Source organism: Thamnophis sirtalis, unplaced genomic scaffold (assembly GCF_051295495.1).
Source record: "Thamnophis sirtalis isolate CommonGarterSnake01/CBP01778 unplaced genomic scaffold, rThaSir2_p1.2 scaffold_10, whole genome shotgun sequence".
In the NCBI taxonomy this organism is placed as follows: Eukaryota; Metazoa; Chordata; class Lepidosauria; order Squamata; family Natricidae; genus Thamnophis; species Thamnophis sirtalis.
This window is the reverse complement of record NW_028261390.1, coordinates 20,858,270-21,002,448: the sequence shown is the minus strand read 5'-3', so window position 1 is coordinate 21,002,448 and position 144,179 is coordinate 20,858,270. Positions and strand designations below refer to the sequence as shown.

Here is a 144,179-nt window from a genome sequence, read left to right as displayed (position 1 = left end):
ATTTTCATGAACAGTTCAACAAAAGGATGTGTCTTGGCTTGGCCCTTGGTGTTAACTGATCAGGTTCTGATTTAAGTTCTGACATAGTTCTCTTCATTGACCAGGGCTTATTGTGAGGGCATCAACCTACTGTGTGGTCAGAATGTGGTGGTCAGAAATTGCTTTCAGAGAACTGGGCACTATCCATAATTACATGCTGTATTGCACTTTCTTCTTTATCCTGCCACTGTCTTATTGCTGTATGCTCTGACAAACTTGATGAGGATGGTATTGCTTTCATTTATTTGATTTCTATGTTTTTTTCTTAAAAGGCAGCGTAAAAGACTGTAGTGTTCCACAAGCCAGGAACTCTCCGTCCTGCCTTTTATCGAGAAGAGTTGATGTTTTTATATTGGCTTCATCTTCAGTGACCTAGAGTGCAATGTTAAGTCAACAGTGTGTGGTTTATTAACCAAAGTTTATGGCATAGTACGCTATCTGAATGTAAACAAACGGATCACCCACCTATCACTCCTGATTAAATGGGGTCAGGAGGGATTCTTTTTTTCCTTTCTCAACCTATAAAATCTTATATGTGGGAAATGCCTTTCAAGCAAAAGTGTTTTGCTAGCAGATCTGTCTGTCTGTCTGTCTGTCTGTCTATCTATCTATCTGCATAAGCGCAGCAGCGTGCCTAAGGTCCCTGTCCTACTGTCCCCATTTATTTGTACCCATTTCCTGTGTTCTTATTCGTATTTATTCTTATTCGTGTTATCTTGTACTACATGAATGACAAACTAACTTAACTAAATATTTTCCGCGTGCTTCGTCTGCAAGCTCTCGTCTGCGGCGCCAGGACGCCACAATGCAGAGAACCGAGAATTTCCAGAGAGAATGGCTTCTTTTGGGCTCCGCGCAAACCTTAGGCCAGCGTGGCGATAGCGACCGCAGCTACCTGCACCCGAGGAAAAGGAGCAGGTGTTCCCAACCTTTCCCAGCCAACTATAGCTTTGCCTGCCTTCCCCTTTCCTTTCCCGCCGCTTTGCAACGCCTCGAACTCTGCGCTCCTTGCAGGTCTGCCCAGGATTTTCTGGTTCGGTTGTAAAGTAAGCCAGGCAAGTCCAGAGGGTTTTGCTGGGCATGCTCGAACTCCACCCGCCGCGCCGGAGGAGGGACTAGCTCCGCAGAAGCGGAGAGCAGAAGGATGCGTGCGGGTGCCGTTTTGGGTTGGCTCCTACGGCTGTCTTGGGCAGCTCAGCAGGGCAGCGTTTCCGGCAAGGGAAAGGCAGCCACGCGGCTTCTGCAAGCCCGGCCGCTGAGTTGCCGCGGATATCCACGCGGATTCATGGCTCGGGCTCAGTACGACACGGAGCAAAGGGGGCGGCTGCATTCGGCCGAGTTTCGCCTCTATTTTAGTAAGTAGTTCCCGGCGGTGGAGAAGAACCCGCGGCGGAGGCCCTGGGATTCCTTTGGAGCGCGCCCGCAGGGGGTTTCCCCTGGCTGGTGACGCTTTTTGATGACGTTGTACGGACCCGTTCCGGTCTGTCCAATGGAACGGCGTTGAAGGCGGGTCTTTCTCTTTATTGGTAGAGGCATAATATAAGCAGGTCCCTTGAAGAAGTAGTTTAGGTGACTTTGGTCGTCTCTTTTTGGAGCGTTCTCCGCTTTAGTGATATGAATAATTAAAGTTCTTTTTTCAATCATTTTTTTATTTTTTTATATTCTTTATACATATCAATGCATGAATGGTGTGGTATCTGGGTATCATACATTTCAGTATACATAAACATAATCTTATTACTCCTAAATATTACATTTCTTTTATTTCATATTATTTATACATGCCTTTTATTATCAGCCTTCATTTCTAAACCTCCTTTCTGTCCTTTTGTACATCTTAACATATTAATATATAGTTACTATTCCCCTCTATTTTCTATCCCTATTTTAACTCCCCCCTTCATATCACTATAATAATCAAATACGTGTTTTTCACCTGTTTTGTTATTCAAGTTTCATTAATTAAATCAGAATTTCATCCTTCATTCTTCCAATTATTAAAGTTCTTCTATGTGAATCTTTGTTCTTCTGGTTGTTGTGTGGGTGTAAAATAGATCTCGGGGTTGACCCTTGTCTGCCTGGAGTTGTATGTTCAAATTTCACTACTCCTAGTCTGTGTAAAATGTCACATGTCAGATATCCCATGCGGCAGCTATATAACAATTTAGAGAGGGTTTTTTTGGGGGGGGGGCAGTGAAGGCTAATAATATTTATGCACTTCCACAGATTCCCTTAGCTGAATATGGGAGTGAATTCAGTTGCACAGTCTTGAACCTGATTGCATTTTCCTCGCCATTGTGTCCTGAAATGAAAGACAGGGCTGTGATATCCTTGGGAATAGTGTTGAGATACAGAGCAGATGGAAAGGCAAGACCGGTGGAAATGCGTATTATCTCTGATAATAAGGATGGTGCAGCACTTTAGAATCTGCCTTGATCCACAAGTTATGTTATCACTATCCATTCCTTGCTTTCAATTTTGTCAGGATGACTGAAGATCGGTTTGGATGTGTTTGTGGTTTCATCTGAATATCTAGCACCAGCCCTCTCCCTAAGCCTGGAGTCTAGCTTGCTATTCTAGACAAGACAAGAAATCATGGTACATTAAAGATCATTAAAGATTTGTTTCTACCAAGGGGTATGGGTAAAAGACTCAAGCTTGTTTTGCGTAATTCAATAAAACAGTGGTGTCTGAAAATGGCCAACATGTACATTTGAACATGTCTAATGTGTATATTTTAGCTAAACAAATAGTTTCTGCAGTTGAGCACTATGAGTTCTGTTAAGATGAAATCAGCTGAAATGATCCATTGTTTTTTTCTGTTTGCATATAATGTTATTTCCTCTTGCAGAGAACTCAAAGGGAAAATATATTTCTCCATTCCATGACATCCCTCTATTTGTTGACCCAAATGAGGTAATTAAATATGAAAGATATCCTTTTTGTTGAAGTACTGACTCTTCAGCACCCCCAAAAAAGGTGTGAATTAATCTCTGGACTTCTAGTTTTTAGTTTCTACAATCATATAATTATAATTAAAGTCTGATATCATCCACTTCTTAGGATATTATATGGCAAAAATTGGGTTCCAAAATATATTCCCATGTTAGAAAATGTTAGAAATCAAATGTATAATAGCCATGTCAGACTATTTTAGCATTACAGCAAATTTGTTTCCTTTTGCTTATATCAGCCAATGAAATATTTGTTTTGAAAAGCTACATTTTGCTATGCTGTAGTCAAAATAGTGGAGGAAAGGCAATTTATTTTAAAAAATCAGTAGTCCTTAACTTTATTAACACCTGTGCTTCTCCAATCTTTTCAAAACTACCGATTAAGACAATGTGCCTTGCCAGAATTTATCATCTGGCAGAAAAACATCTGTCAATCACAATTTCTCAAGACTCAGTCCAAATTTAGTTCCCCATATTGCCTGCACATGTCTGATATTGAGGCAAAGAGGGAACAAGTTTTGATGCTGCTTTGCTTTTGCCTGTGCAAGCCCAATCAGCTTTCAATAAATTCTGCAGCCCCATCTAAGTTGCTGGTGATCACAGTTTGAGAAATCTTGGTTTCATCATTAGGTGATTCTGAAAAGATACTGTTTACTACAGATTTGATGTAAGCAAACCTTCCTTCGTTTTAACTAAGTGTGTTGTAGAAATGCAGCTGCTGGGAATTATAGACCATAGTTCATAGCCTAATGTCATGTGTAAATCTAGTCATTGTTGAACATACTACCTACTAATATATACTACACAAATTATGATTTGTGTGACTTGTAAAAAGGATAGCAGACTTAATTTTTTAAGGTTTGAATCTGATAATTTTTGACAGACTATTTTGCTTAGTATCATAATTGAGATCTGCATATTTATGAATGAGCACTGATTCTGTATTGATTTCTTGCACAGGATGAGGAGGTTCCTTCAAAACGGTCAAAGAACAATGGAAGTGAGGTACAATTGTAGACCATTTTTTAGATTATTTATAATGTGATTTGTGAGTAAGAAATTTAGAAGATGATTATTTTCTATTAAAGCTGAGCTACATTCTACAGCTTATTCCATTTCATGCAATAAAATATGTAAATCTGAGTCTTCTATCTTTAATTAAATGAAGTTATGATTATTATAGAAAGTTATATGGATTATGAAGTTAGATTTTTATTATTTTATTTTCCAATTATTAAGTTTTGTGCATCACCTTGGATCAATGGAAGTAAGTGGTAAACAAGAAATTATAATCATTTCTTAAATTCTGTAACCTCTTCAGTGGTACCTATTGTTTGGAAGAATAATGGTGACTTCTCTAGTTTTATACAAGAGATCTCCTAGGCATTTTGTGTGTCGTAGAAATGAAGAGAAACCTTTTCTGCTCATTCTTTCGTTCTTTTTGTGTATGTGGGGTGGAATAGAATTGTAAGAGTATTCATCCTGTCATCAATCCATTGGAACCCAATTCCAATTTTGTTGCCAGGGTAATCTGTGGTGATATTGTGCTTAATACACATCAAGTACTTGTGCATTTATCATGCCCAATATGATCTGATGCCCCACTTTTGTTCTCAATATTTGTTTTCATAAAAAGATTAATAGCTGAATTGTTCAGAAAAATAAAGTCCATGAAACAAGGCATTGTTGTCTCTTACTGAACCCTGGACATTATATAATGCAATAGAATATTTAATATATAAATTACATGGAAGGAAAAACCCCTTAGGGACAGCTAAGTTTTCTTTTTGGTTGTATCCCTCTACTTCAGGGGTGTCAAACTCAAGGCCCACGGGCTGGATCCAGTCCATGAGGTGCTCAGATTTGGCCCGAGAGGCCGCCCTGGAAACAGTGAAGGATCTGCCCATAGTGTTTCCGCCAGCAAAAATGGAGTTTGGGAGGCCCCTGTGTGGTCCTTCCAAGAGCCGTTTTTGCTGGTAGAGCGCTGCAGGAGGCCGTCACAGCCGAAAACGGAACCTGAGATGGGTGCCCCCAACATGAGTTATGTTAGCTGGTGACATCGACCCAGCCCCTGAGGTCAAATTCTGATGCAGCCGTCAATGAAATTGAATTTGACACCCCTGCTCTACCTTGCAAACTTAAGATGTGACTCAGAAAGAGAGAGAATCATTTGTCTTCTCTAGATCTATAGAAAAAAACAGCTTTTGCTGGCAGTACATTTTATATCTTAACCTGTTTTGGTATTTTTGGTATTTTTTTTAAATGTTACTTTTCTTTATTTTTCCTACTAGGTTGTCTTTAATATGATTGTAGAAGTGCCTCGATGGACAAATGCTAAAATGGAGGTAATTTGGAAATTTTTACTCTAGAAGATTGTAAAGCAGCTTCCAAATAAAGGAAGTAAAAGTTGCGACAAAGCATTGTATGAGCATCCATTCATAGTGTCTTCCAAATATCAGAGGTTTGTCTTTTTTTAAACAGATGCCCTCTTAATGTCTTAATAGAGGTTCTTATAAACTCTGGTGTTTGGACTTGGAAAGCAGCCGTACAAGTTGAATGAATATCCTTTACATTTGTATCCAGTGCTTGATTGGCATGTTTGACTACTGTATATTTGAAAGAGGAATCTTCATGCGATTGTTTCTTCCTAGACATAGGAAGGCATCACATTTGGGGAATCTCTTTGAAGTGTTTGATGCTGCTCTTCTTTATATTGAACACACAAACAGCAGATAGCTTTTGAATTCCCTGCTTGTCTGTTATGAGTAGTGACTACACATGGGTGGTTCAGTGGCACGTGAGAAGCTGTATGGTATTGTTCTTCCTGTGCACAAAATTTTAAAAAAAAGTGTTGTTCTGGAACAAGGAACAACCAATCCCACACAAAATATTTTGGCAGGTTATTTTGAGTAAGTCATGTTCCAGTGGAACATTACTGAAAATATTTCCAATGTCCCTCTACAGAGAACAATGGAAATTCAAAATTTGCTTTCTAATGAAATGGCTGCAAATATAATGGAGTGGTAACCTATGCTGAGTGCTACTTACCTCCAACCTATGGGAAATTGCTTTTAAAAAAAACCTTTAATATTAATGATACAATTTCTCCTCAATTTCCCGTTTATACTTCCCATCCAGTTTCACACGACTGAATAGTCCTCTGAACTCAGAAATTAACAATCTATTGTTATTTCATGTTCATCGTGCTGAGTAAGTCTTCTTCCAAATCTCACCCTAAAGTTCTCTTTAGCATTCTACTTTAATATTCTAAAATTTTAGAAACTAGAATAAGAAGAAATCCCCATCTGCAGATCCATGTTTTTTTCTTATGTTACAAATTTTGTCTAAGTATTCTGTTTTAATCTTCTACTTTTAGAAATTAACTAAACTATAAATTGAAATATAAAGTCAGAACTGTGTTGAGTTTTTTCAGTATGGGAGTAAATAGTTCAGCCATATATTCACAATCTCTCCCAATTTTTCTCCATCCTGATTTATATTACCTTCAGATTGCCACCAAGGAACCAATGAATCCTATTAAGCAAGATGTAAAGAAAGGCAAGCTGCGATATGTAGCAAACATTTTTCCTCATAAAGGGTACATTTGGAACTATGGGGCCCTCCCACAGGTAATGTTTTGGGATTTGTTCATTTAGGGAATTTATAAATTGGGAATGAGGGCATGTTCTGCAACACCGCAGTCACAATAGAATTGAGTTCAAAATGGAACATATACCTCAGAATACTGCTGTCTCATTATCAGAATGGGAAAAGAAAACTTTGGGTATAAACTGGATTTAGTCCAAAGTATTTTTTGCAAGATGCAGTATAGGCCAATTTTTTTGGCATATAAAAAAAATAATGTAAAAAAGAAAATGATATCTTCTTCAGCCTTCTTGAGCTTCACTCCTAATTTTATTATTAGAATGATATAATAATTTGAGATTTAATTGGTATTTACACCTCAAAGTTGATAGATCCCTTGTGTTGGCCCAGTTTCAGATGTATGCAGGTCTGCAGTTCTTAAGAGTTTCAAAATAGTGCAAAATTCTGGGAATGGTAGTCCTGATGTATCCAGAGGATGCCAAGATTTGAGAAGACAATTCCAACTTCCAACTAATCTGGAACATAGAATCTTTGACCCTCTGGATCAGGGGTGGGTTTCAACCGGTTCGCGGCGGTCCCTGCGAACCGGTTGGTCGCCGAACCCGGAAGTAAGTAACTTCCGGGAACGGCGAAGGGGCCGGCCGGCCGCCCGCAGTCCTTACCCGGTTTTGACGAGTTCTGCGTTTCCACGCATGCGCAGGACGCATACAGCGCCTGCGCGATCGTCCAGGAGCAGCTGGAGCGTCGCGCAGACGCTAGTACGCATGCGTGCACCGCACACGTGCACGAGGACACCGCCGGCCCCGTTCCAACCGGTTCGGTTGGAACAGGGCGAGAAACCCACCCCTGCTCTGGATGCTTTTGAAATACAACTTATAATAGCATAGAGGTCTGGCATAGAGGACATCAAGTCCAATAATCTTCTGGTCAGTGCAGGAAACCAGATTAAAACATTCCTGATAGATGGGTGTTTTGTCTCTCCTTGATAGATCCAAGAGAGGGAAGCTCAGCATTTCACTTGATAACATTTTTACTGTTAGAAAATTTTGCTAATATGTAACTGGAATCTTCCTTCCTATAACTGAAATCCATTATCCGTTTTTCTACACTTTGGCCTCAATTCTCTGGGTGACAACCCTTCAGATATTCATTCAAGTATTTAAAGAGCACTAGTCCTCTCCTTGCCTCATCTTTTCTCAAATATAGACATACCCAATTCCTTTCAAAAGACTTAGTGACAGCTTCCCTGATCATTCTTATCACTATTTTCTGAATTTGTTTCAGTTTTCCTGATTTTTTTTAAATGTTATGCTCAGTACTAATACATTACTTGACACTGAGCTGTCAATCAGAAAGGTCGGCAGTTCAGGGGTTCGAATCCCTAGCACCGCGTAATGGAGTGAGCTACTGTTAATTGTCCCAGCTTCTGCCAACCTAGCAATTCAAAAGCATGTAAAATGCAAGTAGAAAAATAGGGACCACTTTGGTGGGAAATTAGCAACGTTGCGTCTGCCTTCGGCGTTTAGTCATGGCAGCCACATGACCACGGAAACGTCTTCGGACAGCGCTGGCTCTTCGGCTTTGAAACAGAGATGAGCACCGCCCCCTAGAGTCAGGAATGACTAGCACATATGTGCAAGGGGAATCTACCTTTACCTTTAGTCCTTTCTGAAAAGTGGAATCTATATTGTATTGTAGTTTTTGCAGCTGTGTCAGATTGCTGCATTGTGTTCATCATGAAGTGACATGAAATTTATTTGAAAGCTTAATTCTTGACAAATCTAAAAACTGACTTGGGAAACCAATTGGTAACCATTTTGAAAATGTCAACAGATTTTGCAACCTGTTCTTACTTTTCCAATTATCGATGTCAGAATGATGGTCTATATCAGCTCCTAAAGAACAGGAAAACATTTGTCTTTCCCCAGTAATCTGGTCTTTAATACTGCTTTAGATTTGTTAAAGTTAAGATAGAAAGAGATTTGCTCAGGCCATTGTCCATGAAAATGTGTACTTATTCAGTCACAGTTGGCATTCCCTGACTCTATTTCTGTCATGCTCAAGCTGAAATTCTCTTCTTTAAACCAACTTTAAACAAATATCTGTTAGAACACCTTTTTTAAAAAATATGACAGGTAAAATAACAAATGAATAGTTCTGAGTTGTTTGTTATATTTTTATCACTCTTTAAAACAATAATTTGGCCATTATTCAGTTATGCCAGGAATGGTAATGTAGAAACATTTGGAAGGCCACAGGGTTTTCACTATTGCATAAACGTATTATAATAGTGTATCATTTTCAAAGAATGTAGCACACATTAAAAAAAAAACTTGACCCTCCCTTCTTAGAATGCCAGTAATGTGTACAAATGAACAAAGCAATAATAACCAACTATAAATGGTACCGTTTATTTCCCTTTTTCCTCCCCTACAGACTTGGGAAGATCCAGGGCATACAGATGATAATACAGGATGCTGTGGTGACAATGATCCCATTGATGTTTGTGAAATTGGTGCCCAGGTCTGTTTGAATTACCACAGAAGCATACTTTAGTTGTTTCAACCATTTGTTTCCTAACATAATGATAAAGCTTGTCTAGGAAAGTTGCTGGTTATCTGGTTCGACAACTGGACACAAGTTTCCAGACAGTTAGTTCTTGGTTTCTCAATGAAACCTGACAGGAGAAGTCTTTGAAACAAGATGGGTAGATTAGAATATTGCAGCTAGAATAAAGCCTCAAACTGATTGATTGCTCGCTACAGTGCAAAAAGTAAACAACAATTATATATTTCTTAGGCTTGAAATGCCTGGCTATTTAGTGGGTCATTTTGTAACTTGAAGCAGTTGAGATATCTTTATATAATGACCTTCTCTAGCCTCAGAGGGGCAGATTCAGGCTTTATTCCTATGATTCAGCTGAAATATAAAACTTTGGTGCAGCGTTATTGTAGAAAAATATCGCCTGTCATAAAAACACGCAGTATAGCCTTGATACTAGAATGCTCTCTCCTCCAATTATGTTTTCCTCCAGAATGTTCTTCCTGTCTCTCTTCGTTCCCCATCCTACCTCAACCTATTTTCAGTTCTGTTCCAGCTGATTTTCCACCTTAAATAGCGTCTTGGAAACAAACAAATTGTGCAGCCTCTTCTATGTTTTAAGGTTCGGACACTTGGTGAAGTTGTTAAGGTGAAGGCCCTTGGAATTATCGGTCTTATTGATGAAGGAGAAACTGACTGGAAGGTCATAGCTATCAGTGTGGATGACCCCCATGCTCAGAAAATCCATGGTATTTAATAATAATGAATAATAATAATCCATTTTGTCTGGTTGAAAAACCCAATCGCTCTGGTTTCTCCTTTTAGGGGCTTTGGGATATGGCTTTCTGCAGGGTGCTAAAGATTGCTAATTAAATGATCTCAGCTTGCCACCACCACCTTTAACTGCATGAATCCTTTGGGGGAATTTTTCTGCTTTCTCTGACCTGTAAACCACTCGGGGCTTATCTCTTCTCTGATTGTTTCCTAGGCAGCATTTCCTCCCTCTTACTCCAAAGTCATTCCTATATTCCAGGGATGTCAAACTTGATTGCACTGAGGTCCCTCGTGTCGGGGGTGCCTGTAGTGGCCAGAGCACTCTGCCAGAGAAATTAGGCTCCTAAGCTCCGTTTTTGGCTATGATGGCCTCTTGCAACCCTCTGCCAGTGAAAACAGCTTGGGGGGGGGGGCTACATGCAGTTCTCTCAAGCTCTGTTTTCACTGGCAGAGGCACCAAGGGGCCTTTGCTGTTTCCAGAGAGGCCCTTTGGGCCAGATCTAAGCACCCCACAGGCCAGATTCGGCCCCAGGGCCTTGAGTTTGACACCCCTGCTATATCCCATTACAGTGGACATCCCTTCCATATGGTGCCTACCATACCTACAGCTCCATTTGATATTTTACTTAAAAAAATATATTTCAGTTTGAAAAAGCAACTTTTAGTGACCATATTCTTCTGCAGGGAAGAGACACCCTTTGGAAGGGTTGACGGCTGCCCATGGCCTTTAGGTTTAAGTAAATGATTGTATGCCAAAAAGTAGGATAAGGAAGTGGGTAGGATGACAATCTCTAATTTTAACTTGAAATAATGATTACCTGTGACTTTAATGATTTACTCCCCATATATGCACTTGGTTTGAAGGCAATTTTTGCAGAGGTTCTTGGGAGTTTGAAAGCAAACAAAGTATTTAGTCTGTGTATACCGAGCTGGGTCTTCTGAGTGATTTCCTGAATTACATAGATTAGTATTAGCAGATTAGTATTCATTCCTTTGGTTGGAGAGATGCTTTTCTGTTCTAAATCAGTATCATTAATTGGATTGACATACTAAAGCCGTGATGGCGAACCTATGGCATGTGTGCCACAGGTGGGACACAGAGCCATATTTGCGGGCACAGCAGCCCTCAGCTCTGATGTGCTGGCCAGCTGATTTTCGGTCTTCCGGGGAAGGCTGTTTTTGCTCTCCCCAGGCTTCAGGAAAGCCTCCGGAGACTAGAGATGGTGAAAAACAGGCCCAGCGGCCCAACCGGGAACAAACTTCTGGTTGGCCCATTGGGCCTGTTTTTCACCCTCCCCAGGCTCCAGAGGCTTTCTTAAAGCCTGGGGAGGGCAAAAAACGACCCAATGGGCAAATCAGAATTTCATTCCCAAACTTCCTATTGGGCCGTTTTTCAGCCTACCCAGGCTTCAAGAAAGGCTCCGGAGCCTGGGGAGGGCGAAAATCACCTCTCTGCAGGGGTCACTCATGCATGCATGATGGGTGTCGCTTGCACATGCGCAGGTGGGGGGACACATGCACACACACACACAGAGTTTTGCCACATCTTTAGAAAAAGGTTAGCCATCACTGTACTAAAGTATACTTAAGTTCAGTGTGTTTTATGAACTATTGTGATTTTATTGCTTAATACGCTTTGTTTAAGTAACGGACCATGTTTAGCTCAGACCATTCCACAGACTATGGCTGAACAAAAGGTTGCTGCATTCTGTGTTTCACAATAGATGTTTTTTAGATGTTTTAGCTGCTCTGGCTTCTTAAATCCCTCGCCATGGAGACAAAAATAAGTGGCTGTGTCTCCAATCACAACTTTAGAACACTGAGCTTTTTAAGGAAAGATTTGCATTACAAGGTGCTTAATCGGTAGCCAGGTTATCAAATTTTCCAGTCTGCTTCATCCAATCTATCTTCAATTTGTATAAGAGCCTGTGTGATTGTTTTTATAATCCAGTGTAAGCTAAATGCATTCAACAATTACTGAATTACATTCAGAATTTTTGTATGATATTCCTGTATGTAACGCTCTTGTGTAAGCAGAGGATTAAATCTGTAACCCATGCACTTGGGTTTTCATGAGCTCACCCATTGAAATATTTATGACAGATTTATTGCCGTATTAGAATCTTGTACATGTATATTTAGAATGGTGGATTTGGAAGAAGCTGTTAATTTTTTTTAATGCGTTTTTAACCTATTGTAGATATTGATGATGTCAGGAAGTTTTTCCCGGGTTACCTTGAAGCTACTGTTGACTGGCTCAGAAGATATAAAGTCCCAGATGGGAAGCCGGAAAATAAGTTTGCTTTTAATAGCACATTTAAAGACAAGGTGAAAAATTGCTTACTTTAAAATGATAAACTTTCTTTAAGAAATATTTATTCTCTGGATTAATGCTCTGTAAAATCGTACAGAATTCCAATCAAGAATATGTAAAGAAGCCATTACTGCAAAATGTTTCATAGTAACTCCGAAATATTTTCCTTCACTTCAAAATGTCATGAAGGTACAAACAACACTGTTCTTTTGTCAAAATATCTGATGTTTTTTTCCCCATCTAGATTCTTTTGAAGCTTTGATAGCCCTATCAAATATGAACTAAGTCTTCTCTAAAAGATCTTCTTTATTACAATTTGTAATCTGAATGCAGTCCATGTAGCATCTGAGGTCTCACTGTGGGATATTCCGTGACAAAATGATCCAGTTTTAGCAGTGCTGTTTTTTTTACTAACACTTCCCTCCCCTAATATTGGAATACAAGACCTTCAGGAGTTAAAATCTTCCATTTTCTTAAAAGACTCTGAATTTTTTTTTTTTTAAAGACCAAAATCAATCCATATAGAAACATCTTCAGATATTAGCTTGTTGGGAGATAAGAGTTTTAGCTTCTGCATTAAAAAGAACATTTTGGAAATAATGAGGAATAACGTAACCTCCCCAGTTGCAGTAATTTTCTAAGACTGCCCAAGGAAAATCTGGTGATGTCCAATTTACAGTGCAACTTCAGTACAAGTGAGTTTGGGGCTATCTCTGGTCTTCAGGTAGTTCCTGGAGACTAAAGTTCTCCCTACCCACAAACTCACTTGGTAAGATATCTTCTGCGACTTTCCTTAAAGTTTGTCCTTTATGATTACCAGTGTTCTTGACTGTGGTGGCGCAGTGATTATTGCAGAATGCTATATTGCTAACTCTGCCCACAGCCAGGAGTTCAATCCTGATCAGATCAAGGTTGACTCATCCTTCCATCCTTCCGAAGCTGGTAAAATGGGAACCAGATTGTTGGGGACAATATGCTGACATTTATAAACCACACAGAGAGGGCTTTTAAAGCACTATAGTGCAGTGTATAAATCAAAATGCTATTGGTATTTCCAACTATCCTTTATCCTGAATCGTTTGGGGAGGAAAAAAAAACCCTTCTGGCTCCAGTCATAATCTGGCTCTTCTGTGACCTTATTTAGATGTTTTCCAAGATTTCCAAGATATCAGCCAAAGAGCTGATATTTTTAACTTCAGCATATGCTGAGCAGCTTTGCTTTAAACACAGCCAAAACAAGAACATAATTCATGAGTTTTTGTCACAACAGTTTTTTTCCCCAAAAGCAGTTTTTCAAGTCTGAAAAAGCTAAGCAGAGTTACTTTTTCCCAGATAAAGTGTAGTCCCCACTGATTTACTTAAACCACCATAATATGTTCTATTGTTATGGAATGCACATTATATTTATTGAAATTTTCTTCCCCCATTTCTATCTCATGATGGTGAGAAATGCCAGTTACCTATATCTGAAAGCTTTGAAGTTTGAAGGTCAAGTAGAAATGCTTAAACAAAATTTCAACATTTACTTCTGTCTCTTCTCCTCTCAATGTTGTTTTAAATAGGCATTTGCTTTAGACATAATCAAGTCCACCCACGAGTGCTGGAAAGCTTTGGTTCACAAAAAGGCTGATGGAGGAGCCATAAAATGGTATGCATCTATTGTGGTTTGGTCAAAATCCAATTTGACTATCTGTCATGTGCCCAGATCACAATCATGTGATCACAGGTTTTTAATAAAAGACTATGTAAACCATACAGTGCAGTGCAACAGGGCCGTGCGTCCATCACATGAACGTGCACAGTACGCATGCATACACGCGCAGCACGAGCATGCATATTTACTGCCCATGATGCTCTGCGATGTCTCTGCAACCCTCCAGCTGCTTGGCAGAGCATCACATAGGCGCCGTATGCTCTGTGTGCATGCGCAGAAGCCCCGAACAGCTCAAATACAGGTAAGGAGCGCGGGTGGACAGGTGGGCACTCCATAGCACTATACCAGAACAGTACCTGGTGCTCCCAGCAGGCACCGATACACCCGTACCGGGGCGTACTAGTCATATCCCAACACTGGTGCAGAGATGCCCAGTTTAATCTATAAACTTTCCATGTTAGATTGGACAAAATATCTCAAATCCTGGACAGCATTTACTGTTCTGCACTCTTATTTTGTTCTTTTCTTATTTGTGCTCTAAATAACAGTTGTTTTCCCTACTCTCCAAGTCTTAATAATTGTATTCTCTTTCCAGCACCAACCTTCTGGTGGGCACTAGCCCATACTGTTGCAACGAAGAAGACATCCAATCAATTGTGCAATCTGTAAGGGAATTTATACATTTTTTTTTCTCCTTTCCAGTCCCCTTTTCAATATTGGCCATTGAATGGAAGCACAGGCAATTGAGAGTTAATGCTGTTATAATCTAAAATGCTAGCTTGGAAATTAAATAGCAGATGCAGGTTTCTCATGATCTTAGAAGCTGAGGTCAGTTTGGAAAAGAAGGAAACAGAGAGGAATATGTAATAAGTCTTAACAAATTTTTTTGGTGCAATATAAAAGACATTTTCCCATTTTTTAAAATCAACATTCAACAATATTAGATTCATTGTTATCTTTAAAAGTAAAACAAGAACTAAAATTGCACATGCCTGCTTATATCCTAAAACATTCCCACACATACACAACCAAAACTGCAAATGGTGATCTGTTTACAGTATAAGTTAACTTTGCATCAGTAAAGTTAAAGTATTTTTCAAAAACATTCCCAGCTGTTATGAAAAGCTCCCTTTTAACTATTAATGAACTGCCAAATGAGCTGCCAAAAAAGCCAACACAGTTCTAGGCTGCATAAACAGAGGGATAGAATCAAGACCATGTGAAGTGTTAATACCACTTTATAAAGCCTTGGTAAGGCCACACTTCAAATACTGCATTCAGTTTTGGTTGCCACGATGTAAAAAAGATGTGGAGACTCTAGAAAGAGTGCAGAGAAGAGCAACAGATAAGATTAGGGGACAGGAGGCTAAAACATGAAGAACGGTTGCAGGAACTGGTTATGTCTAGTTTGATGAAAAGAAGGACTAGGGGAAACATGATAGCAGTCTTCCAATATCTCAGGGGTTGTCCCAAAGAAGAGGGAGTCAAGCTATTCTCCCAAGCACCTGAAGGCAGGACAAGAAGCAATGGGTGGAAACTAATCAAGGAGAGAAGCAACTTAGAACTGAGGAGAAATTTCCTGACAATTAGAACAATTAATCAGTGGAACAACTTGCCTCTAGAAGTTGTGAATGCTCCAACACTAAAAGTTTTTAAGTAGATGTTGGATAACCATTTGTCTGAAGTGGTGTAGGGTTTCCTGCCTAGGCAGGGGGTTGGACTAGAAGACCTCCAAGGTCCCTTCCAACTCTGTTATTCTATTCTATACTACTCTATGCTATTCTAATCTATCCTATAACTAAAACACCCATTTGATGCACACAGACATTTCAGTTGTGCAACTGGAGGAAATGAGACCTGAACTTCTTTACAAAAGAAAAAAAAAGTTTTGGGATGAGCTGGTTTCCATTTGGTTTTTTTTCACAAGAGCGAATCTTTAAAAATGGTTTCTGAAATGGCCTAAATGTGTTCTGTTTTCAGGGCCAATTTTCTAACTTTTTGAAGAACTTTTAGTCTTCAACTTTAGGAGCCCACCCAATACTAGTATGAAACTGCAAACCACACATCCAGGATCCAAAATACATACAGCTGGTGTTTGTTTTACTGCACAGATAGGCTTTTGTACTAATTATGTTAAACTGTAATTTCAAAAGTGAGATGAAGCTTCAAAGGAAGCAGATTTTAATATCATTCAAAGAAGACTATTTAAAGAAACAAGCTACAACAACACGAGAATTTAAATCCCAGAAGGACAAAGCTTCCCTGTCACCAGGTCATTTTTATAAGGCCATTTTTCGGGTCCATCCTGAAATTATTTGCAAAGTCTTTAACAGAAGCACTTAGTTCCTCTGGGATTAAACCCAACTACATATAAGTAAATTGATTATATTTTCCTGTATATTTATCTCCCTAACTTTTTTCTCTTTGCTATATGGAGCTTTAACCTTCAGATTTTAGATTATATCAATTTTTTGTATTTTTGTATTTACAGCACATTGCATTTTACAAAATAATTTATTTATTTTCTGTAGGCTCCACCACTCGTGGAAGAGCCTTCTGTTTCCAAAGAAGGTGAGAACTATTTTCAGCTTATTTAAATGTGTTCCTAACAAGTACTTAAACAATTCATATTGAGTTTTAAATGATTTACTGTATAAATTTGCTGCTATATAGAGTACGGTAATGTAGATGCTGAAGTATGAGCATATCTGTGCATGTCTGTCCTGGGCCCTATGAGCTCTCTGACCCCTAGGGCAGTGGCCCCCAACCTTTTGGGCATCAGAGACCGGTTCCGTGGAGAGAGCTTTTTTCCACGGACCAAAAGGGGCGTGTTTTTGCATGCTGCCTGCATCCTGTGGGTGCGTCTTTCCTTCTTTGTGTGGCCTGGTTTTTGCATGCTGCGGCCCGATGCCAGTCCATGGACAAGGGTTTGTGGTCTGCTGCTGTAGTGTATCATTGTCTCTCAGCAAAAGCTAACCTAGAGAGCTATTGAGATAAAAACAGAAGGGAGAACTTGATGCCTTGAGCAACTGGAAGACAGGAACAATTACATTATTATTGTTGTTGTTGTTATTGTTATTATATACTTTATTCATTAAACATGAAACTCAGCCAACTGAACATTCAAAAATACATTACAAATACCAGTGACCGGTGCTAATGGTTGATACGGTATGCTGCCAGCATCCTAGGTATCAACCAAGTACTGTATTATACCTAATAATATGTAAATATTGTTGTTATTGTTATTGCTATTGTTATTGTTATGATTGCTGTTGTTGTTATTTTTATTATTTTTATTGCTGTTGTTATTGTTGTTGTTATTATTATTTTGTGAGTTTGTGTGTGTGTGTGTGTGTGTTTGTGTGTACCAGCATAACTCTTGAACGCCTTGAGCAATTTCAACCAAACTTGGTACACAGATTACTTATTCTCTGGAAACAAATACTATGTGGGAAGCGGGGAGACACCCCTAACACCCCTTGGTGTGTGTGTTTTGTTTTAAGATACAGCGTGTTGTGCCTTAAAATGACTTCTACTGTACTGCCTTAAAATGGCTTCTGTACAGTGCTGTGGAGTTGCCATGGTAACAGCTTCATAGTACTCCACAAGGGGGCTCCCTCTAGTAAGGGGGAAAATCCAACATTAGAAATTGTGGTGACATTCATGGAAGGAGGGTTGGGATAAATAAATACCTGGGCAGCGCCAGGTTATCAGCTAGTATTCTATAATTATTAAGAAGTAAATCACTGTGATTTCAGTGAGATTCTTAGTAGAACACAATCTCTTAAGTGTACCTAGCATGTATATGTGTAAATCCAAAGGTATTTCTTAAGATTCTTTCTTTACAATTACCCATGGAATAGTTTAGCATTAGGGATGAATAGAAAAGTTCACATTCTCATCCACCCATGAGGTTTTTTTTTTGTGTGTGAAGATATTATTTATTCCAATTCATTGTGATATTTTCAGCAATTATTCGTATACAGTAACCATAGTGTGAGAAATATAAAGTTAGCATTTAACAGGATCTATGTATCTTTTTAAAAATTAAATAGAGCTTTGTTGGAGTGAGTTAAATATTCAGAGACTGTTTTGCTGATGGAATGTAGCCGTTTCAAGAATTAATGAACGTTTACTAACTGAAGTTTCAAAAGTGATTTTCCTGCAGGCTTTTAAAACAATTAAATTCCTTGTGATGTTGTTCTTTTTGTGTTATCAAGCGTGTATATATATGTGTGTGTGTGTGTGTGTTGTATTTGTGCTGATAAACACTCTCTCTCTCTACCTACCTACCTACCTATCCCTCCCTCCCTCCCTCCCTCCCTCTCTCTCTCTCTCTGTATATATATATATATATATACACATTATATATATATATATATATATATATATATATATATATATATATATATATATATATATATATACACATACATACATACATACATACATACATACATACATACATACATCATACATATATATATATATATATATATATATATATATATATATATATATATATATATATATATATATAATTTGTATGCACATGGTAGAAACTTCAGTGATTTTGATGGGATTATTTTTTTCAGTTGGATAATTCTGTCAAACATGCTAAATGTCTGGAGTGCAGCACCCAGAAGCTGCAGAGCCATTGAATGCCTTATCTATATCCAGATGCCACCCAGATGTGTTCACTATCAATACACATCTGGAAAGTGATGACGTTAGGAAAAAATGGGATGAGCAGCATCTCAGTAGATATGTTATCAAAATGGAAAGTGATACCAAATCTCATTTTTGGAAACGTTACCTTGTATTCAGTTTTGTTTTTGATACTGATACAGTTGGAAATATTTATCATTTTGAGGCATACGTTTAAGGGCAAGTTATCAGCAACTAGACATATGTTGTATAATGTCATGAGCTAGAATAGAGAAGACCAGTTTAGATGATAGAATCTAATACTATCGCAAAAGATGTAGAAGATATATGTATATGTAACTTGGGAGTTAAATACCATGGCAGAAGAATAATTTTCAAATTTGTTCTTGTTTCCTGTTACTTGACTAAACAAAGAAAATATAAAAATAAGGGAAAAGGGGAAGAAAGAAGAAGGGAGAAGGAAGAGGGAAGGAAAAAGAAGAAAAGGAAGGAAGGAAGGAAGGAAGGAAGGAAGGAAGGAAGGAAGGAAGGAAGGAAGGAAGGAAGATTATAATGAGAGTGAGGTCTGAGGGAAGTCCTGCCTTAGCACTTGGCCACCACAGGTGCCCCTGATATGAGTGACATCAAGCTGGCCATGGCCACTCCCATCCCCAGCCAGCCCTACACCCCCAACCCTCCAAGGTCAAACATAACCCTGATGCGGCCCTCAATGAAATCGAGTTTGACAGCCCTGCTATAGAATAACTGATTTGGATTTTGAATTCTTATAATCCAAACTTTGTTAAGTGTTGATAATTAATTATCATTTCTTATCTTAGTTGATAGATGGCATTTTCTTGGACAGTGAACATTACTGTTGTCTGAAATCATCTACAAGATTGTACAGTATACCATTTGGCACATGTGTGCACACACTTCACTGAAGAAATGGAAATGAAGCCACCAATGACTGGAATCTATTGCACTGTAGATTTTCTGTCCTGTAAATAAAATGGATTTTTACAATTTTCCTCTGAATTGTATATTATTAATGGATACAACTCCATAAATAACACAGTAACACAAACTGTTGACACAGTTTGTGGACCACTGTTTTAGGTCTGGAATATGAATAGCAGGATACTAATATAAATAAAGCTTTTTTAACCATGGTTTATGAATAAAACACAATAGATTGGTTGCTGCAAAGTGTTAATGAAAAACTTCAGAATTCTTATGATTTGTATGAGAGTTAAGCAGCATTTTAAATCTTAATCACTAGAATAAGGGCTTCTTGTGAACTATTATTAGTATACATAGATTGTATTATAACTACAGTAGAAATGTGAACACAGAAAATGAAATGTTTTATAATTCTGTATGAAGTTTTATTTACATCGCCTAAAGTTCAAAAATACATCCTTATATAGATTACAGGTTCAACTGAGGCCTGCGTGAGATTATATCATGTTTTTTACTGAAAGAAAGGCCATGCCACCAAGAAACTCTTCTTCCCAATTTTAAGCGGGTAGTCCTAAATTGAGAAAATATGTCCAACATTAACTCAACAAATTTGGCAATAACTTAGTATTCTACACGGGGTAGTTATTTATAGAATCAAACATTAAACAGGAGAGGAAAAATCTTCAAAGAAATGGTCAAGTGTCTTGTCTTATGAAGATGAATAATTAACCTGAAGCAAAGAAATATACAGAGAGGAAGGTGATGTTAAGATATAACTTAGGAGCAAACAAGGAGCTCTGGGTTCCCTCATTCCAGGACATTTCTTCTAATCAAAGTTCCCTAAGGGTTGTTGGTTTGGACAGCCCAAGTCAAACAAAGGCTCTCTGGAAATTAATTAAGTCTCTGATTAGAGGTTAACTAACTTCCAAGGGTCTCATGGACTCATTGGCCATTGCTTTCTGGACTAGCATTGGTCTCCTTGTGCCTGGACTTAATTGGGACAGTTCCAGGTTTTTGATGTAGGGAATTGCTGGGGAATATTAATAAACCCATTAAAACGGGGGAGGGGTGTATGTGAGAGGGGGGAACAGCACAATTGTGGACCATGTCACCTAAAGAATTCTGACTGACTGGGTCCAGGAAGAGCGCCTTCTCTGCCATTGTTCACATCCTGTAGAATATTCTCTCCTTAGAGGTGATAGGGCCCCCCACTATCTTGGTTAAAATGTGATTCTATGGCCTTGCTTGGAGGTCGCAGAAGAGCATGTAGCTATAGGGCTGGTTACTGCCTTGAAAGTCCTCCTCCCCACCATTTAATGAACTTTAATATTAATTTTATCCTACCCTTAATTGTATCCTACAATTTTTAAATTGTAAATTGTATGCACAGTTTTTATGTTTTTATATTTTTTACTTGTACACCACCCAGAGTCCTCTATCAGATGGATCCGTGATGGCGAACCTATGGCACGCATACCATGGGTGGCATACGGAGCCATATTTGCCGACATGGCAGCCCTCAGCTCCGGCATGCGCCAGCTGATTTTCGGCTTTCCGGGGGGCGGGGAAGGCCGTTTTCACCTTCCCCAGGCTTCAGGGAAGCCTCTGGAGCCTGGGGAGGGCAAAAACTCCCCCCACATAGTGGGGTCGTGCACGCATACGCGGTGGGTGGGGCATGCACATGTGGGCTATAGCCCGCACAGACACAATTTTGGCACGCCTTTAGAAAAAGGTTAGCCATCACTGAGATAGATGGACGGTTTAAAAAAACTGATTAAACAATAGGTCTATGAATGGAAATGCCAAACCACCTTGGTTTTGGGTACTTTAGTTCTCTATCCAAGCTCAAATATTGTTAATAGCCAGGCACTGAGGTAAATACTTTGTGCCTCAGGCAGTTCTGAGTTTTCAGCCTCTTCACAGTCAAGAACTTCTACTGTTTTACTGAGGGGAGTTAAGTGTGCCAATCTGGTGAACTCCACTTCTAAGCAGGCTAGTAAAGAACTCTAGGAGGCATCATTAGAACTTGAGAATGAAGTAATTTGCCACCTAACATTGTCGCTGCCAGGACAGCAAAGGTTTCTTATGGAGGCAAATTCTCCATATAGGATTTTCTGGCCCATAATGGCATTTTTTTAAAAACTGCCTTCGTTAGAACCAAATGAACTTGCCTCGACTGTCGATGACATAAAACGGTCGTGGTGATTTCTGAGAGAATGGGATACCTTGGGGGGCCAATTATAACTGCAGTAGGAAGAATTCAAAAATATAATTTTGGCTTCCTCCCTTGCCTTCCTGTTGGCCCTTGAACAAGCAATGATTCTGCTGCTTTCAGGTTCTCAGTGGAAAGCACATTAATGGACTTTTTACTGGCTCATGTCTGTGCCAGTTGAAATTCTGAGATTTCCCCCCACCCCCTCTGCTTCTGCTAAAACAAATGAGTTGTACTTATTTAAAAGCTAGCTTTTTCTGCATTTATATTTCAAATGACCACACTTGTATTCTTTGCTCCTTGAAATAACAAAAAGCAAAAGCAAAGCAATTGATTTATACTTTCTCTTTCATGGGAATTTTGAGCACAATGCAATCAAGAAGAAGGGGAAAACATGGACTCTTTGATACAGGAGCAGTGGTGTTTCAAACAGCACAAAAATATTGACAAGGATTGCAAAGTTTGCTGTTGGTTTAGAAGTCACTAGGAACACCCTTTTCTCTCCAGCTGTCAAAGTAAAAGATGATTCAGGATAAAAATTTATCAAATCAAATCAAGGAGATGCTAGAACTGATATAGATAGTAGCTTTCCATCAGAAAAAAACCTAAAAAAAAGGGCAAGCCAACTCAACAAGAGTGAAGATCAAAAACAAAAGACGTAAAAATATTGTCTAGCTTAGAAATTTCCAAGGCCTAATAGGAGGGGGAAAAAAACATATAATCCTATGGAAGAAAACAAGTCACTGCAGAACAGGAGACAGGAAAGTGAAGTATGGAGTATTCCATCAGCCAATAATGAGAATCAATCAGGCACCATACCTGTAAAATGTATATATTTCCATGCTGGAGGTGATAAATGGACTAGAAGAAAGATTCAACTTCTACCCCATTATATTTTGGTTTTTAACTCATTTAATCTTTATTTTATTATTTAATATTATAACATTTTGTACTTGCTTTTATGATGTTGTAAGCTGCTTGATAGTGAGATGGGCAACACGTAAATTTATAAATAAAAAAAATAGTAAAGGTATCCATTATTAGTAAAACATGTGAATACAAATGAACCTGGAAAGAAACTACTGTAACACCACTGACTTTGAACATCTAGGTAAGGTAAAGGTTCCCCTCGAACATGTGCGCTAGTCGTTCCCAACTCTAGGGGGCAGTGTTCATCTCCATTTCAAAGCCGAAGAGCCAGCACTGTCCAAAGACCTCTCTGTGGTCATGTGGCCAGCATGACTAAACACCGAAGGCACATGGAACACTGTTGCCTTCCCACCAAAGGTGGTTCCTATTTTTCTACTTGCACTTTTACATGTTTTCGAACTGCTAGATTGGCAGAAGCTGGGACAAGTAATGGGAGCTCACACCGTTATGCGGCGCTAGGGATTCGAACCACTGAACTGCCAACCTTTCTGATCAACAAGCTCAACGTCTTAGCCACTGAGCCACCTGAAGATCTAGGGAGGAAGCTCAGAAACCTAGAGCTATCTTTCACTGTAATAAAGAACATTGGAAAGGCAACTGAATGAGGGTTTTCCTGTCATTTTCAATTATTTTTGACTTTTTTCCCTTGATAGACTTGGAAAGCTACCTCCCACTTCACCTCCCACCCAAAAAGAATGTCTTTAAAATATATTGAAACCCAGAGACATCCTTGGCAGTGAAGCTGATGCTAAAGGGTTAATCTTTGCTTTGTATTTGGCCGGATATCTCTTAAAATATTTTAATGCTGTAATTAAGTCAGGAGAACAAGAAACCTTATTTGGAGTGTGTCTATTGATGACTTATTTTCAGTGCCAAATTGCTACTATTGCTTCATTGACACGGCCTATGGAGAGTCATTGACATAACTCTCTTCTAGAGTTCTGAGAGCAATAACGCCCTGGGAACTGGCATTTACATATTTAATTATGGTTGATTGGCAGTGGAGAAGATGGGAACAAGACACCTGAGAACTAAGCAAGCTGATTCGCACACACCGATTCACAGAATTTTAACACTTCAGAAATGTGCTCACAAATTTGAACACTGTGACCGTTGTTACGTTTTATAATCACAAAAGGATTTGGCATTTTTATCCTTGTGGTTTTTATGTGGTGGGCACACTTTAAAAAATTGGCACAAAAGTTGCCCCCAAAACCATTCCCTTGACACTAGTGGTGGGATTCAGAAATCTTTACTACCGGTTCTGTGGGTGTGGCTTGGTGGGCGTGGCTTGGTGGGTGTAACAGGAGAAGGATACTGTAAAATCTGCATTCCCTCCCCACTCCAGGGGAAGGTTACTGCAAAATCCCCATTTCCTTCCGATCAGCTGGGATTCGGGAGGCAGAGAATAGACGGTGGTGGGGCCAGTCACAGCTGGTATTTACCAGTTCTCCTCCTTCACTTTGCTTAAGGCTTTATGGATGAGTTTACTAAGCCAGAAATACTGGCATAAACCAAACCACTGAAAATAAAGGCCATATTTATCTTTAAAAAAATGGATATGATCAAAGTTTTCTTGCACCCCTTCTAATTTCATTCTGTTCCAAATAATAACAGTGTTGCTAATAAGCATCTTTAGTAGTCTTCTCAATGTCAGATTCTCTTAGATATGCAGTCCTCAAATTCCAGAAAGCTCTGCAATGGCTATGAATTTGGGAATTCCAAAACGGATATACACTTACCAGGAAGGAGTCCAATTTGACGAAGTCTACTCCATGGTTGCAATTGTGGCTCTGGTTCCTTGTATGTCTGAATATTTGGAAGCATTTCATATTGAAACCAGAATGCTGGTAAGCCTAGGGCTGGGGTGCCTGTAATTGTAGGACACCAACAAGCAACCACATTTGGGGTAGAGGTGGGTTCCGGCAGCCACTACTGCAACGTATGTGCTTCACGCGCACACACACGATGTGTGCAGTGTGTGCATGCGCAGTACAACAAAAATTGCTCTGTGCATGTACAGAAGCCAAAAACAAGATGGCGGCGCCTATGGTGCCACCAGGAGAACTGGTTCTGGGGTGTGGCAGGCCTGGGTCACTGCCAGTTCCAGCGAGCCACGGCACCAAACTACTACAGGTTCGGTCCGAACTGGTAGAAACCCATCACTGATTTGGGGTATCCCATTAGTTATGATGCCTGTTGCATTTCACTCACATACTTCTTTTATTGTATTCAACAACCAACCTGCAACTCTGCAATTTTATGAAACATGTTCACTTTACCATATACTTCTCTAAATTAATAAATGTGAGAAGAAAAACCTTCCTATCAAACATACAAGTTCACCACTTTTCGTAGATTTGGTTCATTGCTGTTTCCTACATCCTTTTCTTCAGAGTTCTGCCAAATACTAAACTCCCAGTAGTTTCTGCATTCGTTTTCGTCACGTTTCACATTGTATAAAGGAAGAACTAGATGATTATTCTAATCATCAGTTACAGATGCATTCTCAGTACACATATTAAATAAACAATACCACCACTTCACACTCCACTTCAGACCAGCAGCCCCTACCTTATGGGCACCAGGGACCGGTTCTGTGGAGTGAAGTTTTTTTCACGGCCTGGAAGGGGCATGGTTTTGCGTGCTACCTACATCACGTGGATAGCGCTTCCGTTGTTTGCGCAGCCTGGTTTCTAGCATGTTGTGACCAGATGCTAGTCCATGGACTGGGGCAGTGGTGGGTTTCTACCAGTTCGGACCAGTTCTCCCAAACTGGTAGTGCTGCCTTCAAACAGAGAGCGAACTGGTTCTCTGTTTCTTTTTAAAGTGGCCCCATCCACCCACCCACCCCTGGCTTATACTTACCTTTATTCCAGCTTCCAAAGCCCACCTGATCTGGGGTGGCAGATTGAAATGCTGCTCCTCAGCTGTTTGCCTTTTTTCTGAGTAATTTTCGTTCAATACTCCTGCAGCAAACCAGTAGTAAATAGGTTAGGAATGCACCAGTGACTCAGAGGTTAGGGATCCCCATCATAGACAAACTGTACTTCTCTCTAGGCAGCACTGCCGGTTCACCGACAAAAGGGCGAACGACAAAAGCACGCCCGACTAAACCACGGTGACAAAACCGCAAGTTCTAAGGAGCGCTGATGAATGAGCGCTGAAGCACGGCGACAACAGCGCAGCGACACAAGCGTGCTGTAAACCTAAACCTAACCCTAACCCTAACCCTAACCCTTACCTTAACTTAAATCGCGCTTCTGTCGGCGCGCTGTTGTCGCCGCATTGATGACATCGTGGTTTTAGCGCCGCAGTTTTGTCAGTGCACTTTTGTCGTGCGCGCCTTTGTCGGGTCACAAGCACTGCCATGTTTAACCTTGTCCTACTATTTATAACATAAAAACGTTAATCTAAATTTAGTATCTTGGGTAGCATTTATTTTGACTCTACTGTTTGAAATATCATTATCATTTCCATAAATCAGACTAAGATGGCATAATTCTTTCTTCCCCATAAAAATCTATAATGTATTTCCAGTGTTCCTTCAGAGCCGTTGTGCCTTCTTCTGCTTGCCTGCAGTTTGGCACCAAAATCTCACCAGGCTCAAGGTGGACTCAGCCTTCCATCCTTCCAAGGTTGGTAAAATGAGGACCCAAATTGTTGGGGGCAATTTGCTGACCCTGTAAGCCACTTAGAGAGGGCTGGAAAGCACCGTGAAGTGGTATATAAGTCTAAGTGCTATTTCAATTTCACCTCAAATTACTTCATTTTTAACCTCATTTACTTTGCTGGATGCTTCCTATTTGATCGCCCCCCTCCCCCTTCAACTTCAAAAACAATATTTTATTTCTATCAAAATCGGTCTGAATTTTCCTGTCGCTTTTAACCTAAACAGTTCCTTGCTCTTTGACTATTTTCTTTCCACATTATATTGCCTTTATTGATTTTACAAAATATTTTAACTCATTCACATTTTTTGTAGCAATGTTGTATATGCAATTTACGGATTCACACCCTCAACTAAGCTTGATTTTTTCATTCTTTGCACTAGTGTAACTCCACAAACCTTTTTTGCACTCTGTAATTATTTTCCTGCTGTTCGAAGAAACTTCCACAACCTCTTTTTATGTCTGTTTTCTATTTCTCCTGTCTATCTACCTACCGACACTTTTCATACAGGACTTGCACCTGTTATTACTGAAGTCATTCATGTTGCCTCTTTCACACTTCATTTCCATGCTCATTTTTTTCCTTAAGGTTCACTTTGGTGACTATTAAAAAGTGGTCTGTCCCATCTTCTAAATTCTCACCAATTACGTAGATACTCTTCACTAATTCTCTGAAGTTTCCATCAGAAAAAATAATAATTTTAAATGTACATTCATTGTGGTTTTGTGAATAGATTTACATATAGCCACATATTTGAAGCAGTGCTACTGGCAGATGTCATTAAACAGTTACCATTCTCATTCAGCCTTTGGATTCTTGGAAGGCTCAATCACTTTTTAAAATTACTAATTACTGAATAAATGAAAGTGGAGGAGGATTGAATCTGGCAAGCATGTTCTCACAAGACAGAGTGCATTAAATAAATATAAATTTTATTAAAAACACCCACATTTCAGCATTATCAGGAATGATATAATAAAACAGCTTTTCAAATAACCTGCATTCATTACAATACTTACAATATTTATAACCATTCTCAGATTTTTAATGGACAAAATAAAATTTAAGTGAGAGTAAACAAACAAATACCCAAACAGCAGAACATAAACTTAGAAATGCACACATAAAAAAGTCAATAATCTTAGTGTCAAACTGTTGGGAATTTCTCTATAAAAGATAGCCACTATGTTTAATAGTGAACTTTAATGCTGCTGCACATTAATCAAGTTGAAGAAAACAATCATTCAAGTAGAGTTGACACCACTCAGAAACATTTCAAGTATGGCTATAATCAACCTGATATAATCAATCCTATACAAGCTACGTTGTCTTTCTGTCTCACTCTTATGGAAGTTTTCATTAGTATCACAATTTTCATTCACAGGATACATTTCTCCTCCTCACCCTGACATCTCCTCCTCAATGACGTTGTCTTCTGTTTGTAAGCAATTTGGCAAGGGAAGACAGAAAGGTGCCCTTGTAGCTATGGAAAGGGCATTCAAAGGTTGCACTATACTTGGAACTGACTACTGCATCCAAAAATGATACTAAATAAACAATGTCCTTCCACTGATGATGAATGTAAAATTATATGGAATCCAGCAGTGACAATAGTATGTAAATAGTTTTGCACAAGGTAGGAAAAATTGCAAAGCTGCCTATCATACAGAGGTGTGTCCTTGCCTACTTGCTAACTGGGACTGGCAACTGTCTCTAAGTGTTGCAGTCACTGAGATCCATGTTGCCATGCCAAGTTAGAACCAAGGGAATCGAGCCGAGGTGGCGCAGTGGTTAGGGTGCAGTACTGCAGGCCACTTCAGCTGACTGTTATCTGCAGTTCAGCGGTTCTAATCTCACTGGCTCAAGGTTGACTCAGCCTTCCATCCTTCCGAGGTGGGTGAAATGAGGACCCAGACTGTGGGGGCGATATGCTGACTCTGTAAACCGCTTAGAGAGGGCTGAAAGCCCTATGAAGCGGTATATAAGTCTAACTGCTATTGCTGTTGCTATTAAGAGACATATCTTGTGATTGTGACTTGGCAACTTTACTTCCACATTCTCTGCAAATGCAATGGTGGAAGTCAGTTGTGAAGCTTGCAAATGACAATCATGAGACTGTGGGATGCTACAACAGTCATAAATGCATGCTGGTTTTGATGTATGAGAACAGCGATTGCACAGATGCTTCAATGGCTGTAAATGGGAGGATGTTTTCCAACCATTGAAGTTTTGAATGATTGCTAAACAAAACAGTTGGTAAGTAAGCACTACCTGCATTGTTTGGCTTTTTATTTTAATCAACATTGCTTTACATCAGGTAAGACCCATGTAAAGAATAACTAAAGTTCAATTAACTTGCTAGACAAGTCTTCCAATCCAACAATGCTTATACATTTATACAACAGTGAAGAGAGAATTCTGATTTATTCAAAGGAAAGAGGTTTCCTCGTGGACATTGTATCAAAATGTAATAGCCCTTGCCCATACCAAGGCATCTACATGTACCTCAGAGCTTCAGTTTGGGGTGACTATGTAAGAGATAACTAAGCTCATATGTTTAAAGTGAGAGCAGAGGACCTTTGTAGTTGTAGCATTGCATATGCTTGATCATGACATACTCAATGAAAAATTATAATCAGATAATAAAACTCCATTAAAGAAAAAACAAAGGGAAGGCATTGGACTTGCAAAGGTTACTCTTGAGGCAACTTGATAATTCCACTGATTTTATAGGGAAGTTGAGTGTGTGAAACAAGGGTGAGGAACGTCTCCAGATTGTGCTGAACTACAACTGTTTTAGGTGGAAGCTCAGCAATATCCAAAGGGTTCCCTTAGGCTAGATTGCAAATAAGTCTGGATGACAAGATAATTTACTGGATGGAAACAAGGACAGGCAGAAAACCTCTTGCTGCCATGTAGTGATTATTCTGATTTCTGCAGCCCAGATATGGTATGTCCATGTACCCTTGATAGTGAGTGAAAAAAATACAAGTAACTTGTTTCAGAATCAAGTTTTACACACATTCGTGTGTGTGTGTGTGTGTGTGTATTGTACTGCCATATTTTAGAAATGCCTATGCCTAATGTAAGATCAACTGGGCTAGACGAAAAGTTAACAAGTCCTGTATGCTTTTCTCACAATAGCCAACCGGATGCAAAGAATTGCATACAGAATACAAATACTATACTTCTTTCCCAAATGTTGTATCTCAGGAACTAACATTCAGATATATGCTGCCCCCAACCTTAAAGGTAGTCATGGCTGGTAGTCTTTCTTGTAGTCTTTTCTCCATGAATTTCTCTGTTCTTTAAGCTCTGTCTTCAAAGCCCATGAAATAAAACTGCAATCACCGTTGAAAACCTATTTATAGAATTTGGAAAAGGCACAACCTTCTTGCAAATGGTTAGCAGCCAAATACCTACTTTGTCCTCTTGTCAGTTCAGTGCAACCTATGATTTATTTTATATGTGACATGCAAAGGGGGAGGATGTAAAATAAGAAACCTCAAAACAGAGTTTACAATATTAAAAATGCACTTCCATTGTTATAAAAAAGAAGAAATGGATTTACTCCGCAAAATTTGCCATTAATACATTTACAAGTAAAAGTTAGAAGCAGAATTAAAAAACAGTTGAGATTCTCAAAAATAAAGTAGAATTTTAAAAAAGGGTTCAACAATATTTATCAATCTGTACAATAAAATTTTACATACACATTCACAGATGATACATTGGCTTACTAAGGAAATTGTGAGAGGATATATCCCTGAATTTTTAGAACAAAACTATGTGTTAAAATTCAAGTTACACTTGCTATCAAGTAGTGAGAATTTCTTTTTCCCAAATATTAGCGAAGCAGAAAATCAGGGGAACATGATATCTTATATATCACTATTTAAAATCCTACTGCCAAGTAAAATTGAGGTATATGACAAATAGGAGCATCATTCAAACATAATTTGAACATGGTTTTAGCACACTTTTTTTAGAGAACAGGCCAAGTAGCACCATGATGTGAGTTGAGTTCCAAATCCATATATAGATATATAGATATATATATTGATATATAATATATATTTATATATTTGTACATTATTAAAATACTAAAACATTGCTTTAAAATTGTTTACAAGTTACTATACATCTGTTTTGCTTACACTTTTATACAAACTACCAAATTAAAAACCATCACAGCAAGCCAGCTGCCTCTACTGTATTCTCCCCAAACCCCTAACTTCCTACAGTACAACCCTGTATTTCTTTGTGTTGACCCTTCTCAACATTTCCTAGAAAATATGGCCACATTACACTGAGCAGTGCCATATACCATAACATAAATAATCCATGATTAAATAAAGCAGTAACCATCATCTGTAGAATGCTATGGATCTTTAAAAAGTAGCTCAAAATCATGACAAAATGGTCAAGTTTAACACGTTTTTGTATCTGTGACATATATATATATATTAAAAACTTAAAATGTGTACTATTTCAGAAAGGAGTTTTTCATTAAAATAGTTAAAATTAATATTTACAATATACCTGTGTAAGACGAGCACCAAAACACAAAGCTTGTATTTTTTTTAATCCCGTTACCTCTGGTTGAATAGAGTAAATAAAGGATTTATTTTTTCTCTATTCTTTATTTAGCGAGTGTTTGAGAAATGGTTTTCAGTTTGTGTCTATAATTGGCTTAAAAACCTTCTCCTGCTGTTTGCAATTACAAATACCTTCTCCCCATTCCATCTTATATAAATTTGCCCCAATCAAATTTGCCCCAATATTGTTATTTTAATCAAAAGATTGTAATAACAATAATTGTAATTTGTTGAACGCTTGTAGAAGTTGAACATTTATGGGAAAAGAAATCTGCTGTTATAACAATCTTGTTTGCAGCCCTTGGAGCCTAACCTAAAGGATTTACTGAACATTTGGAAACCTTGAATTTATTGAACCTGGATATCTTAATTTTACAGAAAGCCACTTTGCTGGAAACGGGCTCCATCTTTAAGGTACTATCTTAATAATTCTTAAGTTCTTCATTAAGTCTTGAATTAATAAGTTTTCACCAATCTTGGACTATGATTCTAACTGCAGATTACTCTCTACAATCTAACAATAAGTTATTAAAAGTACATGCTACCCGACTCCCAGTGATTCCAGGTAATATTGAATTTAATATGCATATACTGCATACATTTATTCAAATAAGTTTCTTTTAATGTTACAGTAAATGTCTGGAAAGTTTTAGCACCCAGATAATATTATTCAGTGGCAACACTGCAACAACATCTAAAGAGTTTTTCAAGCACCATTCCCAAAACATTTTTCTATTGTTGGCTGCTCTTAATCAGATCTTTGCCAAGTGAAATGAATTCTGGTGAGATCCAACAAAGCTTATTTAGCACGGAGAAGTAGCAGAATGAGAATTCAGGGCTGTACCATGTAAGCCTTATTTGCATATTTTGCAGTTTTATCTTGATTTGACAATCAAAATAAAACTGTTATCTTCAATCGCTTTATTCAAATAAAAGAAGACCAGTTTCTTTTCTTATTTGCAATTCTGTGGGGCATTAAGCCACCGGGAAAATATTCCTCAAAATGTTAGCATAGATTGAGAAAGTATCAGAGATGGGCATCACATAATAGCGCAACTGGTTTGCCCAGCACCGAAACTGTGAGAAATCAGAAACAGGCAAAATAAAGCCTGATCATACCCATACTGTGTCATCTAAATCCTTTTTTGTTAAAGTTAATTAGGAAGTTTATATTGCATTTTGCGTGCACTGAATGCCAAAAAGGTTTGCCATCACTGCTATAGCACCTACAGAACATGGGGATGCTGAACACAGGACCTTAATATTTCAACTGTTCCTGTAGATAAACCAGAATGGATGCATACCCCAGTACTAACCAATGGTTAAGCTTTGTTTGTTTGAGAGATGCCATCAATTCCACGGTTCAGCCATTGAAGTGTGAGGATTAATTCTTCTGGGGCTGAATAGGGAGAGGTCTTCTTAGTTTAAAAAGGTGCCTTTTTCCTTTCATTATTCTAGCTGCTACTGGCACATTCTGCCTGCAGTGCTCATACAATAGCTTTGTTGGATCTTGCCCTTGTTTCATCCAGGTTTCCATGCTTTAAAACAAGTGCGTCCAACCCACAGCTATTGGTTGGACACCCATGCTTTAAACAATGAGTTGTAGCTGATTTTTTTTTTAAAAAAAATCAGATTAACTGGATGTCATCACAAATGTAAACGTTTTGTTTATGGATTAAGGAAAGCAGGATTGGTTTTTTTTAATCCTATTTAGTGCTAATAAAAGACATTAAAACTTGTCTAAATGCTGCAGTAGACACCATTTTTATATCTAGCACCACGTTTTAGAATAGCCGAAACAAATTCAGTGCTTTTGTTGTAAGGGTAGCTATCCTGATTAACATTAATTTATGTTAAAATCATAGCCAAAACAAAACAAAGCCAAACAAAAAAACAAAAAAACAAAATGTTCCATGCTAAAAACTACATTTCCAGTAAGCATTTCAGTATACCATCAGTTTAGCACCTAGCAGAATCTTCAATTTTCTGCAGAAGAGACACTACAGAGTTTTCACCATTAAAAACAAAAACACACTCTCTTGCTTTATCTGCTCCTGAGCAAAATGGTTATAGATGTACATTTAAAAAAAAATTATGGTCATTCTTTTTTTTTACCAGTAGTCATAGCAGTATTTCAGTCCCAGTTGGTTGTTAGGTCGTCTTCATTTTGCATAGGATACTTTGGTTTCAGTTTCGAATTGTGACTTGTGACAGCTCTCCAAATAGATGCAGTGGTAAAATTACTTGTTTTGCTGGGATGGAGCCGGAGATCTCCTCAATGGCAAGTGAAAAAGAAAAATACTGTGTCTTGCTCGGACTCTATCTAATCTAAAGGGAATAATTACTAACTTTTTTTTTTAAAGGATGAGGTAATAAACAAAGGTGACTTTTATATATATCTGTTATAAGGCCCTGTAACCCGTGTAAAGGCATATGGAGATGTGGTTACTGTGGAATTTGTGGTAAGAGACATCGTCCTTTGTGCAAGGGACCTGATAAATCTAAAATAGGTTGGTTCCAGGTTCTCGTTTAATTCAGCAGGCTCCCGTTTTACTTTTTTGCCATGTACTTTCTGAGGCACATAATCCGGACCATACTTCTCACAGTCCTCTTCTTTTTCTCTTGCCTTCTCAGCCATTTTTGCCTCCCACAAAGCCAGCCCATGCTTTGGCTCATTCATACTTTTGTGTTGGTAGAAGACAAGTGATATCCTTGTAGGGTGATTCCTGTTGGGGTTTTTCACGGGGGTGGTAGCATGGAGTTCACGCTTAGCACACTCTATAAGGATTGATCCATGGGATGGGGCCACTGCAACGCCACCTATTTCTGGATCCAGAAAACTCTGCTCATTGTCTGACCAGACATCATCAGGGTCCTCTGCATTGAGCCCCTCTGTTTTATTTGCACCTACTTCGGAAGCAGTTCTATTAGGGTTGAAATCTGGAAAGAGGTTTGACAGCCCATTGGCTGCCTGGCTATTCTTGTTCTGGAGATGGAGTGAATGAGAAGAGCCATTGAACAGGCTGTGATAGTCATGGGCAAGGTGTGCTGGGGGATACAGATGGTCACCATTTTTATTCATGAAGTCCACACCTGGATTATTCAGATTAGATTTCAGCCTGGAGGTGATGTCCATAAAAGGGTTATCAGTCTCATGCTGGGCGTAAGATGGGAAAGAACTTGCATGGTGAACATTTGGTCTAAAGGTGCATTTGTTGAAAGCATCTACTGGCACATTTTGGTTTCCATAATTCAAGTACCTGTGCCCAAAATTCTGATTATTTGCAATCCTATGCTGATACAATGTATGTATTGGAGGTAGACTTAGTTTAGACAGAGAATCTTGGTTCTGATAGCTAAACAAGTCCATATGCTGAGTCTGAGCAGAATAGGAATTATAATAAGAACAATTGTCTATTGATAAGCTTCCATTGCATGGGTAATGAGGATACTGGTTATTTTGACCTAAATGAATAGAATAGGGATTGATGAGGCTGGAAGAATTCAAATAAGGTCCTGTAGGTTGTGATGAAGTTTGGTAGATATTCATTGGATTGGATCCTCCATAAGGATTGGAAGGATGCGTAGAGTTAGAATATGGATTAGCTGGATTAGCAAGACTCATATAGAGATTGGTAGGGTCAGAAGCAGAGTATAAATTGCCATGATTTGACTGAGGTTTAGAAGGAAGAGCCTGGCATGGATGTTGATAAAGTTGCTGTTGTGGCACAGCTGCTCCTGAAAGATGCAAAAGATCTGTGCACAAGAAAGAGAAGGGAAGAGCTTTAAGGTGGAAAGAAAATATTTATCATTTGTATAGAATTAATTCAATGATGGAAAGATGTTGCCCAATCTAGTTTTCATGTAAGAGGTTTGTACAATTGAATTATGCCACAAATAAAGAGATATGGGAAATTACTGCAGATCAAACATGAATGTTACCGGCATCTTTCCCCTCTGAAAATAAAAATAGCCTTCTTGATGAATCAGGCCAAGGCTCAAATGTTGGCACTGTTTTGTTTCCCAGATATCTTAGGAGGGCTTGGAAGCAGGTGTGAAAAATAACACAGGTACTCGTCTGAAACATGTATTCAAAGCCCTTCTAGAGTTGTGCAATATTTGAATTCTGATGTAAGCAAACGGGCTTCAAATCTGGCATTTATATCCTCCTTGTACCAGTTGGCACAAGGGACGCAGTGGCTCAGTGGCTAAGACGCTGAGCTTGTTGATCAGAAAGGTCAGCAGTTTGAATCCCTAGCGCCGCGTAACGGAGTGAGCTCCCATTACTTGTCCCAGCTTCCGCCAACCTAGTAGTTCGAAAGCATGTAAAAATGCAAGTAAAAATATAGGAACCACCTTTGGTGGGAAGGTAACAGCATTCCATGAGCCTTTAGTCATGGCCGCCACATGACCACGAAGACGTCTTTGGACAGCGCTGGCTCTTCAGCTTTGAAACAGAGATGAGCACCGCCCCCTAGAATCTGGAATGACTAACACATACATGCGAGGGGAACCTTTACCTTTACCTTTACCTGTTGGTAATTTCTTAAAGAAGTCCTCTCTTTCCTTGGATTTATAGTCAAACAGGTTCAGAGAAAGGATCGAAGGAAGTATAATGAAGCAGTAATAGGATGCAATCAAACTTTTACACTTGTTACCTCAACTCAACCAGAAGCCTGCACAACTACTTGATGCTTTAAGAGCCCAGGTAAAAAAACGACTCCTTTAAGCTTCTGAAGGTACCAAAGACCAGATCTGAAGCACCTTTGTACATTTTGTTCTAAGTAGTGAACATTTCTATTTTTATCTTTAAAAGGCATCCAAAGATCAATCATCACTATGCCTAATGAATTCTGAATGGTTAACTGTACTAAAAAGCATTTCTTTTGTTTATTGTAAACCCCATGCCAATCAGCTATATTAGATGAGCTCTGCCCCAGGAGCTTTGTGAAAGTTAACAAAACAAAATAAAATAACACCTCCTTTTCTACTTTCTTGGTGACATATATAATTTACACACATTGACATGTCCCCTTTAAATAACCTATTCTCCCAATAAAAGTGTTTCAAATATTCTAGTCTTTTCTCATAAAAGATTCTTGATGGTTTTGATTGCTCCCTTCTGCATTCCCCCGCACCAAACATTATATTTTTTTCCAGTTATGAGTGAGAATTTATAAGGGTACTATGATCCTGGTTGTCAGTTTTATCTTAATTCCCAGCATATATTTCCCCCGCCCCAAACAGCTACATATCGTGTCAACATCTTCATTCAGCTATCAACAGTGATATCAAAATGTTTTTTCTTGGTTCGTTGGGACCCCATCAGTATATATGTTAAGTAAGGTTTTTGTTAAAATATGTATCATTTGGCACCTCTTTAAATTGCATTTGTCATGTGTTTGTCCACTCAAAAGATGTCCTTCTTAAGCTCTTTATAGACACTTTGTTGGAAGCCCTAATTCCTCAGCATCTCATAATCTATTGAATATAGAAGGGATAGGATGCAGTAAGAAAGTTAAGAATTTGCTTTCTGTCCCTTTTCTTTGTCTTTTACGTATCCTATACTTAAAATGATTGCTGATCTAAGGAGTTCTTTCTCTCCTCTCAGCCATGTTTTCCAACAATGGAGAAAATGTGGATTCTCCTTTTGGTAGGATGTAGCTAGCTAGGTGATAGACCTGTCCTGTAAATAGATCTCCTTTCTGTTTTAGATATAAATCCTCTTTTGGTAATTATTGTTGAGATCAAATTCCTACTGTAAGGAAGACACATCCAACTCACTTTTTGGTTTTTTTTTAAAACCTTGAGTAGTTTAATTAGAACAGAACAGATCAGAACAGAATAACAGAGTTGGAAGGGATCTTGGAGGTCTTCTAGTCCAACCCCCTGCCTAGGCAGGAAATCCTATAGCACTTCAGACAAATGGCTATCCAACATCTTCTTAAAGACTTCCAGTGTTGGGCATTCACAACTTCTGGAAGCAAGCTGTTCCACTGATTAACTGTTTTAACTATCAGGAAATTTCGCCTCAGTTCTAAGTTGTTTCTCTCCTTGATTAATTTCCACCCATTGCTTCTTGTTCTACCCTCGGGTGCCTTGGAGAATAGTTTGACTACCTCTTCTTTGTGGCAACCCCTGAGATATTGGATCACTGCTATCATGTCTCCCCTAGTCCTTCTTTTCATTAATACCCAGTTCCTGTAACTGTTCTTCATATGTTTTAGTCTCCAGTCCCCTAATCATCTTTGTTGTTCTTCTCTGCACTCTTTCTAGAGTCACCACATCTCTTTTACATCGTGCCGACCAAAACTGAATGCAGAATTACAAATGCGGCCTTACCAAGGCAATATAAAGTGGCATTAACACTTCATGTGATCTTGATTCTATCCCTCTGTTTATGCAACCTAGAACTGTGTTGGCTTTTTTGGCAGCTGCTGCACATTGCTGGCTCATATTTAAATGGTTGTCCACTAGGATTCCAAGTTCCCTCTCACAGTTACTACTATTGAGCGAGATACCACATATACTGTACCTGTACATTTTGTTTTTGTTGTATAAATGTAGATTACTTTTTTACCATTGAATTTCATTTTGTTAGATAGCACCCAATGTTCAAGTTTGTCAAGATCCTTCTGTATCTTAAGCAAACTTGGCCATTGTTAAACACAATTGAGAAAAATAAGGAAACATGCTGGTTCATTAAGAGAAGAACTGACTCCATGGACTCAACTAGATGAGTGCCAAAAGTGGTGGCCAAAAATGCCACCAATGCTTTCATGTGCATATTTTAAAATTGAAATAGCAGCCACCCCATAGTTCAATTTGATCAGAACAGCAATTATTTAACCTTCTTCTCATATAATGATCTTGGACTAAAATAAACATTCCTCCTTCTCCAGTGTAAATGTACTTTTACTTGCTCTAAAAGAAAGTCCCACTGATTTTAATCCAAATGACTTTATATCTAAAATAATTTGTCCTAAATAAGCCTCTCATTTTGCCATAGATTCTGAAATTTTCACATCCAACCACAAAGTGAAGGCATTGTGACTCAACTCAAGTCAATGATTCTGTAAAGGTAAAGGTCCCCCTCGCACATACGTGCTAGTCGTTCCCAACTCTAGGGGGTGGTGCTCATCTCCGTTTCAAAGCTGAAGAGCCACAGCTGTCCGAAGACATCTCTGTGGTCGTATAGCTGGCATGACTATTTTTTCTACTTGCATTTTTACATGCTTTCAAATTGCTAGGTTGGCAGAAGCTGGGACAAGTAACGGGAGCTCACTCCATTACGCAATGCTAGGGATTCGAACCGCTGACCTTTCTGATCGACAAGCTCAGCGTCTTAGCCACTGAGCCACCGTGTCCCACAATGAATCTGCTTAATCACATATTGGGGAATAAGTGACATGCTAAGACATATGCCATTTTCATACAATTTTATTTCCATGTGATCCTGTCTCATATTTCTCATGTTCAAAGTACAAATAGCCCATATGGTACATGTGACAGAGCTGACATCATAGCTAATGCCTACTGAAAACATACCTGCTAATTGCTTGCTATGAGCTGATGCTTCTGCATTGACCTGCTTTTGACGTGCTGTGGCTGGTTTCTCTCTCTCGTGTTTGTTAGGCCCATTCTCCATGGAGGCCAGCTTTTCTGTTGCTGCTTTCTTGGCTTCCAATTTTTTTTGCCGACAGGTTTTCACAGGTTCTGCCAGCATCCTTACTTTTCGTCGGAAAGAACTAAGAACCTGGATGCTACCATTTCGCTTTTTTTCTTCCTGACCTTCTGTGCTTCCAAACTCATCTACATTGGATATTTTATACAAGGGTAGCACATGCAATTGCTCATCTTCTGGTGTTTGGCCAATTTCACGATTGTCTTCTCTGGTAAGTGTGCAGACCTGTTAAAATAATATGATGGAAGACACATTTGGACCAACCAATGACATGAGGTTAAACTTGGCCTACAAACGATTATGACCATGACCTTAAAGTCACACATGGCTAATTTTTCCTGAGAGGCAGATTGTAAAGCTAAATTAAACATGGATTATTTTTAACCACAAATATTCTATTTTTCAATAGCTTCCCCAGGGGTCAGTAACCCATTAAAAACAACAATAACAAATAAAAATATAACAATCTAAAATAATCTAGACCATGGAAGAATGTTTTGTGGGATTTGTTCTCTAGAAGATTCCATCATTTTTAATTACTTTTCTCCTTTTAAAAAAAACAAACAACCAAAACATTTAGAGGTCAGCGAGCGCCACCTAGGGGCACTTTGGACTCCATTTTGTCAACATCTTTATTCCTGTATTCGCTACTATTTGTACATTATGTATGTTTGTATAAAATGAAGACTTTGGCATCTTTTTTCATATTAGGAGCGCTTAATATTCCTGGGAAATAAATGTTCCAGTGATGAAATCCATGAACTGATGACACAGATTTGGGAAAATATTGGTGAGTAAATCGAGTAAATGATGAGTAAATGATGAGTAAATCGACAAGGAATGGCTGAAAAGAAGAGAAATGGAGGATGCTGATATGGTCAAGCCAAATCCCAGATCTAGATCGCATTAATATGCTGTGAGGTGATTTGATATGGGATGTGCCCCTATGTCAAGGATCTTGACAAACTTGAACATTGGGCGCTATCTAAAATGAAATTCAATGGTGAAAAAAGTAAGGTTCTACATTTAGGCAAGAAAAACTAAATGCATAATAAGTACAGTATATGTGGTCTCGCTCAATGGTATACCTGTGAGAGGGATCTTGTCCATTGTGAGAGTGGACAACCATTTAAATATTAGCCAGCAGTGTGTAGCAGCTGCCAAAAAAGCCAACACAGTTCTAGGCTGCATAAACAGAGGAATAGAATCAAGATCATGTGAAGGGTTAATACCACTTTATAAAGCCTTGGTAAGGCCACACTTGGAATACTAGATTCATTTTTGGTCGCCATGATGTAGAAAAGATGTGGAGACTCTGGAAAGAGTGCAGAGAAGAGCAACCAAGATGATTAGGGGACTGGAGGCTAAAACATATGAGGAACAGTTGCAGGAACTGGAAATGTCTAGTTTAATGAAAAGAAGGACTAGGGGAGACATGATATCCAATATCTCAGGTCTGCCACAAAGAAGAGGAAGTCAAGCTATTCTCCAAAGCATCTGAGGGTAGGACAAGAAGCAATGGGTGGAAACTAATCAAGGAAAGAAGCAACCTAGAACTAAGGAGAAATTTCCTGATAGAACAACTAATCAGTGGAACAACTTGCTTCCAGAAGTTGTGAATGCTCCAACACTGGAAGTTTTAAAGAAGAGATTGGATAACCATTTGTCTGAAGAGGTATAGGGTTTCCTGCCTGGGGAGGGAGGGTTGGACTAGAAGACCTCCAAGGTCCCTTCCAACTCTTATTATTCTATTCTATTCTATTCTATTCTATTCTATTCTATTCTATTCTATTCTATTCTATTCTATTCTATTCTATTCTATTCTATCCTATCCTATCCTATCCTATCCTATCCTATCCTATCCTATTTTTCATTTATAAAAAAACCCCTGCAACCTGGGTTGGTTTCTTCCAAATATCAGAAATTAGAGCCAACTTAGTATTTCTACAGAAATAAATGGCATTATCTTTTTTGTTGAATAAATATTTGCTAATAATACATTTAATAAATAATAAAGTCAATTTTTCATGTTTTTCTTCAGTTGTGTCACCTTTACTTTTATATGCCACTTGAATGAGGATAAAATATTGATAGGTCCACATATGTTAAAATTTAAAAAAATTTTTTTTACATGAAGTGTACTTCTTCACATACATATTCACATCAGCATACAGGTTGCTAATCATTGCTGAATAGGGAATGGTCTTTTTGGTTTAATCCTAATAAACTTCCGTTAAATCAAAACAAAAGTTAAAATATGTCAATCAATAAGGGAATGATAGATTGAAATATTTCAAATTTGGTGATCAATCTAGAAGTAGCACTTTGGGAATATATCTAGCAACCAATCTTCATTGGCACTCATGCTTAAGAGAGATCAGTATTGTATTCCTTTTACATTGCCTTGGCAAATGATTAATTTCACTTTAGCAAATGAATGGATTTCTCAGCTCTCTTCAGCCAGCCCACCTAAGAGAAGGAACTTAAAACAAAGCTGAAAGAAGAAAATGGCAAAGCACTTCTCTATAGTGTTCGAGAAAAGTATATGTAGAAATTTGGATACTGTATAATGAAATTGTCATGTCAGAAGAATACCTTAATGGGAAGAATGAAGCTTCAAAAATAGGTTTAGAAATGATACCAAGGAAGTCTGTTTATCTCAAGTGCTGACACTGAGTTCCTGTTTTTTAGAATGACACATATAACTGGAACATATGAGAAAAGAAGTAGAAACGGAGAAAATCTTGCAGAATTGCCAGAGTGGAAATTGAGCATATCTAATTGGATATTTTAGAAATGTGAAACGTGTGGATCAGAAAATTTAATTAAATTTTTGTATACTACAAATACAATGACAGAAGGCATTAAAAAGTCTGTGTCAAATACAAAATGTGTTAAATGCTGATACAACGCCTATGATAATATGCTGGCTTATAAAGCAGTTCCTACATTAGAGACTGTAGTTTGCATGTAATGGGATGAGCAAGCTTGGGCTACAAAAGGGTTTGTACTAATGGCATATAGGCCCAAACTGGTTAATTTTCTCCATTACCATTAGTGGAGAATGCTGTACAAGAAATAGATATGACTAAAATAACCTTGACTACACATTCTTTGTTTAACTAAAAATGTTATGTGAATGTTTTAATTAAGGACCAAATGGAAGTGGAGAATCTATTATCCCAATAAATAATAACTATTATGAGTCCCCTTCGAGGAAAAGGGCGGCATATAAATGTAATAAATCCAATATTGCGTGTCTATAAAACTGTGAAAAAGAGGGAGGATGTAATTGATCTGAAAGAAAAAAGTTGGATTTTGTTTGATCAAAGTTGATATATGCAGACAAAGGAAGCCATAGGCTTAACTAGGAATGAAAGAACAATATATTGTATCAAAATGTAATTCATCTAGCTTGTTGTGTATATGGAAATATGAATCTATAGATTGGTGACAATAAATGATAGTAGTGGAAGAATCAAATATGGGTTTTGGAAAAAAAATGCAACATTTTGGATAAATAGAATCCAGAAGAAATTGGTGAGGATTTAATGAATAGTATAAGATAAGAAAGTGTAGAAAAATATGGGTGATTCAGGGACTCAAAAATAAATAATAGTGTCTATTTGGTGAGTATTTTGAAGACATTGTAGAGAAATGAATGTAAATATAAAATGGTCATTGAGGTGATTGTTTATGAGAAAAAATGAGTGAGAGAAGGATATAAGACTGATAAAAGGTTCTAAATATGGGATGAATCATATGTTGACAATATTAAGAACAGATCATGGGACAAATAGGCATGGAAGAAAAAGAAGACATAAAACTAAAGTTGAAAGTAGAATGACTTTAGGAAAAGAAAGTATATTGGAAGATGAGTAGAGTAGAGTAGAAGAGGGAAATATGTATATATAAGAATGATTGCTGGAAAAATTAGGACAAAAGAAAGGTACTGAATAATATAGAAAAAAAGATGAGAAGATATGTCTGCTGGAATAAAAATTTGTGATAAAAAATGAACTACTTGAGACATGCAGATGATAGCACTTTATCAGCCCAAGTGAGAAAGATGCAGAAGAGTCCATTATGAAAGAAAATGTAGAAAGTGAAATATCTGAGTTAATGTTAAATATTAGAAAAGCAAAAATAGCGTTAACCAGAATGCTAAGTGAACTTACAGTTGATGGTGAAGAAGTGAAGATGGTAGATAGTTTTGTTTTCTTGGATTCAAGAATAGATAAAGATGTACAGTGCAGTGAAGAAGTAAAGAGGATATTAATCCTAGGGAAGAAGGCAATTACAAATTTAGACAAGGTTATGAAGGATAAGACTTTGTATGAGAACAAAGATCAGAATAGCTAAAGGAATGGTCTAATATAATGTATGACTCTGAAAGATGAACAGCAAGAAAGAGCAAGAAAAATCCTTTGGATTATGGAGTTGGAGCACTTACTAAGAATACAATAGCCAGTAAGAAGAACAAATTAGCTCTTAAGAAAATGTATCTTGATTGCTCCCTTGAGGCAATCATCAGCAAACAGAAAGTCACAAAGGCTAGGCATGAGATGTAAAGAGATGATGAATTAGCAAAAAAGGATTATGTGTGGCAAAGTTGAGGGGAAAATGGGAAGGAAAGACAACAGATAAAACAGATTATTATTTTCTTCAGTCCCAGCATGTATCTTGGAGGTTGCCTGAATAAGTTCCTACAGCTTACTTAACAAGAATTTTCAGAAGGGGTTTGCCATTGTCTCTGAAAGTTGAAAGTGGCTGAAAGTGATTAGCCTTAGATCACTGAGCTGGCTTTTTGCCTAAGATGAAACTCACACTCTCCCAGTTTCTAGTTGGATGCCTTAACTGCTACATTATGCTGGATTTCCAAAGGGATGTATGAGAAATGGGATGAATACATGACTGTAGAGGACATATTCTTTATGAGTACGTGGAATGCCTTTCAAAGGGCTTCAATCTTTTTTTTTTAATTAAAAAGTTTTTTTTATTAAACACACATTAAAACATTGGACACACAATGTCTTTACCATACATGCCACAATATAAAGTTAAATATTATAACCACCATGCTTATTTACAATTGGTCTATTCCGTATTTACAAATATAAGGATATCGTATTTCCATCCAAGTTGCTTTGTTCTTGCATTATACATTTTCACTGTTATGATTTCATACATAATTCTAATCTCCATTCTATACATCTTAGTCATTGCTTATTTTGGGTCTTTCCTTTTTTGTTCCAACCATTGATAAAATTTATCCCAGATCTTATAATATTCTGATTCGTCTTTGTTCTTCAATTTACACATCAATTTATCCATTCCAGCACAAATTAGAATTTTCCTAATTACTTCCTCTTCTTGTGGAATTTCCCTTTTTTCCCAGTTTTGGGCAAAGACCATTCTTGCTGCCGTAATAATATGTATTATTAAGTAGATTAGCCCCTTGTTATGTTTATCGTTTATGATTGCCAAAAGAAATAGTTCTGGTTTGAATTCTATTTCCTCTTTGGTTATCTCTATCAGCTACCTTTGAATTTTCCACCAATATTCTTTTGTTTTTTGGCATGACCACCACATATGGTATTACGTGCCTGATTCATAATCACATTTCCAACAATTTTGCGCTAAATTTCTAAACATTTTGGCTATTCTCGCAGGTGGGAGATGCCACCTATAAAACATTGCCAATGTTATTTTCCTATTCCTTTCCCATAGTTCTTGCAAAGGGCTTCAATCTTGTATGTCTGAAAAAAATAGTACTAACTTTACAGCAAAGTTTCTGTGCCCTGAGTCCCCTCAGGGAAAAGGGCGGCCTATAAATTTTAATAATAATAAATTCAAATTCAAATTCTGTGGACTCCAATGCATAAATTCTGCAATACACAAGCCAATCAAAACTGTATATTTTAAAGTTTCCAATTTCACTGTATTTCACTGTACTAAAAAAAAAAGAACAAGAGAGCAAACAGGAGCAAGAAATTTAAGAATTAACCTTGTAAGGTAAAGGTAAAGGTTCCCCTTGCATATATGTGCTAGTCGTTCCCAACTATAGGGGGCGGTGCTCATCTCCGTTTCAAAGCCAAAGAGCCAGTGCTGGCCGAAGACGTCTCCATGGTCATGTGGCTAGTATGACTAAATGCCAAAGGCACATGGAACACTATTATCTTCCCATCAAAGGTGGTCCCTATTTTTCTACTTGCATTTTTACATGTTTTCGAACTGCTAGATTGGCAGATGCTGGGACAAGTAACGGGAGCTCACTCCATTACAGAGCACTAGGGATTCGAACCACCGAACTGCAGACCTTTCTGATTGACAAGTTCAGCATCTTAGCCACTGAGCCACTGCATCCCCTAATTAACCTTGAGAACCTCATTTTTTTAAAATTAAAAGCCTAGAGGATTTGCATTCACACTGATGCAATATTTCACAATTTTCCTTGGTAGCCATCATGTGCCAACTTAATAGAAATAGAGATTATGAAAAATGAGGAACTTAATGCAAGAGGTTTGTTGTGCACGAGTAATGGCTTGGTGAATCACTGACTTACCAATGTACTACCATTCTGCATATTGTGTAGGTCTCTATGAGCATGAGCACAAAAATCCAAGCAGGCAGTGACCCCTGAGAATGGACGACCTTCTTTTAAACCCAGACGACATTCAGAAGCTCTGTTTTCATGTTCAATCTAGACACAAATATATTTATATCGATTAACTCCAAGGTTAACTTCAGACCAACAATCAAGTAAATAATGCCCCAATTAAGGAACTGCAAAAGAACCATCAGTAAACAGCCCAACCAAAGAATCTCTAAGACCAGCCACAAGCAAGTCACCAGAATTAATTTCTTACTACCACTGATGATGTTACCTTGTTAGGGTAATGTAACGTCAGCAAGAGAATAAGCAAGCTCAGAGAGCACCAAGACCCCCTATATTTATATTATTTCATTTACCAACTGCGTGTTACCAAATTGCTCTTGCAAATAGACTTTTTAAGTTCTGAAGTTGTAGCACTGCAGGGCTATAGCCAAGCTGGGAACAAATACAAATACAATAGTTTGAAATTAGCAGTGCTCATTTGTCAAAAATTATTAGCGGGCATTAATAGGCTGCAGTAGACTTCTTAATTTCATCTATTTATTTTCTCTCCCTTTCATAATGACAGATGCTATTCACCAACAGTAGTCACATAAGACATTCCCCAAAAATCCATAAAATGAAATATTGGAAGGAATCCCTCCATTTGATCTCAGCATTTCCCAATTTTTTTAAAAATATCCACTTTGCAAAAGGAGATTTGGGGAAATCCAGCTTTAACATACCGTGTTTTCCCGAAAATAAGACAGGGTCTTATTTTCTTTTGACCTCCAAAATATGGCTTGGGCTTTATTATCGTGTGTGTGTGTGTGGTGGTTATTGTTTTGGAGTTGTCGGAAGGTTGCTCTCTTGTGAGCAGGCTCCCAAAGAGCTGGGCACAGCCTCAGGGCGTATGGCTATGTTGCGTTATCACAGCAGCGCAACACAGCAGCCATGAGGGGACCATGCGCATGAGGAGCCACCCAGCAACCCCCCTTTCCAGCTGGTAACAGAATATGGATCATCACGTTATAATCCAAATTCTTCTCTTTAATAACGTAACAATATTTCATCATTTGGGCATCACTGTGATTAGGAATGGCTGAAATATACCTATTGCTCTACTTCTGTTGCTGAGGGCACTTCAAATTGAGCCCCCCCCTCTCTCTCCCCCTACCCCTCCCCCCTACCCCTGCCTCTCCCTCCTATCTATCTATCTATCTATCTATCTATCTATCTATCTATCTATCTATCTATCTATCTATCTATCATCTGTAAGGCCACAAGCAGGGGTGAAATCCAGCAACTTCTGACAGGTTCTGGAGAACCGATAGTGGAAATTTTGAGTAGTTTGAAGAACCGGCAAATGCCACCTCTGGCTGGCCCCAGAGTGGGGTGGGAATGGAGATTTTGCAGTATCCTTCCCTCAACATGCCCACCAAGCCACGCCCACCAAGCAACTCCATGCCCACCAAGCCACACCCACAGAACCAGTAGTGAAAAAATTTGAATTTCACCACTGCCACAAACTGAACATATTGTATGTCACCACAGTTAGTTTCTGAAAACTTTGTCTCTTGCAAATGCTGTGTTTTAAATTAACCAGTTAATTTTTGTTGATTTATTTCATCATCTTCATTCAACTACCCCATAATCCCTTGCGGGGTGGAATCTGGGCAACTGAATGGAGCTAGCAGAGTGTTTTAATGGCCAGATGCCCTTCCTGTTGCCAATGCAGAGTTTTGTTTAGCAAATATATTCTCAGTGTACCCAGAGAGAAATAACTGCCTCTACCTCAAGAGCTCCACCTGTAGGCCACTGCAACACTCCATCTCTAATTCTTTCATATTAATGTATAATATAATGTATAATTAATACATAATAAATATGCAGCCTCATAAATGAATTCTACCTTCTAAGTATAGTAGTTTCTTTCAAAGTCTTGGGAGACTTATACATTGGTAAAATAAAGCAATGAAACTTACATTTCTGTTTTTCTTTACTCACCTGATTGTTATAGGCGTCAGGTGCCAGTTTCTTGTAAGTGGGGGCCATCAGAGTTGACAAAGTTTGCAGATTGGATTCTAGCTTTTCTTCCTATTTTTTTTAAAAAAGAACTTCACTCATTAACAGCTAATTACTACTTTTAGCTAATAGCTTTAATTCTGAAAACACTTATGGTTATTTCATTCAGTATAATGTGATTCAACAGATCATAAAACTATTTCCCAAGAAGAGCATGGGGCAAAATGATGACTGTTTTCAAATATCTGAAGGACTTTTGTGTAGATAATGAAGGCTGATGCTGTCCTCCGTTGTTCCAAAAAGCAATAGAATCAGTGAATAGAAACGGCAGGAAAGTAGATTCTGGCTTAAAATTAGAAAGATGTTCAGCAATATGACAGATTGGCTTAGGGAAATAATGGGATATCCACTAGTAGTATTTAAGCAAGATGTGAATCAACATCTGTCAGGAATGGAAAAATTGAAAATAACTGCACTGGAAGTGGGTTTGAATATGTTTATTTGAATTCTAAATAACGTGATTCCATATTAAACCCAACTGATCCAACTTACGTATTGTTTCAGTTCTTGGAATTCTTTAGATAGAAGAGCAATGTTAAGATTAAGATTAAGATTTAGTTTATTTGTATGTCGCCCTTCTCCAGGAGGGACTCAGGGCGGCGAACAACTCAAAGGGGAAAAGGGGATACAAACACAATACACGTAATTAAAATACACAAGAGTCATACAGCCATACAAGTCGAGAGGGGAGGGGAACACATCAACCCCAGGCCTGCTGGCACAGCCAGGTTTTGACGGCTTTCCGGAAGGCCTGGAGAGAGGTGAGGGTCCGAATCTCCATGGGGAGTTCATTCCAAAGGGCCGGAGCTGCTACAGAGAAGGCCCTCCCCCGGGTGGTAGCCAGATGGCATTGGCTGGTAGATGGAACCCGGAGGAGGCCGACCCTGTGCGATCTAACAGGTCTATGGGAGGTAATTGGCAGCAGGCGGTCTCTCAAGTACCCAGGTCCAATACCATGAAGGGCTTTATAAGTTACGACTAGCACTTTGAAGCATAGCCGGAGACCGATCGGTAGCCATTGCAGCTCGTGGAGGATAGGTGTAACGTGGGTGTACCGAGGTGCACCCACAATCGCTCGCGTGGCTGCATTCTGGACGAGTTGAAGTCTCCGAATACTCTTCAAAGGCTGTTTAAAACTTACAAATAAAAACAACAAAAATGTAGAGTTGAAGCGGAATACCCATACTAAATAAAACAAAAATGGACTATTGGCACTGCCAGTCTTTTTGTACCAAATCTCATCACAATAATTTATCTCTTTCTTTCTTCCCCCTCTCTATCCCCTTTCCTCCCTCCCTCCCTCTCCCTTCCTTTCTCTCCAGGAAAAATAACTGAAGGACTACCCTACCTCTTTTGGATCATCGCCTAATAGTTTAAACTTTCTTGGGATCTTGCTTCTGGCAAATTTGCAACCATTATAGTACATACTCCAGGAACAACCAAAAGAAAAAGAAGCACCGCAAGTCTCAGGATCTAGACCTTGGCACGCACAGGTTCGTCTAAGGGGGGGAAAAAATAGGAAGGTTTATCAGTATACTTCCAATATACCATAGCTATTTTAAAGCAGTTTCTTCATCATATATTTATCACATATTTATCACATATTGCCTCTGATTACTATTGAAATGTAGCGGTTTTAAATTAAATAAGAACCAGTGTAGTTTAGTGATGAACAGACTGTGGTAGGCATGGTGAGACACAGATTCACCTCCAGCTCAGTCATGGAAGCTATCTGGGTAACTTTGCACCAGTCATTCTTTTTGCCCTAATGTATGCGATTGTTGTGAGAAAAAATGGAAAGAGAAAGCACTATCAATACCTGAGCTAAAAGCAGGATATACTTCTAAATCAGAGATGAGGAACAATGGCTCCTTATGACTTAACAGAATAACAGAGTTGGAAGGGACCCTGGAGGTCTTCTAGTCCAACCTCCTGCCTTGGTAGGAAACCCTACACCACTTCAGACAAATAGTTATCCAATCTCTTCTTTAAAACTTCCAGTGTTGGAGCATTCACATCTTTTGGAGGGAAGTTGTTCCACTGATTAATTGTTCTAACTATCAGGAAATTTCTCCATAGTTCTAGGTTGCTTCTCTCATTGATTAGTTTTCACCCATTGCTTCTTGTCCTGCTCTCAGGTGCTTTGGAGAATAGCTTGACTCCCTCTTCTTTGTGGCAGACCTGAGATATTGGAACACTGCTATCATGTCTCCTCTAGTCCTTCTTTTCATTAAACTAGACATACCAAGTTCCCACAACCATTCTTCATATGTTTTAGCCTCCAGTCCCCTAATCATCTTGGTTGCTCTTCTCTGCACTCTTTCTAGAGTCTCCACATCTTTTTTACATCATGGCGACCAAAAATGAATCTAGTATTCCAAGTGTTGTCTTACCAAGGCATTATAAAGTGGTATTAACACTTCACGTGATCTTGATTCTATCCCTCTGTTTATGTAGCCTAGAACTGTGTTGGCTTTTTTGGCAGCTGCTGCACACTGCTGGCTCATATTTAAATGGTTGTCCACTCTCACAGTGGACAGGATCCCTCTCACAATTATACTATTGAGCGAGACCACATATACTACATTTTTGGGGCTTTGAACCGGTAGTAATGGCGGCAGGCACCCACTCCTGAATGCCCACCATGGCTATGCCCACCAAGCAACCAGGCTGAGAACCCCTTGCTAAAACTTTTGAAGCCTACCCCTGACTACATATACCTACTTACCTGCTTTTACAGTGAAAGGAGGTCCCAGATCTGTAAGTTGTCTGCCAACCTGGCCATGGTATTTGGGAATATTGGGAGTTGCAGTTTGAACACATTTATTGTATGCTAAATGAGGAAACTATGCTTATTACGATCTATGTCATTTATATTTAAACTGTAGGAAAATTTTACTTCCTGGAGGTGAAGGAAGTACATACTTCACTTACTCTTCATTGAGTGCACACCGCCGGTTTGTGAGTGTGCCATACTTCATTAAAGTGTCAGACAATTCAGAGTACAGCTTGTCTGCTAGGCTCTGAGGTATTCCTTCCCACACCAAGATAAGTACAACTATCACAGCTGTTTCACAGTGGTGGCCTGCACGTTCTCGCACTAAACAAAGAAGTTTTTCTTCCGTTCCATTTCGACGAATCACCTGAAAGTATACCAAAAAATATTTTTCCTGTAAAAAATTGTGGAATTTCAGGTTAGCAGGTCACATTAATGCTTTTGTCCAGTTTTGGGAAAACCAGATTTCTGCATATCTTTTGCATACCATAGTTCTCTGGTTCAGCTTGCAGTTTCTTTCCTTGTTTGAAATTTTCAAAGCAGGACTGGATAAGAATCTGCCTACAACTTGAAAGAGCTACTATGAGCCAGGAAAGACAATGGACCAGATCTGTGATGGCAAACTTATGGCACACATGCCAGAGGTGGCACACAGAGACCTCTCTGTGGGGATGTGCATCATTATCAGTTGCTCTTCCGGGTTCCATTGCTTGCATGCACGCCAGTCAGCTGGTCTTTGCATGAAGAACAACTGGCCAGCACACATGCGTGTGCTGGAACCCGGAAGAGAGCAGCTGGGCAGTGTGCATGCGTGCCAGACCAGCTGGGCTGATGCGCATATGCACACTGGAGCCCAGAAACGCAGCTGGCTGCCATGCACATATACACCAGTCAGCTGCTCTCTTTCAGGTTCCAGCGCTCCAGTGCATGCACACTCCAGTTTTGGCACCTGGTGCCGAAAAGGTTAACCATCACTGCACTAGATGGAGTAATTGCCCATCATTATATCTTCTACCCAATTATACATTAAAAGGTAACAATGATATAATAGTGGTATTATTAAAAGTTCATGAACTGTGGGGCTTCATTCCAACTTTAGGTCTGTGAGTTTCAAATTTTAATAACAGATTTGGAAAGGCAAGATAGAATAAACCTAGCATAATTTAAAAAGATATAACATAGTGAGATGGCAGGTCCACAGATTTTTAAAGGACTTATGTACATAAGACAATAATTTCATCTTAGTATACATCTTCTATAAAATTTCCAAGATAGAACTGTTATTAATCTGTCATATTTTATTAAAAAATATATTCCCAGTTAACTTCTGTGATTTAAAAAAAACCTGAATAAGATTTATTTTTGTTAACATGCACTAATTATATCTTTAGAGATGAACAATATCCTTTATAAGGTTTATTATATATTATTATATTCTTACCCATTTAGCTATAGGGCAGCCTTGAACACTTCTGCCTTCTTTTCCCGTGTAGACAATTTTCTCTATTCTGATGGCTTTGCCTTTTTGCCCATATCTTTAAAAAAAATCAAATCATGAAATGAATAAATATAAAAACATGAAGTTCATATAAATGTAAATGCGATCATATAAGAACACGGGAAACTTTTACTTTATGTCTTAAAATCCTTTCTTGTATTGAGATTATTTACTATCCATAGCATTTTAATTAGCTTGGTGCAGATTTTAAGGAGAGAGCAAATCCAAACCAAATCAAAACAAGCCAAACCAAACCCAAATGTTTCAAAAGCACTTTAATGAGGAAAGTTAATTTTGCTTTATATTTGTAACATAAAAATGTTTTACTAAATGTATATTTATAAAATATACATTTATATTTTTGCTTGTTAAAGATCAATTGAGTTTATGTTTCAGTAAGGCAAATGAAGCTTCCCCCAAAGTATAGGAAATTTTATATTGCAAGGAAAAACAACAGCAAGGATCCAGAATTCATTTCAGCTTAATACAACCTAGTCATTTTTCAGGGTTCACTGATAAATGCGCGCTCGACAAAAGCACGCCAACGAAACCGCGGGGAGAAAACTGTGAGTTTGAAATCACGCCGACGAATGAGTGCAGAAGCGTGCCAACAGTGTGCCAACAGAAGCGCGCTCTAAACCTAACGCTAAACCTAATGCTAAACCTAACCCTAAACCTAAACCTAACCCTGAATCTAACCCTAACTCTAACTCTAACCCTAACCCTAACCCTAACCCTAACCCTAACCCTAACCCTAACCCTAACCCTAACCCTAACCCTAACCCTAACCCTAACCCTTACCCTTACCCTTACCCTAACCCTTACTTTAACTGTAATCGCGCTTCTGATGGTGCTCTTTTGTTGGTGCGCTGTCGACATCACGGTTTTATCACCGCGGTTTTGTTGGTGCGCTGTTGTCGGGCGCGCATTTGTTGAGTCACGATTTTTCAGGCATATAAAATTCAACTCCTAGAAATTTCACCAATGGCTACATTGGCTGTGGTACTGACAACTAAGTCATCATATGTAGAGAGTGCACAAGTTGGAAAAGGCTGTAATAGATCAAACAGATTTTATACAAGCACTCTCATTGTTACTTAAACATAGAATACTACTATGTAAAGTGTGTGTGTGTGTTATTGATTAATGAGTCTTCAAATTGCACTGGAAATTTATATCCATGAGTGTTTAATTGATTAAGCTCATTTCTTTCTTTCTTTCTTTCTCTCTTTCTTTCTCTTTCTCTTTCTCTTTCTCTTTCTCTTTCTTTCTTTCTTTCTTTCTCTCTTTCTCTCTTTCTCTTTCTTTCTTTCTTTCTTTCTTTCTTTTCTTTTTACTCTTCATTTACTTCTTCAAAGCAAATAGAAAAGCCAGAGTTTGTATTTTGTTGTGATTTAACAGAGAGATTTCTTAAAGTACCTATGCTATGCATTCAAGATTGACCCCTGATTTCATTATCCAGCTGCTGCCCATCTTATTTGGAAGACCAATGAATGCCTTTTCATGTAGGCATTTGCTGGCATTTACCTGGAAATGGGCAGCTTATGACAGTCAACAGCAGAGCTGTCCAATATTGTGACACTCCATTAAACAGATTCTGACCAGGATTGGTAACGCTAGAATAGACAATCTAGCAATAACTATAATGGCTTGCAATGATGGTGTTATTTGTGCGCAAATTGGAAGAAATCCTGACATGCAAAAGTGGAAATTTTTTTATATCTGCTGCATGCTTTTCTAATTCATTACCTTTCCTCCATTATTTCTCTAATAGCAGCGACATTAGGACCAGCTCCAAGGTGAGTATAGAAAGGGCCCTCGTCTTTTTCAATTATCTGTTCTGTTGTTTTTTTTAAAAAAAAGAAATGAAAAGATTAATCGGTATGTGTTAAAAGTTTTATACCACCCAGCTTTGGTATAGTCTATACTTGTGAACCTATGGCACGAGCAGCCATTTGTTAGGGCACACGAGGCGTTGCCCTGTCAGCTCCAGTGTGCATGCGCGCACTGGCCAGCTGACTTCAGCTGTCATTTTCGGACGTTTTTCGGGGCTTCTGGGGGGAGGCCATTTTTGCCCTCCCCAGGCTCCTAGAAAGCCTTTGGAGCCTGGGGAGGATGGAAAACAGGTCCATCCCGGGCCAAAAGCCGGGGGGGGTCACATGTAGATGTGCGCAGGGGGGGTTGCATACATAGAATTATGGGTGTGGGCATGCCCGCACATGACCCCCATGCACTCCCCCTGCTTTTGGCATGCGGTGGGAAAAAGGGTAGCCATCACCGGTCTATACTGTCTATCTAAACATTCAAGGTGAAGGGTGAAAACAAATAAAATATCTGTAAAGTTTAACAATAGTTTCTGTTCTACAGCATGATGTTTCTTAACAACATAACTAAAATTCCAAACTGGGGAAGCTTACCCTTTCTTAATAAACTATAAAAATTGGCAGAATTTATATTATTTATTTTGTAAACAATAGCAATCCAAACTTACCCACACAGCTACATGAAGGAAAATCATACTGGGTTTTGACAGGTGTGTCCAGCAAGTTTTTTAAAGGTGTATCTAGTAACGAAGAAGGTGATTCCAAGAAATTATTGAGGGCTGTTCCAGCACTTCTTTTGGTTGGTGTCTTTTCATTCGAATGAATGGCTTGTTGTTCTAAAGAGGTGGCGTGGCTGTTGAAATCTGTACCATTACAATTCCTTGTCAGAATAGTAATGGGTCCTGCAGCCTCAATTTTGACCTGTTTGGGTGATTTGATAGTAAGGGACTTGTGATCAAAGGGTGTTTTGACCTGAAACTGTTTCAACTGCTGCTCCATGGTTTCAATGATACTCCTTTGTTGCATGTTCTCACAACCAAAGTGCTGAACCTCTTGTTTAATTGCTTTCTTCCATGGTTTGTTTTCCAACTGTCCAACTGGTGGAGGAAGGCAAGCATTCACCTTTGAGCCGGTTTCAGTTTTGACAGATTTGAAGCCCATAGCTTGACATGACTCAGCTTTATTTTGATTAGCCTGTTTATTCAAGATATGCCATCTAATAGCAGCATGCTTTTGAAAATCTTTGTGAGGTTGCGAGGGAAGACAGTGCCCATGACTCTGATCTATTGCATGGGATGCTGCTTGCTGACTGTAGGGTGAGTAAGTTGGCTGAATCTGACTAGCTTGTGAGTTATTCATGTTGGTAGTCATGTGAGAATATTCCTGTGTTTGCTGGAAGGGCAGCTGTAGAAATGAAGTTGGTGGAGATGGAGGGTTTTGTTCCTGAAAGCCCTGGGGCAGATCTTGGTTAGGAGTTACGCTATTTGGATAATATTGCATGTGCTGCATGTTGCGAGATATATTTTGAGTTAAGAGGTCTGCGTTTATGGGATCTTCCTTCTTCTCGGAAACCAAATGCATGTTGTTTGAGCAGGAATGCTTCATTACATTATTTGTCTGATTATAATGGGAGATTTTGTTGGCTGTATTTGAAATATGGTCCACTTTGGTCTGGGGAACCTGTACTGGGAACTCAACTGATTTGTAGTAATTACTTCCCACTTCAAAGCACTCTTCTAATTTAAGCCGATTTAAAGATGTTCCTTCTCCTTGCTGCTCTTGGCTGTTGCTTGACTGGGGGAAGATTTGGGAGAACTTTGTGGTTTTTATTTGTTGTGTGGGGTTCATTGTTACTTGTGAATTCTGTGGTGGTTGTATTGGCTGAGTCTGGAGTATTGGAGGCAAAATTTGTGAATGTATGAATTGGTCATCCTCAAATGGAAGTTCTAAGTGCTGGGGTTTTAATGGTGCCTGTTCAAGGTGGAGTTCAGATTGTGGTTGAAGGTTAAAGTGCCTTGAATTTTGCTGCTGATCATTCATCTTTTTGGATTGTGGCGAGTGCTTTTGGAATGGGATGTGCAAATCAGGAGTAAAATGATGAGGCAGTTGTGCTCCTTCACTTTTGAATAGTGCTGGTATTTGCTCACCCTGCATAATGTTCTGGTAGCAAGATTGTCCTATGACTCCTTTTGATTCATTGGAACCTCTAATATATTGTTTTGGATGTGTCTGCTCAGGTGAATTTGTCTGGAGCTGAAGCATGGTCCTCAAAAGTGTTTCATTTGATTTTGGGGAAGAATCACTGGGGCGAAAGGGAGGGGAAGTCATTCTCATCCAAGAAGCTTGTGAGTGGGTTTGTGACTGCTCTAAGTGATTTTTCACCAGATCTTTCTCATGATCAAGAGTAGTCTGCTGATTAATCTGGCTCAGAAGATGTGGAAAGTGTTGCAATTCTTCACTGTTTCTTAATCTTTGTGGATCCTGAATTTTAGACTCCAGTTTGGACTGAGTTTCACTAGGATCTTGCTGCTTTATTCCCAATATCACTGTACTGAGATCAACATTTGTTTCACTCCCAGTTGCTTGTGAAGCCTGAATCTTGTATTGATGATCCTGTTGAGAACTGGGAGTTTGTTGGCAAAAACCAGACACTTTTTTTGCATGCTCTCCCTGATGATGTTGCTGCCGTCTGTTATTTTCTTCTGTCAGATTGAAAATATTTCTAGGATCTTCTGAACCTGCAGCGGAGAGCACACAGTTCATTTCCTGCCCTGGAGAAGGTGGTGCAATAGGGGGTAGATTAAAAGAATCATTCCTGAACACAGAATCTTGTTGGAAGGAAGCACCGGTTTCTTCTCTTGGTTGTGACAAAACCTCTGAGCTACTATCATGAGTCTTCAGATTGTTGTTAGGACTGAGTGAGAAATCCTGACTGGGGACCTGCCCTGCGTTTTCTGAAACTTCACGGCTGTTTGTAGGTGGCTGGTAGGCATTTCCTGACTTTGGCTGCTCTGAGTTCATTATTTCTGGATGATGAAAATTGGTGCTTGCTTGTATGATGGATCCTTTAGTGGAGTTTTCTATATTGTGGATTTCAGTAGCTACAGAAGCTAGCACCTGAGGCAGCTCAGAGTTTGAGGTTTGAGCGGAACTTATCTGCCCTGAGGTATGCAGTAAATGTGATGTGCCACATGTCAACACATTAATAGCCCGAGTATTTATGGCATTTGTAAAAGATGTAGTTGTCTGCGTTCCACTGAAAACATGTTCTGGATTATACTGAGACGTTTTTTCCAGGAATTCACCATGCATGTTTCCCATGGAAGAGGCAGAAACTATAGCACCATTAGGCATTGGAGTTGCCTTGTTCTTATATGCCATGTCAATGTCCCTGTTGTGGCAGCTGCTATTTTCATCCCCTTGTTCATTCTGAATCTGGGGAGCTGGAGAAGTTTCTGAAGCACCAGAGTTGCATCTTAGAGACTGTATAAGAACTGAAGATGTACTTTGTTCTGTTCCAAAACCCACAACATCCTTCTCACTGCACAAATTAGAAGCACCTGCTTGGTTGCTGACAGCGCATGCGCCATCTTGTCCTCTTTTTGCTTCTTCGTCTTGTTTAAGCTTCTTGTTCAGGTGTAGTCCGTACAAAGAAGGCTCACTAAAAGTGCGTTTTATCCCACCGTTTTGCAAATACCCACTGCAATGTTTCTTTTGCTGAAGGAGGTCAGGGCTTATTCGACTACTCTCATTCCTCGTTGCAGGATGCTTCATTCCATAGTTGGCCTTCCCATGCAGCCACATAGGATTGCCATTCAGTTCACTGTAGATCTTTCCCACTGATGTGTTTCCATTGTGCAGCTTCACTGACAAAGGCTCAGCTTGGCAAACACGAGAAGGATGTGGAATTAAAAAAGGATTTAAACTATTGCCTTCATCATGATTAGTTCTGTCCTGTTCCATCTGGCTTACTCAAGGGCCATCCACAAGGTTATCCTCTTACTGGATCTGGAAAGAAATGGGAGAGATAGAGAAAGGCATGTTTATTTTGCTTTCATGCTATATTTTCACACCTATAGAGCATGCAAACACCCATGTTTCCAAATAGCCATCTATTGTATATATGATTTTCAAGGTTCTCTGCTTTGTATATCAAAAATTGCTTCACAAATTACATTAGAATGATAGGTAACTCATGAGCCCTGGAGGTACCCATGATTGTTCCTCTGCAATTTGACAACTAAGGTTATAAGAACAAGTAGCAAGAAGAATTGAGACTCCACTATTTTTTAAAGACAATGGTTTTACAATCCATCTGCACACACAGCTGAGGAAATTAGGCCCATATATTTAAATGTATGGCTAATGCTAAGGCAAGTGACATGGTGGCTCAGTGGCTAAGATGCTGAGCTTGTCAATTAGAAAACTTGGCAGTTCGGCGGTTCGAATCCCTAGCGCCACATAATGGAGTGTGCTCCCGTTACTTGTCCCAGCTTCTGCCAACCTAGAAATTTGAAAGCATATAAAAATGGAAGTAGAAAAATAGGGACCACCTTTGGTGGGAAGGTAACTGTTCTGCGCACCTTCAGCATTTAGTCATGCCGGCCACATGACCACGGAGACATCTTCGGACAGCGCTGGTTTTTGATTTTGAACCAGAGATGAGCATCGCCCCCTAGAGTCGGGAATGACTAGCACATATGTGCGAAGGGAACCTTTACCTTTACCTTTTAATGCTAAGGCACAGAAAGCTTTTGTGTACATGGTAGATTTCTTCTACATAGTGAAAAGTCAGATAACTCTTATTGTCCACTATGGATAGCACAGAAAAATGAATTAAAAAGCTATTATTTGCTTATGAACCACATCATACTACTGAAACCTTACATTTATAAAGAAGAGTGGACAATAATTTGTATCAATAATAAATAAATAGATAAATAAATGTATCTAGAATTCCCTGTATATTTAACATGCACTAACCTAGGATTTTTTTTGTAATAGGATTTTATTAAGTTTCATTATAATATAAAAATATAGAAGAAATGAGAGTTAGAATAGAAAAAAGAAATGGGGAAAGAGAGAGAAAAGATAGACTTAAATTTTATTTGGTGGGGGAGATGATTACAAAATAGTACATCAACTTTTTATTTTACATTTCACAAAATTTCAATCCATTTTTATAATTAGAAAATCATTCAAATCATCAAAACTTAAAATGAAAATGCCTCATTTTTTCAACTTTTAGCAAAAAATCTATTTGTTTTCAAAGAGCAACAAAGCTATATAATTTTATTTAAATTAAATCAGTCAATTTCACCATCTATATCCACACTTTCACTGTGGAAAGTATAGCATCTTTCACTCACCTACATTTTAAAATACTTACACAATGTATAGAGTACTTACTAATTTAAAAAAAAATGCTAGAAAATCTCTGGTTTACATCTCCATGTTCAAACAATATTTCCGAACAATCCAAGCATAGGATTTGCCGAGGGGAAGAGTAATTTTTGAGATAAGGGGTTACTTTTGAGAAAGAGATATCTTCTCAATATTGAAATTAATACACAATTATTTAAAATTACTTAAAAATTGAATTAAATAAAAACGCTTGTGTTTTTTTTTTAATCAAGAAGAATCTTCAGACAATTAGTAGTTATTCTCAAATAGGTTTCCAATCATGATTAATAAATATGACTTGTTTTTCTTCTGGGTTTTCAGAAAAAGAAACTGTATCAATTTCGTTTCTGATAGGCAATGTAACAACTAAAAGACATATTCATATTCCACAAGATCAGAGTGAATATAACCTTCAGGAGAAGGTTCCGAATTTGACAAGGTAGGATCAATCAGGACCTTGGACAGAGTATTGTGGAAAAACTGGCAAGAAAGGACAAAGGTCTTCTGCATTTTACAACCTTGCTGGGCTCACACCAGAGGTGGGCTCCTTCCTGATCAGACCAGTTCAGGCGAACCAGAAGTTCTGACCACTGGCTGAACCGGCCCACTTGCCCCTATGCTATCCTGTCCTATGTAACTAACTCTCTGGCTCCCTCTCTCCGCTACTCAGCTGAGTTCCACGCTTCACCTGCTGTAGTCACCAGAGCTGCCTGAGAAGATTGGCTGTGAGTTTGAAGCTGCATTTAAGCACGGAAGGTGTATGCACGAGTGAAGCGAACTAGTTGTTAAGGTATGTGCAGCCCACTTCTGGCTTCTCTCCTTGATTAGTTTCCACCCATTGCTTATTTTCCTTCTCCAAAGCACCTGAGGGTAGGACAAGAAACAAGGGGAGGAAACTAATCAAGGAGAGAAGCAACTTAGAACTGAGGAGAAATTTCCTGACAGTTAGAACAATTAATCAGTGGAACAACTTGCCTCCAGAAGTTGTGAATGCTCCAACACTGGACGTTTTTAAGAAGATGGATATCCATTTGTCTGAAGTGGTGTAGGGTTTCCTGCCTAAACAGGGGGTTGGACTAGAAGACCTTCAAGGTCCCTTCAACTCTGTTATTCTAAATTCTAAACTCACTTGTGGTTTTGGTGACAAAGAGTGGCAGCTATGCTCTTATCCATGGGCTCCTAAAGTTTAGGAGAAATGAACTTTATTAATCTGGGAAATATGATTTGGCAACATCTTCTGTTCCAAAAAGATCTTAATGTGGAGGATGGGCAAGGTGTAGAGATCACCTACCATGCAATTTGAAATTAAGAATATTCATTTGGTATCTTGTAGCAGTGAGGTAAATAATTTTCTGAGAATATTGAGAAGATGTTAGAGAAATATAATTTGTAATTAATGTGTTAATTTTTGACAGGATATATATAGAGAAGATACCAAGCAGGAAGCAGGAGTGCTATCTGTTCCATGAAGCATCTCTGTGATAGGAGGGAATATTTATTTATTAAACTTATATACTGCCTATCTCACCATCAAGAGTGACTCTGGGCAGCTATGCCTCTTGGTTGGTCCAATTATTTTGAAGGATGCAGATCTTTTTCTAGAAATGAAAATCCTAGATCTTCCTTAAAAAGTTCTTTTCCTCTTTCATGTTCCTGGGTAGAAAGCAGTGAATCAGTTATATCTTGATCCATTTCAGTTTGATATTATTTTCCTGGCTCAGTGTGTTTATGTTTTTCATAGTTAAGGGGAAGAACTTAAAGAAGTAGGCAATTCACTGATTAAGTAATTAACTAGTGGATGGGGTTTTACTTCTCTGCCAATATCTCAGTTCCAATCAGCAGTCTTTGGAAAGAAAAAAGACAGTTGTGAACTTTTAAACAGGCCAATGCAGGCAGATACAAACAGGACTGTTTAGTGGCTGAGAATAGCACAAAACAAAAATAAAGGTGAGTTTAGTGATAGTAGGGAAAAAACCCAAGGCACCAAAAATAGGATAATTTAAGACAAAAGAATACCAAGTTATGAATAATAAGTACTATTATTCCCAGGAGAGAATTATGTTTTCTAGTTTTTGCATAAGACCAGCAATTCTAAACTTGGACAGCTTTCATATCTTCAGACTTTAGTTCCCAGAATTCTGAACAATGGCTAGTCAGAGAATTCTGGGAGTTAAAGTACAGAGATATGGCAAGGTGCAAAACAATGGCCTAGAATATGCAAATTATGATCATTGTATTTAACTTCCTTAATTATCAACTCTATAACTAAGCATATATTTTTAGATTGATGTCCTTATGAAATACAAATGATGAAGTTAAAAAAAATCATTGGCACAAACAGAAGCTTTGACTTCTAATAAGTAGGGAGTTGGTTTAACTTTTAACCACTGAGCCAAGGTGGCGCAGTGGTTAAAAGCAGCACTGCAGGCTACTGCTAGATCAGCAGGTCAGCGGTTCAAATCTCACCGGCTCAGGGTTGACTCAGCCTTCCATCCTTCCGAGGTGGGTAAAATGAGGACCCAGATTGTTGGGGGCAATATGCTGACTCTCTGTAAACCGCTTAGAGAGGCCTGAAAGGCCTATGAAGCGGTATATAAGTCTACTGCTATTGCTAAAATAATGTAGTTTGATTTTATTTCCTACATTAAAAGCTGCAAGATGTATTTTGAAAGCATTCACTTGTTTTCATTCATGTAATTTTTCATTCATGTATATTTGATTCTTATTTGCATGATAAACTAACATTTTGGAGTAATCCCGTTTGAAATTTTTTTTTGTAGATGAAACAAGGGGATTAATGCATTGGATCAACTTAATGGTAATCAAGTTTTTAAACCATCTGAGTTACTGCAAGAGACATATGGACTGCAACACACTTAATTTGTTTTTAAAATACAAATAAAATTGTATTGATAAGGTAAATATTTCTTTCAATAACTTTTTTCTTTTCTTATATTAAATAATGAGATAGCATCTCTGTGCTAAATTAGAGGACTTGATTATGAACAAGTTGATAGGTATAGGGATATAATAGAAACCTGATGGAACTGAGATAATTAATAGAATACTGTCATTCTTGCATACAAATTTTATGAGAATGACAAATTATGGTAGGATTTGTTCTTTATATCAAGGATGGCATAAATTGTAGCAAACTTTGGAAGATAAATTATTCCATAGAATTACTATGAGTAGCAACATTGCATACAAATGTAAATTACAATGTGTAAATATAGCACATTTTTAAATTGGTGAAAAAAATCAGGGAGGCATATTGTACTAAAATGCGCCTTAGTCTGACCTAGCGTGCTTTATTTTAAATTGTAATTGGACGATTTAATTTGCTGAACTTGCTTTAGAATGCTTATAAAAATATTATTTATAGATTTTGATAGATATCCTAAGTCTACTAGTAGAGGTAAACTAAAGTTCTGGAAGCTATTGATGACCCATAGATGTTTGATGGGAACCTTGGATCTGGAGGCAGGATGGCAGAGTTTGTGAGTTTGTTTGATATGGGAGGGGGAGAGAATGCGAATTGGAGAGGCACTACCATTCTGATAGTGATGGTAGAGGGAGTTATTATTTGAAAGGTGCATTTGATATTTTACACTCTTACTACCTTCTAGCTACTCCCTACTCCTGCTCAATAAATCCATTGTAGGCCCTGGGCTCGGATTCCTGTTGTTTAATCCCAGGTCAGTTTATAATAAGGCTATTCTTATCCAGAAATTTATTTTGAATGAGAGAAATGAGCAGGTGTACATTTATCCTTCAGACTTAAAGCAGCTACCATTAGTCCTAACAATGTTGAAATATTTCTGATCCAATTCCATCCTTTGCTCCTTGGAGATCATTTCCTGCTTTCCATAATTAATTCCTTTAAACAAATTACATCTCAAGAGTTTATATATAATGAAGATTTAAGTTACTTTAATTTAAAAAAAAACCCAAATAATATTACAGTGTTAGTCCTCAATTTACAATCACAATTGAGCCCACAATTAAATTAAGGGAGACCTTTGTTAAATGAATAAATGAACTGTTGTAAGTCAAGGACAACTGTACTAAGAAAATATTTCAGTAGTAATGTTTAGAAACTGCAGAAAAAAACAATTACTACCAACCTGCCTTCCATTGAGGATCTGTATACTGCACTAGTCAAAAAGAGGGCTCTGGACATCCTAGACATAATTTGCTTCAATTTCTACCCTCAGAACGACACTATAGGACACTGCACACCATAACAACTAGACACAAGAACAGTTTTTTCCCCCGAATGCTATCACTCTGCTAAACAAATAAATCCCCCAACACTGTCAAATTATTTACTAAGTTTGCATTACTATTACTATTAGACTTCTCATTGTTCCTATCACCCATCTCCCTCCACTTATGACTGTATGACTGCAACTTTGTTGCTTGTATCCTTAGGATTTATATTGATTGTTTCCTAGTATGATTTGATTGCTTATTTGTACCCTATGACTATCATTAAGTGTATCTTATGATTTGTGACGAATGTATCTTTTCTTTTATGTACACTGAGATCATATGCACCAAAGACAAATTCCTTATGTGTCAAATCAGACTTGGCCAATAAAGAATTCTATTCTATTCTGTTTTACTGCAAATTCTAAATAATTCCTAAAAAAAAAACCTTAATAAATATTTTAGCATTTGGTTTTGAATGAAATGTTTAATACTTCCTTTTCCTTTAGAAAGATTCTGGAACTACTGAAAATAAAGTACTAAGGAGGGGAACTGGCAAGGATGAATTCTAAAAGAAAAACAACAACAAAATCCCTACTTCTTGCCTTTATTTTAGTGTTTGATTAGCTTTGCAGAACCATGGTATTCCATTCCTATCTAATGACTGCTTAGCAAGAAGAGAATTAGGTGGGAGAATGCTCCATTAACTACACTCAAAAGACATAATAGCATTGACCGAGGGCCAAAAAGAAGAATGGGTGGGGGGATCCTATTTAATTCCCCTCCCCCCATAAACATGGTAATATACATTTATCTGTACAAATCGGGGAACAGTAAATGATAGAATTGAAGGCAGTGCTGCAATAATGAGGCCACAAACAATCCATATTGCATTGTGGTTCTTTTTTTTTAAAAAAACCAACCAAGTAAATTATATCTTTTCTAAGCTAGATATCTACTATTGTGGTTTACTTTTCACTCTGTTCAGTAATTGTAGTTGAGCTGAGACAGTTAGCCACTTTACTATGGGTTTCCCTCCCCTCGCCAACCATTATGTATTAGAAATTCAAGGCACATGAGTAGCATCTGCGAAACAATTATTGCATCTAGGACCAACTTCGCAGTCTAATCCATCATAATTATGACTGGCCTCCTTGAAGATGTCATGATGCATGACTTAGAACAGCACATTAGTATGCAAATGACTGAGAGTCTTATTTGTCCAATATGCATTTTAAGAAATCTACTTCCACCATCTGATGCTTTGAGACACGAGGAAATGCTGGTATAATAGTTTTCATATGAGACACAAACTGTAAATACTAAGAGAGGCACATATTTCTGTGGGTTTGCAAAAGAATCTTTTCATCCACCTTCCTTCATTCTTAAAAAATGTCCCTTTATACCCTGTCACAGGTAGGACATTTGCAAATATGCCAAGAAATCATACAAAAAGATGAGTCATAAATTGTGGTTATCATTGTTTCATCTGACTTCCAGAAAAGTTTTCCTTTGAGGGGCTCACCATTTTTCTGAGAGAGAAAAAAAGGACAAAATATTATGTCAATAAATACTATCTGATAAATTATCCTAGCAATTAGCTAGAGTGAAGTTTACTATCTATTGTCCCTGCTACAAAACCAAATTACATAATACAGGGGTGTCAAACTCAAGCCACGCAGGCCGGATCAAGTTTGGGGGAGGTGCTTAGATTTGGCCCATGCGATGTCTCTGTCAGTGAAAATGGAGCTCGCAAGGATTGGGAGGCTGTCACAGCCAAAAGCGGGGGTGCGGATGGCCCTCCCAAGCTCTGTTTTCACTGGCAAAGGGTTGCAGGATGCTGTCACAGTCAAAAACGGAGCTTGGGAGTCTGTTTTTGCTGGCAGAGCGTTTGAGCCACCACAGGCATCCCCAACACAAGTGACATTTGGCTGGCCAACCCCCCCCCCCCCCACCGAGATCAAACACAACCCTGATGCGACCCTCAATGAAATCAGATTTGACGCCCCTGGTATAATAGATGCGATCATATCAATTTTTCTATTTATTGCTCTTTTTTGCTTTTTTTTTTTGTATTTTCAAATAGTTGTATTGACATTAGGTTAGGATAATGAGAAAGACCAACAACATCAATAAGAACATTCTTAGATCAGACCAAAATCTTCTCTAGTATACTCTCTGCCGTCTAGTAGTCAAACACTTCCTTTGATAGGTGCTTTCATCTGTCTCGTTTTCAAATTATTTACACTTTGGTAAGAAGAATTTTTAAAGAATTATGTTTTCAATTATGATCCAGATAGAATGAACTTTTATATTTTTCATAATTCTGATCTTCATTTTTCTCGAATATAGCTGTTGTTTCTTATTTTGTTTACAAACTCCTTAGAATTATTCACATTATCATCCATGAATCTTAGACACAGATGCCCTGGAGATCTTATTCTTTTTTCAGTACTTTCAGTATTTGTAAACAAAAATTTCACCAGGAACTCATAACTACCATTTTCCATCCTAATCTATGTGCCTGGAATTTCAACTTGAATATCTGATATCAATATCATGGTCCATAATCTCATTCATTCACCCCAATTTTTCCATGCACAACACCCATGATTGGTGCACATAATTTTCTTGAAGTATTATATTGAAGTGTTTCTCATTTTCCTTCTGGTTCTTATATCATCACTCATTTCTAAAAAAATATTACAGAACATGAAAAATAATATAGTTGTTATTAAAATAATTGTCATGCCATGGAAAGGAAAATAAACTGAAGATAAAAAAAGTATGTTTTTCGGTGTAAACTGTGTAAAAAAATGAAAGAAAATTATGAAGATTCCTATCAGAGGTAGTATTCAGTAGGTTCTGACCAGTTCTGGAGAACTGGTAGTGGAAATTTTGAAAAGCTCATAGAACCGGTAAACACCACCTCTGACTGGCTTCACCCCCATCTATTCTCTGCCTCCCAAATCCCAGCTGATCGGGAGGAAATGGGGATTTTGCAGTAATCTTCCCCTGGAGTGGGGAGGGAATGGAGATTTTACAGTATCCTTCCCCTGCCATGCCCACCAAGTCACACCCAACAATCCATGCCACACCCATCAAACCACGCCCACAGAACCGGTGGTAAAAATGTTTGAATCCCACCACTGATTCCTATGTCCATTCAAATTACATAAAATAATATTATTATAGGCACAATATATATATTTCAATTCTTTTGTTCTAACCATACTGAAGGTTTTCTGACTAGGAAATATTCTACATACATCTAAATATTATAGCTTTTCTTATTTTTGTACCAGACTTATTTTACAATGATCCAGTTTCATGTCTTGTACTTTAACAGAGATTAAAGTGTTACTCAATGCATATTGAATTTCTTGGGGAATAGAATTGTAATGATGAAAAGAACAATTTAAACAATCAAGATCAATCATTTGCTTGATGAAAAAAATCTAAATCAAATTATCTCTGAGAAGCAACCATCTAACTTCTGTTTGAAGACATCCAACAAAGAAGACCTCAACATCACTCCAGGAATTGATTTCACTGTCCAACAATTTTTTATCAATAGGGAGGTGTTTTTATTTTTTTATCCCTTTTGAATATTCAATTAGAATCTTACAACTTAAAGCCATTATTTCCTTCTGTGTATGTTCTTATAATATTTTGTCATAATATGTAGTTATACTTTCTTTATTGTTCCTTTGATTTTTTTGGCTTCCTATTTTTTGACTATTTTTGTTCACTTTGCCTAATATTGTTTATCTTGAAAGAAAATAGTGTGATGGGAATACAATGCATGTATATATACTTTTGAAAATTTTCCAATTTTCCAAGAAAATGGGTCAGTGGCTAAGACACTGAGCTTGCCGCATAAGGGTGTGAGCTCCCATTACTTGTCCCAGCTTCTGCCAACCTAGCAGTTTGAAAGCATGTAAAAAAATGCAAGTAGAAAAATAGGGACCACCTTTGGTGGGAAGGTAATAGTGTTCTGTGTGCCTTTGACATTTAGTCATGTTGGCCACATGACCACGGAGACATCTTTGGACAATGCTGGTTCTTCGGCTTTGAAACGGAGATGAGTACTGCCTCCTAGAGTCAGGAACAACTAGCACATATGTGCGAGGGGAACCTTTACCATTACATCTGACAGAAAAATATGGAAGATGATATATATATATATATATAGATAGATAGATAGATAGATAGATAGATAGATAGATAGATAGATAGATAGATAGATAGAGATAGAGATAGAGATAGAGATAGAGATAGAGATAGAGATAGATGATATAGATATAGATATATAGATATAGAGATAGATAGATAGATAGATAGATAGATAGATAGATAGATAGATAGATAGATAGATAGATAGATAGATATTCAGAAAATTTGCTGATCTGATTTCTGTTATAGAAAAGCTAAATAATAAAGAAAGTAAATATTTCTCTGGCCAATAGTAAGAAGAAGAATTTATGGAAATACATCTTAACTATGTAATCGATCTAGCAATATTTGCAATAAGATAGTATTCTGGTATGCTATGTATCACTATTATTCAATTTAACAGAGGTGAAATTCAAAAACATAGTAGTTTAGGGGACTTCAGTTACACACTTGAAGATGTCTTGCTAGGAGGCTCTCAGGATATCATATCCTGAATGATAACGATGGTCTTGTCCCATTGAAGCTCATTGTACTCCTTAATCAGGTCACAGGATATGGTTTGTTATGTTTTAAAAGACATGAACTAAGCATGTTTTAATTGGTAATGTATTTGCTGAAAAGGTTGAATATAAATCCAATACTGAGATGAAATTAATGGGAAAGACATCTAAATTGTATTTTTTAAAAGCAATTTCTTTCTTGAATAGAACTGTTCCTTGCATCGTGTTTCATCAATGATGAGATTGTATCAGTAGCCTTCGATTTCACTGGTATATGGTGATGTAGCACATTCCACTTGTGGTTATGGCTGAAAAAGGAACAGTAGCCTTCTTGGAAATGTATTAACCACAAAGCCCAATTAATATGCAGCATTTATATGCAAATGCAGGAGGAGCTTTCTTTCTCCTTGATAGTCACTTGTAGAGGCAACAGCTTTTACCAGAGCACACAAAGGGCTACAGAAAGAACAGGTGTCCATCTTTTTATGGGAATGTAGCATACCAAACATAATTTTAGCAAGGCAGATACACCATTCATAAATACATTCTCAAGACAAAGATCAGCAACAGATCTATGGAACTGATGAAATGAACCAGTCTTTTCTCAGAAAAAAAGCAAACAAAACAAAACAAAAAGGCGAGATTGGAAACAATTTCTTTCTAAAACTTCCCCCTGGAAATATTTACACAATTGTTATGATGGTTGTAAAGTTCACCAGTGAAATCACAATAATAATAATCGTTGGCGGTTTACCTGAAACCTTGCTTGCCCCTTGTTTTACCAACTGTTCGTAGTAAGAGTGGTGATTAAAAAGTAAGTTTATGGCCAATTCTCATATTCACAACCAAGGTGGCGCAGTGGTTAAATGCAGCACTGCAGGCTACTGCTAGATCAGCAGTTCAGCGGTTCAAATCTCACCGGCTCAGGGTTGACTCAGCCTTCCATCCTTCCGAGGTGGGTAAAATGAGGACCCAGATTGTTGGGGGCAATATGCTGACTCTCTGTAAACCGCTTAGAGAGGCCTGAAAGGCCTATGAAGCAGTATATAAGTCTACTGCTATTGCTATTGCTATTATTCTGGGGCTGTGAAACAAAGGAAAGCTTAAGTAAGGTCGTAAGTACAGTTGCAGTTTCACTTACCAATCATTTTGCCTCATGACTGAGTTGCCTGTCCCAACTGTAGTTACTAAATGAGGGCTACCTGTTTTAGCGTACTGCAGTGATGGTGAACCTTTTCGGCACCGAGTGTCCAAACTGGAACGTGTGTGCATGCGCATACAGCGTGTGCATGCTGAAGCAACGGAAACCTGAAGACCAACTGGCTGGCGTGTGCTTGCCTGTTTTTTGGGCATTTCTGGCCATTTGGGGACCATTTTCAGGTTATTTTTCAGGCCATTTTCTGGCTCTTTGGGGGGCTGTTTTTCGACCCCAAAATGGCCTGAAAATGGTCTGAAAACAGTCTGAAAAATGGCCTGAAAATGGCCAGAAAATAGCCCAGAAAACGACCTGGAACACAGCCTGTTTTTGGTTATTTTTCAGGCTGTTTTCAGGCCGTTTTCCAGCGCTTCAGCACCCGCAAACACCAGCTGCTCGGCACGCTTGTGCATGGCGGAAACCAAAAGAGCAGCTGGTGACTGTGCATGTGCCCACAGAGAGGGCTCTGCGTGCCACCACTGGCCCGTGTGCTATAGGTTCGCTGTCACGATCCTAGTGTCTGCAAGGAAAAACAGTCCTTTTGGTTGTTGCTAATATTTGCATGCTTGACTGCACAATTTTGTATCGTTCATACGGCTGTATAGTTCATATGGTGAATCAATGTATGACGCAATGTTTGATGTTTGTGCTGCAGCTCAATTGCCACAGCAGAGTCATTGGGTTGAGAGTCTGCAGTTGACTGGCTTAATTTTGTATGTAAGGGAAGACTGAGTTTCCTTGCGCCTAGTCTAGCTCCTTAACTTCTAGACCTTAGAGAACACTGCATACAACAATATCTGTAGGCAAGGGGTGGGGGAAATCCCACATATCCACTCTGCACTTGAATTAAAAGAACAGCAAAATGGGCAGATGACTTTTTATTTCTAGCTACCAGTTCCACATAAATTTAACCGTTCTGTGCATTTGATGATGCAATTCATAAAAAAGTATCCCTTTTAATGAAATGTATTAGTCAGAAAAGGTGTTAGCAAACATCTTGTTTTTGGTCATCATTAAGTAAAGCTTGGAACAAGCATCATAAACCTTTCATTATTTCCCCATTTTCCTTTTCAAATACTTTCAAAGTTTTGAAAACAGACCGCCTGAGTATCCTCTGACAGGGCAGGGATTCACTTAAATTGGTAATCTTTCAGTTACACTAACTATGTAACTTTAGCTTGTTGAAATAGCATTAAATCGCTTCCTTCATTTTTATTATTATGGGCAATACATGAAGAGTTAATGAAAAATGATCCAGTGTCAGTTTTAACACAGAATCCCTTCACACACGGCCAACAGTCAATGTTATTTCACAGTTGGAAAACTTCCGTTTATAACACTGCTGTAATCATGGCTGTGCAATCGTATTCATTTGCTGAAAGTGAGCTAAATTTTTTTAAAGGGGAAGGTTGAATTTCTTCTTAACAATGAAGCAACCCCTGTTGCACAAATTACTTTTTTGTAAAGGTGGGTGGAGGTTTAGGGCGGCAATTGTGAATGAAGTTTTTATAGAACGATAAGTAGATACAAATTCCGGATTATTTTTTTAAAAAAAGAAAGTCACTTAACAGCTACTTCAAAATTATATGAAAAATAAATAAAGCTGGGTTTTCAGAGGAAGAAATGGTAGACTGAAGACAGTTCACCAAGAGCAAGTAGATCGGCTCTTTGTAACTTGCCTCCAGAAAAGAGAGGGCTTAAAACCTCCCATAAGTGGCTCCCTCTCTCTGGAACATCATTCCCCCAGAGATTAGAATGGCCCCCACTCTAATACTCTTCCAGAAGGCGCTGAAGATATGGTTATATATATATTAGAAGAGTTAGAACAATTAATCAGTGGAACAGCTTGCCTCCAGAAGTTGTGAATGCTCCAACACTGGAAGGCTTTAAGAAGATGTTGGATAGCCATTTGTCTGAAATGGTATAAGGTTTCCTGCCTAGGGGTTGGACTAGAAGACCTCCAAGGTCCCTTCCAACTCTGTTATTGTATTGTATTATATTCTATAAGCCACCTTGAGTTGTCATGGGCAAATAGGCGGCAATATAGCCTTTTCTAATCATTTTCAGAAATTATTAATTGCTTTTCAGCTGTTAGAAACCTTTGGATCCACAAGTGTGACAGCATCAGGTGAGTTTTCTTCAATCCTTAGTGAAACAAATTTTACCTATAGGTTTTAAGAACTTTTTTTAAAAAATGGTTTTGGAATAAATAGCAAAAAGGTAATTAAAACTTTGATTTTGCAAATGGACTAATTGTGTCCAGATAAATTTGAAATAAAGATTTGGAATAAATTATAAAGAATACTTCCCATGGGAAAATGGTTTTATTTTGAATTCTTAAAAAAAAATTAAGATAAGACTTTACAAACTGTGGAGTCCTTGGTGTTCTCTGTGCATGGTTGTTTGCTTACAGACGTTTCATTATCCAACTAGTGCTTATCTTGGGGTTGATTGCTGGAGAGGATGTGTTTTGTTTCCGTCTTAGCTTTTTCAAACATTAAAGTAGAAAATAATATCCTAATTAAGGAACTATCAAGGAGATAGCTATACCTCCAGCAACACTAGAAGGACAAGCTACTGTATATAAACAGGAAGCAAAGCCCACATTCACAAGCACAAATGACGTTACCTAGTTGGGTAATGAAATGTCTGCTAACCAAGTTCAAAGAGCACCAGGGATTCCATAGTTCAGTCCTGAGCTACACACATTCTCTAGCAATTAAACTTTTAAAAATGTACACTAGAGGGAACTAAAGATTACAATTAAAGGAGAACAACACATTAACTCAATGTACAATTATAGAATGAACAATGGATTCAGAAGTTAATTTTAATAATGCCAATAGAGGCGTATGTCTCTATGAAGAAAGTGCTAAACAAAATGATGTTAAATAAGCATACAAAAAAACCTATGTCTTAATAATTAGAAGGGATATACAAACAATAAACCCCAGTGATTGACCAGAATAATGTTCTTATATTAGATTTACAAAAGAGGTTGCTAAAATTTTGAAGAATCTTATGAGAAGGGGCAAAAAAAAGAAAAAAAAGAAACACAATCAGTTCTAAGACATTATTTGACTGGATCAAAGATTTGGATTAATATAAACCAAAGGAAGGAATATAAGGTTGGTTTATTTGATCAAAATTAAAATAGATATGTTGCTATTTCTGGTAACCTTTAATGGCCTGACATGTTGATGATTTATAGATTTGTTTATAGATCAGAGAAAGGATATGGGAAAAAGAGATCATTTGTTGCATTTTAAGAGGAAGGCGATAAATTACTAAAATTGATGAAGTTGATGAAGTTGAGAATTGATTTCTTTATATATTTCTTTTTACTATATTTTTATTTTTCTCTTTTTTCTGCATCCACTACTTTTTATTCTTCTACTTTTTAAAAAAGTTTGTATTAGTGTTTACTGCTGTAATTGTAATCTTTAATAAAATTACTACCATGCAAACAATTAAGAACGCCACTAATAGTATTCCTTAGTTTTTAATCTTTTTCCTGCATCTACTGAATTCATACTACTGTCTTATTCTAATAGAATTCTCTAATTTCATTGGGCAGGATCTTCCATCTTACAAACTATCTGACACCTCTCAATTCATTTTCAATTTTCAGAAGGCATCAATGATACTGTAGTTGGCTTTTATTTCTTCATTTTTCTTTCTCAGGCTAACCAAGTGCCTATTGATCTGCTAGGGGGAATTTTGTTTTGGGGGGGACTCTCCCTTTAACTGTCGCACAAACGTCCTCTTGCTCATTTACTGAAAGTGAATCTAGTTTCACTTCTACAATGAACTTCTACAGTTTCTTTTTACTCAGCAGGAAGCTGTCAGTCACCAAAAATGGATTATCACTGACTGTCGGTTCCCTCCACATATGTATCTTGATGTAGATGCTAGGGTTCTTTGGCACTAAATTTAACACTCTTAACTGACTCCTTTTTGGTGTTCCAAAAAGATATTGATCCTCCCATTGATCCAGTCAAGTATTGTACGAGAAAGTCTAAAATACACACACACACACACACACACACACACACTTATTTGTATAGTTGTGTACTTCTAATCATAACCTACTTTCTTTTCTGTTCTATCTAATGTTCTCTAAGAAACCTCAAATCTTCTGAACAAAGAAACCTAACAGGAAATCCATTCCATCAGAACATGTACTCTACATCTAGAGGGAGGGAGAGGGGAAGGGGGGGAGGGAGAGGGTGGTCAACTGGATTTCTTTAAAAAATAGTGATTAAAGATTAAATTTCCAGATTAGCCTAGAGCACTGACCAGGCATAAATCTGTTTCAGTAACAGCAAAATTATTGCATTTTGAAGCTCAAGATCACTTCTGGCCCAACTTCAATGTGTTTTATATACAGTATAATGAGCCACGGTGGAGCAATGGTTAGAATGCAGTACTGCAGGCTACTTCTGCAGACTGCTGGCTGCTGGCTGCCTGCTGCCTGCTCAAGGTTGACTTAACTTTCCATCCTTCAGAGGTAAGTAAAATGAGGATCCAGATTGTAGGGGGCAAAATGCTGACTCTGTAAACCGCTCAGAAAGGGCTGTAAAGCACCATGAAGCAGTATATAAGTCTAAGTGCTATTTCTAAGTGCTACAATGCTCAAAATAATTTGGCAGTGAAACATATCCACAAATCCAAGCCTATTTGCTTGTGTTAATTACAATGTCCAATTTTGTCTATATATCCTCCCCTTCACCAAAAATAAATTTCTTTATATATTTGCTACAGACAAGTACGTTGCTATAAGTATTTTAATAAAGAAGAATAATGCTTATTTGGAAAACAAGCCAATATATTGGAAGAGGAGAAAAGAGATAGGAAAGATTTCATGATCTGTAGCAATAAGAAATAAAATTGGAAAAGAGTCCAGAGTTACTTTACAGAGTGAGATGGACAGCATATCTAAAAAACAAACAAACACTTACTATTACTATTGAAGACATATATTATGTTGTTCTCCATCATTCTCCAAATGTTTGATCTGGTAATCACATTTAGAATTTTGAAAACTTATTCTAGGCATTTTTGCAAATTCGATGTAGAGATGGAAGTTGTCCCCTTTCCTAAAATAAATCCATAAGGGATAAAGGCATCAATGTTCCAAAAATTACTTATCATTTCTCCCTACTATGCCTGCTTAGCTTTATCCTCTTGTTATGGCCACTTACCAAATTGATAGCAGGTGAACTGGAATTCATCTCCAAAGTGGAAACTGGCATTTTGCTTTACAGTATGGCCACACTTTTAATTAAAATGTTTATTTAAATGTAAAAGATCAGGTAGGATAGAGGGCATTTGGAAACTGCTCACTCCACCAGCATTTTAGTGCTCCTGAGCACACTAGGAACTTCAGACTTAAGTGGATAATGGAAATTTACCTTGCAATGGATCATACCAGGGGTGGTATTCAGCAGGTTCTGACCAGTTCTGGAGAACCGGTAGTGGAAATTTTGAGTAGTTCATGGAACTGGTAAATACCACCTCTGACTGGCCCCACCCCCATCTATTCTCTGCCTCCAAGTCCCAGCTGATTGGGAGAAAATGGGGATTTTATAGTATCCTTCTCCTGGAGTGGGGAGGGAATGGAGATTTTACAGAATCCTTCTCCTGCCACACCCATCAAGCCACACCCATCAAGCCATGCCACAACCACCATGCCACACCCTCAGAACTGGTAGTAAAAAAATTGAATCCCACCACTGGATCATATTATATTTGCAACTATTCCTTTTAATATTCCTTGATAAATGGGAAAAGACAGAAATACAAAGTAGAATAAACATTTCAAAATTTTCTCCCTTGGAGTTCGGAAGCATTTACAAACCCTTACAAAGAATTTTGTTGATATTTCAGCATGATGAATGGCTTAGTTCTACACCAACTTAAACTGATTTATATAGTGTTATCTATTCATTCCCATTCTCTTTCACACTTTGGAAAATAGCTTCAAATTTTGCTTACAAAATAACCAGAATTTGCAAAGCTCAATTGCAGAAAATTAAATAGAACCTCCATTAAAATAATCTTCCAATATTTCACAGCAGAATTGGGGGTTATTTGAAACGCTCAGAGAAAACTAGATTGACTGAGGCTACATGTAAGTACCATTCAATACATTATGAAAAAGAAGATTCCATCCATAGCTTCCATATTTCTGGCAGTTAGCCAGCAATGTATATATGTCACTGAATGGAAAGAACTGTTTTTGGGAACAGCATACAGAAACATCTTCGGGGGAGTTCATCAAAAGCCCAGGTGCTAGATTAGTTTAAGCATAATAATTTTAAATGTAGTTGAATTATCCTGTTGCATGCATCTAAAATGGGAACAATAAATGTGCTGGGTGAAAGAAGGGATGGAGCAGAATGAGAATGTGGAGAAGAAACATCATTGTGACCAGTACACATTGAACCCAGAGATGGTATTCAGCCAGTCCTCTCCAGCTTGGGTGAACTGGTAGCAGCGTCTGCAGGAGGCTCCACTCACATAATGGCCCCAACATAATATGTGACCTTCTGCGCACGCACAGAAGGCGGTGCACATGCGCAGAAGGTGCAAAGCCTGAGTGTGCTCACATTTGCGAAACAGTAGGGAAGGTAAGTAAATCCCACCACTGATTGAGCCAATCATATGTATAGATTTAACACATATGAACATCTATGTTAACACAGTGCCTCTTTCAAGGGTGGAGGCTGGCAATTCAGAGAATGACAGCATTTTATTTACTTTTAATCACATTCAGATGCTTGTTGCTTTGATTATCTAGCTGGGATCATTCTTAGAAAGAACAGCATCTCCAAATAATCATTAACAGTAGCAGGAAATCATGCCTTCTAAGCAGGATAACCAAACATTCAGAGCTGAGAGAATTGAGCAGCTAGTGAATATTGATAAATATGCAGTACAAATAAATAAAAAATATGTGATGATCAGTATTTTTATCATGCATCCAAACTGACATCAATGGATCGAATCACTAGCTGCATAAATACTGACAGGTACTCCCCCACACACCAAAAAAATAGTTGATATGGAACTAGTGCAATAATTATAAATAAAAGCAGAAATGAGAAAACTGTATTCTGAGGAAAGGAACAAAGATACAGATAGTTTCCTAAACACTCACATTTTAATTAGTATTTCTTCTGCTGGAAAGACTCATTTAAAGAAATGACAAATGAACCTTTCCCAGTCAAAATGAATAATGATATTCATGGTATCTGTTTTGTAGTCATCTTTCTGAATAATAAAAAAAGCAAACCCCAAATGAAATATACCATATTCTCTAAATGAATTAATCCAAAATTCCAATTTTCCAATTAAAACTCTAACTACATTTTACGATAGTCCCATGGGATTTTTTCAATGCTACAGAATGGCACTTATTTATTTATTGAAATTTATTAACTGCCCAACTCCAATGAATTCTGGGATGATCTATGGGACGTAAAGTTGAAGCTTGTTAATATTTAGGTACCCTATGCTCTTTGAAGCCTGGAAACCATAAATCTATTTTAATCAGGTATTTTTCTTCCTAAGGTTATTCTGCTAAAAGAACAAAAGGAAACAGGACAAGGAGCTTCCCCTCCTAATTTTCATTGGGCTTCAGAAAATCTGTCAGCTTTTGTGAACAAGTAATAACAGCCACTGGCAAAAACTGCCTGCTATTTTGAGTTAAATTATTACTGACTATCACAAACCTTTCATTGTTTCCATGTTTTTGTTCTGTTTTCCAAACACCATTTCTCCTCCATAATAGCAAATATTATTGTTGCATCTGAGGGAGGGAGGAAAGGAAGGAAAGAGGGGGAGCATACTCATCTATAGAAGAAATGCTGTCTAAAAGAGACAGGGGTTTAATAACCTGTGCTGACTTCCTAGTAATTAAAATGTTAAAATGTAAAAAAAAAATGTAAATAATGTTAAGAGTGTAACCTCTTGGTCATGTAGTATATATCTGCAATGACTAGAAGATTCAGCCTTACTTCTCCTCCCTTTCAGAAATGTTGAATCAAACTTTAGTTTTTTTTTAGAAATGTTAAAAGTTAAAAGGTATGCACGAACATCCATATCTTTAACTTTAAATATTAAATGTTCAGGACTGAAGGAAATAAATTACATAGGTTCTCAGATCAATAATAAAGCTGGCAACTTCATTGAAAAGGAAAAGATTAATAATAGTAGTAGTAGTAGTAGTAGTAGTAGTAGTAGTAGTAGTAGTAGTAGTAGTAATAATAATAATAACAACAACAACTCCGCCGTTGCCGGTCCCAAGCCCAGATGAGAAAGGAGGAGGGTTGGGGTCAGGTTGGCATCTGGTCCCGTAAAAAAAACCCCGCCAATCCATACAATATGGTGAAAAAAATAAATAAGAATTCCATACCGCATCGGTCGTCGCGCGAGTTAACAAGGGCCACGGCGGATGTTGGGGTCCCTGGACATCCATCGACAAGTGGGCTACAAGTGGACCAGCCAACAAAATGACAAAAATATAGTGCAGATGAAAACCGTGCCATAATGGCCTGTTACTACAACTCAGAGCCAGAAAAAAGAGGCTATTTAAAGCGAATGTATGAATTATGGAAACAACAATATCCAGATTCAAATGTTAGTGAACAACGACTAGCAGATCAAAGGCGATTTATTATACTGAATAAAGTGTTTAGTGAAGTTGAACTTGAGGAAATTCAGGCAAATTGCAAAACCCAAAAAGCAATATCACAAGCGGAAATAACAGATATTCAAGACACAACTAAAGACATTATAGTAGAACTCCCAGAAGAAGCTCTCGGGGAGGAAATAACATCACCACCACTAGAACCAGTTATCACTGAACCAACTGATGAACTAACTCAAAAACAAAAAGAATTGAAGGATAAGATCATGGAGCATTTTCTGCTTAATGAGGAAAGGCAACGTTTACCATCACTAAAAACTGTGCCTAAGAAAATTTTGGCCCCTATCATGAAAATGGTTAATGCAGTGTTTTCAACAATTGAACCGAGATCCATCTTGGAAACAAACCAGTTAATGTACAGCGCAGCTGTAATAGTCACTAATGAACTAGGCATTAAAATTAAAGTACCTAGTCACACAACAGAAAAAGCATCAAAGCCAAAGTGGAAAATCCGTTTAGAACAAAAAATAAAAAAATTAGGGGCAGATGCTAGTAACTTAAAGAACATGCATGAGCAACGGCTTAAAAACAACAAAATCATAGATCGGCTAATCAGAAGATATAGATTGGATACAAGAAACATCAATGAAGCTGTAGAGATTGTAAAACAGCAGATAACAGCAACAGCTAGAAAAATTGAAATATATGAGGCACGAATCATCCAATATAAACAAAATCAGCAATTTCGATCAAACCAACGGCATTTTTATCAAAGTCTTAATGTGAATGGTGACACCAAAAGTGAAAAACCAGAAAAGCAGGCCACAGTTGAATTCTGGAAAGAATTGTGGGAAAATGCAAAGGACTACAATAAGGAAGCAAAGTGGATACATGACTTTGAGAAAAGCATTGGCAACAAACAAATGCAAGTATTAGAAATAACAACTGAGATGGTCAAAAATCAAGTAAAAAAGGTAAAGAATTGGACATTACCGGGAAAGGACCAATTACATGGTTTCTGGCTCAAATATCTGACCAGTTTACATGCAATATTGGCCAGGCAACTGAATGAAATTTTACAAAAGGGCCAAATTGATGAATGGTTGACAACTGGAAAAACATACTTGATTCAGAAAGATGCAACTAAAGGAACAACACCTGAAAACTACAGACCAATAACATGCTTGCAAACAACCTTCAAATTACTCACAGGCATTATTGCAGATAACATGATGGATTATTTGGAAACAAACAACATCTTGCCAGTAGAGCAAAAAGGCAACAAAAGAAGGAGCAGGGGCACAAAAGATCAGCTCCTAATTGATAAAATGATATTAGAAAATTGTAAGAACAGAAAAACGAACTTGAATATGGTCTGGATTGATTACAAAAAGGCATTTGACTCACTGCCACATAGTTGGATCATAAAATGCTTAGAAACAACTGGCATTAGCAAAAATATTACATCCTTTACTGAAAAGGCGATGAAACAATGGAGAACTGAGTTGGCAGTAGGGAATGAGATCTACGGAATGGTTAATATCAAGCGAGGAATTTTCCAGGGTGATTCACTTTAACCTCTTCTCTTCATCATCGCAATGATCCCACTATCAGTAATCTTAAAAAAAATGAAATTATGCTACCAAACAGTCAAAGAAGCTGAAAAAATTTCGCATTTACTATATATGGATGATTTGAAACTCTATGGAAAGTCAGAAATAGAAATCCAATCATTGACAAACACAGTCCGAGTATTCAGCACCGATATTTCAATGCAGTTTGGCATGGAAAAATGTGCCACTGTATCCATAAAAAGGGGCAAAATCACTGCATGTGAGGGAATTGAAATGCCCAATGGCCAATTAATTAAATGCAAAGAAAATGAAGCCTACAAATACTTAGGCATTCTGCAGTTGGATAACATCAAGCATGGAGAAGTAAAAACTATTGTCACGCGAGAGTACACCAACAGAGTTAGGAAAATTTTAAAATCTAAATTGAATGGTGGAAATACAATCAAGGTCATAAATACCTGGGCAATACCAGTTATAAGATACACAGCTGGTATAATTAACTGGACACAAGATGATTTGGACCTTTTGGACCAAAAAACCAGGAAACTAATGACAATGCACTACAGTTTACATCCACGTGGTGATACTGATAGACTGTATCTGCCCCGAAAATCAGGTGGCAGAGGATTATTACAAGTGAAGCAAACAGTTGAAGAAGAAAAACATGCACTGGCTGATTATTTAAAAGAAAGTCAAGAACATCTATTAATCGAAGTAAAGAACAAAAATCTACTGAAGGCCCAACAGACGAAACAAGAATACAGAAAAGATGTGATAAAATCAAGAATGGAGAGTTGGCAGAACAAAGCACTGCATGGCCAATTTCTGGAAAAAGTAAAAGATAAAGTGGACAGTGAACAAACTTGGTTATGGTTAACAACAGGTACATTAAAGAAAGAAACAGAGTCACTAATCCTGGCTGCGCAAGAACAAGCTATCCGCACAAATGCCATTAAGGCCAAAATCGAAAAATCCTCTGATGATGCCAAATGCAGACTTTGCAAAGAAGCTGATGAAACTGTTGATCGCATACTCAGCTGCTGTAAAAAAATCGCGCAGACTGATTATAAATTGTGGCACAATTCAGTAGCACAAATGATCCATTGGAATTTGTGCAAAAATTATAATATTAAAACAGCAACAAACTGGTGGGAACATCAGCCTGAAAAAGTCACCGAAAATCAGATGGTCAAGATCTTGTGGGATTTCCGTATACAAACCGACAAAATACTGGCGCATAATACACCAGACATCACACTGGTTGAGAAAAATAAGGTCACAATCATAGACATCGCAATACCAGGTGATAGCAGGGTCGCCGAGAAGGAACATGAAAAAATCGCAAGATACCAGGACTTAAAAATCGAAATTCAACGACTATGGCACAAACCAGCAGTGGTAATTCCAGTGGTAATTGGCACACTGGGTGCTATTCCAAAAGCACTGGAATTACATTTAAAACAGTTAAAAATTGACAAAATCACCATCAGTCAAATGCAAAAAGCTGCACTGCTTGGATCTGCACGTATATTACGAAAATACGTTATGACGTCCTAGGCCCCTGGGTGGGGCCCGACTAGTAACCAATGCCAAATCCAGCGAAACAACTGGCCGCTGTGATACAATTGTACAATAATAATAATAATAATAAAATGGTTAAATGGTTAAAAATGGTTAATGCAGTGTTTTCAACAATTGAACCAGGATCCATCTTGGAAACAAACGAGTTAATGTACAGCGCAGCTGTAATAGTCACTAATGAACTAGGCATTAAAATTAAAGTACCTAGTCATACAACAGAAAAAGCATCAAAGCCAAAGTGGAAAATCCGTTTAGAACAAAAAATAAAAAAATTAAGGGCAGATGCTAGTAACTTAAAGAACATGCATGAGCAACGGCTTAAAAACAACAAAATCATACATCGGCTAATCAGAAGATATAGATTGGATACAAGAAACATCAATGAAGCTGTAGAGATTGTAAAACAGCAGATAACAGCAACAGCTAGAAAAATTGAAAGATATGAGGCACGAATCATCCAATATAAACAAAATCAGCAATTTCGATCAGACCAACGGCGTTTTTATCAAAGTCTTAATGTAAATGGTGACACCAAAAGTGAAAAACCAGAAAAACAGGCCACAGTTGAATTCTGGAAAGAATTGTGGGAAAATGCAAAGGACTACAACAAGGAAGCAAAGTGGATACATGACTTTGAGAAAAGCATTGGCAACAAACAAATGCAAGTATTAGAAATAACAACTGAGATGGTCAAAAATCAAGTAAAAAAGGTAAAGAATTGGACATTACCGGGAAAGGACCAATTACATGGTTTCTGGCTCAAATATCTGACCAGTTTACATGCAATATTGGCCAGGCAACTGAATGAAATTTTACAAAAGGGCCAAATTGATGAATGGTTGACAACTGGAAAAACATACTTGATTCAGAAAGATGCAACTAAAGGAACAACACCTGAAAACTACAGACCAATAACATGCTTGCAAACAACCTTCAAATTACTCACAGGCATTATTGCAGATAACATGATGGATTATTTGGAAACAAACAACATCTTGCCAGTAGAGCAAAAAGGCAACAAAAGAAGGAGCAGGGGCACAAAAGATCAGCTCCTAATTGATAAAATGATATTAGAAAATTGTAAGAACAGAAAAACGAACTTGAATATGGTCTGGATTGATTACAAAAAGGCATTTGACTCACTGCCACATAGTTGGATCATAAAATGCTTAGAAACAACTGGCATTAGCAAAAATATTACATCCTTTACTGAAAAGGCAATGAAACAATGGAGAACTGAGTTGGCAGTAGGGAATGAGAGCTACGGAATGGTTAATATCAAGCGAGGAATTTTCCAGGGTGATTCACTTTCACCTCTTCTCTTCATCATCGCAATGATCCCACTATCAGTAATCTTAAAAAAAATGAAATTAGGCTACCAAACAGCCAAAAAAGCCGAAAAAATTTCGCATTTACTATATATGGATGATTTGAAACTCTACGGAAAGTCAGAAATAGAAATCCAATCATTGACAAATACAGTCCGAGTATTCAGCACCGATATTTCAATGCAGTTTGGCATGGAAAAATGCGCCACTGTATCCATAAAAAGAGGCAAAATCACTGCATGTGAGGGAATTGAAATGCCCAATGGCCAACTAATTAAATGCAAAGAAAATGAAGCCTACAAATACTTAGGCATTCTGCAGTTGGATAACATCAAGCATGGAGAAGTAAAAACTATTGTCAGACGAGAGTACACCAACAGAGTTAGGAAAATTTTGAAATCTAAATTGAATGGTGGAAATTCAATCAAGGCCATAAATACCTGGGCAATACCAGTTATAAGATACACAGCTGGCATAGTTAACTGGACACAAGCTGATTTGGACCTTTTGGACCGAAAAACCAGGAAACTAATGACAATGCACTACAGTTTACATCCACGTGGTGATACTGATAGACTATATCTGCCCCGAAAATCAGGTGGCAGAGGATTATTACAAGTGAAGCAAACAGTTGAAGAAGAAAAACATGCACTGGCTGATTATTTAAAAGAAAGCCAAGAACATCTATTAATCGAAGTAAAGAACAAAAATCTACTGAAGGCCCAACAGACAAAACAAGAATACAGAAAAGATGTGATAAAATCAAGAATGGAGAGTTGGCAGAACAAAGCACTGCATGGTCAATTTCTGGAAAAAATAAAAGATAAAGTGGACAGGGAACAAACTTGGTTATGGTTAAAAACAGGTACATTAAAGAAAGAAACAGAGTCACTAATCCTGGCTGCGCAAGAACAAGCTATCCGCACAAATGCCATTAAGGCCAAAATCGAAAAATCCTCTGATGATACCAAATGCAGACTTTGCAAAGAAGCTGATGAAACTGTTGATCACATACTCAGCTGCTGTAAAAAAATCGCGCAGACTGATTATAAATTGCGGCACAATTCAGTAGCACAAATGATCCATTGGAATTTGTGCAAAAATTATAATATTAAAACAGCAACAAACTGGTGGGAACATCAGCCTGAAAAAGTCACCGAAAATCAGATGGTCAAGATCTTGTGGGATTTCCGTATACAAACCGACAAAATACTGGCGCATAATACACCAGACATCACACTGGTTGAGAAAAATAAGGTCACAATCATAGACATCGCAATACCAGGTGATAGCAGGGTCGCCGAGAAGGAACATGAAAAAATCGCAAGATACCAGGACTTAAAAATCGAAATTCAACGACTATGGCACAAACCAGCAGTGGTAATTCCAGTGGTAATTGGCACACTGGGTGCTATTCCAAAAGCACTGGAATTACATTTAAAACAGTTAAAAATTGACAAAATCACCATCAGTCAAATGCAAAAAGCTGCACTGCTTGGATCTGCACGTATATTACGAAAATACGTTATGACGTCCTAGGCCCCTGGGTGGGGCCCAACTAGTAACCAATGCCAAATCCGGCGAAACAACTGGCCGCTGTGATACAATTGTATAATAATAATAATAACGAAGTTTGAATGATTATGTGAATCAAAGTACAGAAAAATTGCTGCAGGCTGTGAAAACGGAGAACAGCATAAAAACAACAGAAACAAAGGCAAAATATAAGGAAAAACAGCTGGATGACAGATTAAATAGATGGAAAACCAAAGCTTTGCATGACAGCACTTGAAAAACATTGAAGGAAAATGTGATGACAACTTGACATGGACATGGCTTAAGATGGGAACTATCATGAAAGAAATGGAAGGTTTAATACTCGCTGCTCAAGAACAAGCACTACAAACTAATGCCATGAAAGTGAAGATACAAAAATCCACTGACAACCCAAACTGCCAACTTTGCAAATAATTTCACATTTAATATGTGAATGCAGCAAAATTGCACAAACTGATTACAAAGCTAGACATGACCAAGTTGCTAAATTAATCCACTGGTCATTATGTAAAAAATATGATTTATCTGTATCCAGAAAGTCATGGGAACATAAAGTGGAAAAAGTTATCGAAAATGAGAAGGTGAAGATCTTGTGGGACTTTCGAATACATATGGATCGTCATTTGGAGCACAACACACCAGATATCACAGTTATAAAGTGTACAGTTTATTGATATTGCTGTCCCTGGAGATGCCAGAGACGAAGAAAAAGAACTAGAAAAAATAATGAAATATTGTGACCTGGCCATCGAAACTACACGGTTATGGATGAAGCATGTAACAGTGATACCGATTGTCATAGGAGTACTTGGCACAATGTCCAAGACTTTTACAAGATACATCCCCAAATTACAGCTTCCGGCAATAACACCAGCGGAACTGCAAAAAACTGCGCTACTCAGAACATCTTATATTTTAAGAAGGTACTTTGTTGATACCTAGGACGCTGGCAGAAAACCAGCGTCAATGTTATTTGTGATGCATTTTTGAATGTTCAGTTGGCTGAGTTTCATGTTTAATGAATAATAATAATAATAATAATAATAATAATAATAATAATAATAAAAAATATAGTGCAGATGAAAACCATGCCATAATGGCCTGTTACTACAACTCAGAGCCAGAAAAAAGAGGCTATTTAAAGCGAATGTATGAATTATGGAAAGAACAATATCCAGATTCAAATGTTAGTGAACAATGACTAACAGATCAAAGGCGATTTATTATACGGAATAAAGTGTTTAGTGAAGTTGAACTTGAGGAAATTCAGGCAAATTGGGTGGGGCCCGACTAGTAACCAATGCCAAATCCGGCGAAACAACTGGCCACTGTGATACAATTGTATAATAATAATAGATACAGTGCTCTGAAGAGACCACAGGTTAGTGCTTGTCCACTCCATAAAAAGATGCAAATTCCAAATTACTATTACATCATACAGAAAACAGAAATAATCTTGGCTGAAATGTTTCATGTTCATGTATCTAAATTTCCCTCTGTTTCCTGGAAGTTCTAAACTTTAATCCATATGTATAAGGAACAATATTACCCTGTGTATTCAATGGAGTTCTCTCCTTTCTTATAAAACACTTTTTCCCTATTCCTAGCATAGGAAATATGTTAAGTATTTGATTCCATCTGTGGTACAAAACATTTTTCCCATGTGGAGATAATTATTGTCACTGATCCTCTAGCTAGCAGTCTGGCAAGCAGATACATGCACAAGCAGTGGTTATGTCTGCCTATCATCGTATTTCTGAGCATTATACTCCAAATCACGTCATGTTATTATTGCACAGGGTACAGTCCTATGTTTAGCCAGATAGACTTGTAAGTTTAAGATTTATACATGAATACACATGTTCAGGAAAGGAATACAGTATAATTATTATCTTACATTGGGCATGACCTTACAAATTAACTCAAATCAAATGGAATGCAATTTTTTCTTGAGTAAATGTTGTAAATGTAATGGGTAAGTTTTTGAAACTAAGGATTGCATGAAGGATGCTTTATTAAAATCCTTTTGTGTGCCAAAATTCCAATTAGGACAAAGAATTTTCTGATAACCTTCCATTTCAATTACTGCAAGACACTCTGCATGGGTTAGTCCATAAAGATGAGTTTGATATTCCAGCAGAGGTGGTATTCAGCAGGTTCTGATCATTTCTGGTGATCTGTTAGTGGAAATTTTGAGTAGTTCGGAGAATCGGTAAATACCACCTCTGACTTGCCCTGCACCCCTCTATTCTCTGTCTCCCGAGTCCCAGCTGATGGGGAGGGAATGGGGATTTTGCAGTTTCCTTCCCCTGCCATGCCCACCAAACCACGCCCATCAAGCCATGCCCATAGAACCAGTAGTAAATCCCACCACGGTATTCCAGCTAGCTTTAGGATTTATAGGCTGTGCTACAGATCACAACCCTGGTCATGAAAGACACGGCAATGGCTTTTGATGTTGGTCTTCAGAGTTTAGTTTATGGTCCTTATCAGTTTGGACTCTCATCCCTTCGGGGAATGCTTCTTGCAGTACAAAGATCATTGAGTTCAAGTCCCATATTGACTATGGAAGCCACTTTGAGCCAGTCATTTCCTCCCACTCCAACCAGGATGGTTGTTGTGAGGAAAATAGAAAGAGGAAGGTATGTTGGATATGTTCACCACCTTGTTTGTAAAAATAATAAATGTGGGATTCGCACAAGCAAGCAAATACTGACTAAACATTTAGAGCTGAAAGAGTTTCCTCAGTCTCCCAGAGTTGGGAAAGATATTACATGAGAGTAGGTGGGTGGATAACAATTGCAACAGCATTTAGACATTTACTGCTCTGTATATAAGGGATGTGGTGGCTAAGACACTGAGCTTGTCGATCAGAAAGGTCAGCAGTTCAGCATTTTACATCCCTAGCGTTGCATAACGGAGTGAGCTCTCGTTACTTGTCCCAGCTTCTGCCAACCTAGCCATTCAAAAGCATGTAAAAATGCAAGTAGAATAATAGGGACCACCTTTGGTAGGAAGGTAACAGCGTTCTTGTGCTTTCGGCATTTAGTCATGCCGGTCACATGGCCATGGAGACATCTTCGGACAGCGCTGGCTCTTTGGCTTAGAAACGGAGATGAGCACCACCCCCTAGAGCCGTAAACTACTATCATGCATGTGTGGAGGAACCTTTACCTTACCTTTACTACTCTGTAATGCTGTACAGCACTCTCTGGGTGGTTTACAATGTAAGAATTATTTGCATATTGCCTCCAAGAATCTGGGTCCTCATTTTACCAACCACCTAGCGATAGAAAGTTGAGTGAATCTGGAGTTTTGTCAGCACTGAACTCTAGACTTTGGACAGAGTTTGCCTGCAATACGGCATTTTAACTACAGCACTACCAGGGCCCTGGTTTGACTAGTTTTCTATTGTCCTATCGTGGCTTTGCAATGTTATTCCTCCAGATGCTAGGCTGATGCAAACATTATGTATTTTAGCATTAAGTGAAGACCAAGTTTTTTGCTTGTACATTCAAGATTTTGTGTTTATAACCTCACTGTGATTTCTTTATCCCCTAAGTGTCTCTCCATCAGTATTATTGTGGTGTGATTTTAAAGGATTGTTTATTGTACTTGGGTTTATTTTTTTTGCTTATTCTGAGATTTCTACTCTGAGATGTAGCCCACCACAAGAACCTTTGGATAATGGATAATATATAAAAACACACACATAAATTTTCTGAGATATAATACCATCTGTTGAATTTAAGAGAAAAAGATACTACATCTGAACCAAATATGAGAGATTTGAGAAAATGTTTTCTTTTGTTTGATACTGTATGTGTATGTATGTTTGCAAAATATGTATTTTTTGCTTTGAATTAGCTTGACATTCCCCTGCAGAGATTTTATTTTCGTTGCAATTTGCTTTCTAAGTAAGATGTTAGTCAAGAGCCATGTCCTAAAATAAACATGTAATAAGGAAACTGGAAAATAAGTATTGTCTGGCATTAGCTGTGTTTTGTGATACCTAGTCTTTTTGTGTTAGCATTATGCACAGATACTTGCCTATTCTCTTTTCTTAGAAAATGCACATGCAATAGCCTTTCTACTCTAGCTGTAAAAGGACAGCAGTTCTTAGTTTGAGCATCTTTCTATCCTTACTGAATAAAAAAGTAAAGTTGATAACCGTAATATTTGGCTGTCCCTCCCTGCTTAGAAAGCCTTCCAATAACCTAGAGACTTGGGCTCCCTGCTTTTAAGAACAAAAGAAAACAGAACAGAAATTGGGACAACAATGTCATTCCATGATGACAGAAGGCCAACTCCACTGGTATGGACATGTCCAGAGGGCAGCATCTTCCACCATGTCCAAGACTGCCTACCAACTAGAAGTCAATGGTCGGCGACCTCACAGGCATCCAAAATAGAGATGGCAAGACACCATCAACAAAGATATGGAAGCCACAGGCCTGAGCCCTGAAGAAGCAGCTGACCCTACAAAATGAGGTTCAGTGATCCAAACAGCGGGCCCTGCACATGTGGGAATATGCTAGGAAGAAGAACAAGGAGGAGATCCTATGTTCTACCAGATTGACCTAAAAGGATGAAATTAAGGTGAGAAACAAGTTGCTTGTGTGAATATGTGTGGATAAATAGTTATACAGACAGTCAGTCAGTCAGTCAGACAGACAGACAGAGAACACAAGTAAAACCATAGGAAGAGTATAATTCTTTTCATATTTTATTAAACAAAGTAATTTAAATTCATAGATAACTCAGTGGGAATCTCTAGCCTTTTGTACCATGACAAAATACAAATAGAGTTCTGTTAATATGCTACTACATGTGAGAGAATCCCACATTAGTCCTATCTCTGACAATATTGTTCAGGTCATGCCAGCAGCCTGTAGTCAATTGTACATTCAGCATGACGATCTACAGGAAGAACGCTTCATGCCTACACAGGAGTTGGCTTCCATGTGTGCCAAGAGTCTGCATGACTGAGCAACATCAGTGGAAGGGGGGGTGGATTTTCCAGAGAACAAACTGGTGAGCAGACATAAAACAGTGATGCATGAACAGAGCTTATGTTTACTGAAATAGTAGTTTACAATTTCAGCCTCCAGTTTATAGCTGCTCAGCACCCATAAGAATGAGGCTACATGAATTAAAACCTAAGCAGGAAAATCAGTGCCTATTTCAAAACAGCAGGAATGTACAATAGAGAAAAGTAGCATAAGAACATGAGATGGAGGAAGGCTGGACAAATATGCCCCCAAAATAAATAAATACACCCTCTGTAATTGATGCATGCATTTGTTCAAAATCAGGCTGCAGCCTGACAGCAGGGTGATTTATTAAACAGAAGTCTGGAAAAAATCCTACCAAGTTCACCTAAGGACAGAGGGTAGTATGCATCATGGCCAAACATGATAAATGAGTTCATGTGCTATCAACTGGAAGGTCAGCAGTAACTTAAATAACCTCTTTGAACACAAGAGGTTTGTGTTGCAGCCCCCAAGTCCTTTCCAAGAAATGCATTTAGTACGAGATCTTAGGAAGCTGTCTTACATGATGAACTGCACAGGCATCTAGCCAAGTGTTGTCTACAGAAGTTCTGTTAAGACTTTTAGGCAGAGAGTTTACCACTCTGTATTTTAACTGGCGGTGTCACAAAATGTGCATTAACTGGAGGTGTCACAAAATGTGCAAAATGTGAATCCTGCATTTAAAGAATGTCATCTCTCCACGAAAATAATTTTCACAATCAAAATAAATATTTATGCTTGAAAAGAGAAGTTAGAGAGACATCTGAGTTCTTAGTAGGAAACCCATTTTTAATCACCTTGGGTTCCTATGAATCTATCTATAACTTTAGGACCAAGCAACAGATGAACACAACTGTGTTGCACTGGCATTCAGAAAAGAGTCCAGAAATATACAGTATATGATGAGACATTTATGAGCCAGTTCATCTTTAAAATCATGTCTGAGTGCAAATGATCCAACATGCTTGTTTCAAGTACTATTTAGTTAGTGGATAATTCTGATTTCTGTAAAGTCAATTAAACTGGCCAGAGTGCTTTATCTTAATTCCAGAAGAACATGCTGATCTGATCTGTATTATTCAGTCTTCATAGAATGAAGAAGTAGTCCTTGATTTATGACCATAATTGAGACTGGCAATTATGGTTGTACATTTTGATGGTCAAAAAGCAGGCCAACATATCTGATCTTATGACCTTTTTTCTGGCAGTCATTAAATCACTGAAGTCATTATGCAAATGTTGTAGTCATTAAGTAAACCCATTATTCACAATGGGCTTTTTTTGCCAGAAACAGGAAGTAAATGCCAATTTCTGGCAAAACCAGCATGTAACTGTGGGATTGTAAAAATGAGCCAATTGCTGAGTGCCCAAAAGGCAGGGGCTGGAAAGGGGGACAGCCATCAGAACTTTGGAACTAGGTCATAAATAACTGTTAATGGGACCACTATATGACCAGTCATAAGTCAAGGACTACCTGTATTGAAGATATCTAGAAAAACAGCAGTCTTGTACTATAGGAAATCAATCTCCTTCAACAAGTACCAGGTCTAATTATAAATGTGAGCATTCAGTGACTATATTTGTGGTGGAAAGTAGTCTGGATTCCCAGGAGGAAGGGTTGCATTCCAGCAGGCAAAGAGGCAGCAAAACATGGAAAGTTTGGTCAGAAAAAAGAGAGGGTTCTCTAAGTATCCCTATTGTCAGCAGTGGGTTTCACATTTTGTTACCACTGTTTGGTGGGTACATGCCCCCTTCTGTGCATGCGCCCAACCTTCCATGCTTGTGCTTTGTTCACATGTGCACCTTCCACATGCCCACCCGCAATTTCCACTACCAAGGTGCTGGTCGCTACCTATAAAGCCCTACATGGCATCAGACCTGGGTACCTGAGAGACTGCCTCCTGCCGATTATCTCCTATAGACCGTTAGATCTCACAGGTTAGGTCTCCTCCGGATTCCATCCGCCAGCCAATGTCGGCTGGCGACCCCCCGGGGGAGAGCCTTCTCTGTTGCAGCTCCAGCCCTTTGGAATGACCTCCCCGTGGAGATCCGGACCCTTACTATCCTCCCGGCCTTCCGCAAAGCCACCAAGTCCTGGCTGCTCCAGCAGGCCGGGGGGCTTGTGAAACATCCAGCCCCACGGAAACTGTGAATGTTGCGGGTTTTTTTAAAGTGTTGTCTTTGTCTAGTTATTCCCCTTCCCTTGTCTATTGTGAGCCGCCCGGAGTCCTTCGGGAGTGGGCGGCATACAAGACAAATAAATACAAATACAAATACAATACCAGTTTCGGTGAACTGGTCTGAACCGGCTGAATACCACCTCTGCCTATAGTGATGAAAATAGTTGCTTTAGTTTGGCAAAATTTCTGTCTATAGGAACAAAGAAGGAAACTGCTCAGCAGTAATTCCATATGTCTTTCTTGGTTTTGCAGCCTTGACAATATTTTATATTGAGATGTGCATATAATTGAGATGTATGATATCCTATCATATCTGATAAGATATCCTGTCAAGAAAGAAGATTAAAGCAATCTTTCCCCCCTCATCTTTTCCAGCAGGTTTAATTAATGATTTTGATGTAGCCTAAATGCTACTTTGGAAGGACACAAAGTCCAGGTTCTCAATACTATTAAACCCAAATGTTTGCAATTCATCTACATTAGCTTCTTGTTGTTCAAGGGGAATGGAGGCAAAGGAACAGGAGTGTAAATTATTAAAGCCCAAATACAGCCAAACACTAAGAAACTTCCACTGATCTTATTCTATGCCAGTAAAGTTACTTTATTCCACTCTTCACCACTGAACCAAATGCAGCTTTTATGGAAGACAGAAAGAGCTGTTTTGAAATAGGACCTCAACATAAATAAAAAATTATGTACTGTTCTTAGACAGTAGGTTGGATCTGCAACCCAAGGTCTTCCAACCTGATTAGAAAATGGTTATACTGGCAAGTATAAGTGAGATATCACTTTATACATAATTGTCCTGGACTGTAGAATTGAACAATGGGAGGATTTATCAACTCCCTTCAGATCTTAAAACAAAACAAAATGGAAAGCCTGCCCATTCTTGCTACTTTTTTCTTATTTGTTGACTACTGTTTTTATCTGTAACTGTTCTTAGCTGAACATTACTAAGGTACATTTTCTCCCCAAAAAACTTTCAAGATGCCTATTGGTGGGGAGGGAATGTATATGAAGACCTAATCCAGGGGTGAAATGCTACCGGTTCGGACCAGTTCACTTGAACCGGTAGTAAAAAATTCTACCAGTTCAGGCGAACCAGTAGTTTCAATGATCAGCTGTGCGACAATCAGCTGTGCCACGCGATTAGAAATTGAACTGGTAGCTCTGACAATCAGCTGTGTTGGCACACATGGCAAGATACCATCTGTGCTGATTGTCACACAGCTGATCGTCCGGTAGCATTTTTTACTACCGGTTCGGTCAAGCTGGTACTTCCGACAATCAGCTGTGTGACAATCAGCCGTGCTGCGTGATTAGAAATTGCATGGCACAGCTGATTGTTGCATAGCTGATTGATTGCCCAAACAGGTAGCTCCGACAATCAGCTGTGTTGGCACGCATGTGCGCGCGAAGCAAACCAGTAATAGACTTCAGAGCATTTCACCCCTGACCTAATCTAATGAGAAATACATGTCACCATCCAAGCATACCAGAGGTTCTGACTAGTTCTGGAGGACCGGTAGTGGAAATTTTGAGTAGTTTGGTGAACTGGTAAACACCACCTCTGACTGGCCCCGCCTCCATCTATTCTCTGCCTTCCAAGTGCCAGCTGATTGGGAAGAAATGGGGATTTTGCAGTAACCTTCCCCTGGAGTGAGGAGGGAATGGAGATTTTGCAGTATCCTTCCCCTGCCACGCTCACCAAGCCATGCCATGCCTGCCAAGCCATGCCCACAGAACCTGTAGTAAAAAAATTGGAATCCCACCACTGAATCATACCCAATCTCTCACCAAGAACATGATGAAAGTTCATCCTTTAAGACATATTAAGAAATCAGGGCTTATTGAACACTGGTAAAGAGCGGAAAAAGGGACTCATGTTCTGCTCTTCTTTAACTGAATTTTTAACAGAGCTGCATTTTCTTCCTATGTTTTGTGTTTTCTTTAAAATGTCTTTCCTTGGCTGGTTCTGCTTTTGTAAGCATCAAATCTCAGCCATTTTATTCTTCTTCTCCTTCCAAAAGATTAAGCATAGGTGAAGATTTTATTCTTTGTAATTGGAATAGAGATTCATGAATCATTTTTCCATTGAAAACAGAACCTGCAATCTTATGAATATCTATTAGCAGTCCCTAAAGGAAAACAGGGCAAGAAAAACCAGATGAGAGTTTAACTGTTACTTGCAAAATCATATCTAGAATTTCAGTTCTATCAAGCAAGTTGCTGTACTACTTCAGAAACATGCTGCCAAAATAAAAGTCCCAAACATACACTAAAATGTTCTTAATTTCTTGCTTTGAAAAGACAATAATTCCTGTTCTTTTATTTTTGATATTGCAAAAGCCTAAGATATATTTGTGCGCCTTGGTGATACTATCAAGAACATTCTATCCAAGAGTTTAAGCCAGCCAGGCAGTTAGTCAGCCTGTCCTAAGAAAAATTGGCCCCTGTAATCATAAAACATACACTTACACTATGAGACCAAACAATACTTCTATTTTTATTTGTTTGCTTTGGGTAAATTATTCCTTTTTCATTAGTCACAAAAGGGAGAAAGTAAATGAAATGTTAAAAGCTAAATGATACTATTAAAAATTTATTATTCTTTCTATCTGATGAGTTAGTATTTAATACTGCATCGCATACTTGCAAAGCCCACACACACGCACGCATAGTTCTCGACTTACGACAATTGAGCCCAAAATTTCTGTTGTAAAGTGAGACATTTGTTAAGTGAGTTTGACCCATTTTACAACCTTTCTTGCCACAGTTATTAAGTGAATGACTGCAGTTGATAAGTTACTATCCTGTCTACTCCATTGGCTTTCCTGGTCAGGTGGTTAGAAAAGCTGATCACATGACTCTGGGACATGGCAACCATCATAAATAGGAACCAGTTGCCAAGTATCTGAATTTTGATCCATGATCAGGGGATGCTGCAAAGGCCATAAGGTAAACTCTGAGTGACAGTCATAAGTCACTTTTTTCAGTGCTATTGCAACTTTGAACTGTCACTACATAAACTGTTGTAAGTCAAGGAGTACCTGTTAATTTCTCTTATGAAAATGTGTTAATACTGCCAGGATCTTGACTGCTTCATGAACAGAATGGGTTTTATGCCTCTGAGCATAATTGTGAATTGCCTACACAGAGTTTTCATTACAATATTCAGGCTGTGAAGCTAAAATGATGGTTAACGGGTCTGAATCTGGAGGGAGAGGAAAGAATCCCTTCTCATGAGACAGAAGTTTGTCAAAAGTGGTGATGACCACTGCTTTAATTTAAAGATCAAGACACCACCAGAGTTCCACCAGAGTGCAAAGTGAGAAAGCCACATTAGCCAAAGGAGGCTCAACACATCACATGTGGTTACAAGGGATACTATAATTAGTCTATTCTCTTACCACAGACTTTTACCGCTATTTTTTAAAAATTATTGAAAGTAAGAACAGACAAGCTTTCTTTTTTCACAGTCAAATTAAATTACCGTATTTTTGGAGTATAAGACGGACCTCCCTCCCGTAAAAGAGCATGGAAATGTTGGTGCGTCTTATACACCAAATACAGCCATTTTATACCTCCTGAAGCCCCACCCCTGCATCCCATTTTTGCTAAAAGCAGGGGGGATGGGCTGTTTTTTTAAAAAAAAACAGAGGCTTTTTTGCCTTCCCTCAGCCCCCAGCAGCTCTCTGCAGGCTTCAGCAGGGCTGGGGCAAGATAAACAGGGGCGTTTTTGCCTTGAGGGAAGGCAAAAACGTTTTTTTCTTACTTACCTTTTTGAAATCTTGGTGCATCTTATACACCGGTGTGTCTCATAGTCCAAAAAATATGGTACTGTGAATGAAAACATAGTCAAGTCTACAAACTCTCATCTTTGGAGTACTGCAGGTTCAATACTCCCCCCCCCCCTGTTCAATAACTACTTGAATCTGCTGAGGAGCTCATCTAGAGCCTGGTATCAGTGATATATTGATGATAGCCAATTATACAACTTAACCCTGTGCGATTTGTATGCGTACTACATACTTCTATTGTATAGAGGTTGTGCAAGTCTGGATAGGAGATGCATCTCCACATTCAAGAACACATTTGGGCAGTTGCGGTCATATGACCCTTTCTACAGATCCCTCTGGCATGCCAATTGTGCCCATTCCTGGATCAGAAGCTCTTTGGACAGTCACTGCTCTATCACTATAAGCATGGACTACAGCAATGTGCTATACTTTAGGGTGGAGTGTCAAACTCAAGGCCTGCAGGCTGGATCCAGTCTGCGGGTGCTTAGTTCTTGCTTGCGGGAGTACCCTGGAAACAGCAAAAGAGCAGCCTGCAATGCCTCTGCCAGTGAAAATGGAGCTTGGGAAGGCCATGACAGAGGGTTGCAGGAGATTGTCACAGTCGAAAATGGAACTCGGGAGCCCGTCTTCACTGACAGAGTATTTGGCCATCACAGGGGCCAATATGAGTGACGTTGAGCTGGCCACGCCCACACTGGCCAAGTGTGGTCAGGTCAAAGACAACCCTGATGTGGCCCTCAATGAAATGGAGTTCGACACCCCTGCTTTAGGCTGTCCTGAAAAATCACTAGGAAACCATAGCTGGTCCAGAATGCGGTGGTGCAATAATAAGCATATCCCAGCAAACCAATGTTACACTTTGAGCTCCATTGGTTGCCATTAGCCTTCTGAATGAAATTCAAGATGATGGCTATTACATATAAAGTCTTTTATAGCATAATGCTTGATTATTTGAGGGACTACCTATTTCTGAATAGTTGCACTTCAGGTTCAATTTAAACTCAATTTAAACAGTGCAATCTAGTGATAAAGTATACCTTCATTTTTGCAACACCAGCCCTCTGTACCTACCCCCAGATATGGTGCCAAGTGTAAGGATATTAAAGAAGGATGTTGAAAAGCTGTTTAATTGTTTTGTATGAGTTAAGGTGTGGGCTTTTGTTGTTATTGTTGTTGTTTTTAGAGGTAGGGGGCACATCTCCTTATTTTTTCATTTTATTGGTCCAGCTTTACCACAAGTAATTCTCAGTTTATGACAATTGGGACCAGAATTTCTGACATTAAGTAAGGTGCTTGGTAAGTGAGTTATACTTAATTTTATGACCTTTTGTCACAATTCTTAAGCAAAACACTGGCTTATTAAATGAATCATGCAGTCATTACCTGAATCCAGCTTCATTGACTTTGCTTGTTGGAAGCCAGCTTTCCAAGCATGCTGCAACCCTTGTAAATACATTCTGGTTGCCAAGCACACCAATTTTGATCATGTGACCATGGGGGTTCTGCAATGGTTGCGTGAGGACCAATCATAAGTCCCTTTTTTCAGCAGCATCATAACTTTGAGTGGTTATGGTTTTAAGTCAAGGACTACCTGTAGAGCACGGGTACAGTGCCCAGAGTAAGGCATTTTTTTTAAACTGAAGTAAATATTGGAGAATTAGTTTGATATAGGAATTTTAAAGGCAGTGATGGTTAAAGCATGCACGCACACATAAATGCACATGCCCAACCCCCCCAAATGCAATGTGTGCATGGCACACATCCTACACACACTCTTCCCCCCTGCACATGCACACACGGCTCCCTCGCTCCCCTGCAGCCACCTTCCGCCATGCGCTCTGCCCGCACATGTGCGCAGCAGGGACTTGAAGACTACCTTGCCGGCAGGAGGCACGTACACATGCACGATGGAGCTGAACTGGGGTGATGGCTCGCATGCCCACAGAGAGGGCGCTGCGTGCCACTTAAGGCATGTGTGCCATAGGTTTGCCATCACAGCTTTAAGGCATCAACTAGAAACTGAAAGACTTTAGGTTCTAGTCCTGCCTTAGGCACAAAGAAAGTTGGGTGATCCTAAACCAGTCACTCACTCCCTTTCTCAGCCCTAGGAAGAAGGCAAGGGAAAACCACTTCCAAAATCTTGCCAAGAAAACTGGTCCAGGCAGTCACCTGGAATCAAGACGAATTCAAAGGCAGAAAAAAACCACAATGTTTGCTGTAAAGATTACCATTATTTTAATAAGCACTACTGAACCAAATTATTGCTTATCACGAAGACATTTCCTCATTTTAAGCTCAGTCTTTTGGATCCAGACTATCTCAGTCCCAGTACTTCACTTCAGCCAAAAGTTACTCAGCTTCTTTCCCTTAGTGTTGTCAATGAAGATTTAAGTGAAGATTTCAGGTATTGACTAGTAACTTCTTCCTGAACAAGAGCTTCTCACATCGAGTTGTAACCGGTTCTGTATTTTTTAATCATAAAAATACAAGAACAGTGGTGGGATTCAGAAATATTTACTACTGGTTCTGTGGGCGTGGCTTGGTGGCCATGGTTTGGTGGGTGTAGCAGGGGAAGGATACTGTACAATCTCCATCCCCTCCCCACCCCAGGGGATGGTAACTGCAAAATCCCCATTTCCTCCCGATCAGCTGTGACTCGGGAGGCAGAGAATATATGGGGGCAGGGCCAGTGAGAGGTGGTATTTACTGGTTCTACAGACTACTTAAAATTTCTGCTGAACTGATCAGAAACTGCTGAATACCACCTTTGAACAGGAGGTTCTGATGCACTGCTGTCTCCTTTCCTTTCTCTCCCTGAATAGTATGTATGCAGAATTATCCCAGTTACCATATCATACAGCAGCAGCTGAACGGAGCTATTTTTAGAATATATCTTCACTCTCATTCTATGTAGAGTCAAGGAAAACCTGAGCAAAGCTCAGAAATATCAAGGGTCCAGTTCAAGTGCATCCCACTTAAAATTAAGAGACCACACACATGACCATATTACCATTATATTCCATCTTATGCTACTACTCCAAGTGTTTACTTCAAGAGCATTTCAGCTATTTAGAAAGGAGACAGTCATTATACTAACCACTGCATTCAGAGTGCAGTTCCTATAGCAACCATCTTATTAAAGCAGCCATCTGCTTTAAATATTAAACTTTGCAAGTCCATCCCTGCTGGCTTTAAAATAATATCACATGTTCATGAAATATTAAAATGGGAAACAAAGGAGTGCATGCAAGAATATCTTTCTTGAATATTTTTGACGTCTGCTGCAATTTCCTGGAACTTGTTTCAACTCTTTAGAAATGTAAGAATGTAGTAGACCTTTGCACAATACCTTTAATAATCACATCTTTTATATTCCCAGAGCTGATTTAAGCACTCAAGTGGACAAATTTCAAACCGTTTCTCAATGATCTGCCTTACTTATGTAGCAACTGTTTGTATTATTGATTGAGGGTTTTTTTCTGTTTAAAATATGGCAATTTTATTCTTGACATTTCATCCTTTTTGATTATTTAAGGATGCTGTGCATCTTTTCCTACAATTCTAGGAAATTTTATGCTCCAGACCTCAGAAATCAAAGTCCATGAAAAGGATTCTGCTTTTATATTTTCAGTCCATCAGTCCATTTTCCCATTTCTCTGGAACAAGGTTATCTAAGTCTAGATGTTCTTTTCAAAAAGTCAGAAATATTCAAGGACTATTGCAGAAGGTCTAGGCAAAACCTTCATAATCTGAACTTTCAGGTTTATATCCCAGACTTCTAGTTTCTAACTACTGAAATATCATCTGTCTAAAGGCAGTGCTTTTATTTATAGTTCAGGAACTCAGCAGTCCTTGTATGAAAAGCCATCCTCCAAAGCCTTCTAGCATGTCTTCAGTTCTGTTCAATGATACCTTTTCTACAGAAAAATAATTGTTGTATAAAATTGGCTTCTAAACGTAATCTTTCAATACCTGAAACTCACTTCTGTTACAGCAAAAGGACAGGACAGATCATTCAAGCTTAAGGTGTGGCTTTGCTAAACCTGCTGGACAAGATTTCTTTCTTCCTTTTTGCTGTTTAGATGACAAACCCATGAGAGCATCTGTATTTATTCTGAGTCATTAATCTAAGCTGACACACGCAGCAATTGCTTTTTGCAAATCTAAAAAGCTGTATTTGACTTTGAAAAAAGAAAGCTTGTCTGCCCTTACTTTCAATAATTTAAAAAAAATAGCAGTAAAAGTCTGTGGTAAGAGAATAGGCTAATTATAGTATCCCTGAATATTGCCTATGTCCCCTAACTTGTATTTAGTAGATTACTACTACTAGATACTACTTCCAAAAATATGGATCATTTCTACATGGGAGCAAGGGGATAGACTGCTATGTCAAGTTATTGTAATTTGATCCTTGTCAGCCCTGATACACTAGCCATACTTTACATTCTCTGAAGTATTTCCTGGTAGGCTAATATAAGGGGTAGAATCCCCAGAAAAATTAATTATTTCATTACAGATGCACTACGATGCTACTCAACACTTTCAAACAATGAAGAAGATATCAGACTGGGTATAAAATGTATGTCCTTGACATTTTCTTGCACATACTGAATAAATAAAAGCCTACATACAGAAATACCCTTCTCTTACCAGTCTATTTTTATGCTTAAAGTGAATCGCTTTCCAATGTAATATTCAAATTTAAAACCCCCACTTTCAATCTCAAGTGACTCAATAAAACACACACACAAATAGACATCTTGCATCTGCTGCTTATAAAAAATTGGGCCTACGTGTGTCCCTAAATAGCATAACTTTTAAATCTTTTTATGATTTTTAGAGACAATTTATATCTTCACCAAAATTGCTGAAATTGTTGAAATGCTGAATATCATTTTAAACACTGCCTCTTTGGAAATATTGATTTACTAAAACAGCAAAACAAGGAAAAAAGAGTTGAATTCATTATATATACTAAGCAAAATCTGTTAACTACAAAAGTATATAGAAAAGCTTGCAAATATGTTTTGATGCTACAAAAAAAAATCCAAACCTGGAAAATTATACCTTTCCTCAAAAACAATAAATTGTATATCAGTGACACTTGGCCATAATTATTCTAAATTTACAGAGTTCCTTTTATTATAGCAGCTTGACTGTGAAAAGAATAACAGATGATTCTATTTGCACTGAATTTTATAGGGTAAAAAAGTTGCATTATATTACTGCACAGTTGATGGATTTTAGTATTCTGCTTTTACTGAGATAGTAATTGTTTTGTTTTCTGTTTACTGAGTTGCAGCTATGTTGTTTTAAAATAGTACATTACTTCAAAGGCTCTTGAGGTCAGAAGAATGATGTAAAATACTTCCAGTGTTACATGTCTAGCCAGAAATAAGTCTCATTAAGCTCAGTGAAGCTTCCTTCAAGGTTCACAATTACAGCCTTCAAACATTTAATTCTGTGCAAAGGATTTTGCCTTTATTATTCTCCTCCTGAATCTTAAGGGACTTTGTATTGTTGTACCTATCTTCAAAACTATTTGATTATGATAGTGAATTAATGCTTTAAAATATAGTCCTTTGAAGCAGGGCTCATAGCATTTAAAAATAGATAAATACCATGGGATGTCAGCAATGTATACACCATTGGTTACCTCATTCATATGAAACAACAGTTGAAACAGTCAAGTGACTTTAGCAAATAATCTAATGTGATCAGCAGAGATTCATCTCCAAAGTTTGCACTGTATATATGTAGGGACACTGAACTCAAGGAGGTTCAGTGGGGAAAGGAAAGATATAATAGAAACATTAAAAAGCATGGAAAATGACAATAATATTTCATGTCCTGAACTTATCATTGATTTTGTCCTTGAACTTTTCCAGTGTAATATACAATTTCATAAACTTTTGATAACAAAGGTACCAACTTTACCTCATAACATTTTATTCTGTTTCTGAATGTTCCCATTTAAAGTAAGAGTGAGTTGCTGATTTTCCTTCAATATATACTCTGAAGCAACTAAAATGAGATACAAGGATGTAACAGAATTGCAAACCATCTACAATCTGTGAACGCTAAGCTATAATGATTAAATTCATTCATGGTATCAATGACATTCTACCTTCAGAACTTCTAAATTAATGTGTAAGTATACCACATTCCTAACAAAACATCATATAATAATGCTTTACACACACTTTCAATGAGATACTATATGGATGCTGGATTAATTAATGGTTCAACACCAGGGCTTGCAAATCCTTTGAAAAGGGTATTTTGCCAAAGGCAAAAGTCTAGACAAAGAACATTTCTTCAAATTAATAAAGCAGCCATGCCTTTTTAAAAGCATTCACAGCTGTTTCATAAGTTGCTCCTTGGTTTCTGAATGAGTGTGTATGTGCATCCCTTTTGCTCTCTAAAGGATCCCACACAGTCATATTCAGCTTATATATTTGATTAATATCAATGATGGTTGTTCACTCAACGTATGATAAGCCATGGTGGGGCAACGTTTGCATTAGTCATTTATGCTTCCCTCGGCATTATTTTTAATCACAAGGGTGGGCTTCAAAAATTTTAGCAAGGAGTTCTCTAGCTGGCTGCTGGATGGGTGTGGCCATGGTGTGCATGGCCTAATTGGCCTCCTACGCCACAGTGTGTGTGTCTCTGTGTGGGTATTTTTGCCCTTTCTTCAAGCCTCCAGGAGGGCGAAAACAGGCTCCCCAGGCTATGGAGGCCCTCTGGAGGCCAGAAACGGGCCCGTTTCTGGCCTTCTGAAACTTCTGGTAGGTCCATTTTACACCCTCCCCAAGCCTCCATGTGCGCCCTACACTTGCCTTCATCCAAAATGGCCTGCGTGGGGACTCCTGGGAAGAGCGGGGTGGGCAGGGCCAGCCAGGAGTGGGATTTGGGGGTTCTTCAAACTACACAGAATCTTAGCTAGAGGTTCTCTTGAACCCCCGCAAACCCCCAGCAGCCCACCCATGATCTAATACCATAATAGCTAATACTTGTCTCTGAAAATCAATATTAATTAAAACACTAAGGTTTAAGGTTACATCTGTGGTGAACTACAGAACATCTCTAATGTTTACTTTTACAATTTAGAAATGGCAGAAAATAATATGAATTATGTTGCTGCAAAAATAACACTGAAAACCTAAAATTGATTCCAGGAGTGAAAACAAAAATATATTATGGCAACAGATTGTTTTTAATATGCTATAAGAACAGAAAAATATATCCCTGAAAATAACTGTTATGACTATATTTATAAATACAACAGACCAGCTTTTCCTATGATTAGCATGGCATTCACAAACTTTTAGGATTTTCACAGCATGTATGGAATCTTAACATATGGCAAATGAGTTGATTAGCACCCACTGGCTTCATTATTACTACAGGTTGTGTAAATACTGTGTGGTTTCCAGTGAGACTTTTAATAACTACATATGATCTTTCACAATATTCAGCATTCTGCGCACAGAGCAAACCTGTTGCAGATGAAGTCCTTTACATAACTCACCGCTTGGACAAATATTTGCATTTGCAAGCAGTTCTTCCAGTCTTTCTTTTTAAAATACAATTTAAATGTCAAATACATTTTAATAACTAAGAAGATCCTTGAGGAAGACACCTTGCTGCTATAATGTTCACAGTATATTCTAAATCACAAAAGCTTACAGTACAATACAGAGAATATATCATTGCATTTTTTCTATATTCCTGATGCTTTTGCTCACGACTCCGAAAATAGCTGCAAAAGGAATGTTGCCCGCTCAGGTATATCTAATGTGCAGTTTTTCCCAGGCTCTGCTTTTTTTCCTGTCATCCAACGGTTTCGCTGAGACTACGCTACACCGACATCTGCGATCCAGGTCATTTAGTCAGTCTGATACTGTACTTGCTGGCTGTTACATAACCACCCTCAGGAATTCTGGGATCATGTTTGTAAACATTATAACCATGTGTGCGCGACGACCACGTTGTGAAATGACAAAATGACCTGTAGCTCTAGCTCTGGAGGTACTCTGGCACTGACATAGTTTATGCCTTTAAGCTGTCTTTGTCATATAGAATAATGTGAGGTTCTTTTGAGGTCAGTGAGTTCTCTTGTTATAGCTGATAAGATGCTGTCAAAAATCTGTCTTAAAAACAATTTAACTTTATTTCTAATTCTAAAATGTCCCTAAGTTCAAGGAAAGGCTAAGGTCTCTGCTTTCTTCCATTACAATTAACTTTTAAAAACAATTTGCATTTATAGAAAAAAAATTAATCCAAGGAAAAACATTCAGCCTTATTTAGCAAATAATATAGAAAATATTTAACTATTTCTGGTCAATTTTAATGTAGCTAATTATAGTCAGTTTGTTGTACATACAAATGGTCCATTGTTAAATCTCACCTTTTAAGAAAAAAATAACTATTTAAAAACCAAATAATCTGTACAAATATTGTATTAATGGCAAACAAACTTGGCAAAATTTCTTTAACAGATACAGCAACAAAAGGAAGCCTAATTTTTAAAGCAACTCAAATATTAGCCATTACCTTTTTTCTTTTCTTGTATTCTGTTTACTAAATGGAAGTATTTTCAACATCTGATTAAAATTTACATATACACCATTTATAATAGATTAGTGAGATTATCATTAGGATTATTTTATTTCAATTGTTCCACAGGTCTACCAATGGTTTAGTAAAAATCTATCTATCTATTGGGCATCCTTATTAATTCTATCTCTCCATCCATCCATCCATCCATCCATCCAAATTAAATCTACTGATCCTGAGTAATTTATACCAATGGTCCCCAATTTTTGCAGCTTAGCAGCCTGGCTGGTGGAGAGGAGAGGGGAACTGAACCTATTTGCTCAAGTTGAGCTGTGGGGGGGGGGGCGCGCACGCACGCCAGCCCGTTATTTATGTGCAGATGTGGGTTCCTACTGGTTCGGACTGATTCAGCCGAATAGGTAGTTATTCAGCCGCCCACACTTCTGAACCAGTTCTATTGGTGGCTCCATCTTGTTTTTTGCTTCTACACATGCGCAGAAGCAATTTTTTCACTACTGCCCATGTGCTCACAGCACGCATCAAGCATGCACCTGTGCACCCAAAGTGCGTCCCTGAGCTAACTGGCAGTAAAAGAATCCGGAATCCACCCCTGCTTATCTGGCCACTTGGGAGTGGGCCATGGCCCAGAGGTTAGTGCTCCCTGATTTAGACTATTTAAATCTGGAACAAGGAAAATCTATAGCTTTCATATTAAGCCAAGTCAAAGACTGGACCTTTGAATTTATAAGCTACTTGAAGTCTGCAGTAATTTATTTATTTATATATCACATTTAAAGACTGCCCATTTCACTCACAGAGCAACAGTGAGCATGTGTTATGGATAACAAGAGTATAAAAGGGATTTTTTAAAACAGTGATGATTCAATAAAGGTACTTAAAGTGCAGAAAATATAATAAGATATTGCAAAATTTATTACATACCTATGTTTGTTTAAATAAATACTTTAAAGAACAATTAAAACTATTACTTTTGGCATATTGTTTCAAAATCAAGTCCCGCTAAAAGAAGGAGGGTTTTTGAGAATTTATGTCATTTCATTATGGTTGATACTAATTGCTCTCTGGGCCAGCCACATAAAACATGTATGGCAAATTGGTTCAAAATTATTATAATTTGTGCCTTGCTGTTTAAACAGCAGAAAGCACTCTCTGGTTTAATAACTGTGAATTGGTAGTATCCTGTCCATCTTACTGGCCTTAATGCACTAACGGTTCTAGCTAAAGAGAATCTCAAAATAATAATAATAAAAACAACAATAATAATAATAATACAGGCTTTTTAATAAGACATAGCTTAGATTACCTTCCCCCTTTCCAATATAAATTCTGTTCGCTTGATTTACAGCATCCAAATATATTGTAGCTCTGGTTAATAATATATGCTGATTGGATTGTGCCACACTTTTTACAATCCCCCGAACCAGAACTTATTTATCTTGACTTATATGTGTTTGTAACTGCAGACTTTTTATTAGCCTTTTTGACAAGCCGAAATGAATATTTATTCACTATGACACACAATCTCTAGCTTGCACTGCCCAGTTCGCTGTCAAGTAGTGACGCTTCTATTTTTGGCTCACCACAGATGACCTTATTGTACGCTACAGAGCCGGGCGTCACCAAAACAAGGTTTTTTTTTTAAAAAAAGGGAAGCCAACTTCCCCATCCCGCATGAATATATCATCCAGCCTGCATTAAATATGTGGTTGTTGTGTGCAGTAGCGAACAATATAGTAGAAACTGTGGAACTTGTGCAGAGTAATGCTGTTAACTAGTGATACGTTGCGCCTGCTTGGCTATTACACACAGGTCTTAAGGATTCTGGGAGGGTGTTTGTAAACAGTGTAGTAGCCATGTGCGCAAAGTCCACGTGGTGTCTTTACTCTGCCTGGATCTGAAGAAATGCTGAATAGGGAAAAACAAATACTCCGTCCATGGTAGAACAGAGGCAATACATCTTACTTTTTTTTTTTTTACAGGAAGGTCAATCATGGAACGTATTTGAATTCTGGAAGCACGACAGACATTTACAATACTAGTTTTGCTGTCCTCACTCTGAAACAAGACCAAACTGAGTACCGAACTTCAATGATTACTAAAAGGGTTATATGAAGACAGAATAAAATACAGATATATTTAGTACCAGAATAGATAAAAAAGCTTAACAAAAACATGCAAGGGTTTACCTGTGCATTTAGGTTGGGTGGTGGGAGTCAAAATTATTGTTTGAAACAAAAGCCTGGAATTTATTTTGAGAGTTTAAAATTAAAAATTAAAGATGCTGTTTGATTATTGCTCTTTTATTACCCTCAATCTAATCTCACTGAAGTAACCTTGTGGGCAATTTCCTTTTATTTTCACTGTACTTTTGTTTGGGGATATGTAGATTGATATGTAGATTGATATAGTAGCAGTTTGTGAAGATGGAAATATAAAACCTCTAACTAAGGCATACTATCTCTCCAGCCCAAAGAAATGATGGGAGAATAGTTTAGAATGTGCTAATATTGATGCAAGTTCATTTTCTTTGGACAATTATACAGTTAAAGTGATTTATGCAAGTTGCTAAATCAGCATTATGGGTTCATGTTAGTATGATACAGATAGATTAAATATGAATTCATTTATGAAAATATGTGTACATATTTGGAATGTGATCTGCCTCACTGCATACATTTGACACCACAAATTTGGATCGTTTGTTGAAGTGACCTGCTACAACCCTATGCCCTTACTTCATCATAGAAATGTTCTTGTTTAGAATAACATAGCAATGTTTATACTCAACAACAAAAATAGCCTAAAGGATTTTTAAAAATTAGTTTGGTATGTTTTCTTATATACCCTTCTGAGTTCTGGACTGAGAAAAGAGAAAGCACCTACATCTTTCCTCTCCAACATCCGAAGTTTTCCCCCTCCAACATCTGGGGTGGAGTTTTAAAAGAACTATTTGTACTATGTCCCAAGCCATTTAATGGATTTAAAGCTAAAAAGTTGCCAGCCAATTTCCTAACTGAACAATATTCTTTTATTGTCTGGAATAAGATATTAAAAATTTCCACTCAATCTATGTCTGACTGAATTCTCATTCTCATTTTAACAATCCAAAAGATTAATCTCTACAGCAACAGAAATTTTTTACAGAAAATATACTAAGCAAATGTAATTACTACAATAAATGGCAGGCAGCAACATTAGAAAAAAATCACAACTCTTCTGGAAATCACCAGTGAAGTATATTAAGAGGAAAGGAATATTCTTTTTAAAATTCAACTTACAGTATACCATTGAGTTGAGCAAAAAAGGAGTAGATGAAATACTTTTTCATTAAAATATGAATTTGCAAGAGCTAAAATTGCTAACTTCAATGTCATTATATGTGTTATTTTAACTTTGATATGAGATTTAATATTTTTGGACATTCATATCCTTTTGAGCTCTTTCTGGTATTTCTCCTGCATGGAAATTTATTAATGGACAATAGAAATGGATTCTTTACTCACTTACCAAAAGATTAGTTCGTCAATGTGGAAAGATAAATTTATGGGCCAGTTATTCCGTGGATTGAAGACCTACTGTAATGTTACTTTATGTACAATTTAAATACATGCTGTTTATTACCACAGATTGTATATGGGGAATTATAATAAATAAAGTCAGACTTTATTTAAATTGTTGCATAAAATTTTATGTGAACTACATACATACATGTGAGAGAAAATCTTATATACTGTAGATAATTTTGATTAACATTTTGGTTTCTTCTTTGCTGATGTTATATTAAAGAAAGTGTGTTTGTATACACATTATACTGAGTACATATATGATAGCAAAACTTTGGATCTAGTGAGACTAAAAGCTCTCTCCTGTGAGTCAGGCATAAAACATGGGCAGGGTAATTAATTAGCAGTTGAATTCAATAGATCCAACTCCCCAATAATTAAAATCAGAATAAAGTTTTATTTTTCCAAGCACCAAGTTGTTCCAACAGATGTCTACAGTAGGACTTCACCAATTGAAGAACATTCAGATTCAGCTGTAGAGTTTATATTTATTTGGGAATGTTTGCATTCAATAAACTTCGTTATGAACCAGGGTAATTCCTCGTGGGAATATTTTGTTGTTGTTTAAAGCCACTATTCCTTACAGATTGTCAAGACTCAACCACAACTGAGCCTAGATTTCCATTGTTAAGCAAGGCAGTTTTTGTCCCATTTTGCAATCTTCTTTTATCACAACTGCTGAGCTAATCATTGCAATTGTTAAATGAATCATTGGTTTTGCATGTTGGAAGCTGGCTGGGAAGATTACAAATAGGGATCGCATGATCCCAGGATAGTGCAGTTGTCATAAACACAGGCCACTTGCCAAGTGCCCAAATTTTGATCATGTGACCATGCGGATGCTGCAATGGTGGTGAGTGTGAAAGTTATGTCACTTTTTCAGTGCAGTCGTAACCTTGGTCTCTAAATGAATCACTGTAATTCGAGGATTACCTGTATTTTTTTTTCCACCGCTGTGAAACTAAATGTCTGAAGATTCCTACTTTTCTTTTCCACACTTAGGTGTTTTCAGGTTCAGTATTCTGGAGAAGGGCTCATATAACAAATGATTTATATTTATTTCCCATATATGCTGCCTGTATATTTTCCACGTTCCAGTTCAACTAAACCATTGACTACACACATATTTTCAATGAGTTCTGTTCCCTTCCAACATAAGATGTTTTGGGAGTTACCTGTAAAGCATGGAAAATATAGGCATGGAAATAGGATGATTACTAATCTACCACTTCTACCAAAACTCTGTATATTATTAACCACTCTTTATTTAATGTCATTGAAAAATGAAATTTCAAAGTATGCTTTCTGCTCAAGATTCACACCAAAGTCTTCAAAGTTCAATCAAAAAGAGTCTGAAAACTACTCTAGTCCATATCAATATGGGATAAAAGAATACATTCAAGAGAATAATTATATATAGCTGTAGCCACAATGCCTTTCGTCCATATTTTGCAGCCTGCTTGGCAACTTACTCTCTAATGTATTATACTAGAACAGAGGTGTCAAACTCACGGCCCGTGGGTCAGTTACATCACGTGCCCTTGCCTGGTTTAGCGAAGGTGGGGGAAGTCCTGTTAGCTCATGTGACGCTGCCGTCACGACACAAGTTTGACACCCCTGTATTAGACCTAAATATCCCTCTCCAATATATTGTATTAGACCTAAATATCACCTAAATATCCCAATTCTCGTATATTATAGTTTCCTTAAATACCTCAGGCAAATGAAGAAAACGGTTACCTCAGTTGTAATTACACCAATGGCAAAGTACTGTATAATATACATTACTTCTGTATTATTACTGAAATAATCATAATATAGACACACAAAAGGCATACACTCTGTTAAGACACCTAATCAATGTATTAATACTTTTCAGGCCACCATCTGCTGAAAAGCAAGACTTAATTTCCTTCTAATGGAGATTCATTCAAAGATGGGCAGTGAGATATTACAAGTATTGTAAAAGAGGCCATCAGTCTTGTGATTCTATAAAGATGTGCAGAAGATCCATTGGGTATCAAGTTCTATAGTCCATATTTTCTACGTCATACAAATTCAGTTATTTCACAACTGTTCAGCTGCTACAGGATTACTACAATGAGATAACCTAAAGGAAAACTGTTTATGTTACCTAATCAAAAGTGTATGATAATGAAGAAACTTAATAGAATAGAAAGTTCTGGTTTTGCAGAACTTTGCAAATTATATCTTGATATACCAGGATAGGAGAGTCTCTTGTTTATATAAATCTCTATCCATCAGTGGTAGATAACCGTAGCCACCTAATACTATACTGGATATTCCTAACGATCTAATTCATTATCAAGTAGCTTTCTGTATAATAAAAGAATCTGGAGCTCAATAGAAAGTAGTTTGCCTAAGGCCATAGTTCATAGGTTCATTCGTGTATAAAAGGAAGAATCAAATTGGATAGCCCTTCTTTAATATTTCAAATTCTTAGTAACTAATATAGATCAGGACTGACAGATGCTGGTGCTTATCATTCAGGCAGCTACTATAAGTTCTGGAAATGGAAAATAACATCTGAGCTCCAATGCAGAGAAGATACTTTTCAATTCTGTACAATACACAACATAGAATCAGTAATATCAGCACCATTTAAAAAATCTGAACTAAGTTTCTATAGGTCAAGTAAAATACTGTATATGTGCTGTTACCTGCCAGTCTTAGAAACAGTAGATATACATATGCAAAAATCCTTTTTAGTTTCTATCTAGTCATATGATTATTGTATTTCTGATTCAGACTGCAGTCAATTTTTTATGATTCATAATGCATCCCACTGCGTTTCAGAAGCAGCATGTCAAGCAAATTGCCTTTTTGAATGATGTCACAGCACTAAGAATTGGCAAAATGCCTTTGCAGCAATCAGGAAACAGAAATAAATCAATAATTTTATCTTCTAAGATGAATTAATTTGTGACCATAACCTCATGTTTCTTAGATAGTTTATCAAGTCTTTTTAAAACTGACCACCTAAAATGACTCAAAAGTATTTTAAAAACCAAGAGAAAGACACAGAGTAGAGATATGATAGCACTATTCAAATATATTAAAGAGATACACAGATGGTCATAAATTATTCTCTATTATCCCAGACTGGAGGACAAGGAATATAATTTTATATAGGAAATAAAATTACACTTCGATGAGATGAAAACCTTCCTAATAACATAAAAGTCAGACAGCTGAACAGGCCACCTGGAAAAGAAGCATTCATTTCACCGGGTGCATTTAAACTGAAGTTGGACAGCCATCTATTGTAAAGCTTTAATTGGGATTTTTGAATTAACCAGAGGGATGGCCTTCAGGGCCTCTATGACCCTTTCTATGATTATGTAAATATACAGATGGAAATGCTGTAACTTAGAATTGGCCAGTAATAGCCCATATTAAAGTGAGAAAGCTATGCTATAACAAAGGAAATCCTGGGGGGAAAATTGCTGAAGCTGTAGCAGCTGAGTGAGGTCATCTAGAGTAATTACAGATATAGTAAAACTAGGCTATCTTCACTCACAAAAACATTACTACTAATTTTTGATAGGCCAAAGAATATTTGGCAGTTAGTTTTGAGCAATTTACAGTATTTTGTCACTCAATTTCAACAAGATTTGAAAGTAGTGATATATTGTTCAATATAATGGTATATATTTAATGGTAGGGGTAATATAGCAGTTGGTATGACAATAGCACTTAGACTTATATACCACTTCAAAGTGCTTTACATCCCTCTTTAAACAGTTTACAGAGTCAGCATAATGCCCTCAACAATTGGGGTCCCCATTTTACCAACCTGTGAAGGATGAAAAGCTGAGTCAACCTTGAGACGCTCAGGATCAAACTCCTGGCAGTGGGGGCAGAGTTAGCCTACAATACTGCATTCTAATCACTATGCCACCACGACTCTTCAATATACTTACTTTCATGGAGTAATATAATTTTCCAATTCCAGGGCCCATTCCCACCTATGTATTCCACATTTGGATGTAACATGAAGGTTAAGAATGTAACATACTTGAACATAGATTTTTAGCAGAAAAATAAAATATACATGAAATAAATATCAAGAATCTCTATGGTCTTGCCGGGATTGGAATTTTCATGGACGTAATGGATTAAAAAATACTTAATAAAGCTTAAGCTCATCTGTCCAAGATTATTACAAGATCATCACAACTATAAAACATGTGTGGTTTGATATCTTTATGTTCTTGGGTTATTTTTCAGAGTTTAAAGAAAGTAAAATATTTAATAATAGCTAAACCATAAGGAACAGGCTAGTCAACATATCTATTAATTCAGAGGTGGGTTTCAAATCCCAGTACTACTGGTTCACTTGTGCTCGCACATGCACAGAAGTGTCCGGGCGGGTGGGTGAAGCCTCCCACTGCCGCCACTACTGGTTCGGTCAATCTGGGCCGAACCTGGAGCAACCCACCTCTGCATTAATTGCATATAGAGATTTGTTTGCAAAAGAATAAGGTTGCAAAGCTGTTCTTGCTGAATTCTGAATATGGTTGCCGTATGAAAATTCTCCATAAAATAAGAGCAATAATATTTGGTATAAAACCTTTTGCCAACATTAATTTCAACAACTTCTTATGCCTATTTGAATTTCAAGCAGGAACCTATTAAGTTTATATTTCTTCTATAGTATTTATGCCAACACAACAATTACTCAGACTTTCAGAAGTAATTCTGAATAAAGTAACCTCATGAAGACTCTGTAATTATAAAGTAGAAAAGGACTGTGGTCAGAAATTAAAAGCTAGATATGCGGTAAAGATAAACTTTAATCAAGTTGTACAGTTTGTGCACTTTGAAGCATTCATTTTATTCAATAGAACACACAACTGAATAAGACGAGAATTTTAAGAGGTCTTTTTAATGCAATGTGTAATCATTGTTTTCAATGGAATCTTAGTGGTAAAAATGTTTTTGACAACAACAATAAAGCTATTACAGGGTAGGAGTTAAGGTGTTGGACAAGAACTAGGGAGACCCGACTCCCGGCAGCTCATTGCATGATTTTGAGTCAGTCATTTACAATTGAGTTTACCTCATGGGATTGTTGTTGCTGTGAAGAAAATGGAAGATTTCCTGAACAATATGTGGGCTATAAATCTAATAGAAGTGAATGAATGAATGAGTGAGTGAGTAGGTGATTGCGTGAGTGAATAATATCAGTAAGCCCAAAGCACATTTATTTGGCAAAACCATGTTGTATAGATATTCTGAATTTTCCAATTAATTTGGATGGTGTCAGCTTCAGGTTAGATAAAAATTCAAAAGAAAGCCTCACTGACTGCAGCTAGAATATGCTTATGTCATTATTACCAATGTTAAAATTATTGTTCACAATAATAGTTCATGAAATGCAACATTTGTGGCCAGAAGATCAAGTCACTAATGCGTAGTTTCATTTTGTTCTTGAACAAAAACAGTGCAGTTATCTTATGCTTGGTGAAAAAAGATCACTATTTTTAACCTACCTACTGAAAAAATATTAATATTTTCAAAGAAGTAATACATTCCTTCCTTCCCCCAACACACATACTTTCTCCCCCTGTAAAACATATTGTAAATTAAATATCCTCAAAAACTCTGTAAGATGCTTCATACCATGATAAAGCCCTTTCCTCTAAAGAAATATTTTCAATGGCATTCTGTGATAAGCAGGAAATATATTTGATATTTACTCTATACACTTAACTGTATTGAGGCTTATAACTACTTTTCATATTGTTTGGAACTTCAGGAACACTAGACTCAACCATTTCAGATGGAACACATCTGTCTATTTCTGAACAGCCAAGGGCCATGTAGATAGTCCCAAGGTGCTAATTGAAAATTAAAAGCGTTTGAGGGAGGGGAAGTTTTCAAGGATGCCATCAATTATTAGCTTTGGCGGAAAGGCAACAAAAAGTTATCTCCAAATTAAGAAAAAATAACATTCTCTTAAGATTACAGAGGCTCTTCTAATTCTGTCAATCAATGGAAAACAACCACCAATTGCGCTAAACCTCAAAAGAAACACGAGGAACATTTAGAGGAAGCTTGGGAGGAAATAAGCATGAAAAAGCAACTAAGAATTGATGAGCATGTTCTGCCTGAACCCCATTAACCTGAGATCTCAGATTGGACGTTGGTTCCCGTTAGTTTAACTTTAGGTTAAAGCAGAGAACATGGTGAGCAGAAAGTAATTAGTTACTTATTTTACTACATGTGTATTGGTACTACTATCCAGACTATGCATCCATGCATGTGAAATCTACAACAGTAATTGAGGACATGAACTATATTGTAACGCACAGGATTATTGTGTATATACTGAGTTTTCAAGTATGATCTTGTGCTGGACTTTCTAACTAAAAAAGGCAGTATGTGGGCAGAAGCATTCAAGATCCAAATATTTAAAGATTTTAATAGTTAAGTTTCATAAAAGCTTGGTACATACATTTAACAGCCTTATGATCAATTCAGTCATGGATAAAGAAGCTAGGTGTACCAAGGGGCCATCAATAGCTTTCTTCAAAATAAAAGTATTGACACCTATCTATAATTGACATATTTCAATAAATCTAGCAACTTCTATTGCCGGTTTTGAGAAAGAAGGGGAAATGCTAATTCTTAAATTCACAGAATAATGGCCAAGTGTACTGTAACTGAAACAACCCAAGCGGTTTTATCTCAGCCATTCAGGATGCACTCTAAAAAGTCTGCAGCTTGTTAACTTCAAGAAGGATGGCAAAATTGGGAAAGGTGACTTGCAGCATGCAATGTTTTTTTTGGGGATATCTGGTGAGGTGAATGTCTATGCTTTTTATCACCCCCTATAACTGAGACTTTTTGTGATCCTTGACCATTAACATCTATCTGCTGAATTTGTTTAACAAATAAGCCCTGTAATGTCCCCTTCTTCACTGAGCGTGCCATCACAAAATACACATTCAATTAAGCAAATGAATTTACAAGCTACCCACTATTCTGTCTTCCCACCCCCTTTCCAATGTTAGCTGGCTATTAAAATGCAAATACAATGGCCTCATTAGCTGACAAACAACAGCCCTGCCTTTCTCTAAATGGAGAGATTTGTCTCCATTTTAAAAAATATGAAGCAAATCTCTCTCTTACATCACTTGCCATGTTGTAGTATCAGCTTTTGCATCTGCATATGCTCACTGTGGGAGGGGAGGGAGGAAACACTCCAAATGAGATCATTAAGAGTGAATGTGTCTGTAAGCCTCGGCTCAGCTCGCTCCCTTCCTTCCTTATCTCTAACCCCCATAAACAGTCACAGAAAGAATACTGTACCCATGATAGAGAGCTGAATCCACATTTTTTCCCTTCTCTTCACAAAGCTGACCTGCACATAAATTAGCTTTGGGGGAAACTTAGCTCGGTTGGAAACAATGTTATAAAGGCTTCCATTACACATCCAAAGTATCACTGAAGAGGTGGCTGGGATTTCTTTTTCTTTTTCCCAGTGTTAAAATGAAGCATTTTGAATGGAGCATTCCTTGCCAATATTATTTATGAGCTTGTCACGGGGCCATCATTTTTGAGGGATGCGTGTTTCTGTGTTTTTCTGGAGCCCACGCGGAAAACAGGCCAGCAGTTATTATGACAAAATATAATAGCCCTAATATAGATAATGGGGACGATACTGTTCAATGGGGGAAGGGGGAACGACCTTAATGTTTCCAATTCTTTCCAATTCTCTTCTCTCCTCGGATGGCACCTCAGTGTCTTCAAGCGCGCTGACCTTCTATCTAGTCCTCAAAACTCCACAAATCTCTCTCTTTTCTTCCCTTCGGCCACCCCCCCCCCCCTTGCATTGCGCCTGTCTTTGTGTCTGCTTGTCACTCACTGGTAAACCAAAATGAAGGTGCAGTCATGAAAAATACAAACCCAGGAGAAACGCTTGCATATATAATAATAATGATAATAATAATGATGATGATAATAATAATAATAATAATCATCTCACCAAAGATTAACCAAATAATATTAAATTCGCCAGCCCACCCGCTTTCTGCCCCAGCAAACAGAAAGCTCAAGAGACTTCTCTAAACAGAGTTCGCCCACCCGCCACTTTTAAAAAGAAAAAAAACCCCGATAAATGCTGAAAAGTTTTGTCCAGCTCACCCAGCCATTGATTTCTGTGCCCTCGTCCCGTCGTCGTCCCCTCCCCGGTTTCTTTTAAGCTCCCATCCAAAGTGCTCCCACACACCCCCACTTAGGAGACGCTTTCCAGAATAAAGCCAAAGCGATGGAGAGGTCCGCACGTGTGTGAACGGGAAGCATATATTTAAAGGGCGGAGGAAGAGAGAGAAGGCAGAAAGAAAGGGAGGAGAAGCGCAACTTAAATAAAAGCAGGAACTTTCTCAAAATGACAAGCGTGACTTCGCTGGAAACGGAGGGGAATAACCAGCCACCCCTCCGGGGTTGCAGGAGCTCAGTAGCAAAGTTCTCCAGGCGACGGCGACGCGGAGAGAAAAAGGGGGAAGAGAAACGCGCGAGCGAGCGAGGAACCTCTTTTAAACCTTCGCTTAAAAAAAACCCTACTTGACAGCCATGTTCCTATTTGACACCTATAATTTTCCCTTCTCTCGTCGCCCCACCACCACCTTTGTACTTAGTACTGCAGGCTCGGAGAGTTGAGTGGGGGGCTTTCCCCATTTCTCCCCTCCCCTCCAAGAAAAAACAGTCTTTAAGTCATGCCACAAAGCTCGACGGAGAACGCAGAGAAGGGAAAGGCAGGAGAAGGCAGGGTGAATGAGGGAGGGGGAAAGAGAAAGGAAGAAGGAGGGAGAGAAAGAAAGGACGCGGGAAGGGTTCTGACCTCCTTCGACAGTCCCTCCGCCTCGCCGACTCCAGCCAAAGCAATCTGTCGATCCAATCCTAAAGGGCAGCCATCTTGCTTCCTTCTGCTCCTTTACGAAAGCAGCCTTGCCTCCGCATCAATATTCATAAGGCCGTTTTGACGTCTGTTCTCTCATCACTCGATGAAGCCCCAGCGACGCTCCCACTGCCGGACGTGACTGCCATGCGAACGAGTTCCAAAGACCCACCGGGGAGAGGAGGGGGAGAGGTGGAAGGGGACGATCCGCCGCGTCTCCCGGCTCCGGGGCGGGCGAAAGGCCGGCCCCCGCTACTGTCCCCTTTGGGGAGGGCAGGGGGGGGAGAGCCCCTTCTGATGGGCTTGCCCAGAGAAATCCAAGAACTATTTCCCGGGAAATCTTTTTATGGGGATGGGGATTATTTCACACACTTGTCCCGTCCAGGGTTAGGGTGCACAGTAGATTCTCTAGTGTTGTTGAGTGTCTCTCTCTCTCTGTGTGTGTGTCTGTGTAGGTTGCCTTAAAGCTGCGGAGTTTGCAAAGTTTAGGGGAGGAGAAATAGCTTGGGAAAGGGAGATGCGGCCAGAGAGGAGACCGTTCCCCGACAACGAGTGCTGAGTGAGCCTTCAGCAACGGGAGACACTTGCAAACAAAGGGCTCAAAACAAGGAGCTGTCATTCCTAACAGATGTTGTTTCCTGGTGGGCGGGAGGGGTGCGCGGGGGGGGGGGTGGAACACGCATCCTCGCTCCCTTTAAGCCGAAGGAAGCTTTCACAATGGCTCGCTGCCGAGCGTCATCCCACTCGCAAGCCCCGCCCCTCAATTTCCATACTCGGCGCTCATTGGTGGCGAGAGTCTCCGGGAGAACTAGGGGTCCTTTTCAAAGGTTGCCTCGGAACTTCCCCGAAGTTGACGAGGTCTCGCTTAGCGTAGTTCCTTGTGACTTAGCTGCGCCCGGTTGAATGGCACGCGCGTCCTTTTGTGCCACATCCCTAATCTCTATACATTCCCCTCCTTCTCCCCCGCCCCCACTACCCCTGTATGGAAAGGATACCCCCTCGCAAAACTTTATTTCCAAAACAGTTTAATCGGAAACCCCGCATGAATGCATTTTGGCGGATTTCATATTATAAAACCCGGAAAAATAGACGGGGACGCGGGCGGGGGAGACGCTTAACTATTGTCTTTCATTGAGCAGAAAGTACAAGTCGGTGCAGAGAATGACAAGCTGGCAAAAGGGGTATAAAGCGTTTGGAGATCCTGTTGCCAGCGGTCCTTGTTTAGAACTGCAAGTTATTATTAACAATTTCTTAGCCGTAACATACAGTCGATTACAACTTTTAAGAAGATAAAGAAAATGAAGTCATAGATTTCGGTCCAAATGATCCATAAAAAGTTCCAGTGTTTTAATATTAGAATGCTTCTATGGTTTGCTTTTTTATTGTCTATCAAACCTGAACAGAAAAGTGGTATGGTATAGAAATCTTTCAACTATAACTGTTGATAACTTTGTATAGACTTAGTAGCATTGAAACAAAATCATGGAGATCAACATTGTAACTAGGAATAACTACTATTTTATGAGATGCAGAATGGAAAATTGACAAAACTGTATTCTTCCCATTTTGGACAGTCACACAATCTTTTGCAAAGATGAAAATTTCTGGAAAGTGCCTATTCTTCAACTAACATTTGGATATGGTCAGTTAAAAAGTCAAATCTATAAAAGTTGTTCCAAGCTATACAACTTCATATTTCTAGGAGTAAGTTTTAATGAACTCTGGGATTTATGTTTGGCTGACATAAATAGAAAAGTGTAAACATTCACTGCCTAGCAGCAGTCCTAACAATAACCACAACATGTTGTCCTATAGTAATGTTATGTGCTTATAGATTTTTCAAAAAGTGGTTGCTATGAGATGCAGAATTTCCTCTATTCTGTGTTTCAGCAACAGTTTGAATCCTGGTGACCTCAGGAATGAATCAATACAAATTTATTGGCAATAATATAGTACTAGGTTTATTTTTATTTTTGTAACTTGCCAGGCTAATCTAGAGCAACGTGTCAAACTTGCGATGACACATTGTTGTCATGGGGCATATGTCACATGGCATTCTCCCCCCTTTGCTAAAATGGGGGTGGGGGTAGCCAGTGCATGATGCATCCGGCTCATGGGCTGTGAGTTTGACACCCCTGATCTAGAGCCCAGTGAGTCCCACACAGTCTTCCCTGCAAACATTAATCAGGTGTAACCTTCCTTAGTTTCCAGTCACAGACAAAGCTGGCCAGGGCTGCGGTCTACTAAGACATCCTGATTTATAAAAAAAAACACCTTGAAATTAACATGGCTTGCAATTTCCTAGGACAATTCAGGCCACTGCATATATTGTATGATTAGGAAGATAATGATAGAACATCCTTGTAAAAGTGTACAAATTATTTTGTGTCTGAATCTGCCATTGTTATGTTTTTCACAGGCTTTAGTAAAGCTAGGTTTAAAATTCAGCTTTATTGTTCAGGTTTTATTTTCAAAAGGCTGCATATGCTGCAATTCAATGAAATGTATAGGATTACAATTTGACAGCACAATTCATTATTATCATCATCCTGAATCAATTCACTCCAGGATGAGATTTCTTCACTAAAGATTATATACTATAATCTATTAACATAATCCAGGGCAAGCTGGGAGGCAGATGCTTTATTTATGAATAGAATAGAATAGGAGTTGGAAGGGACCTTGGAGCTGTTCTATTCCAACTCCTTGCTTAGCCAGGAAACCCTATACCACTTCAGACAAATGATTATCCAACATCTTCTTAAAGACTTCCAGTGTTGGGGCATTCACAACTTCTGGAGGCAAGCTGTCCCACTGATTAATTGTTCTAACTGTCAGGAAATTTCTCCTTAGTTCTAAGTTGCTTCTCTCCTTGATTAGTTTCCACCCATTGCTTCTTGTTCTATCCTCAGGTGCTTTGGAGAATAGCTTGACTCCCTCTTCTTTGTGGCATCCCCTGAGATATTGGAACTTCTTCCCAGTCTATGGCTGAGAAAGAAGCAACTGACCCAATATCACCCAGTCACCCGTATGTCTTGGTCTTCTTCTATCTAGGGATTTCTCCTTTATATCATGCTGACTTTCACAAGTGAAGTATGACTACAAAGATTTTAAAAAACTAACTTATTTTAGTGAACTTGCTGCAATAACCCCCTGCCCCAAGATAGGGGACCTTATTTTATTCTGGATAAATGGCTATCTAATCTTTTCTTGAAGACCTCCAGTGATGGAGCACTCACAACTCCAGCAGGCAAGCTGTTCCATTGTTAAATTGTACTGCCAGGACATTTATTCTTAGTTCCAGGTTGGATCTCTCTTTAGTGAGCTTCCATTCATTGCTTCTTGTACTGCCTTCAGGTGCTTTGCACAATGAATTGACCCGCTTCTCTTTGTAACAGTCCCTCAAGTACTGGAAGAAAACTTACCAGTCACTCCCAACCCTTCTCTTCTCTTTGCTTTCTGTATCCGTGTTCATTATGTTTACTAAAATGATCAATAGAATCAACTCTTCCTCGTGTTTGAAGTCTCTGCCAGCCCTGATCTCTTAACAGGTGGTTCTTGTCTGTCTGGAATCTTCTTTGGCTTTCTTCCAGCTTGGAAAGAAGCCTATCCTCCTTTCCTTGCCAATGTTTTTCCATCTATGCCATGGCATCTGCTGATCCTTTTTGTGCCTTCCCCCTCCCATCCACAAAAAAAGCAGCTGCAGTTCATTTTTTTTAAAAAAAAAATCACATACTTCCTATAAAACATAAGATATGGTTTTGTTTTGCTATGTAATGAAATAAAATGCAAACATCCACCTATTTTCTCTTTACTTTTGAAAAGCAGAACATAATTGCATTCTTGAAGTGCTTATTCTGTGGGTGTGGCTTGGCTATTTTTGAGAAGGTTCTTGCTATAAAAAGCCACAAATCTTATTGCTTAAGGGTTGATAAAGCTACATTAGCCCAACTAGCAGAATATTATCTCACAACACAAATTAATATTTGAATGAAAAGTGTATGCCTCATTATATAAATATAATGATGAGAATAGTTGGGAATTGTAACCAGGTCTTCATCTCAGCCAAAATTAGTCTGGGGGTGGGTGGGGTGGAGTGTTTAAAGGCACAATGACTGTATATGTATACATATACTTTTTTGTACTATTTCTTTAAAAAAAGGAGGAGGAAGATATATGTTAAAATTAAATATGTATATTGAAAAGGAATTATAAATACCATCAACATAAAATGGAGCTGCTCAGAGGCTGAAATACACCAAGTAAATGAGAGGAAGAGTGTGAAGCAGAGGAGAGAGGTAAGGGAAGAAGATAGTGATAGGAGAGAGGCGGGGAGGGGAAGGAAAGAAAGGAGGAGTGGAAAAGGGAGAGAGGAGAAGGAGAGAGGAAGGGGAAGTAGAGAAGGGAAGGATGACAGAGGGAAGAAAGGAGGTAGGGAGGGGGAGGAGAGGGGGAGAAGAATGTGATTGATAGGGTACAAATATGGTATATGGAGAGCAGAAGAGCCAATAATCATTTTTGGGAGTTGATGGTAAGATGAATTTATGTAAACATTTAATAACACAATACGATTTTGGCTATGTAATAGTATACATGTGTATATGTTATGAAAATGAATTTTTTTTTAAAAAAGTATATCCCTAAAGTAGCTTGACTTCCAAATGGACTTCACATATTTTGATTAATGCAGGGGTGTCAAACTCCTGGCCCATGGGCTGGATGTGTCAGGGACTGACCACGCCCACCCCATTTTAGCAAAGGGGGAAAGTTGTGATATGTCACGTTACAACGTGAGTTTGACACCTGTGAATGAATATATCTACATTTCCTTCCCACCACACTCTTAAGGACCCAGAAATATTATAGGTAAAGTATTTCACTTTTGCTGAATCTTATTCTGACCCTCACATTCAGGGTTCAATGAAGAGTTTTTTCCCTGCTTATTTACTAATTTGGATGTAGGGTAGCCTTAGATAGCTTACAAACTAAGCTCTTTTACACAATATATCATGCATAGAAGTATCATGACTTGGCCAATCATATCCTTCCACGATTGAATCATTCAGAAATGCTGACTAATAAGTGAAGATATTCAGTATATGTTAAATATTGCACCACAGATTAAGCTGAAATGGTGCCAATGTATGTTGTTAAACACATTCATCCTTCAAAATTTAAATGTATTTCCATTTTTAAAAAAAATCATTGCCAAGAATGTTTTTATTAGACAGCTGTTAAATGTCTATCAGTATCTACTCATGAATCTACTTAGAAAGTTCTACTGAGTTGATGAGGACTGACCTTCAAGAAGGCATGTGTAGAATCTCAGTCTAAGCTACTGTAATAAAAATTAATAATTTTAGAACTTATCTTCTGATAAGCTCTGATATATGCATATCCTCTGACCCATCCAACATCATAATAAAGTTTTCAGATGACACAATGGTTCTGGATCTCCTAACTGGAGGGATGAATCAGCATACAGGGAAGAAGTCCAGAAGGTATCCTCATGGTGCTCAAAAAACAACTTACATCTAAATAGACAAAGGAGATGGTGCTGGATTTCTGGAAGCACATAGAGGCGTGGCACAACAAAACCGCGGTCCACTAAAGCGCGCCCGATTAAAGCACGTACCTGACGTCATCAGCAGGGTGACAAATACGACCGCGGAGAAAAAAGGGTGCTTTAAAAAGCGCTTTTAAAGCAAGCTGATTCACATAAAGGTAAGGGTTAGGTTTAGGTTTAGGGTTAGGTTTAGGGTTAGGTTTAGGGTTACGTTAAGCGTTAGGGTTAGGTTTAGGGTTAGGTTAAGGGTTAGCGTTAGGTTTAGCATTAGGTTAAGGGTTAGGTTTAGGGTTAGGGTTAGGGTTAGGTTAAGGGTTAGGTTTAGGGTTAGGTTTAGGGTTAGGTTTGGGGGGGTTAGGTTTAGGTTTACGCGTTAATTTTAACTTTACCGCTCACAGCATGCTGTTTTTGTCGCGCTGTGATGACGTCAGGTATGCGCTTTCGTCGAGCGCGCTTTAGTCTACCGCAGTTTTGTGGTGGAACCCATAGAGGAACCTGACCCAGTATATTATTGAGGGGGGGCTATGTGGAGAGGGTTTCCTCTTTTAAATTCTTGACAGTGCTTGTTAGTCAAGATCTCACTTGGAAACAACATGTTCCTGGTGATTGGCAAAGCCCAACAAAGACTTCATTTCCTTAGAGTCCTGCTAAAAAATCAGGTGGAACGACAGCAGATGACCTCTTTCTATTGGTCTACAATAGAAAGTGTCCTCACATACTGCATTACAGTATGGTATGCTGGTTTAACTGCTGTGGACAGGAAGGCACTACAGAGAGCAATCAATTCGGCATAAGAAACCATTGGTTGCCCTCTAAGACCACCGGATGACATCACCAGGTCTCGCTGCTTTAGCAGAGTAAGGAAGATACTTAGAGATGATTCACACCCTGGTCAGTGTCTCTTTGCAATTTTACCATCGGGCAGAAGACATCAAAGCATAGCCAGGGGAACAAATAGATTTTAAAAAATAGTTTCTATCCTTTGGCTGTCAGACTCTTAAACACAACCACAAACAATCCATGCACACATGGAAACATATGACGAGTTTTTCTTTTCTTTCTTTTCCCAATTACTTGCATAGGAATTATTCTTGTTACTATTTATGTTGTTTGTATTTGTTGTCATGGATTGTACCAGTGAGGCTAAAACTAATTTCATTGTATACATATGATGTACAATGACAATAAAGGCTATACTATTATACTACTATACTACAACTTACATCCATAGAAGCTTGCATAGGACTATATTTTAAATGATGTATTTCTTATATGCAGACCAATTATTTGCTATTGAATTAACAGTCAGGTTACACAATCAAATTAATCAGTAGAATATTATTAATACTTTGCAAATACATTTTACAAATGTTCTGTTTTGTTTGTTATGTATTTGTAAAGTACTAATAATATTAATTCAATGGATTAATCTGATTGTGTAATCTAACTGTTAATTCAATAGCAAATAATTGGTCTGCATATAACAAAATGATGGAATTTAAGATATAAGACTTAAAACAAGATGGATCGACAACATCAACAAGTATTGTGAGCCCAGTTGGCAAAAGAAAGTTTAAGACTATATTGGTTGGAAACATACAGAAGAGGCCTTCATCCTGCAGTGGATAGACAATGGCTAAAACGATATAACAAACGTTACATCTCAACCACTTAAAGGTAAATAGTTTTATGCATTTGTACAGTACATGAAAACATTCACATATAATGAACACCAGAAGTATTTGGTCTGTTGGCTGAGCAGAATCACAATTTCCCATATACTGTATACATATGGGGTGGGGGGTCTAACTCTTCCTCTGAAGCAATTTTTTAATATTCTGTGACATTTTAAATGATGCTGAACATTTTTAGTCTTCTTCATCCTTGATCATATTTTTCAACAATCAATAGATGGCCCTAAATTTGTAAGTAAAATAAAAAAACAAAAACAAAATTGGAGTATCTCATCATTTATGTCATTATTAGAGGGAAAGGTAATCAATGACAACATTTTTTTTAAAATAAATTAGGCGTTGTTTTTTTTAAAAGAAATTAGGGTTTCTGAAAACTTAGGCTCCAGTTGAAGAGATACATATGGTGTCTCCTGGTGCTGGACTTCAATATTTATAATCCTGAAAGGGTTTCACATTTTGAGAAAACAAAAAAGAGATTATCATACAAGGTGACATAGCTCTTGATTAACATTCATATAAATACTGCAGGAACTACAAAACTAGCACTAGCAATTTGAGTTCTTTGCTTAATTTTTCATCTTCCCTTATCCAATAACATTTATATGTGCGTGGCACGACAAAACCGCGCTACGCAAAATAGCGGAGATTAAATCGCGTCACTAAAGTCGCGACGTCATCATCGCGTGTCATCACCGCGGGGACAACAGCGCGGCGACAGAAGGGCGTTCTACATACTTCGTTCTTTGCCTCCAAAGGTAGCCCTCCTCCTCCAGCTGACAGCGGCTGCAGGCACGGGGCAAAGCGGGCTGCCCAGCAGCAGCAGCCCGCGGGAAGGGTCCAGCTCAGCCGCGGGGGGCAGCAGGAAGCCCGCGGGGGGCCCGAGCAGGGCTGCCGACGCTGGCGGCGGAGGAGGACGCAGCAGCGGCACCAGCTGAGGCTCTCCCGGGGCCGGCGAAGTGGGCTTGCCCGGCAGAGGCAGGCCGCCCTCTTCTTCCTCAACAACATCTCCTTGGATGGGCGGCCGCTGCCACCAGGCAAGCCCGCTTCGCCGGCCCGGGAGAGCCTCAGCCGCCGCCGCTGCCGTGTCCTCCTCCGCTTCCTGCTGCCCCCCGTGGCTGAGCTGGACCCTTCCCGCGGGCTGCTGCTGCTGGGCAGCCCGCTTTGCCCCGTGCCCGCTGCCGCTGTCAGTTGGAGGAGGAGGGCTACCTTTGGAGGCAAAGAACGAAGCATGTAGAATGTCCTTCTGTCACCGCGCTGTTGTCGCGGCGGTAGGGTCGTTTTTTTCTTAGTGCTTCGGACGCCGCGGATTTGCCTCCGCACTTATGTCGGCGCGGATAAGGTCATCGCGGTTTTGTGGTGGAACCTATATGTGTTGGAAGACATTATCTCCAGTTAACATGTTGATTGGGGAATTATAACTCAAGTATTTGCTGTATTCCATTTATGAATTGATAAATAATACTGGTTGTGTGTGTGTGTGTGTGTGTGTGTGTGTGTGTGTGTGTGTGCGCGCGCGCATTTGTTTTGCCATTCCCTCTTAGCAAGATGTTAAAATATTTAAATTTAGTAGCTGGAGTGGTGGGGTTGTGCAGTGAGCCAGAAGGCACAGTTATTGATTGGTTGGAGAGTGCTGGCCCCTGTGTGAGGCAATCTGTACTGTGATTGGTTGTTTTGGAGTGGGAGTTTCCCTTTTTCCTGCCTTTTTCTTCTGTGTGCCCTGTATGCTCTGTGATTTACCTCATGATGCTCCTTCTAAACATCTACCGTATTTTTCAGAGTATAAGAGCACTGGAGTATAACACGCATCAAGATTTTGAAGAGGCAAATAAAAAAAAGTTTTTGCACTCTGCAGACCTCCTGAAAACGGCCATTTTTTTTGCAAAAATGGGCCCATTTTTGTCAAAAAGGGCATGCATAACCTTTAGGAGGCTTATAGAGTGCTTCTGGGGGCTGGGGAACAAAAATGAGCAAAAACAGCCTATTTTTCACTCATTTTTGCCCTCCCCAGCCCCCGGAGCACTCTGGAGGCCTTCTAAAGGCTATGCATGGCCATTTTTGCCAATGGGTTGGGGTTTTTGGAGGCCAAAAATGCTGTATTCAGTGTATAAGACGCACCCAGATTTTCACCCTCTTTTTTGAGAGAAAAAGGTGTGTCCTATACTCCGAAAAATATAGTAGTTTGCTGTATATATAGATGTAAATATATATTTATTTATATAAAACTACAAGTTCATGTCAATATATCTGGCTCCATTGGGACACTAGCTGCACAGTTCCTTGACATATAATATGTAAGTGCAGAAAAAAATTGAGAGATAGTGGTTAAAATAAATGTAAAAAATATAAAACTTAATCTACTTTTTTCAGGACTAACCCAACACAGGTGTATTTTATTTTATGTTACTGAATACAGTTTTAAAGATGCCTAGGTTAGCTTTCTGACAGTTTTTGTTTATTCATTATGTTTTCATGTTCTTGTTCACCTCAGTATTGTATTGTATCCTGTTCACCTCAGTATTATATTGGTTAAGATAGGCAAAAGTATAAGTTTGTTTCACAAATAATAAAACAAATAAATGCAGAATCATCACATTGAACCTGCAGTCAAATTGAGCTGATTGAAAATGTTTTTCATCCATATACTCACTTAAAAATGCCCAGAAAAGACTATGAAACTTTGGATAGTTTCTATTTCAATAAACTTAGAGGGAACGTGGGAAAAATTCCATGGATGAGACTCCTCAAGGGGAAAACAACTCAAGAAGCTTGGGAAATTTTGAAAAATGAGATTACAAACTCCCAGTCTAGCACAATACCAATGAAGAAGAAAAATAACAGCTCCCAAAAGAAACCAGCATGGCTGCATAAAGAACTCTCTGACAAATTGAAAGACAAAAAAGATAAGTATAAAAAGTGGAAAGAGTAGGACATATCTAAGGCAGAATATCAGCAAATAGCCCGAGCCTGTAAAAATGAAGTGAGGAAAGCTAAGGCTCACAATGAAGAAAGTCTTGCCACAAAAGTAAAAAATGACAAAAAAGTTTCTTCCAACATGTTAAAAACAAGAAAAAAAGTTAAGGAAACAATTGGTCCATTGCTGGGAGAAAGTGGCAAGAAGGGGACAAGCAACAGGGAGAAAGCAGAACTATTTAACTCATTTTTTACATCTGTCTTTACCCAAAGGGATAAAACAGTCCAACCTATCAAAAACAGCACCACAAAAATCAGATTAGGAACACAAGTTGAAATAGGGAAAAAAATGGTAAGTGAGCACTTGTCTACCCTAGACAGGTTCAAATCACCAGGACCGGATGGATTACACCCCAGGGTTCTGAAGGAACTGGCAGACGAGATCTCAGAACCACTGAACTATATCTTTCAGAGATCCTGGAACACCGGGGAACTACCAGAGGACTGGAAAAGAGCTGATGTGGTTCCCATCTTCAAAAAAATGGAAAAAATAGATCCAGGAAACTATAGACCTATCAGCCTGACCTCAATACCAGGAAAGATTCTGGAAAAGATAATCAAGCAACAAATTAGTGAACACCCAGAAGCAAACAAAGTAATAGCCAAAAGCCAACATAGGTTTGTCAAAAACAGATCATGCCAGATTAATCTTATTGCATTCTTTGATAATGTGACAAAATTAGTGGACCAGAGGAATGCCGTCGATTACTTGGACTTCAGTAAGGCATTTGATAAGGTAGACCATAACCTACTACTAGATAAAGTAGAAGAATGTGGGTTAGACAGCATCACCACCAGATGGATTCGTAACTGGCTGACCAACCACACTCAACGTGTAATCCTCAATGGAACTGCATCTACATGGAGGGAAGTATGCAGTGGAGTACCCCAAGGCTCTGTTTTAGGCCCAGTACTCTTCAACATCTTCATCAATGATTTGGATCAGGGAATAAATGGGGAACTCATCAAATTTGCAGATGACACCAAGCTGGGAGGAATAGCCAACACTCCAGAAGATAGGCTTAAGATCCAGAAGGATCTTGACAAACTTAAACATTGGGCACTATCTAATAAAATGGAATTCAATGGTGAAAAGAGTAAAGTTCTACATTTAGGCAAGAAAAACAAAATGCACAGGTACAGTATAGGTGGCACCTTGCTCAATAGTAGTAACTGTGAAAGGGATCTTGGAGTCCTAGTGCACAACCATTTAAATATGAGCCAGCAGTGTGCAGCACCTGCCAAAAAAGCCAGCACAGTTCTAGGCTGCATAAATAGAGGGATAGAATCAAGATCACGTGAAGTGTTAATACCACTTTATAGGGCCTTGATAAGGCCACACTTGGAATACTGCATTCAGTTTTGGTCGCCATGATGTAGAAAAGATGTGGAGACTCTAGAAAGAGTGCAGAGAAACAACAAAGATGATTAGAGGACTGGAGGCTAAAACATATGAGGAATGGTTGCAGGAACTGGGTATGTCTAGTTTAATAGAAAGAAGGACTAGGGAAGACATGATAACAGTCTTCCAATATCTCAGGGGTTGCCACAAAGAAGAGAGAGTCAAACTATTTTCCAAGGCACCTGAGGGGAGAACAAGAAGCAATGTGTGGACACTAATCAAGGAGAGAAGCAACTTAGAACTGAGGAGAAATTTCCTGACAGTTAGAACAATTAATCAGTGGAACAGCTTGCCTCCAGAAGTTGTGAATGGCCCAACACTGGAAGTCCTTAAGAAGATGTTGGATAGTCATTTGTCTGAAATGGTATAGGGTTTCCTGACTAGGCAGGAGGTTGGACTAGAAGATCTCCAAGGTCCCTTCCAACTCTGCTATTGTATTGTATTGTATTGTATTGTATTTATACCATGAATAAATAAATACATCATGTCAATTTGATAGTCATCGAAGAGAAAGAGCATCATGAAATAAGGCAACCAAGGTTTAAGTAGAAACACATCATTTCATAATAAAGGTCAAACAGGAAATAGCATATATTTTGAGGATGCATCGTTTTTAAAAATAACATAGTGACATGCTATTTTAAATATTGGGCACTTATTTTCTGGATCATCTTACATTTCATTTGCAGAAAGGAACCTTTGAATCTCTTACTTAACTTCTTTTGTGAATAGCATCTTTTCTCATTCCATATCAGATTATCTTCAACAATACATCATTTATTTTAGCACATCTGTCTGTCCATCTGTCTTCTCTTAAACTAACCTGCTGGCATGAATAAAAGAGGTTCATTATAATAGGAAGAGCTGGGGGCAGGCAAAGAGGAGGCAATAGACTGAGGAAAAGCCCAAATGAATTCTGCATGACATTATCATTACTCTTCTAAAATGCTGCTTTCCTTTTGAAAACCCAAAGACACTAGCATCCTTGTCATCTACTGGAGGCACCCATTGCTTGGAGCATTATCAGCAAGTATAGTAATACAGTATGTATTCATGTTTCAGTCCCATTTGAATGCAAGAGAAAATGCCCTTTGATTGACCATACCATCGTCATACAACTGCCTCAGACACATAATTCTGGCAGCTTCTTGACTGAGTATCCATGCCAATGGTAATGCTTCCAGAAGACAGCTGATGTTGCTTTCTAAATGCTTTGCACTGGGTACAATAAAGTCTGTGATAACTGGAAATCTCTTTAGAATTACAGAAAGAGTAAATAAGTCATCTAAGAACGAGAATATCATATTGAACAGTTTCCCCCTGACGTTCCTACCAGTTTTTAAATGTGGTTCAAAGTAAACAAAAAAGGACTTCACGTAATTTTTCCTGGTGTAGGGCATTTCATATCGCAGGTAAGATATTTAATATTGATGATATGTTTTTGCTATATGATTTTATTGACTACAAAACCTCCTGAGGCTTCTGCTACAGGCAGCAGAAGACATTTGTAGACTTATTTGGTTTATAGCCAAACCAAGTAAAATGACTGAATTATGAGAATTACATTTTCTTATTAAAAAGAAAACACAACAATCGCACAATTCGAGTGGGGCTACAATCTTAACCCCAGGCCAGCCGGGACAGCCAGATCTTTACAGCGGCACGGAAGGACTGGAGGGTGGTGAGGGTCCGAATCTCCATGGGGAGTTTGTTCCAAAGGGACGGAGCAGCCACCGAGAAGGCTCTCCTCTGGGTAGTTGCCAGTTTGCACTGGCTAGAAGATGGAATTTGGAGGAGGCCTAATCGATGCGATCGAATCGGTCTAGTGGAGGTAATTGGCAGAAGGCGGTCTCTCAAGTACCCAGGCCCACTACCATGAAGGGCTTTATAGGTGATAAGTAGCACCTTGAAGCGCACCCGGAGATCAACAGGTAGCCAATGCAGCTCGCGGAGGATAGGTGTTATGTGGGTGAACCGAGGTGCACCCACAATCGCTCGCGCGGCAGCATTCTGGACTAGCTGGAGTCGCCGAATGCTCTTCAAGGGCAGCCCCATGTAGAGCACATTGCAATATTCCAGCCTAGAGGTCACAAGGGCACGAGTGACTGTTGTGAGGGCCTCCCGGTTCAGGTAGGGACGCAACTGGTGTACCAGGCGAACCTGGGCAAATGCCCCCCTGGTCACAGCTGACAAATGATGTTCGAAGGTCAGCTGTGGGTCCAGGAGGACCCCCAAGTTGCGAACCCTGTCTGAGGGGCGTATAATTTGACCCCCCAGCCTGAGAGATGGAGTACTTGGCCAATTCATGGGAGGGAAACACAGCAGCCACTCGGTCTTTTCTGGATTGAGCACAAGCTTGTTGACCCCCATCCAGTCTTTAACAGCATCCAGCCCCTGGCTCATCACATCCATCGCTTCGTTGAGTTGGCACGGGGCGGACAGATACAACTGAGTATCGTCCGCATATTGATGGTACTTTATCCCATGCCGTCGAATGATCTCACCCAGCGGTTTCATGTAGATGTTGAAAAGAAGGGGGGACAGGACCGAACCCTGCTTAGCAACCATTTGAAGTTATTGTGGACCCCCCTCCCTCCCCCCAAAGTACTTACAACCTAGTTCTGAAGTTCCAACAGCTATTCTTCTTGTCATGTACTCGCAGTTTGGGCGCTCAGCAATTTGGCCATTTGCAGCATCCCATAATCACATAACCAGAGTTTATCATGTTTTTGCCAAAACCTGGCATTTATTTCTGGTTTTCACAAAAAAAAGCCCCATATTGAACAATGCATTCATTTAATGACTTCCATGGTTCCTTAATGACTACTGCAAAAAATAATAATAAAATCAGGTACTTTCTTATGTAATTTGACATTTTATGAAGAACTTTAGCTCTATTGAGCCTTGGAATCAGCTAAGAGAATTATCTTATTTGTTGGATCGGGTAATGGAAAGGCACACTCAGGCTAAAGGCAACAACAGCTCTTTATTGTAACAGAACAAGTATGTATAATCCAGCAAACGTCCTTGAACTCCTTAAAAATTGCTTCAGCGCTCTCGTCTTTCAAGGCGTTGATACTGGTCAATTCTAGGCCCAGGGCTTCGAACCAGTCAAGCCCCAGGAAGCTCTGCAGGTCACCGCTGATCACTGTCACTGGGAGCTGGCTGTTGTATTTCTTGAATTGCACCCGGAAGGTGCCCTGGCCCATGATGGGGATTCGGTTCCCCTGGTAATCGTGAAGGCAGATGTCAGGGGAGCATAGATGCTGCTTCTTCAGGTTAGGGATAGCCCGCTTGAGCGTGGACCATGGAATGATGGTCAGTGATGACCCCGTGTCAATCTCCATCTTGCATGGAGAGCTCTCGATGAGGACTGTGATCTTCAGCTTTTTTGGTCGCCTAGTGCAGACTTGGCCAATTGAGGTGTGGTAGGTGACTCTGGTGTCGCCCTCTGAGTGCTGTGGTGACTTCTGCCATGCCCCTTGGTTGGGCCTCTGCTGGCAGTTAGCTCAGCTTCTTGGCTGCCAGGTCGTTGCAGGGTGCTCGCTTCTGGTGATGTGCCCCTTTCGCTCACAGCGCTGGCAGATAGCGTTGGGGAAATAGCAAGCCGATCGGGCATAGTCTCCTCCACAGCTAGCGCAAGGTAGGAATCATGGTTCAAATTTGCGCACCGGCTTGGTGCAGCTACTGCACATGCGGCAGCTGTCATCTTCTTCGCCTTTTGAGCTCTTGGCCACTGCAGCCTCACAATGTATATGTGTGTGCTTTTGCATGTCCTGTGGAGTGCTTTGGTGCTGCAGGGTTTCTGTTGACTTGATGCCCAGTTCTGATGCCCTGGCTTCATCCAAGGCAATTTGTAGAGTGAGGTTAGATTTGGCACTAACCTCCTCTGTAAATTAATGTCCCGCACACCGCATATGATACAGTGAAGAATAAGCTCGTCAAGGTCTCAGAACTCGCAGTACGCCTTTTGTAGCACCGCAACGTACTCGTTGATTGATTCGCCTTCCTTCTGGTTGCGAATATTAAATTTGTGCTGGCGGACGTGCTTAGACAGCTTGGGAGTGTAGTGTGTCCTCAGCGTCTGCTGGAGCACGGACCAAGCGACCGATTGTAGCGGCGTCGGCTCTGACAGGTCTTTGGCAGTTTTGAACACTTCCTGTCCACAGTAACCAAGGAACATGTTCTTCTTGCGGCCTTCAAAAAGCCCCATGAGGTCATTGGCTTCAAGGAAGCAATTGAACCTCAGCATATATAAGTCCCAGTGCTTGGTGACTGGGTCATACGGAGTCGGTGGGGTGTGCATGGCCATTTTGTGTTCTGAGGGTGTTTTGAGTTTGCCGCTCAAAATGGCCGTGCTGCTCGAAGCCATGCTGAGCTCCGGCTTGGATTTACTTGCTGGATTGCTACGCTCTTTTTTGTTCACCTAGTTGCCTTCCAATCCCATCCTCGTCGCCAGTGTTGGGTCGGGTAATGGAAAGGCACACCCAGGCTAAAGGCAACAACAGCTCTTTATTGTAAGTACAATCCAGCAAAGGTTGAGTCTGACCCTTTTATAGGGAGCTGTCAGACCCTTTGACCAATGAGATTAAACCTCTGTTCCCTCCGGAACAGAAGACCTTGATGGAAACGACTATAACTGAAGCTGGTATCTAACATTATTTATAAACAAAAAGCTTTAGATATTAAGGAGAGGATTCAAGAGAGATGTTTTCTTTTAAACACATTTTTGAAATGACCCTAAATGTAATAACTTATTAATAGGTTGGGCTTGCTTTATATTAGTATTCCATTCTGGGTAATTCTGCTGTGTGAATCTTCCTTTCCCCCCAAATGTTCATTAAATGTTTAATTATGAAGTTGCTGCTGTATTGCCTTTTATCTGTGTTAATTTCACTTATAATATCTTTTAAAATCAAAACCTTTATATAAAGAATGCAGTGTTATATTATGTTATAATTTATTTTAATAATGCTAGTTTATGGATGTCTTACATATATTGTATCTCATAGATGTGATTGATAACTATAGTTGGAATAGTTATAATCCTAACTGCTTTTATAATACCTTGGAATAAATCTTGTTGCCTACCTTGTAGAGTTATATTGTTACAACTCTTAGTCCAAAAAATAATAATAAAAAAACAAACTCCTACTGTACTATGCAATGGCTCCGTTTCTAGACTTATGACTATAATTTATTTTACGTGGAGTCCAAGATTAGTCAAAAAAATATTTTTGCCATCTTTGGTTTTATTCATTTAATTTAAGAGAGCAAAGACAAAAGAACAAAGAGAACAAACAAAAGGAAAGAGAGAAACAATATAGATTTATAGTTATTAATGACTTACCAATGTGTTGCACATAGTAGATGTTTTAAATATGGAAAATTACAATGAACTACAGTCATTCTTTCTTGCAAATTTTACAAAATTTTACATACTTATTTGAGAAATTCACCCCCACCACACAAACACACACATACATTTTTATTGTTGTTTTGCTCTATAGCAGAGGATGACAATTTTGTAGCAATCCAAGCCATCCTCTTTCACTTGCAGCCATTGCTGGAAAGTCTATGGGTGAAGGAGCACAGTAGTCATTGGATGGTTTGGCCCACCAGCAAAAACAGCTGATAGTACACACTCAGGGGGAGAAAAATTGAGAATGCTACTTTGGAATAAAGAGAGAATTTAAATATAATAAAAATCCTGGGATGTGTTTAAGATGATCCATTATGTAAAATGGTGCACCAAATTTCAAAAAGGTCACTACTCAATAATTCGGCCAAAGAATTTGTCATTCTATATATCTTTTTTTTCTCTTTATTTGCATCCCTTTCAGACTTCATCTCTGTTCTTAACCTCTTTTCCTGCAGCCCTCTCCCCATTGTTGCTCATTCTACTTATTCTGTCTTTTTTTAACTTTTAATTAATGAAAGCAGAATACCATCGTATAGCCTCAGCCTGGTGGTTTTTTCACTCTAAAAATTGTAGATAGGCCTGCTAAGCAGGTTTTGGAAAATAAAAAAAAATGTGACATAGTGGCAGGCTAGCTTTTTGGAAGTGTGATCTATCCGTCCAAAATGGAATCAACTAATGATAGCACTGAGGACAGCAGTAGAGGTTTGGTGTGTCTTCTGGTAAATGGTAGCCATCAACCTAACAAATCCCTTAAAAGAGTGTTTACATGCCCTTGGCCATTCATTTCCTAGGCCATTCTCTTTTGATTTTCTCTCTAGAATTCCTCTCCTCCTCTTCCTCCTAATCTTGCTCCATTTCTGGGTAAGAACTATTAGCCAGTAGGTGCCAAAAATCTCATTGACAGGCTGAACATCCATGGCATTAAGTGCAACTCATGAGTGATTTTACATAGTGAAAAATTACCCATTAGTTGTGGGTGAAGCACTGCAATTCTAGGGTTTCTAAGCAATTTAGCTTATTGCTTGTTTTCCACACTAATGAATGGTCTTTTTAATAATTAGATGCCTATTTTTTCCTCATAAACACACTGCCAAACCTGGGATACGTGAGAGGCAACAAATTTAAAACTTGAAATTAAACTTAACATTAAAGCTGACTTCTTTTAACAAATAATCACGCTCCTTTTTAAACATACCTTTTTTTCTTTACTATATCTGCAAACATCCCTGATATTCCTGTAGGATTGTGGGTCCAGGTAGGCAGCAGCACTTAGCTGGCCTTGGTTAATCTAGAAACTAAGTTGATTGGCCTGAATGGAGGAATCACCTGAATTGAGGAACCTTCTGAGAAGTCCAGGACTGTAGGCTAAACTGGAATGATTAAGAAATATCCCGGAAGAAGGCAGTAAGAAATCACCATGGATCAGACCATATAAATTACAAGGAGGGATCTTGATGTGAAGGTAACTTGCTAGAATTGTGCTCCAAGGAACCAAGAAGGTAGTATTGCGGGCAAAGTAATATTTCATATGTTTGGAAGCTTCTCTCAGAATTATTTCATTGACTATAGCAATAGAAACTCACAGTTTATTTACTACCTCCTGGATTAAGAGCTGTTTTGATCTACATGATGTAATTACAAATATGATCTTGGAAAGTTTCATCTAGTCTTTTGTGGCCAAAGACCTATTACTACAATTCCTCAACATAAAGTAATTTACAATCCTCACTTTCCTTTATGTATACAGCTCGAAATAACACTTTTCAGTGTTTGCAGACCAACTGTTTGGATCTTGAAACAATACAGCTTTCCCCTCTTCTAAGCAAATATTTCATTTTCTCAAACAATGCATATAGCCACAGCTATTGGATTATTTACCTAAAAGTGATAACTTGCAACATTTTGCAAGTCTATTTTTTTTAAGTCTTGCTTGTTTGAAATAGTTTCTATTTGTTTCTCTGCTTGCCTTTCATATTTTGATAACTGATGCAATTCACACTTGAATCTCAATTCCTCACACTTTCCATTCATGTAGCAGTCTCGTCACACAGATGCCATTCACACATTCAGTTTACTAGTTGAATTACCTCACTGTTACAGTCTTGCCTTCTCTCTTTTGTGCATCTTTTGCATCAGTTAACTTTATCTGAATATCTATGCTTACAGATCTTTTCTATCCTTCTTAGCAGTTGGAAAGTTAATAAACATTCCATTAGAACTCAGCAGGCTGAGCCAATAGCCTAGAGGGGTCTGATTTCAATATATAGAAACCAGAAATTTTATAGCTAGCAATTAGCAATAGAGTTTTCAAAATCTGCAACTTATGTTCACCTGAGCAATAGTGAAGGAGATATTATTTCTGCATAATTTAGAAGATAAAAACACTGTATCTAAATGAACAGATTAAACTGAGCTTAGTTTTGCAAGCAGAATTTTAATATTAAAACATTAATATAACATTAATATCAAATGAAATATCACTGGTAACTGACCATTCAACATTTCTTAGTAAACAAGAATGAAAAGTATTAATGGCTTTAAAATCTAAAGGAGATTGAGTTCCTATTATTTTATATTTTTTGTATAAAACTTTGTATCTATTTAGATTTGCAAAAGTCCACCCGCCCACCCACCCACAAAAAAAAAGATAACAAGGGCTCATTAAGAGATATAAGCATAGTAGTTGGCCTGGTGAGTTTAGCATCTATTCTGGGGAAGATAAGGAAACATCTTGATCTAAGTAAATACTAAGCAATTAAGATGATGAAGCAATTAAGATGATAAAGGGGTTGGAGGAGCTTCCCTGTGACAAAAAACTTGTGATGTTGGTTTTTTTTTAATCTAGAAAGAGGCAAATGAGAGGGGAACATGTTGAAAAGTACAAAATTATGCATGGTGAGAGTAAACTGGAAAAAGAGAAGCTATTTTCTTCTTCCCCAAACTCTAGAACCAAAAATCACACAATGAAATTCAATCCTGGAAGAATCAAGACAGACAAAAAAAATTTTCCCCCATAATATGTAATACACCTCTGGGGTTTTCAATCATAATATGTAGTATTGGTTTCTAGCTTTTTTAAAAAGTGGGGGGGGGGAATTGAAGTATTCATGGGGATGAGTGATGGATTTGCACTGTGACTATCTCTAAAGGCTATCTGCTTGGAGACCAATAGACTTTGTTGTGCAGTAGATTGGCCTCTCTGAGTTCAGATTGCTAGACGAGATGGACCAGGGATCCTATGGAGTCCTGCTTATGCTCCAATGTTCTTATAGTGAGACATTTGATAAGCATTTTCTGGATTGCCTAACAATCATCTCCCTGTTTACAACAAACCCTCAGAAAAATAAAAATATCTCTTATTTATTGTACAGGATTATGAATATTACACTATGATTGAAGGATTCATCTTTACATTCAATACTGTACTTGTTCAATACATGGATAGTAAGTAGCTAGAATGATCCACACAATGCAGAATAAACACTTTTTGGGGTGCATAGATAATTTTACAAACTTTCAGTTTACTCCAAGCATGCTCATCTGATTTTCTTGTGAAATTATTAGGCGTGATGACTGATGCTCACAGTTACATCAAATTATTGAATAAAATGAAATCCATTTGAAATATGCATGGGGTGTGAGGAAGGAAGGAAGGAAGGAAGGAAGGAAGGAAGGAAGGAAGGAAGGAAGGAAAGGAAAGGAAGGAATACCAATTCAATCTAAATGTCTTTGAGGCACTTACTGTACATTATTTGCTTTACAAGAAATTATTTCAAGATTAAAAGGGCACAGATGTCTCCATTGAGTTTATACAACATTTGTGACTCTTCTACTTCACAACAGTTTTGCTACTATTAGCAATCTATTTTCTGCTTTCTTATAACTTTTACTGTTAAAGCAATTAGTCAGCCTTATTGATTTACAACACATAAGTTGGGTTAGTATCACCAGGAAAACATATGATAAATATAAGACATGTCAACTTTTTTTTAATCTCACAATGGAATTCATAGGTACAGTATAGGTGGTACCTTGCTCAATAGTAGTAACTGTGAAAGGGATCTTGGAGTACTAGTGCACAACCATTTAAATATGAGCCAGCAGTGTGCAGCAGCTGCCAAAAAAGCCAACACAGTTCTAGGCTGCATAAATAGAGGGATAGAATTAAGATCATGTCAAGTGTTAATACCACCTTATAGGACCTTGGTAAGGCCACACTTGGAATATTGCATTCAGTTCTGGTCGCCACGATGTAGAAAAGATGTGGAGATTCTAGAAAGTGTGCAGAGAAGAGCAACAAAGATGATTAGAGGACTGGAGGCTAAAACATATGAAGAACGGTTGCAGGAACTGGGTATGTCTAGTTTAATGAAAAGAAGGATTAGGGGAGACATGATAGCAGTGTTCCAATATCTCAGGGGTTGCCACAAAGAAGAGGGAGTCCAACTATTCTCCAAAGCACCTGAGAGTAGAACAAGAAGCAATGGGTGGAAACTAATCAAGGAGAGAAGCAACTTAGAACTGAAGATAAATTTCCTGACAGTTACAACAATTAATCAATGGAACAGCTTGCCTCCAGAAGCTGTGAACGTTCCAACACTGGAAGTCTTTAAGAAGATGTTGGATAACCATTTCTCTGAAATGGCATAGGGTTTCCTGCCTAAGCAGGAGGTTGGACTAGAAGACCTCCAAGGTCCCTTCCAACTCTGCTATTGTATTGTATTGTACTTATGTGGACCAGGAAGCCTTGACATCCCTTATCACCTTACATCTAGATGAACTGCAACATGCTCTACCTGGAGCAGCCTTTGAAGAATTTTTTGTTGGCACAAAGTGCAGTAGCCTGTAGATACAGTCATCTAATAAAAGTTGTGGTTCCTACACTGGTTACTGAACTGCTTCCGGGTCCTATTCAGAGTACTGGTAATAATTTTAAAGTCCTGAGTGTCTTGGTTCTTAGATACTTGAAACATTCTCTTCCCCCATTCACAATTGTCCTGTCTCATGTGTTCTTGTAGGGCAGGTTTATTTAAATGTACATTCAATATAGAATGACATAGAAAGAGTCCAGTGACATGCCTTCTCAAAAAATGTCCACACACTCCGAAATACTTCAGTTTCTGGCTGTTCTGCAGAGCATTTGGATTCCAGTGGTTTGTGTGTATTAGATAATTAGATTTTTTTGTTATAATATTGCATTTATGATTACTTGTAGCAGTGGTGGGTTTCAAAAATTGTTCGAACCTATTCTGTGGGTGTGGCCTCCTTTGTGAGAGTGGCTTGCTGCCCATGTGACCGGATATGAAGATACCGACGACACTTGTCAGAACCACCTTAAATTACCTCACACACAGCACTGACTTGCATAAGAATATGATGTAAACTTGTTTTTTAAAAGGCATCTTTGATTTGCATTAAAACAACTTCAGCACACGCAATGTTCTGATTGCACCACAAACGCAGTAGTCATCCTTACCTTTCACAGAGGCACTGAGTTTTATAAATATGAGCATGACAGTGTAGAATAATCATATCCAAGGACCAGTGGTGGGTTTGAAAAAAATTTGGAACCTATTCTGTAGGTGTGGCCTGCTTTCCGGGTCCACTGGTAGAACCTCTTATAACTGGTTCGGTAGATTTGACGAACCAGTTCTACCGAATAGGTGCAAACTGGTAGGAACCCACCTCTGACTTGTAAACTACTTTAGTCAACCTATACATTTGTGAAACAAAAAATAATATCCATTCTTCTGTGGATATTTCAATTTTTTTATCTGAATTAGCCTTTACTGAATGAAACTCATGCATTTGCTTTCTTTTTTAAGGTCAGAATACATAAAGTATCACACTTGGATTGGATAACAATCCATTAACAATTTCCTCTGATTTTAACTTGAAAGAGAGTCTTTCTGCATATCAGTGCCAGCAGAAATCAGCACAAATAATTGTTAACTCATTAGCAAAGACTGTGAATGCCAGTTATCCTAATATTAAGCCTTCTGCCACTCTCCCTGGAATTGTTTGACTTGATTGCCTCCCTGTTACACTGACAATCTGTTTTCTGTTATCAGCAGATAGGCTGGCAGCCATTTAAATTCTCATTTAGAAAAATCCATCCCAGAAGGATGAATCACCAAAACCAATGATTTACACAGCATAAAAAGAGAGGAAGTGCAGGGAGGTGCTGAGTTTTCCCAGCCAAAAAGCAGCCAGCTGTGGGAGTATGGTATTTGTTCATTAAAGAACAGGAGAGAGATTATTTTATATCTCCATGGGGGAACAATGCAACCAGCTATCTTTCTATCAGATTTCTGCTGTCTCATTAAAGCGTAGTTGAAAGGTCTTAATAAACGTAAAGGCTTCTTATCTTGTCTTCCTCCTACTAAGCCTCTAATGTTTGCCACTATCAGTGGTTTCAATGGACATGGTTTCATCAATGATTTATTTGATCAGATCTGAATAGTCAGTGGACAAGGGGTTTTCTAGCATCTCTTCAAATGTACTGTACTGCTCTATTCCATTGTTGCAGCTCAAACTTCCACTCCCTCTGCTCCATCATTTTTTTCTATCTCAAGGTCTCCTCCAAGCCTCAGTTTACTAGCTTCCATATTCTGTGAGATTCCTTTGAAATGTACATTTCTTATTTCTCCACAGTGTCTAAAAGGAGCATAGAAAAATAGTGCAACCAGACTGTACTTATTGTATGGTAAGCACAGCAAGAGATTTCACTCTTTCCCCAAGTATGTCCTCTTTTAGGGGTCTCAGAACTAATGAACGTTTGAAAACTTGACTAGATGGCATAATGCTTAAGTAAACACTTAGTGGGATCCAACACCATATTCAATGGATGCTTCAGTTGAATGGTGAGAGGCCTTAAGAGGTGGGACCCAAAATTTGGTGGTGTGAATTATGTTTTCAACATTTTTATTAATTATTTGAAGGACAAGATTAAGGCAATGACTGTCAATTTTGTAAGATGACACAATATTATGTAGGATATCCTAAAAGACACAAAACAAATTCAAAATGATTGAATTGGGGATATTGAAAAAATAATAATGATATTTAACAAAAGCCAAGGTTTTTACTTAAGAAAAAAAAATCAAAACCAAGGTACAGGATGAAGCATATACAGCTTGATAACACATATGAAAAGGAATTAATAATTACTCTGATCATAAGCTATGTATCATCAGTGTCATGTGGCTGCAGAAAAAGCAAATAACATTTTAGGCTCCCCAAAAGTAATATCAATTCAAAAACATAGAAAGCAATACCACTATACTTATGCACTCATAAGATCTTTACCAATTCTGGATACAGAGGCCAGTCAAACAGTCTCAGAAAAGGGCAGAGAAAATGGAGATAGAAATTATTAAGAGAAATTGAGGGAACTTGGTGGGTTAAGACTTGAAAAATGCAGATAGAAGATAAAACAGATAAAACAACAATAATCAAATACTTCAATGCAATAGAGAAGAACCCTTATTCTAGAATGCAAGACACGGAAGAGCAGTTCAGTTATAGAAAGGCAGATTCTAAATGAGTGATAGGGAAAATAATAAAAACAGACCATTACTAGCATCTATTACTCAAGAGTTAGTATTTTTAATTCACAGGCTATGTTTAGGATGTGGCCAAGCAGGAAATACTGTAATTTGGATTCCAAGGCTAAGCAAGGGGCTGCACTCACATGAACTTTATGAGCCCTTCCAATCCTATGATCTCATTTCCATTTGTTGTTTTCTCTACCATTAGCCATGCTCAATGAGTACTCAAATAATTCTTAAGCCGTTCCAGATGAGAACATTTGTTCCTATTTTTATTACTTCTAGAAAGTACCAGCTAATCCCTTCCTCTTCTTACTGTTTAAGTTACAGAGCAATTCACTCTTGGAGAATAATACATTATTAGCATTGTTTTATGGTTCTAGTCCAGTGATGGGCAACCTTTTTGGCGTGGTGTGTCAAAAATCGGCAAAAAATCGAGCATAACTCGCGTTGTGTGTCACTTCGACAAAAACATAATTTTGCGCAATTTATAGTTGCTGCTAATGGCGCTCACAGTTCCCGTTGGCACTCCGCTGTTCCCTGCTGTGGTGCGGTCGTAACCGACAGTCCCAGGAGTAGACTCTCTGTGCCGGCCTGACTGGAGAGAGGCGCGCACTGTTCCCACGCTCCTCTCCTGCGGGTCCTCCCTCGCCGCGCTGATGACGTGTGTGCGCACGGCACGCACGCCTTACCAGCAGCCCCTGCGCTCAGAAAGGGGCGGCGGCGATACAGTAAGTGAGTGTGGGCGGGGGAGATCACACGCCCCCCCCGTTCCTCCAGCACAGATTCTTTCATCCTCGGCAGCCGTGCAGGAGCCGAGGATGAATCGCATGAAATCCTGTGCGTGTCACCCCAAATGGCTACGCGTGTCAGCACTGACACACATGTCATAGGTTCGCCATCACTGTTCTAGTCAAATGGTGACACCTATCAAACCTGGGCTCATCTCAATAATCTCAGCTTTGTTTACTACTTCAACAGTATAGGAGACTACTGGAAATATCAGGGCCATAAGAAAGATTGTGAAGTAGAAAAACATGTTTGGAGGAATCAGAATCACAGAATCACAACTATAGAAGAAGAAATCAGAACCATAGAAGAAACTATGTGCATTTAGTATACTTAGACTTTATAAGGCATTTGATAAAGTAAACCCCTACCAAGCGTACTTCTTGGTAAGCTAGAACAATGTGGGGTAGACAGTGCCATCACCAGATGAATTTGTTGACCAATCACATGCAGCATGTGATCCTCAATGGAACTTCATCTACATGGAAGGAAGCATGCAGTGGAGTACCACAAGGTTGTGTCTTGCGTCCAATGCTCTTCAATGTCTTCATAAATGACTTAGATAATAGGATTGAAGGGTCCCTCATCAAATTTGTAGATAACACCAACCTTGAGGAAATTGCTAACACTTTGGAAGACAGACTCAAGAGTCAGAAGGACCTTGACAGAGTTGAGCTTTGGGCCTTGTCAAACAAATTGCTGTTCAGTGCTGAGAAAAATATTCTTTTCTTTTTGCATAAACACAAAGAAGGTATAAAGCTTTCTCCCTAGTGTATGTCATCTTCTTTTCATCTTTTCCCATTAATGGACCACCCATTTTCTTAACTTGCTTCTTAAACATTAAAGAATCTTTTTGATGGTGTGTTTGCCATTTTATTGCAAGTCTTATTCTGAACCTTAGACTTCCTGATACAGTCCTTGCAGATTTTTGCTATTTTTTCTGGTATTTTGTCCCAATTATATGCCCTTTTAGGATAACAGCACTAGGATAAATGGCCAATGATGAGCCTGAAAGTGTGAACATTTAAACCCACCTTTCCTAACAGGTAACTATAATTTGCACAATGAAAATGTTACAAAATTCATTGAGCATCAGGTAAATTCACATAAACTATAACATCAATATAGGAAGACTTCTCAAAAGAAAAAATCAAACCATTATCTAAGTTATACAGCTAGTCCTCATTTAGTGACTGTTCAAAGTTAGAATGGCACTGAAAAAAGTGACTTATGACAATTTTTCAGAGTTACAACCTTTGCAGCATTCCCATGATCATATGATCAGAATTCAGATGCTTGGCAACTGGTTCATATTTATGACCGTGGCAGAGTCCCAGGGTCATGTGATCACTTTTTGGGACCCTTTGACAAGCAAAGTTAATGGGGTAGCCAGATTCAGTTAAGTACCAGGTTAGTAACTTATTAACTGCAGTGATCCACTTAACAACTGTGGCAAGAAAGGTCATAAAATGGGCCAAAACTCATTTAGCAAATATCTCACTTAATAACAGAAATGTTGGGCTCCATTGTGCTCATGAGTCAAGGACTACCTGTATTCAGCTTACTGACCTTGATTAGATATTTATCTCTTCGAAACAAGGATAATTGAGCCAAATTTCTGGAATTTTAAATGCAAGTCCTAATCTTATGTATTTTAATAGTTACTGTGACCTATTGGCATCATATTTTATTTAATGTAATCAGGTAAGATTTTAAGTTCATGTATTAATAAGGTAATGCTATACATTTATAGGTAGAGACTACTTGTGGGAAATAGTAGGGTCTCCTGCTTGAGCAGGGGGTGGAACTAGAAGACCTCCAAGGTCCCTTCCATCTTTATTCTATTCTGTTCTATTCTGTTCCGTTCCATTCCATATAAAACAATTTGTAACTTATAAAACACGAAATATTATCTGTAAAGAATAAAATTGGACAAAGTGCTTTCTATTGTAATTCCATTGCTATTTTAAAAAAATTGTGACAATTCAAACAGAGTTCTAAAGCTAAATTAAAAAAGAAAATATGAGAATTTTTGATAGGTGAGGTAAAGCCTAATAAAGGTGAAAGTGCACTATTGTTAATCACTTGTGATTAGAAGCTGAATAAATCATGTTCATCCACAGCACAACATTTTGTGTAAAACAAAAATAAGTCAAAATCCATTGAAATACACAGTATACAGTACATACATTTTTTTCTCTACATATAGAAGCGACTTTTGGCTAGATGGCTTCTCATTTTTTTAATATCTAAAGTTAAATTATACAGTATACATCCTAAACTCAGACCATGCTTCTGAAGCTCACTGATTTATCTGATGATTATTTACATACTTTAAGGGATATTTGAATGTATCTTTACTGAAAGATAAAGATTTTGTTAATCAGGTGGAACAGGAAACAATACTTCAATTTAATGGAATTGTTTACATTACTGCTTTTTGTATGCAACACCACCAAATTATAGCATATGCTTCAACTAAAAGAAACAACTGTTAGTTAAGTTTAAATTGTTAGATGAGAAAAAGAATTATTTAAGAATTATCTATTCATTTCATCCATCTTTCAATTGATATAAAACATTGATCTATGATAAACGTAATTTCACAAACTTTGTTTCTGAAATAGAATTTTTATTCCACTGCTTAAGTCAGTCAGTCAGTCTGTCTGTCTGTCTGACCACTCCCAAACCAAGAATACTTACAAATGTCCACACAGATCCCAGAGAGAACAAGAGTATATAGTATAACAAATAACAGAGTTGGTCTTCTAGTGTCAGGCAGAAGACACCATTTCAGACACTATAAGAAAGGAATACAATTTACATCATCTTCCAAATTTAAAATCAGGTACGTATTCTAATATGTAACTAATTAAACCAAACATCTTTCTATATTGTTGTGTCCCCACCCCCTAAAAAAACATAATGCAGGATTTATTCTTTGTTCAGTAGATTTAGCTTTCTTTCATCCATCATAGAGAATTGGAGAAACTTCACAATAACTAAGCCTACCAGTAGTACACAAAAAGTGATAGCAAAAGAGAAGCTGATATTCTGTTAAAATCATCAAAAATATTAATATTCCATGTATTCGTGCTTCTGTAAGAGGAACAGGTTAACCCCTCCCATCTTAGTTAAATTCCCACTTTGTGAA

General features: G+C 38.4%; 2 protein-coding genes across 3 annotated transcripts; one reads left to right on the top strand and one right to left on the bottom strand.

The window, feature by feature from the left end:
• The first annotated feature begins 1,143 nt into the window (after window positions 1-1,143).
• Window positions 1,144-19,562, top strand: PPA2 (inorganic pyrophosphatase 2). The gene is made up of 12 exons (XM_087724176.1): window positions 1,144-1,394; window positions 2,891-2,955; window positions 3,954-3,998; window positions 5,285-5,338; window positions 6,503-6,622; window positions 9,036-9,122; window positions 9,763-9,889; window positions 12,115-12,242; window positions 13,791-13,876; window positions 14,478-14,547; window positions 16,414-16,453; window positions 19,372-19,562. Exons 1-12 carry the CDS (start codon window positions 1,184-1,186, stop codon window positions 19,398-19,400), a joined length of 1,062 nt encoding a protein of 353 aa, XP_087580302.1. The 5' UTR covers window positions 1,144-1,183; the 3' UTR covers window positions 19,401-19,562.
• A 10,005-nt stretch (window positions 19,563-29,567) lies between these two features.
• TET2 (tet methylcytosine dioxygenase 2) lies at window positions 29,568-115,662 on the bottom strand. Of its 2 annotated transcripts, XM_087724174.1 has the most exons (10): window positions 115,576-115,662; window positions 54,037-57,376; window positions 53,295-53,385; window positions 51,489-51,582; window positions 50,206-50,414; window positions 48,620-48,770; window positions 47,194-47,283; window positions 45,157-45,294; window positions 38,456-38,816; window positions 29,568-34,663 (listed from the first exon to the last, which is right to left on the bottom strand). In XM_087724174.1, the coding sequence occupies exons 2-10, from the start codon at window positions 57,329-57,331 to the stop codon at window positions 33,297-33,299; spliced, it is 5,796 nt and encodes a 1,931-aa protein (XP_087580300.1). In that variant the 5' UTR covers window positions 57,332-57,376; window positions 115,576-115,662; the 3' UTR covers window positions 29,568-33,296. The 2 variants fall into 2 exon arrangements, with proteins under 2 accessions (XP_087580300.1, XP_087580301.1); XM_087724175.1 differs by lacking the exon at window positions 115,576-115,662 and having other exon boundaries at window positions 54,037-58,233.
• Between the last annotated feature and the right edge of the window lie 28,517 nt (window positions 115,663-144,179).

What these genes read in the sequence shown, in the direction of transcription:
- TET2 (XM_087724174.1), bottom strand. Translation starts at nt 57,331, where the DNA reads ATGGAACAGGACAGAACTAATCATGATGAAGGCAATAGTTTAAATCCT. An exon ending in GCTGCCCTATAGCTAAATGG is followed by an intron (nt 50,415 to 51,488) that starts GTAAGAATATAA and finishes GTATACTTTCAG; the next exon opens with GTGATTCGTCGAAATGGAAC. An exon ending in TCATAGCAAGCAATTAGCAG is followed by an intron (nt 34,664 to 38,455) that starts GTATGTTTTCAG and finishes TCTTGTGCACAG; the next exon opens with ATCTTTTGCATCTTTCAGGA.
- PPA2 (XM_087724176.1), top strand. Translation starts at nt 1,184, where the DNA reads ATGCGTGCGGGTGCCGTTTTGGGTTGGCTCCTACGGCTGTCTTGGGCA. An exon ending in CAAAGAACAATGGAAGTGAG is followed by an intron (nt 3,999 to 5,284) that starts GTACAATTGTAG and finishes TTTTCCTACTAG; the next exon opens with GTTGTCTTTAATATGATTGT. An exon ending in GCCTTCTGTTTCCAAAGAAG is followed by an intron (nt 16,454 to 19,371) that starts GTGAGAACTATT and finishes TTCTTATCTTAG; the next exon opens with TTGATAGATGGCATTTTCTT.